A 144179-nucleotide genomic window follows, 5' to 3' on the forward strand; every position below is an offset into this window, starting at 1 on the left:
AAGGTTCCTGTAGAGTACTACAGATATGTAGGGTGTTTAAACACTTCCCTATGTATAACCGACCTCCCGGACTCCAGAATTTCTAGTCTAGGTGTAAATCCCCACACTTAGCAAACTCCTAGGGTTTAGTTGAGATCTTTTTTTTTCCCTTTCCTACTCGTAGGACAAATAAGAAAGTTCGTGTGATATCGTAGGAAGAACTGAAATAAAATTCATCCCACCACGGGCGCATTCTCCTTCCAAATTTCGCGTGAAGGGTCTAGCGTGCCGTCCTCCCAAGTGAAACGGGGAGGTAAAAAAAACGACACCACAATAATGATTGAAAATTGATGTGGAATGTTGAAGTTATCAAGTAGAGATAGGAGCCAGATGCCTTCACAAGTAGAATAAGCCAATGCTCGATATTCAACCTCTGAAGATGATTAAGACACAACTGCTTGATTCTTACTTTTCCATCTTATGAGTGACTTCCTGAGGAAGAAACAAATACCAGTGGTGGATGTGAGTGTGTCTAGGTAAGCTCCCTAGTCAGAATCAGGGAATCCCTTGAGGTATAAATTGGAAGATGAACTAGATAATAATCCCTGGCCAGGATTGTGTTTGTGGAATCGTAGGACATGAAAGCCAGTTAACATATGTTTATTAGCTAAAGCATCAATAAATTGGCTTAGCTTACTTTCTTCATAAGCAATCTCAGGCCTCGAATAAATAATATACAAGAGTCTACCAATGAGTCTGCGATATGCAGTGGGATTTGAAATAGGAGTACCAAGTGTCTTGTATATTTGTAAGTGAGGGTGCATTAATGTATTGTAGAGCTTTGCACCAAGGAGGCATGCATCTTGTATAAGATACAAGGCATATTTCCTTTGACAAAGATAAATATCTTGTGCATTTAGAGCAACTTCAAATCCTAAGAAGTATTCCACAACTCCTAGGGCTTTGATACTAAGCTTGGTGTTCAGAAGTTCTTTCAGCTGGTTTATTTCTTCAAGACAAGTTACTCCTAGAACTAAATCATCCATATATACAAGGATGATTGGCAAACCTGTTGAGAAAGTCTTGGTGAAGAGATAATAATCAGCCTTTGATTGGGTGTAACTAGTGGAAATGAGTGTATCAGTAAGTTTGATATTTGATTGTCGACTTGCCTATTTCAGTCCACGCAAGGATCTTTGCAGTTTGCACACAAAATTATGATGTGATAATTCCATACCAGGAGGGGGCCTTATGTAGACTAATTCATTGAGGTCTCCATGAAGAAAGGATGTATTTACATCAAGTTCAAATAGTGACCAATCATGAATAGCAACAATGGCCATTAGCACTAGAATTATTGTGATTTAAACCACAAGGCTAAAGGTATCCATGTAATCTAAACCTTTAGTTTGTGTAAAAGCCATGGCAACAAAACGTGCCTTGTACCTCTTAACAATTCCATTGGCATGCATTTTCAACTTAAAAACCCACTTACATCCAATGGCTTTCTTGCATGAATGTAAAGGGATAAAAGACCAAGCATTGGTTTTAATCAAAGTAGTTAACTCAGTTTGGACCGAATCCTTCCAATTGGCATCAAAAACTGCTGACTCATATGATTGAGGTTCACTTATGGCAAATAAATTTAAAGTGAATGTTTGTGTGTAAGAGAAATGGCATTATATGATAAGAAGGATGATAAAGGGTACTTACATTGAGAAGATGAATTGGGACGAGCTGCTTATGAATTGGGGATTGTATTGGATAGAAGATTACAATGGTAATCTTGTAGATATGTAGGAGGTTTAGTATGTCTGGTAGATTTTGTGATAGGTAATAAGTAGGATTGTTATCAGAAACATTATTGTTTGAAGTATGAGGATTAGAGACAAGTTGTGGTGTAGGTACTAGGGCAGGCAAAGGAGAATCAAGAACCAACTTTGTATTTTTATTGGGGGTGCATGAAATAAGGATTGAGGGTATCAGTTTGATAACTGAAGAGAAAAACAAGGTGGATGATATGAGTTAATTGAGTGCATTGGTGGAGGTTTGATCATAGGTCGATGATACCATGTTAAGAATCAAGTTGAGCATGTGGAAATGTAGAAAAACTGAATGAAGAAGAAAGTTTTTTGAAGAATTCTATCACTCATCATCTTGCTTGTATACAAGAGAAGAAGCTTACTTATATAGAAAGCAATTTCTAACTAACTTGAACATTCATTTAACTACTTGATAACTAAAAAAAAATAGTTACAATTCAGTTAATATATCTTATGAACTAGTTAGTTTACATCAACCTCTTCATTATCTTTAACAAAGTTAATAGTCAATTTGGGTATCTAGTTATTAGATATTTGTAACCAAAAAAATTGTGAAGTAATTTTTTATTCTTAATTTAAATTTTATAGGTTAACTTCAAGGATTAGATCTACATTTTTAATTTTATGTGTTAGTCAATCGACATGTGTGATGGGACATCACGAGGAGAGAGACATCACTTATGCAACCAAAACCTTAAAGCATTGAGCGTATGAGTCCTCTCATTTATAAAGTTTTCAACTTCCATTTGAAAATTTGTTCCTCAGGGGAAAGATGTCGTACATGATATCTTGGAAAATGCTTCGACAAGTTAAACCAGAATCTCCATAATTTACTTGCATAAGATGATGAAGGAGAAAAGTAATAAATAACACAATCAATTGGTAACACAGTTCGATGTAACCTGCACCTACGTCTGGAGGGTTTACTTCCAATCCAAGAAAAGAAATCCACTATTAGTAGCTTAGTACAATCAAAAGCAAACCATATATTGTTGTTAGGAGTGAATTAGTAGTGTTTTCATGTGTTAAATTAACTACCTTTTGATCTAAAGTTAAACATATCTTATGTTTTTTAAGGATTTTATGGTTAGAATTTAACTCTAGAGGTTTGATGCTAATTGTAGAGCTACTTGTATCACTTTGGGTGTTATTTGTGCAGATTTTAATGTTGAAAGGTAAAGATGAAGAAACACAAATGTGTAGAGATTCTGGAGAGGAGAAATCACAAAGAAGGAAGGTGATACAAAGGCCGAGCCGCGACAAAAAGCGGCGAGACGCGCCTTAACCCTCTGACTTTGGTCAGCGTCGCGCCAATACGTGCCGAGGCGCGGTGGCTGCGTTACAAGGATAAATTGTTATAAATAGAAGCCCTAATCCTCATAAGAACCAGATCTTTGGTGAGCAAAATTCAGAGAGCGATCCTATTCCAGAGCAGAAAACAACATCCGATGGAGAATTCAACAAAAATTGAAGACATTCCCTTAATGAAGATGAATCCCTCTATGAAGTCTTGTGTGTTCTTCATAGCTATGGAGAGCTAAACCCTATTGTGTTGAGTTTAAGGTAGTAGTTAACCTATGAAGATGCAATTACTTGATTAATTCCTGTGAACAATTGTTTAAGCTTTATTATCAATGAAAAACCTTGCTTTTATTTTATATCATGGTTGAACTATCAGTCGAGAGATAGGGTTTATACTTTTGCCCTAGGTTTTTACATTGACTTGTTGATTAATACTCAGAGATGAGATTTTGAAGAAGTTTTAATAAATCACCGCGGTTAATTCCCTTTATCTTTATAGTTATTTTGAGAGATCGAATATCATACCGATAGAGGTGTCTCTAGAGTGATCATTAGACATAATATCTCTTTTGAGGATGAATGAAGATAATAACTTAGATAATGTTCACGTGTGGATTAAAAGATCAATTGCATATGAATAGGTTGATGAACCCCTAAAACTCAACATATTCATTCACCATTGTTATTCGTCATTAAGCTTTTTATCATTCAATTATTATTCTGTTATTTTCAATTTGAGATTAAACAATCAAAACCAATATTTTTCACTAACTCATTATAATTCGACTATAGAACGGAAACAATATTAACTCAGGCTCTGTGGATACGATATATTAGAAAATATTTACCCAAAATACTTTCAACAATTGTTCAATGCCTTTTCCCAACATTACCCAATGACTTTCTATTAAGGACACCCCCTAAATATGAGATACCCTCTCACTTTCTCTCAAACACTAACCCTTAATATTTGGACTTCAACCACTAAACTCTAGTGATAAAATTCAATCAAAACGATGAGTGATGTTAAATCTTACAACTCAACTAGACAAACCTACAACTATGCCAAGTTACTGAAATATAGTGTGGTGTACATAAAATAACAAGGAAACTTGTAAACCTAACACTCTAAAATCTTTAATGTGAATGCTTGAATTCTGTAGGTTTGAACTCCTTATTTAGCATAATTATTCTGGACTTTTCTTCATGGATATTTCATTTGATTTCGTCCAGAAATAATGCATAATCAGTTGGATATTATTTGTTTCATAAATATCTCCAAGAAGACATGATTTATTTAAATTTGAATTCAAATCTCCATTTAAATTTGAATAAATCTTCTTCTAGATGTCTAACAAGTCACCTAAACATATTGCTACACCAATAGCAATAAAATCTGATCCAATCTTTGACTAGAGAGTCTTCCAAAATGCATATGTCATGATATATTTCACAAGGCTCGGATGTAACACCCTTCTAACCCACATAAAATATTTTCAATATAATACAAAAAAAATAAAAATAAAATCACCAACAAGGATGTCACATTTTTATAAAAGCTTCATATTAACAAGTCATGCTCCGTAACACGGGTTCTCAAAGGTTTATAATTTAATTGCTCGTTAAAGACAACAGTAATATCATCAATTTTCTCGCGGCGGATTTCATAGTTTAAAAAAATTATTAAAAACTTCATAAAACATCATTTATGACCTCACCATTCATACTTCATAAATCAAAACATCATAATACTTTTAAAAGTACTTCATCATGTTAAAACAATTTAAAATGAACATATAGTTCCAAAAACACGATCCCGATGTTACATATCAGAGCAAGACTCCCTTTATTCTAAACAAGCGATAAAAAGGACTCCATTTCAATTTGGCTGGTACTCGCCCTACTTTTTTTTGCGGGGTTAAGGTAGGGCGGGGAGGGCGGCCCGTTTTTCCACCCCTAATTTTGATGACTTCAAATGGGAAATAGAATCATAGAGACTTCCATCATTGGTATTACAATTTCTTTTATTCAAGCCTTCACCCAGTGTCTTTACATCTTCAAATGCTTGACCATGGTTATTGAAAACACCACCATCAAATTTAGCAGTATCATCAACAACATCTTCATGATCATGATCATCGTGCTCCTTGTGCACTTAAAGCTCTATCAACATGTTGTATAGGATGTCTGCCACATCCCTATCACCATCAGGATTTATCAAGTTTGTTTCCTAGGAATCTTGATCATGATAATTTCTCATAGACCCAAACCTAAGTGGAACAACACTCATACTTCCACCAACAGCTAGATCAGACTCATCAACAATTGGAATGTTTAGAGAATTATCTGATACATATATATATATATATATATATATATATATATATATATATATATATATATATATATATATATATATATATATATATATATATATATATATATCGTGGTTGGACTTCAACACATCCACTTCTGCTTCTCCAAACATCCTTCCAAACATGTAAGAAGATATTTTACCATTCTTCTTTGGCTTTTTCTTTTGAACTAAGGTAGGTTGTTCAAATTTGGGAGGACCTCCAACCATACCATTAACATTCCCTTCAATGAACCCTTCTTGTTTAAGTCTAAACTCATTCTCAAGAGATGATTCACTCTCCTGAGAGAGATGTTGGAACATCTATTCTGAAACATTGGTTGGAATTTCCTCTTCATACATATTAGCTTCATCGATTCTGAGATCTTTCAAACCCCTGATGTCTTATTCAGATATGATCTTCTTCATTAGAATTTCTTCACCTTTGTTGGTGACATAATGTTTAGTATTATTGAAGTTCATATTCCTCTTTTGATTATACACTTGGTTCACTTTGGTAGTTAAAACTTTTCTTAGTGGAACCTTTTCTTGACCAGGATTAACCAATTTCCTTGAGCCCTTGATTCTTCCATTTGATTTATTTCCATGAGTTGTCTTATCTCCATCCATGTGCCCGATACCCACATTATTACAATACCAACCTTTATTTGAGGAACCTTTATGTTCCGTATGAGCTATGTAGCCAGTTGATGTAGCATTGGGTTTTCAATTCTTCTTAGCATAAAATTCCTTGCGTACTATGATCTTCAGCTATAATAGTTCATACCAATAAGGCCGTATATGTCCAAACTTACCACAATGGGGACATTTTAGAGGTTATTTCTTGTTACTACTGTGATGAGGTGACACATGTTGAGCGTGATGCTGTGACACGTGGTTCAACCTTATAATCTCAGACTTCTTCTTAGGTAGAACAACTTTCTCCGAGGGAATCTTCATCTCTTTCATGCTTGTTCGAGAGCCTATTCTGTTCAAATCTTTGGCCTCCTCTCTAAACTCCATCATTCCAGTAAGTAAATTTGAACTATTTTTCAAATTACTTTCAGTTTGTATCAAGTTTTATAGTTTGGAGTTTAGTGAAGAAGCTTCTTTTTCTACACCTGTGATAATTAAGGCTCATCTGTTTTCTTTTGAAGAACTCATACGGTTTTAGTTTGGTTGTCTAGTGTTAAGTATGCGTCTTCCTACTTAGTGTCAAGTAGCCTGAATGATGCATCACGTTTTTCATTAGAAAGGTCTTCACAACTTAATTCACCTTCAAACTCAAATCTGCCAGAATAAGCCATCACAATGTTGGCAGTTTCTCTCTCACTTTCATTATCAGAATCAGACCAAGTGATGGATAATACCTTTTTCTGTCTCTTTAGGAAAGTAGGACATTTTACTTTAATGTGTCTGTAGCCTTCACATTCAAATAATTGAGTACCATTGCCATCATTTGATTTATCTTCACTCATACTTGTATTTTGGGGACTGATGTTTGATCTCTTATCTTGGACATTTGTCCTCCACTTTCTGTCCAGATACTTTAAGGAATTATTGAACTTTATCCCAAGAATATCTATAGCATATGACAAATTATCTTCTTTATCATCTTAACTTCCTTTTTCCTTAGTGTTGGAGTTAAATTTTTTTACCTGTATTCTACTTTTTAGTCTTATCATTGATGGATATCTCAAAGGTTAAACCAACAAGCTCATAGAATTTGATGTTGCTCAGGTCTTGAGCTTCTTCAATAGCAGTCACTTTTATATTAAACCTCTTAGGTAATGATCTAAGAATTTTTTTGGCAAGCTTTTCTTCAGGCCATTTCTCTCCTAAGGAAAAAAGGCGCTGGTAATATCACATAACCTGATGTGGAATTCAATGATAGAGCCATCTTCATTCATCCTCATATTCTCAAACTTGGTGGTAAGGAGCGGAAACCTTGACATACGAACTATGGATGTGCCTTCATGTGCAGTTTTGAGAATCTCACATGCCTCTTTAGCCTATGAACATGTGTTAACTAATCTTAACATGTTCTAGTCCGCACCATTAAAAATAGCATTCAAAGCCTTGGAATTTTCAAGAGTTTCATCATCTTCAGCATCATTCCAATCAGTTTCTAGTTTCAATATAGTTATACCATATTCAGAAGTAACCACTTGAGGTTTCCATCCTTTTAGCATAAATTTCAATACTTTATTGCCCATGGATTTGAGAAATATAATCCTCTTTGACTTCCAATAACCATAATTAGTGTAATCCAAAACATGTGGTTTGTTGGTTGATCCTTTATCCTTCATTATGTATATTTGAGCATAATTTGACTTCCCTAGAGCTCACCCAACAGGCTAGGGTACCTGCTCCGATTCTAATTAAAAGTTATGTTCCTCAGGGGATAGATATCACACAGGATGTCCTGCCAACTGGTTTGACAAGTTAAACTAGAATCTCATAATTTACTTGTACAATATGATGAAGCAGAAAAACAATAAATAACATAATGAATTGGTAAACCAGTTTGATGCAACCTGCACCTACGTCTGAGGGTTGGCTTCCAACCCAAGAAAGTAAATCCACTATTAGTAGCTTAGTACAATCAATCTTACAAGCAACAATAAACCATGTGTTGTTCAACGCTTTTTCCTAATACTACCCAATAACTTTCTATTTAGGATTCCCCCTAAATATGAGATACCCTCTCACTTTCTTTCAAACAGTAACCCCTAGTGTTTGGATTTCAACCACAAAATCGTAGTGATCAACTTCAATCAAAACTATGAGGGAGGTTGAATCTTAAAATTAAACTAGAAAAGTATACAATGATGTCAAGTTATTCAAACATAGTGTCGTGTACATAAAATAAAAGGACTCTTGTAATCCTACTACTCTAAAATCTTCAATATGAATGCTTGAATTCTAATGCAGGTTTGAGCTCCTAATATAGCATAATTATTCTAGGTTTTTCTTCATGGATATTTGATATGATTCCGTCTAAAATAATGCAGAATCTGTTGGATATTACTTATTCCATAAATCTCTCCAACAAGATATGATTTTATTCAATTTGAATTCAAATTTAAATCTCCATTTAAATTTGAATCAATCTTTTTCAGGTGTCAAATAAATCAGCTAGACATATTGCTACACCAAAATAAATAAAATTTGATCCAATTTTTTACCAGAGAATCTTCCCAAAACGTAGTAGTAATAACCTACTGCACAAGGTCCAAATGTCTTAGCAACATGTTGGGTCATCTTGTCCAGCATATTTCCCTTCTACACCTCCATATAGCTTAAGCAAGCTAGGTTAATCTTGAACACTTTGTATATTTCTGTATGTTATTTTACAAAAATGCAATTTTTGTACATAACTCATACTTGTTTTTCAATAATCTCTCCCTTAATTGTGAGTCTACTCACTATGCTCCCTCCTCAAGCAGAAGCTTTTTCATCCATATACTTGTAGTGTCGTTGACTGACATCTTCACCTTGTCACGAGCACTTTAACATGACACACCACCTGACCACCACCATGTCAAGAATACTTTAGATACAAGGAGTCAATCTCTTACACGAACCGTACACTGATACAATTTATGAGACATCATGAGAGGGAAGCTTCCACATTGGGTCAAAGAATAACATAAAAGTCAAAGACTCACTCAAACAACTGAGAGAGACACCATATATTCAGCCAAAATATTAAGGCAATGAGTCAACCTACATTTTTCCATGAAATATGAGACTTATACGACTCACACTTGTTTCTCAAGAATGTGGTGTTCATTCAAGAAGTCCTTGGTGAAAACTGACAAAAGGGAAATATTTTGTAACCTCTAGTCATTTCTGATGGTCACAATTATAAAGACAAAGATATCTAAATGCTCATTAGTTAGACGTTTCAAGTTCCAATTCAAGTGCTAGCCAAGGATGAAATGCCTAAAATATTTTTAAGCACATACTTAATTGATTACTAGCTTGATTAATCAATTAGAAAGGAGTTTTACATTGTTTAACCGATTACCATATTAGGGTTAATCGATTAATTCAATTGTAACACCTCCCAATCAATTAAATTAGCTTTTAATAGATTAATAATAATGGAAATAAAAAATCTTTCATACTTGGATTGATTAATTAGTTACGAGCTAGGTTAATTTAGTAAATCATTAAAAAGGCATGTGTGTCATTTCTTTTTTGAGCCAATTTTATTTATATAAATGAAGTGTCTCGTCATATCATTTCACACTAGTTTTTTTAATAGAAATATTTCTATTTTTCTACTCTCTTCTTCTATATTTTATATTTTTCACAAAAGTTGTCCTGGTGGCAAGAGAGTGAAAAATTCATCTGAAAGTTGGGTTGTACTAGTGTTACGTTGAATTTGTTTGTATTCAAAAGTTTGGTTTTAAGCTTATCTTGTGTAAATTTTTTTTTAAACATAACCCATGTAAAAGCTTTGTTTGGTGTTAAGCTTGGCCCGTGTAAAAACTCAATTTAGTTTTGAGTTTAGCCCATGTAGAAAATACGTTTCTTTTATAGGTGAAATTCTTTGTTTGGTCTTGAGCTTAGCCTATGTAAACGTCATATTTGATTTTGAGATTAGTAATCTATGTTTGGTTTTGAGTATCACTTAAAGCTCTATATGTTGTAACAAGGTTTGTGGGCTGATCTTGTAAGAAATTCTAATAATATTAAGTGGAAACTCTTTAGAGCATATTAGACCTAGGGTCAAAATTGTATAAATCTCTAATGCTATCTCTTTATTTTTATGTTATTTATTTTCTTTCTGCTATATTTCTTTCTTTTAATGATATTTTACTTGCTCTTATCGCTCATTTATAATTTTTTGAAATCATGTTTAGCCTCCCATCGACATTCTAAAATGTAAAATTAAAAATAAAATAAATACTAAAAAAAATTTGTCTACTTAATGACCATTGGCTTTGAATTTCACCTAAAAGAGATCATTTTTATTTTTATTCTTTTACCGTAAATATAGTTAAAAATAACTAAAAAATAGAGTAAAATATATTAACAACATGAGATGTAAGCAATGCATTGACATTGTTATATCTTCCACCAAAGTAATTCTTTTGCTAAGGGGGTGTTTGTTTCATGGATTTAAATAGGATTTATGGGAATGTGAGGTTGGGAATCTCATATTCCCATATTTGTTTGAAGTTTAAATAAAATATTCCTAGGTATTTTTTATTCCTTGGAATAAAATTTATTCATGAAAGTTTAAAGATTTATTCCCATGTTAATGGACGGGAATCTTATATTCTCATGGGAATAAAAAATAACCACCTACAACTACCCACTTATATACTATTTTAATATTTATTTTTAATAATTTAAAATTATAAATAAAATAAAATTTTAAAATATTCCTAAGAACATAAATAACTTGCCAAACAAATTGAAGGCAACTATTTTTCAAGGAATAACATTCATAAGAATAACATTTCGAGAATTGTAAATTTAATCCATCAAACGAACCCACCCTAGAATTTTCAACAACTCGTTAACTCTTCTTTTGTGCGTTTCTCTTTAAAAATTATTTGTATCTTGGGAAAGGTGGATGATAAGTGCCTAAATTATGTGATTTTTTATGATAAGAGTATTTATTAACTTGTTTTACGAGAATTTACCATAAGAATCCCAATTTATTGTACATTTTACTTATGATATTTGTTTATCTGAATAATCAATTAATCAGGAATCTTCAACAATTCTAAACATGTACATTATATACATTACTACCATAACACAATCATTATTGTATATGTACAAATGATGATTCACTTTTCACATATGAACAATGGTAATCACTAAAATAAAACTAAACATAGACATGTAATATATTTAACATAATTGAGAAGAGGACTATTCTAATCATAATTCTAAACATGATCATCATCATCATCCATATCTTGAAGACCAGGCAATGGAAATCTGAGTATGGCAGCCACACCAGTCAACTGATCCAACTGCGGTGTTGAAACATGCATAGAAGAATACACCAAAGCCTTTCCTCCACCCTCTTTCACTGATTTCACCAAACCAACATACTTTCTCCTCATATCAATCTCTTCATTCCTATAAAGATCATCACTTATCAAAAGCGTTTCAATCGCTTTCATCTCATGTGCACTCTCTACATGCTTTGGTCCATAACATACACGATCCGAATTGTTACACACCATGTCCCATAGTTCCTTAAAAACCCTAATCTCTAACCCTAAATTGCTATCCTTTATCAAATTCATCACTGCTACGTCGTTGAAAACTTCCCTCAAATCAAAGTCATAATCACCTTTCTTGTTATTAGTATTACACCGTGATCCTACAACAACTATACGCGACTTGTTCTCTTCGATCCACCTCATCCTTAACCTCCTTGCTTCCGACAAAAGAAACCTACGGAAAATAGTTGGAGATATCGATGTATTATCATTGCTGTCTCTATCTGAATCTCCTGCTATCACCACGGTTTTCACAACTTTGAAATCCACATGCTTCACAAAAGCCGCAAAAACATCACGAAAAAACACGTTAGAGGAAGAAGAAGATGATGATTTTTTATGTGAACGCGAAGAGGCTTCGATCTTGGAACAACGAGTGGTGACCCCTTTTCCAAGCAAGTGAATCTCCGCTTGGTGTTGTTGAAGAACAACAACAGCAAGATTGGCCTCAGAAGAAGACGAAGAATTCTCATTCTCGGTGGCATCGGATAAGGCTTCAACGGCGTGTGGACCCCATATCTTTTTCCGAAGTTCAAAGGGCTTGTTTCTTTGGAGAGTTAAAGTGTGGAACGAACCAGCAGCTACATGTTGGTTTGGTTCAAGGTTGCGGCCATGGACGCGGAGGGTGGAAGAGTCTTTATGAAAGTCGCGGCTTGTGACTTTGAGATGAAGGGTGAGTTTGACACGTGATGCGGTGTTTTTGTTTGATTCGAGGTGGACTTTGCGGGTGGTTTCGGCGGTGACGACATCGCCGGTGGCAATGAGGTTGTAAAGGAGCCATACATCGTCGGGTTCTTCTGCGATTATTTTGACGGTTCCTGTTTGGTTTAGAGCAAAATCTTTTTCCAAGAGTTTCATGTTAATTTAATAATTGATTTAAAAAGTAGTAAATTTCGAAAAGTGTGGTGAGAAATGAGAATGAGATGTTCCGAAGATTTTGGTGTTTCACAAGATTTTTATGTGGCATTGTGTGTGCTTTGATGTTGCGTGTTGTGTTCCTAAATGGGGAGTCTTGGGGTTCTTGTTTTAACTTTGATTAAGATGGTGTGCTATTTTGTTGTGAAAACAATTCCTTATTTTGGGTATAAGCTAGAAAATGCATTTGCTAGATTCGTCCCTCAATTATATGTTTACTTAGTTTGGAGTTTTGAGATAAGTATTTATTTTTTGACAAAAGATTTGAGTTAATAGTCGTCCATAGCAAAACGGGTCGTCCCGCCCCGCGCCTGTCCCGCCTTAAGTCCGTCAAAAAGAGAGTGAGACTGACAAATCTCCCAAGTAAAATGAACATAAAAATCATGCGCTCCTAGGCAAGGTTGGCGGGTGGTGGGCTTGCCCGCCTAATTTTTTTCTTTCATTTTTTTAATAGATTAACAGTTTTTTTTCAACTTTCAATTAAAATTTTCACTTATTTGTTAAACGATTTTTTATAAAGCATCTTTTAAGCAAATTTTATCTTAAAAAATATTGAATATATTCACGAATAAATGTATAAAATAAACCCATCAAGAATTTGAATTATTAGAATTAACTAAAAAATGGCGGGTTTGAGGCGAGACGAGCTTAACGAATAGGTGAAGCGAGCTTTGTCTGGGTAAGCTTAGGCGGGCGGCGGGTTTTGGCGGGGCAGTCTTTGGTGGACGGCGGGCCCAAAATGCCAACCCAATCCGCCATTTTTTGGCGGGTGCGCGGGCCGGTCTGGCGTGCCACCGTCTGTTTTCCCACCCATAATCGCTACTATATTATGTTAGGTTAATTTTCACTCATCATATGTTCTCGATAATGCAGGGATTTCTTTGAGGTTAGTTAAATTAATGTTTTATGTTTAAATTGTCCCTGCAAATGCAGCACTATTAAATATTTTCCATTTAATATTCTATGAATTAGTCTCTATAATTATATGGAGAGATGTGTAAATTATCCCAAAAAAAATAATAATGTAAACATCCAAAATTATTTTGAATTGGAACATTGAATAGTTTGTAAGATTGAGGATGACCACCCTGATAAGATTTTTGGTAGAGTGGATATTGTTTTCCTTTGATCATAGGGATATCTGGAAAATAGTTAGCACTCTCATATTCAAATAAATAGTATGAATGAAAGAATAATTTGGTGTGACTCAAGATCAAACTTATATAGTAGAGACGGTTATAATTTTCACTGGTTTGTCTGGCATGATGTATGGGCAACTATTGGACGGGAATCAATAGTTGAGATGGAAGGGGTGTGCTTTTTTATGGTGTCAAAGAATGAGGGTCCACATGTACGATAGTAGTTAACGCACACTTACTAAATTGGGCCTAGAGATTAGGTTGGACATGATGGGTATTTGCCCAACTTAGAACAATTGTCCTACAAATTTTTATTATAAGCTTTGAAGCGAAGATTGTTGATGCATGAAGTAACGAGGTTGGCCTAGCAATATGGATCGCTAAGGAGATTGATCGTTGAAAACATGTCCCGGGAAGAGGGAGCTTTGTGGTCGCACTAAGTTGGGGTAGTTAGCATGAAGAAATGCGCATTTTGTGCACTTCGTACAGACAAAACTTGCTAAGAGTGAAGCCCCCACGTAAACCCTCACACATGTGGTGTGGAGGCAAATCGCCTAAGCCTACTTTAGTGCACTTAAGTGCAATTACAATCTCGAAAATTCATATGGTTCATTGGATGTGATCTTTAATATTTCAACGAATCACGAGCTTTCTAATTTGCGCTCTTCGTATCTATAAAGTGGGAACTTGAGACTTAAATTAACTTTTTGACGACTTTTTCAATTATTGAGTGTTATTAGAGAGAGTTTAAGTTTTGAAATAGATGAGGTAATCCACATTAAACTAGCTAACTGTAATTTTTTTAATTTTGAGTTTTTTGAAGAAAAAACTTAATTGTCAGTCATTTTTTCTACAATAATACAAGAAAACTCTTGTCATAACATAGTATAGAAACAAGTAGAATCAGCAGAGAAATGAACTAATTCAAAAAATAAATAATAGGTAGTTTTTTATTTGATTCTTCGGAAAAAGGGTTCGGATTTCAAATTTTGGACTGCACTGAATCAATAGGAACGAAGCAAAGAAACAATGCACGAACCCTAAGCTCCAATGAAAAAAATAGACAAACCAGACAGTTTCGGAAAAATAAGGCGCGGACCCTAAGCTCTAATGTATCAATACTTATAAACTATTTAGGTAATGCATGCATGTCAAATAAAAAAAAATGAGCAACTTACCAATGCAATGGAGTAGAACTTCGAAGATGTGCTAAGCTTTGATGCAATGGAGTAAAAGCTCTAAGAATGCTTGAAAATTGTGGAACAAGTTCTGAGAATGCAAATGAGTAGAAACTCTATTTTGCTCTATTTGCATAAATAAAAAGGGGAAGGGAGAGAGAAAAAGGTGTAAAGTCTTCATAGAAAATCAGAGTATTTTTTAATTGTGTGCTTATGATATTAAGTATGTGTGATGTGCTGAGACGCGTCTAGAGTTCAATCTTCGTAACTTACGAATACAGATCTCAAAGTTTGAATTTTTTATCTTTTGATTTGGCGTGTTCAGAGAGAGTTTGTTGTGTATTAAGTGCGCCTGGATTTTAAAATCTTAATTTTGATTTTTTTTTATTTTAAATTTTGAAGGGGTGTGTAAGTAATTATGGAAGGTGTATTGATCAATTTGTTTATTCTTTTATAATGTGTTAGACCAAGTTGAGGCCCACTTCGTAATAATTTTTGAACTAGTCATGGATCAACGGTAGGTAATCCAAATTAAACTACCTAATTGGATTTTTTCTCTCAGAGTATCTTTTTAAAAAGTTAAATTATTTTTAGAGTGAAGTTCCATTTTAATCCCTCATAAAAACTGCAGAGGTCAGATTAATCCCTGGAAAAAAAAGTCCCTATTAAATCCCTTACAAAATTTACCCAAGCCATGTTAGTCCCTCTACTAATATTTTTTTCAAATCGGTTATTTCTTACTTTGAGCCGTGGCTGGACTGCCAGTAAAAACCGCTTTTAGTCCCTCACAAAAAAGAGAGTCCAAATTAGTCCCTAAGAAAAAAAAAGTCCATATTTAATCTCTTACAAATTTTAACTGAGCTATATTAGTCCCTCTTTTAATATTTTTTTCAATTTTTTCCTATTTTTAAACTGTGATTAGACTTGACAAGATAGAACTGCTTTCAGAAATTGAGTACGGGCCAGAGGTTAAGTTCTTTTGCACATTGTCTTCAGAGACTGAGTTTTCACCAAAAGTTGAGTTACCTAGTATGCCTAATTGTTCATTAAATATTTTGTTATCATCAAAACCTAAGGAATATGGTATAAACCAATTTTCCTTCAACATATCATATGTATTATTTTTGCCACAAGTATTATTTACTAAAGTAAGAAATTAGCTTAAATCACCCCAGTAGCAGAACTAAACCTTCCTAAAAGATCATTAACAACTAAAACAATAATAACACCTAATACACAAGAATACATAACAAGAAAAACCGTAGTCACCCACCCATAAGCTTGCTGATAAACCCAACAAAAAAACATTGTGGTATCGTGATGATTTATCTACAATCCCTTCACAAATAATTTCAAATCAACCGTCGTAAAATAGGAGTTCAGTCACAGTTTAAAAATCGTTTGAAAAAAATATTAAAAGAGACACTAATATGGCTCAGTTAAATTTCGTAAGGGGTTAAATAGAGACTTTTTTTCTTAACGACTAATTTGGACTCTCTCTTTTTTGTAAGAGACTAAAATCGGTCTTCACTGGTAGTCCAGTCACGGTTCAAAAGTAAGAAAAAAACCAGTTTGAAAAAAATATTAGTAGAGGGACTAACATGGCTCGGTTAAATTTTATAAGGGATTTAATAGGGACTTTTTTTTCTCAAGGACTAATTTGACCTCTGCAATTTTTGTGAGAGACTAAAATGGACCTTCACCATTATTTTTAATTGTGAGTTTAAAACGTTTCATAGTGTCAGCACATGATATTATATAGACTGCTCAAATTTAAATCAATCTAAATAAAAGTCACAAACTGATTCTAAAAAATCGAAAGTCGTAAAAAAAAAGTTAGATGTCTTTAGATGTAATTTTGTAAAAACGGTTCGGTTTAGATCAGATTTTGGATTAATTTTTCAAAATCAATTCAAACCGAACTGAACCGCAAATATATATTTTTATATTTATTTATTTTTTGTCAATATGATATGTGACGTAAATTTATTATTAGATGATAATTATTATTTTTAATAATATTTTATAGCTTAGCTTAATCTATTTATTTTTATTATTTCAATCATAACCGATCACTCTTATTTGTAATATTAATTTTTAATATATTAATTCTATGATTTATTAGTACTTTTATAATATTAATAAAACTATACTTTGTAATTTGGATATTCAAAAATCGATTTAATTTATTTTTGAATCGGATAAATTTTATGATTTATTAATTTTAATATATTAATCCTATGATTTATTAGTAAATTTATCTTTGAATCGGATGAATTTTTACCTTAAAATCGATTCGAACCGACCGCAAACACCCCTAATCTTATATGTAACTATGATAAAAGTCAAATATCCTAATAATCTAACAGGTGTGATTGATTCATGGTGGAAATATGAATTAAATCCTTTTGAAAAATTGAACATTTTTCGGAATTATTTTTTTCAGACTCTAATTTTGAGTTTTACAAAAATATTATGGGTGTAAGGGTGAGGGAAGTTTTTTTTTAATATCAGATGTAAATTTGAGAGATAGTTTAATTTTTTGGGGCTTGGGAGCGGGATGCAAAATTTTCCTGGATGAACTTGTAAGAATATACTACACATGAATGACTAAAAAATAGGGATAAATTAATTCTGTATATGGTAATTGTTGTAATTAATAATAAATTATTCTAAAATAAGAAAATAAGTGAAGATTATTTTTTAAAATCAGAATTAGACAACACTTTTGATATTTCAGTGGGTAGTTTATATTTTGAATTCGGAAATAAAAAACGTTTTTAAACTATTGTTGTAGGCGAAACAGGACACTGTTTGATAAAAGTGTTGTTGTAGATAAAATAGTACACTATTTAATAAAAGTGTTGCAGAAAGTCTATGTTTCATCAAAGGTCGCAACCATGTGTGTTTCATCTTTCTTACATTCGAGTTTTCATCAATCTAGCACAAATTTGAGTATAGGCTGAATTTTTCAGAGTATTCTTAAGTACAAACTCTAATACAATTTGAGAGTGCTTGAAAGTTGAAACACAGTAAAAAAGTTGATTCGTTCACGATTCAAGTCTCCGTCTATTTAATTAAAATTAATTTTTTAACCACAATTGATTAATATTATTATTATTATTATTATTATTATTATTATTATTATTATTATTATTATTATGAGAAATAGGAATATGCACTGACAGTGTAAAATATTTTTACACTGTCAACCAATCACAACCATGTATCCAATTAAAACACAATTTTAATTTAAAAAAACTAATATGACATGGCAACTGTAATGATTTTGATTGGATGTATGTGTAAAGTTTGTTTACACAGTCAGTGCACTACCATTAAACTCTATTATTATTATTATTATTATTATTATTATTATTATTATTATTATTATTATTATTATTATTATTATTATTATTATTATTATTATTATTATTATTATTATTATAAAGAATTGAATAATGGTTTGCACGTTAGGAACCAATACTTTTAGTAGTGCTCCTCCACGTTTGTTCCCAAGTCCCCACTTATGTGTCATATATATATTTGCTCCTTCACGTCAATCTAACCATATATCCTTGTGAATTTGAAGAAAAAAAATGGCAAACGCAATAACATTGTTGTTCATCACAGTACTAGTATGTTGCACCAATAACATACTAGTCTCAGCTTGGAATGAACCAGGAGAAGAAGTGATTCATGTGGGAGGAAAAGTGATGTGCCAAGATTGTAGCCAGGGCTGGAATGAATGGGTCAAGGGTGATAAGCCAATCAAAGGTACGCAATATTACGATTTTGTTACATTTTCAAATAATATTATCTTTTCTTCTGTCAAATCAAACCAGTTCAGTTGATAGTTGTGCAAAAATATCTGAATATAAATTTTTTATGATTATGAAAACACTTACAGGAGCTAAGGTGTCTCTAACTTGTTGGGACAAGAGAAACCGTGCTGTGTATTATACAAGTGATACAACTGATGTGTTGGGATTATACGACATGACAGTGGACAAGTATGTCAACGGCAAAGAATTGGATGTAAAAGGATGTTATTTGAGGTTAGTGTCGTCTCCTGACGATGTTTGCAACATTCTCACTGATTTTGGTGGTGGAAAGTCTGGTTTCAAGCTCAGCAACCCGACATCAGTTTATCGTAGTTTGATCAAATATGAGGCTGCTACTTTTTATTATACTACTCCTATGTGTGATATGCCTGAGACTGATAATTCGTATGGTTCTGAAACTAAAGATCCTCGAGGACAAAGACAAGGAGGTTATTATTAATGGGATGTTTTCTTGTTTGGTTTTAATGTGAATGATTATGGTTATTCTTCTTTTTGTTTATAAAATTTTGCAAGGAATTTGTGAAAAAATGTCCACGTGTAGTTATTCCTTGTTACCAATATTTGAAATGGGAAGTCGTATTTCGTAGTATCAGATAAATAGTTTCTATTTACTATGTACAATTAAGCAGTTTCACATTAGAAATATTTGAATGCACGATAACATACTCGATGATATATGGATATACTTTGGAGGTGGGCAAAACATCCTATGAAACACAAATACCATAAAAAAAAATTAGTTAAATGTAATCACAAACGTGAGTATCAATTTCGAACACCAAAATTAACACATATATTTTTTTTAGAGATATCGTGCTACAACTCATGCTAACCAGAACAATCACACAACGATGAAATCAGACAAAGTTAAAAACACCCAACCCAGCATTAAAACCGCAAAAGAAACCATCTTTAAAAATCACAATTCTGGTTGCCAACAAAAACCTGAAGGTGTCATTAGGACTGTATTTGGGTTGGTTTACCCGAGATCCACTCGAGAACCGGCCCAATGGATCGACCGAAATGCTACTCGTTCCCGAAATGGATAATTTTTGTGTCTAATACCCAAATGAACTGGACCAAGTATTCAATTCCATTCAAATTCTAGTCAACAACAGAAAACTCAAATTTCGGTCCGGTTCACACCAAGTATCCGGTAAATATCCGAAAGTACCAGTTCGATTTCGGTAAAAAAAAATCATCACTATTTTTGTCTGGTCTCGGTTTACCCGATTACTATTTCAATCCATTTCTCAGGAGAGTAAATATCCGGACCGGACCGGAAACAGCCGTAGGTGTTATCACCCTTGTAAAAATAAATGTTGCCATAAAGAGATCAACCAAGGAAAAGAGTTTGGTATTGGAGTGAGGGTCCCTTGGTGTCATCACCCGTGTAAAATTAAATGTTGCCATAAAGAGATCAACCAAGGAAAAGAGTTTGGTATTGGAGTGAGGGTGAGTGATGAGGGGGAAGAGGGTGTGGTTGGTGGAGATTCGAGCATAAAAGGTATTTGGGACTTATAGGATTGAGAAAATAGAAGAATGTTTCAAAACTGAGGAATTTGTTTGTAATGTATTTGACAATGACATATATGACACCACTATACAGACTGTCTATCCTAGGCGTTTGGTAAATATCAATGGACCGATTTGGATATTTTCCTTCTCTTTTTCTCTTCATTCCTCACCTTCCTCTCTCTTAATTTCACTCTATTATAAAATCACTTTTGTTTAAGAGAGAGAGAGAGAGAGATAGAGAGGAATGGAGGAAAATAGAGGAGGACCAAAGTATTAGTCATCTAATTTGAAATTGCATGTGATTCTGTAAGTCTCTATCTCACACTTACTTTTCAATGCATGCACCGTACACAAACTACAAAAACACCTCCCAAACAAACTATTTGATGTCTTATTTTAATGCTCAAACATCATTTTTGAAAAAAAAAGTAAAGAATTGAATATACATTTTACTAAACAATCAAATCCATAAAAATGATGATACCACAGATAAACATATAATTCAGAAAAATACTGTTGAAGGTAGTAAAGTCCTAAAAGAATGTACAGATAAGTCCGTACCTCTACCTCTTCAAAAGATGAAGCATAACATAATTGGTTTAACTAATCCATATTGAAACCAATACAAGTAGCTACAGAGAATAATCTTAATTTTCAAGCTGTACATATAAATGTTTCTTATTCACCAAAGCTCTATCCACACAGGTACAACTAATATAATTGGTTTAGTTCAATGTTGTTCATAAGTCTATGTCAAGGCTCATATATTTGATGTTTTAGCAGCAAGATGTATAAGAGTTCTCTTGTGATAAGTGGTGCGTAGCTTCTTGTATTTCTGCAAAAAAGCTGCAAGGTCAATCTCTTTGTCAAGGAGTTGCTGGTGCAGGTTTTCAGATTCCTCATCTGTCTGGTTCACAGACTCTGCAAATTACAAGTTCATCATATGTATGACCTAGTCGTCGTCACAGCAGTGAAAAAATGTTACTACCAGAACTATTGTATTTAATTGTCAGTTCAAGTCATACCTTGAATCCTTTGGATAAGGGATGCAGGAGAATTCAACTTTAACATTTCTTCTTTCTGCTTCTCAAGCTCATTTAGTTTCTCACTGGCAGTAGCTAACTCGGTTGTGCGAATTATTCTACACTGTTTCCATAGGAAGAAGGAGAAAAGTTTTGTAATCGGCGTAAGATTTTGGATATTAACTTCCTGCAGCTAGTGAACTGCATTCACAGTCAGCAGTGCGGCACTGTCCAATCTTGATCACTAGATTTTGAGCAAGCTATTTAAATATTTTTAAACTCGGCAATCGGCTGACAATGTGAATGCAGATGATCCTTAACTACAGATAACTCGGTTTTCAAGAATTCCTTTCTCAAATAAAATAACTAATCATAAGGTTGTGATCTTACCTGATTCCTAAGTTCCATGATACGAGGTTCCTTTTGTAGATTTTCCTCTGTATTAAAGACAAAAGTTTGAGACTTCTACAACACTTAACTAATGGCAAAACCATTTAATACCGGCACTGCAAATAAATGAAATTGATTCACTCACCTGCAAGTTGCAAATTCTCCTTGCTAAGTTCATCTTTCAGCTGAACATATCAATAGGCCATACAATAATTAAAATACAAGCAGACATAACTTCCACTATCAGTAACAAAAGCAAAAAAACTGCTGAAAAAGTTGGAGCATAGGAATAATACAACAACAACAACAACAACAACAACAAAATTGCCAGCACATGAGACAAATTAAGCAGTTGAGCATAGTCAATTACTTGTGATAGTTTTGAGTAGTGTGATTAAAATTTAAACATCATTCCAATTGTTCGGGATAAATGTCTTACTGTCATTCTAGAATGCTATTTTCAATTCTTTCAGTATGGAGACTATTTGTTAGGGCCCAAGTTTGTTATCATAGTCACATGCATAATGAGAAATAAGAGGAGATATGAGGATAACAAGTTTGTCAGTAGACTAATTGTTAGGGCCCAAGTTTGTCATCATAGTCACATGCATAATGAAAAGTAAGAGATATGAGGATAACAAGTTTGTTAGTTAAGGTCAGTCGAGAGATCATAAAAGGAAAGAACCAGGTTATATTCTGAGCTAGTTCTTCTATCACTATAACAATAACAACCAAAGTTTTTTCCCACACTATGTGGGGTTGAGTACATGAAACAAATGACACCATGATGTCCTGTCATGAGTCATATTTAAAGATAGATGGTAACTATAAATACTCCTTAATGATTTGACCTACAGATTTCCTTGGTCACCTATTAAGGCTTTTACCTCAAAATAGGGATTATCCTCCATTCTACAACCCTCCTCATCAAGTGCTTCTATGGTCTAGCTAGACACGTGTTCAAACCACTCAAGACAAGGTTTTACTATCTTTCTTGTAATAGGAGCTAGCTCTAAGTTTCTCTAGTGATATAACTTCTAATCTTATTTTATCATGTATGATCATGCACCCATGGTAACATTCTCATCTCAACAACACTAATCTTTAATTTCTTTCTTGTTACCTTTTACTAGTCCAACATTTAATTTCATACAATATTACAGCTTTTATAGTTGTGCCTTTAACTTTCCTTTAAGCTTCAGTGGTACTTTTCTATCACAAATTGCATCTGAAGAATTCCTTCATTTCATCCGTTAGCTTGGCTCCTGTAGTTGACAATCCCATCTATTTAGCATGATGAACTTGTTGCACTTAAAATGTTAAACTTGCGGTATAGTGTAATCTATGATTTTCACCTTTAAGCTAGTATTTGTGTATTTCTAACTAAACTTATAAGCTCTATTTGTTTCAACTACTTGTTTCAACTACTTGTTTCAACTACGGCAGAAGTCCTGTTTCTACTCTCCGTATTTCTAATTTTATTATTTTTATTTTCATGAATCTCAATTCTACAATTAAAAGTATATCATTTGCTATAAAAGAAAATGCATCATGGCACTGTCTCTTGTATTTGTTGTTTAATACACTAAAAAAAAGACAAAACGGCAAGGGTTCAAAACTGACCCTTGGTGCACGCCTATAGTAATAGGGGAACCTGAATTTTCCCCTAGTGCTTTGAATTAGTCGTAGCCCTTCATGCATTAGTGCTCTTGCATGATTCATACCAACAATTTTCCTCTTCCTCTTTCTCTCCTCTGAAATCACTAGAAGTACATTACTGTTGTCACTTTTAGTTTTAGTTATTAGTGGTGACTCACAAGGAAAAAGGATAACCAAACAGGAAGTTATAACCAAACAGGAAGTTATAACCAAACAGGAAGTTATAACCAAACAGGAAGTCATAATATTTGGTTCACCATAACATCTTAAGATGGTATGAGCTGTAGCTAAGTATTACAACCTATAGGCCTTGACACACTCCCCAATCCATACATAATCTATAAAGACAACATAATCTGATAATTAGCAAGTCCGCCAACAACCTTCATATACCTGTATCATTCAACAATTTAATCTCTAATGCAGAAAAACTCAAGAAGTATACCGTCAACTAGGAGAATTGTTATGGATGTATTTATATATATATATATATATATATATATATATATATATATATATATATATATATATATATATATATATATATATATATATCCACACACATTCAACGCATTATTAAGCAACAAACAATCTCATAAGCAGGGCAATAAAATCATAATTATAATTTCTGTGTGTTATCAAATTGTGGCGTCATGGCCGCTAGGAGTGGACAAAAAAACCAAATCCAACCCAAACTGGTTTAACCGATGAATGAAAACAAGAAACAGATGGTAAAAAAAGGAACTGATATAACCGCCGTACACATTTTCGGTTCCCCACACTTTTCACTTCCTGTTTTTTCACTTTCTTCTACACATCATCACATAGAATTTTCTATTAGATAAAATCAAATTGAAACTGAGTTCTTTGAAGCATATTTCATTTTATCAATTTTTTTGTTCCATTGTTGTTTTCTAAAAACAAGGAGACAAATGAACTTTTCATTCTCACTTGACTTTTCCTACAACAATGTATGTAAGCAACCAATCAACACATACCCCAACAATACTGCATAATAATCATCTCAGATCTATGTAATACGATTGCTCCTCCATTGTGGGGCACATCCTCACTACACCACCATCACTCTACCAGATCCAATGCACCATCAAGAGGGACACAAGGAAGATGAACCTTAAGTGTGTTTTATGCCAAAACTCGATATGGAGGTCAGAACGGCAACTAAGAAAACCAGAAGATGAAAACGATAATCTCTGTAATAAACCGAACTAGCCGACCGAACCAACCGACTTATCCAAAAAACCGTAATTCACAAAAACCGATTTACAGAAGGACGAAATTGGATCTTCAGATGACAGCCGTGGTTTAGCTCGATTAAGGTTTTGGGTCCGCCGCGCCCAAAACCGACCGTTTGTCTACCTCTAATGACCACTATGGTAAATATTTGAGGGTTTTCCCACTATAATCCACTATAACAGTGCCGCAAAGCAGCCAGTATAGAGGGATTTTGGCTCTCCGCCATCCACCATCGACAACACTCTAATGATATAGCTTTGCCAACCATCTAAAAAGGGGCATTTCCCTAGGCTGGATATGGACACAGACAGGACCAATCACCTACTGCTAGCTAGCTATAGTTAGGTCTCAGCACAGTAGTAATGAAAAAAATTCCAAGGTAATAAACCACCATCAATTGAACCTACTACTAGCTAGTTATAGTTAGGTCTCAGCACAGTAATAAAGAAAAAAATTCCAAGGTAATAAACCACCATAAATTGGATAGTCAAGATAATAAACTTACATTGGATTGAATCTTGACCTGCTCAAGTGATTGTAGAAACTGTTGATACGCATCTTTATCAGATAAAAGCTTCCTTAACTCATCAACACTGCTCAAGTTATAAAGTACAAAAACACATCATTAAGATCATCATCGTCATGCCTTAAAAACTAAGAAAACTCAATAATCAATATGTAATTGGTGTTAAACCTCTTGTCCTTCAAAGAAGCAATTGTTCCAGCGGCTTCAGCTGGTGGAACATGCGAAGAAGGCCTCGGCGAACCGGAAGAGGAAGCGGGTGTAGCGGGTCTCGAAGAACTCGATGAGCTCATCACAGATGGCGGATACCACGACTGCGATGAACCCTGCTGCTGCGATTGTTGATCTTGTGATCCCCTGCAAATAAACAACAACATCAACATCAACATCAACGTTCTTCCCTAAATTCATATTTTCTGTTGATTATTATCAAATCTTAGCAATAAATCACAAATTTTTGCGTATTGTTATTATTGTATTGAAAGTATTATGGGATCGAAACTACGGTAGAGTAAAACTATCGAAATTTGGAAAAATCAAAAGGTTAAAGAGAAGTATAATTTGTGAAATATGATTGAAGTTTTGGAACTGAAACGGAGAATTACCAGAATCTAAACATCGTTGATGCTTAATTGGTTCCGAATTGTGGATTCACCGAGCGAAGAAGCAACGGAGCCCTAGAAATTTGGGAGAACAAAGCGAGAAGGAACTTGGAAATGGAAGACAAAACTGCTTGCGTTGTGTTTGCTTATTTGACACTAGGTTTCTTTTTTATTTTAGAAAAATATAATGGTTCATGTAAATATTTCAAAACTTTTTTTTAGTCCTTCGAATTTTATTTTTTTTAAGAATGATCCTTCTATAATTTTCCGTCTAAATTTTTATCCTCCTGTTAACGTTTGTTGATAGAAGTTGATGTGACACGATATTGGCTGTGTCAACTGTCAAATATGCTAACATGGTATGACACGTGACTAAAATCAAGAATATATTTGAGCCCATAAATAGTCGTAGTCAATCCGTAGCTAAAGTCATAGCTAATTTATAACAAATTCAAGAACCAAAAAAATTATCATATTTTTCATGACTCATAATTCTTCTTCCTGAGCATAGTCTTTGAATCTTTACAATAATTATACCCAACACAATTATTATTACAAGAACTGCAATTACAGGATCAATAGAGTCATGTTGTGATGCATTGTAAGATTGTTGCATGGTTTCAATAGGAGGTTGTTGTTGTTTATGTTATTCAGTGGAGTCTCGGTTAAACAACTACTTAGGATTTTATTTGTCCATATGTTGTTGGTTTGATATTATAGACTCGGTAGATATTTACAAAACGAGTCTGCCGTTTTACATAATCATGTTCAAACAGCAAAAGCATATCATTAGAGGAAATACATCAGACAGTCTTGAAAAAGCAAAGAATTTGAACCAAGTTGCAAAAGCTAAATACTAATATTATAATGAATTATGTTCTAGTACTGGGACTCAAACCTAACTTGAAATCAGTTGTTCTCTGATAGGCTGGTGGAAGTACTAGAAGTTACATGATAGCCAGAGACACACAAAGAAAAAAAACCTGATGCTTGTCAAATAGTTGTGAAAGTTCCAACCCTTGTGATAAGGTTATCATGTCAAATGCATTCATTATCAAAGGATCTCCCTCGCTAATTTGTGACTGTTCAAAAACATATCGGTCTTGTAAAATAGTACAAATTGTAAAGTCTATTCATATAAGCAAATGAGACGCTTGTTAAGTGCGGATAACTAGTGCAAGATTTTAATAGCTCAGAATGAGAATCAAGGACCACAAGAAACTAAATCTTGTAATAGTTGTCTCTAATATGTTATATACTAACCTTTTGTCATGCAATCATGCATGCCAACTACCATGACACATTTTATAAGAATAAATGTTTTTCTTACAAGTTATATCCAAACTTTTTATCTAATTTGAGTTGTTGATTTTCCTTTAAACTCTTAAATCATTATACAATTGGCACAGAAAGTAGCCAAAGTATTTTGATAACTATCCTAATTCTTTATGAAGTGAAAAAGTAGTTTTTGAAAAACATATTTATTCCTCAATTCCTACTTTCTATATAAATTCCTTATTCTTACTCAAATAATAGTAGTGTTATAGTATAGTAGCTAGTTAATTTGTTGTGTCCTACTTTAATTCCATTATTAAAAGAAAAAACAAAATTTGGTGCTTTACTTGCACTTAATATCATATTATTATCATTATTATATTAAAAGTTTTATTGATCTTTTGTATGACATTGTAGTTAGGGGTGTAAGCGGGTCAAAAAAATCCAATTAAACCGACAATCCAAACCAAACCAACCCGAAATTAAACCGATTATTATTGGTTTGGTTTAAAAACCGAACCAAACCAATAAAAACCGATGTGGTTTGGTTCGGTTCTCGGATTTAGTTTTTAGGAACCGCCAATCCGATGAACCGAACCAATGGAAATAATGACGCTTTAAATATTTTATTCTACCCATCATTATGTTAGACGCTGGCCTAAGGATCTAGAGGGGGGGTGAATAGATCTCTCTAAGTTTTTAAGGATTTTTTTTACTGACTCGAGCGAAAGCGGTTCTGAATCGACTTGCGTCTATTCTGGACCGCTATTGCAAAGATCGTACGTGTTTCAAAACCAAAGAATAAGTGGAATTGATGGTGAAGTAATATGATAGCTAACCAATACGTTTAACAACTGAAATCCAATTAACTTCTAGATTGACAACTTTGATTTGCAATGCAGTAAGATTGGATTAAGCAAAAGCACAAACACTTGGTGATACGTTCAAATTGATAGTGATTCAAGTTGTAGTGAATTGTGATGTTTGTGCAGAACTTTAATTCACAATTTTAACACTCGAATCGTTGATCAATTTTGCACTTATAACCAATTATGAACAGAAAGTAAAAGAGAAAGTAAAAGCAACAAGAACACGATATTTGTTTAGGCAGTTCGTCGATCGTCCTCGCTACGACTACGTCTGCCCCCAATTCCAAATTGAAATTGGGTAATCTTTCATTAATGTTGAAAGTAGTATATACAAAGAAGATAACAAAGCGATAAACGATAAACCAATTATGTCGATCCTTTGAATCTTCTTCCCCCTTAATCTTGAGCAAGATCAAGGTTATCCAAGAGCTTCACTTCGATTCCCTTCTGCAGTGTCTTGATTCCTTGAACTCCCCGTTCCTCAATCGTTACACTCAGCCGAATCCTCAATGAACGCCTCTTGATAAAAACCCCCAAGAACCACCCGTCGTGGAGGACAAAACCCGCAGATTTTATTCACCAACAAACCCCACGAACCTTCACCCACTAGGAATCTTCAATTCCGTTCCATGGACGTTATCGAACTCATCACTAACCCGCAACGCAAGAATGATTATGTGTAATTGTGTTGGAGATGATGAAGAACGAAGATGAGAAGCGTTTGTGTATCTTTCAGTCGTTGGTGTTCATTGAATAATTACCCTTGCACAATATATATGATTGCATAACAGTTAGAACCAAGAAAAACTGATTTTTGAACTTTCTTGATCAGTTAGGTCGACCACTTGTAGTGCTTAGGTCGACCTAACAGAGCTTGCAGAATTTTTCTCCCAGTTAGGTCGACCTGTTGAAGGAGTAGGTCGACCAGAATCCTTTTCTGATGCATTTTGGGGACTTTTTCACAGATCAGGTCGACCTAGTTGCCATGTAGGTCGACCTAGCAGACTGATGTGAAGATTTCTTCATTTTGAGTCGACCTAAATGGTCTGTGAGTCGACCTAGCAGAGGTATATGGACTTTCCTTCATTTTAGGTCGACCTAGGTTGATAGTAGGTCGACCTAACTGCTGATTTTCTGCATTTTTCATGTCCAGCTTGTGTTGAGTCGACTTATATGCCAAGTGGATCACCTTGTGTTTGCTTTCATGAGTGATCAAATTTCTCCTTGTTATTTGAATGCTCATTTGAGTTTGCCATAAATCAAAAACATCTTTGAGTGTAATCTTGTATTCACAAACTCCCCCTTTTTGATGATGGCAAACCAATACTCAAGAGCTTTGGTAGTAAGTGGCAAGGACTCAAAAGACTCCCCCGTACATCCAGCATCTCTCTCAACAAAGCTGACTCCCCCGTACATCCAGCATCTCTCTCAACAAAGCTCCCCCGTACACTCAGCAGCTATCTCCCCCTTTGTCAACATCAAAAAGAGAAAACAGGAGAAGAGTAACAAGAGAACCATAGATAATAATGCTAGCATGTATAGTATAGTAGGTAAAAGGTAGTTAATGGTAGAATGAGACACATATGTGAGCAGGAGCAGTTTTTATGCATGAGGTCACTATAAGCATGTTAATTGATAGCATATTATAGTATCAATAATATTTTTGGAAGTGAACAACAATTACGTTACCGCTTTTTCAATATGACGCCTGGCTTGATGATGAACCACCTTTATGCTAAAAAGGATGTTAGCAAGACAAATAGATATATACATAAGGTAAAGAAATAATATTAAGAGAAAACAAACGTAATTAACCCAGATTAGAGATATCGAGTATCCCTAATTCCCTACGAATGTTGAAATATTGCTCCGTTGCTAGCGGTTTGGTGAAGATGTCAGCTAGTTGCTTCTTGCTTTCTACATGTTCAAAAGTAACATCTCCTTTCTCTACATGATCTCGTAGAAAGTGATGCCTTATTTCAATGTGTTTGGTACGTGAGTGTAAGACAGGATTTTTACTCAAGTTTATGGCGCTTGTGTTGTCGCACATGATAGGTATGTGATCAAGCTTAATACCAAAGTCAAGAAGTTGTTGCTTGAGCCATAATATTTGTGCACAGCAGCTTCCAGCAGCTACATATTCTGCCTCAGCAGTGGATAATGCAACCGATACTTGTTTCTTACTGTGCCAACTTATTAATGAGTTTGAGAATAGATGACACGTTCCACTAGTGCTTTTTCTATCGGATTTGCAGCCAGCAAAATCTGAATCGGAGAATCCTACCAAATGACACTCATTTCCTTTTGGATACCATAGGCCATATGTAGTAGTTCCACGTAAGTATCGCAGAATTCTTTTGACAGCTTTCAAGTGAGATTCTTTTGGACAAGATTGATATCTTGCACACATACACACACTAAACATTATGTCTGGTCTTGAGGCAGTAAGATACAATAGTGAACCTATCATACCTCGGTATAATTTCACGTCAACCTCTTTACCTTTCTCATCTTTGTCTAGATTTGTATTTGTTGCCATAGGTGTGTCAATTTCCTTTGCTTCACTCATTCCAAATCTTTTGAGCAGCTCCGTACAATATTTAGTTTGATTCACAAACGTTCCATGACTGAGTTGCTTGATTTGTAGGCCAAGGAAGAAATTTAGCTCACCCATGAGACTCATCTCAAATTCACTCTGCATAAGCTTAGAAAAGTCTTTGACAAGTTTTGCATTAGTGGATCCAAATATAATATCATCTACATAAATTTGGACTAAGAGAATATCCTTATCTTTTCTTTTAATAAAGAGAGTAGTATCAACTTTACCTCTAGAGTACCCTTGACTAAGGAGAAATTTGCTCAAACGTTCATACCAAGCCCGAGGGGCTTGTTTAAGACCGTATAGAGCACGTTTCAGCTTATAAACATGAGTCGGATACATGTAATTCTCAAAGCCGGGTGGCTGAGCAACATAGACTTCTTCATTTATATAGCCATTTAGAAAGGCACTCTTAACATCCATTTGGAATAGTTTGAAGTCTTTAGGACAAGCATAAGCAAGTAAGAGGCGAATAGCTTCGAGACGTGCTACAGGAGCATATGTCTCTTCATAATCAATACCTTCCTCTTGATTGTAACCTTGGGCAACTAATCTAGCTTTGTTTCTAGTAATAACGCCGTTTTCATCAAGTTTGTTACGAAAAACCCATCTAGTGCCTATTACTTGATGATCTCCCGGATGAGGGACTAAGTCCCAAACATCATTCCGTTTAAATTGGTTTAATTCTTCTTGCATGGCCATTAGCCAATGCTCATCAAGTAATGCATCCTTAGCGTTTTTCGGCTCAACTTGTGAAACAAAAGCAAAATGATGGCAGAAGTTACTTATCTTTGAGCGTGTTGTAACGCCCCTTGAGATGTCTCCTATTATATTATCAATTGGATGGTCTTTCACGTTTGTCCAGGCCTTTGGAAGCTCTTCATTGTTTGAGATGCTTTCTTTTTCATTTTCATTGTGAGACTCATCTTTCTCTCTCTCAGCATCTTTCTTTACAACACTTTCATCTTCATCTTCCTTATCCTTGACAATGTCTTCAGTGGATGGACCTGCATCATTAAATGAAAGACCTTTCTCGACATATTTTGCATAAGATTCATCAAAAGAAACGTGTACTGACTCTTCTACTATAAGTAATCTCTTATTATATATTCGATATGCTTTGCTAGATTGTGAGTAACCAAGGAATATGCCCTCATCAGCTTTAGCGTCGAATTTGCCAAGATTATCCTTACCATTGTTCAAAACAAAACACTTGCAACCGAATACATGGAGATGAGATACATTTGGTTTTCTACCCTTTAGTAATTCATAGGGAGTTTTGTTCAGTATAGGACGTATTGTTATCCTATTCAAAACATAACATGCTGTACTAATCGCGTCAGCCCAGAAATACTTTGGTAGATTACCCTCATTCAGCATTGTTCTTGCCAGCTCCTCTAGAACACGATTTTTACGTTCAACTACTCCGTTTTGTTGAGGTGTTCTAGGAGCTGAAAAGTTATGCTCAATTCCATGTTTATCACAGTATTTTTCAAAAGAAATGTTTTCAAATTCTCCACCGTGATCACTTCGAATTGCAACTATTTTGTTGTTCATTTTGTTTTGACATAATCTAGCAAATTGAGTAAAGGCTGAAAAAGTTTGATCCTTACTAGGTAAAAAGATTGTCCAACAAAATCTCGAGTAATCATCGACAATGACAAAACCATAGGTGTTTCCACCTATGCTTTTAGTCCTTGAAGGGCCAAAGAGATCCATGTGAAGTAGTTCAAGAGGGCGTGATGTTGAAACCACGTTCTTTGATTTAAAAGAGGTTTTTGTTTGCTTTCCCTTTTGACAAGCATCACATAGATGATCTTTTGAAAACTTCATTTTGGGTAAGCCGATTACTAAATCTTTTGAGACAACTTTATTTAGTAAGTCAAAATTTATGTGGGCGAGACGTCTATGCCAAAGCCATGAGTCATCGCCTAGAGCAACTAGACATTTGGTACTAGACTTAGATACCTCATCCAAGTTTAGCATGTAGATGTTGTTTACTCTTAAGCCCTTAAACATAATGTCTCTTTTCTTAGTATGTTCTATTGTGCATCCAGAATTTGTAAACATTACTTTAAAATCTTTGTCGCACAATTGACTTATACTTAAAAGATTATGTTTAAGACCTTCTACTAGCAGCACATCAGTTATAGTAGTGGTAGAAGGGTTACCTACACTTCCTTTACCAAGTATAGCTCCCCGATTGTTATCTCCATAGGTGACATACCCCTTTTTCTTTGCTTGAAACTCAACGAAAAGAGATAGGTCTCCAGTCATGTGTCTTGAACATCCGCTATCAAGGAACCACAACCTTTCGGCAATGTCAAGACACTTTTCCTGCAAGATTAATTTAAAGAGGGAGGTCCCCAATTTTCATTGGGTCCTTGGTAGTGAGTACACAATTTGTTGCACTTAGGCAACCATTGAAATACTCCTTTAGGAACTAAAATTCTCCTAAATTTGCATTTTTCAATGGTATGTCCCTTTTTGCAACAATAATGACAGGTAATATGATGAGAATATGGAGTTTTGCTAGTTGATACTTTTGGTACAAAAGTGTATTTACTATATAAAGGAGTATACGATCTTTTGAACTTGTTTGGATCAACCGCAAAAGTCACTTTTGGTTGTAGAGCCTTGTCTAACTTGGCTTTTAGATCTCTTACTTCTTTTTGCCAAATGTGACATGTCTCACAACCAAACCATGATGTAGGATCTAATTCAACTTTGTCCTTTTGAATGTCTAGCATAGATTGTTTTAAAGCTTCCATATCCCTTTCGGTTTTCTCAACTTTTGATTCAAGATATGAAAATATTTTCTTATTTGAGGCCAAAAGTTTGAAGGCTTTAATTGCATCTCTATGTAATTCTTCAAAAGCAAGTTTTAGTTGAGAATGAGATACCTTATCTACAAGTTCAGGTTTGAGATGACTTACAGCTTTCTTTTTCTTGTTTTGATGAGCCATGAGACATAGGTTTGCTGATTCTTCTTCATCGCTTGACGAGCTTTCACTAGATGAATCACTTTCCCATGCTATGTAAGCTCTTTTAGATTTGTTATGACCTTTGCTTTGGTTCTTCTCCTTTTCTTTCTTAAGGTATGGACAATCCGGTTTGTAGTGACCGGCTTTCCCACAATTGAAGCAAAGGCCTTTGATCTTTCCTTTGTTGTCGTCATCTTGTTTGAACATGTTTGATTGCTTTCTATAGTTGATCAATCCTTTGTCGGAATGTTTTGCTCCATTTTTCTTTAGATATTTGTTGTATCTTCGCACAAACAGTCCCATTTCCTCATCATCGGAGTCTTCGTCATCACTTGTGTCACTATCCTTTGGCTCTCGTTTTGAGGTCTTGGAGCTCGAAGCTTTTAGAGCTATTGACTTCTTCTCTACCTCTTTCTCCATGTTCTTTTCTTTCTTTGTCCTCTTCTCATGCATGTCAAGGCATTTAAGATGCTGTTCATGTTCCTCTAGTTTACCAAAAAGAGTGGTAATGTCTAAAGTGTTGAGATCATTTGCTTCCTTAATTGCTGTAACTTTGGGCTGCCATTCCCTGTTCAAACACCTTAAGATTTTGTTAGTAGCAACTGCATTGGAAACAGGTCTATCAAGAGAATTTAATCGATTTTTCAGGTGAACGAATCTTTTCTGCATGCTTTCGATGGTTTCACCATCTTCCATGTGGAAAAGTTCGAACTCTTGAGTTAACGTATTGATCCTAGCTAGTTTGACATCATCCGTTCCCTCGTGGGCAACTTGCAATGTGTCCCACATAGCTTTAGCTGATCTACAATGGGAAACGCGATAGTATTCATCAACTCCTAGAGCTGAGATTAGAATGTTTCTCGCTTTCCAATCGTATGCATATTTCTTTTCATCTTCAGCATTCCAAGTATCTTCTGGTTTTGGAACAACTGCACCAGCTGCATTTGTCATAGTGATCTGAAATGGACCATTGACAATAGCTGTCCAGATGTTCCTATCAATTGCATTGATATGGACACACATACAATCCTTCCAATAGCCGTAGTTTTCTCCGTTGAAAACTGGAGCTCTATTATGAGCCCCTTTAGGTCCAGAAGCCATCTTTCCAATAAGTGTTTCACGTAGCACGGAATAAACCAGAGCTCTTGATGCCACTTGTTAGACGCTGGCCTAAGGATCTAGAGGGGGGGTGAATAGATCTCTCTAAGTTTTTAAGGATTTTTTTTACTGACTCGAGCGAAAGCGGTTCTGAATCGACTTGCGTCTATTCTGGACCGCTATTGCAAAGATCGTACGTGTTTCAAAACCAAAGAATAAGTGGAATTGATGGTGAAGTAATATGATAGCTAACCAATACGTTTAACAACTGAAATCCAATTAACTTCTAGATTGACAACTTTGATTTGCAATGCAGTAAGATTGGATTAAGCAAAAGCACAAACACTTGGTGATACGTTCAAATTGATAGTGATTCAAGTTGTAGTGAATTGTGATGTTTGTGCAGAACTTTAATTCACAATTTTAACACTCGAATCGTTGATCAATTTTGCACTTATAACCAATTATGAACAGAAAGTAAAAGAGAAAGTAAAAGCAACAAGAACACGATATTTGTTTAGGCAGTTCGTCGATCGTCCTCGCTACGACTACGTCTGCCCCCAATTCCAAATTGAAATTGGGTAATCTTTCATTAATGTTGAAAGTAGTATATACAAAGAAGATAACAAAGCGATAAACGATAAACCAATTATGTCGATCCTTTGAATCTTCTTCCCCCTTAATCTTGAGCAAGATCAAGGTTATCCAAGAGCTTCACTTCGATTCCCTTCTGCAGTGTCTTGATTCCTTGAACTCCCCGTTCCTCAATCGTTACACTCAGCCGAATCCTCAATGAACGCCTCTTGATAAAAACCCCCAAGAACCACCCGTCGTGGAGGACAAAACCCGCAGATTTTATTCACCAACAAACCCCACGAACCTTCACCCACTAGGAATCTTCAATTCCGTTCCATGGACGTTATCGAACTCATCACTAACCCGCAACGCAAGAATGATTATGTGTAATTGTGTTGGAGATGATGAAGAACGAAGATGAGAAGCGTTTGTGTATCTTTCAGTCGTTGGTGTTCATTGAATAATTACCCTTGCACAATATATATGATTGCATAACAGTTAGAACCAAGAAAAACTGATTTTTGAACTTTCTTGATCAGTTAGGTCGACCACTTGTAGTGCTTAGGTCGACCTAACAGAGCTTGCAGAATTTTTCTCCCAGTTAGGTCGACCTGTTGAAGGAGTAGGTCGACCAGAATCCTTTTCTGATGCATTTTGGGGACTTTTTCACAGATCAGGTCGACCTAGTTGCCATGTAGGTCGACCTAGCAGACTGATGTGAAGATTTCTTCATTTTGAGTCGACCTAAATGGTCTGTGAGTCGACCTAGCAGAGGTATATGGACTTTCCTTCATTTTAGGTCGACCTAGGTTGATAGTAGGTCGACCTAACTGCTGATTTTCTGCATTTTTCATGTCCAGCTTGTGTTGAGTCGACTTATATGCCAAGTGGATCACCTTGTGTTTGCTTTCATGAGTGATCAAATTTCTCCTTGTTATTTGAATGCTCATTTGAGTTTGCCATAAATCAAAAACATCTTTGAGTGTAATCTTGTATTCACACATTAAACTCAATTTTTTTATCGGTCCAACTATTATCCATCTTTGTTTACACTTCCTTCCTTTAAGCAAAACACGCATCTAGAATCAAACTCTAAAGCATAGACAATAGAAACCATAAGTCACAAAAGTTATGCTGTCACAGAACTGCTGCTCTTATTGCCCACAACTATTGTTCCTTTCACTACTGTCATTATGATATGTTATGGTCGTCTTCTTCGTATTCAAGTTCTCTTTGTTAATTTTCATATATTTTTGTACCTTTTTTTTCTTCTTTTTCTTCATCAAAACTCATTTAGATCTTGTTACAAAATAGTTTTGATGTGTGTTTGAGGTGTGAAACATGTTAATGAATGTGTGTTTTGTTATATTCTATATGTTAAGCTTTGAAATCCCTTTCCAACTTTCTGATACTAAGTGTTAACTTTTATATTTGATAGGAAACTTGCAAAGGAAATGATGTCACTATTTCGTATGGAATAAGAGCAACTTGTAATTTGTTTGAACAAATATAGCATGAAACATATTATTTTAAAAAATAATAGTATAAAATACACCAAAAATACGATAATGGAGAATATACAGATGAATATAATGTTTAAAAAAATAATAGTATAAAATACACCAAAAAACACGATAATGGAGAATATACGGATGAATATAATATTTTAAAAAATAAATATTGTAAACCGATCAACCAAACCAAACCAAACCGAACCAAACCGGTTAGTTTGGTTCGGTTCCATTTTTGAAAAATGTTGAAAACCGAACCAAACCAAACCGATGGAAATATCATTGGTTCGGACCTTTTTTCAACCAAAAACCGGTCCAAACCGATCCGATTACACCCCTAATTGTAGTATGGTGCGATTTGGTGGTGCTACCTAAAAAGTGCTGCTTTTGAAAGTGAATTCAGTCAATGAAAAACTTTCAACATTTCAAACGCATTGATTTTCTTAGTTTATCACTTGTGTTACATCAACATAAACTAACTGCATCTTTTTAAAATCAGAATTTCTGCAATAAATTTGTTGTATATTAGCTACGATTTTAGCTACCGATTAGCTACGAAATTTTATGAGTTCAAGTATCATGTTGACCTTAGCCACATGGCATGAGACGTCAGTACTGGCCACACTGAAATTTCCATATGGTGTGCCACATCAGTTTCTGTTAACAGACATTGACAGAAGAGACCAAAAGTATGGATGGAAAACTTTAGACGCACAATTCTTTAAAATAAATTTATTGAGGAAGTAAAAACATATTTAATCTATATATATATATATATATATATATATATATATATATATATAGGGGACGACTCAAGTGGGAACACTTGGTTATTATGAGAAATGAGAACAATGAATCACGACCATTAAATTTTGATTTTGTTGATTTTAATGGACTAGATTGGTTTCTCTTTCTATGATCCTTAATATTTATTTTAAATCAACCTAGAAAGAGAAACCAATCCAGTCTATTAAAATCAACAAAATCAAAATTTAATGGTCGTGATTCATTGTTCTCATTTCTCATAATAACCAAGTGTTCTCACTTGAGTCGTCCCCATATATATATATATATATATATATATATATACATATATATATTATACAAATGATAGGTTAAGTATAAGTCCAAAAGAAAATAAATATTTTTAGAAATTTAAATATTACTTTTGGTGAACTATAATATATCTCAAAATTTCATATAAAATTTGTGTTCTCTAGTTATTTATTTAAAAGTAGAGTCATGCTAACAAATGTCTTCGGAATACTCTTTAAGAATATTAAATAGAGAAAATATTTTTTAAAAAATCAACTATTTTAATTTTCAATGCACTGAATACACCCACATCCAAAAAGACTTACGCAGGGTGGTTCAACTTATCTTAAAAGTAAAGTGAAAATTCATTTTAATTTTTAAAAAATGTTGTGAGATTCAATTTAGTTCTCAGACAAAAATAAACAAAGAGCCTTATGTCATTATCATTAGGAATAAGTGCATTAAATGTCTTATTGTACAATATAACGTTTTACAAGAGTATTTGACGTGTGTCCTTATGCTAGTGAGGAATGATCTTCCTTTTTCTTAGGGTACCCAAGCACTTTGAACACTCTTTGATGAAATCTCGATTGTTGATGGTGCATTTTGCATTTTCCAACGTAGTGGATCATACGGTCCATTGTGGCTGGAGTGGGTGCACATAAAAGGGTTTTGAAACATTGTTTTTCTCTTTATATCATTAGTGAACTGAAAAAGTTTTTTTTCCTTTTATCGCCGACTTCGCCCTTTCTTGTGAGCATTTCTTCCCCAATTTTCATATTAGGTTCGTTAGTGATATCTACTTTGGTGGTATCAGAAGTACATAAGAAATCAACATTGTTCTTTGTGGCATAGTCTATATTTTTCTTCTTATTTTCACTTCCTTATCTGTTAGAGTTTCTAAAAATTAGGTCTCTGGTATTTTTGATGTTGCATTTGTGTTGTAGATGTTGGACATGTGACTTCACACACAATAGGGAGGAGAATTGTGTGTTTCAGAAAAACTTCATTTTGAAAAAGTTTTAGTTGCTAAATTTTGGGTCGTGCTAAATTTTGTTATTTTTCTGCACCCCTATTCAGTTTTAGTTGCATCTCCTTTCTATAAAACACTTAGAAACTCATTCATTTGGTTAGTAAACATCATTTATTGAGATGAGAAAAATTAAGAGCAATATTTTAAAGGATTAACCAGATTTTTTTGATCATTCAACCTTAAAATAGTGTACTACCTTAAATATCAAAAGGCTATGATAAAAATTTCCCTTAAAGAGAACATCAATCATATTATGGTGTGTCATTATTTGTGTATCGCTGGATGCGAGAGTTTGTATAAACAACGAGATGGACAAGTCCATCATAAACATACCCACTCAACCTGCTACTGGGTTAACTTATCACTAAGGATCGTAAACATTGAGATATTCTTGAAAACCCTTGCTTTGATCATTGTCATTGATATTCACCATTATCATAAATTCTTAGATTAGAGACTTACTGTATACTCAAAGAGTGTACCTCTTGTTTTATACAACTCCATTAATTATCATTCAATCCTTAGGGCTACAAAGCATACCTACAAAACATTGAGGTTTCACCTTTCGTAACTAAATTTTCTTGGGTTTAGGTGCATTATGAAGGTAGAGAAAAATACAAGAAATGAAGGGGGGTTGAATTGAGTTTTCTAAAAAAACTTTATTTCTTTTAATGAAGTGTTTAAAAAGTAACGTAGACATTCCAAGAGAAATAATTATTCAGATTTAGAAAGAAGTCTTCAGAGTCGAAAGCAGCAGCCTATCTGAACGACACATTTTGATTTCTGAACTGGAAGCAAGAAACGTATCTAAACTGAAATCTGATCTTGAGTAGTCTCTTAGCTTCCGAATATTTGTAAATCCTTTTTCTGATGATTCATTGAACATTCTTCAAAACTGGTGATGTCACTTCAGAATTGAGATGAATAGTTCTTCTAATGTGTGATGACACTGATTCTGATGATTATCTGGACAACAATGCTAATCAACCAAAATAGTGAATATGCACACTTAAGAAACTATTAGAGTACAAAATTGTTTCATACAAATATATGTATTGTCATCATCAAAACTTAAAGATTGAATGCAGAACCAAATCTTGTTCTAACACATTAGTTTTTCTAGAAGATTTAATGTTATCTCCTTTAGATTTTTTCAATTTGTCAAAACAGAAAGAATCTAAATGACTAAATCTTCTACATTGTGTGCATTTATAAAATGGACAATTATTTTTCTTATAATCTTCACCTCTACTATGTTTTCTATCCTATTTGAATCTTAGTCCATTCTTATTTTAGGAGGGTCTTTGACTTGATAAGTTGAGATTTTCCTTCCATTGGGTAAACTTGCCTAGAGTTTTATGTAAATCAATTACTTTCTTTTTTAGAGAAACACAAGTCTCACAAGTTTCTCTTAGTTTCTAATTTTTTCTATTTATAACTTAAATGATTTATTGCTTTCTCCAAGAGATCCTAAATATTCCTAAAGGTCTAAATTGTATTTTCTAAGTTTATCATTTTCTTCAACTAACTTAACGCTAATTTTAAACAATTTCTTGTAAGATAGTTTAGTTACCTCAAAATCATCTTCCTCATATGATTCCTTTGATCAAACTTCATCTTCTTTGTTGGAAGAAGATTCTTCTGTGTTTCTCTCCGAGGTTGATGTTTCTTCTTCCTTTTTTCTTTCCAAGATTCCACTAGAAGATACTTTTTCTTCATAGTTTCTTACACGCGAGGTTCCTTCGTTTGGTGTTAAATCTTTTGAAGATCGTTTGATTATTGAGTATGTTCTTTCGAAGGAAACTATAGGAGTTGTTTGATAGGAATTTGACGAAGTTGATGATTCTTTAGTTTTTTGAGCTTGCCCCTTCATGTTTAAATAATTGAACTAGTTCGTTCAATTTCTCTATGATTTCAATTTTTCTTGATTTTTCCTGAAATTCAAGAAGTCTCCCAACTCTCAATTTAAGGATTGGAGCAAACTTCCAATTCTGAACTCTTAGATATTCGTCAGCAAAAAATATTCCAATATAATTTATAATATTTCTAAATTTGGGCAAACATTTAAAGTGGCGTCTTCATCTTCTTTTTCTATTATGTTCATCTTATTTTGCTCGATACTTGAAGAAACTTCATATATCATTTCAAGAGTCTCTCACATTTTTTTGACGATGTTACTTGAGTAAAGAACGATTCACATTACCTCTTTCTTAAAAAGAAAGGAAACGAAGATTTTTTTTAATGAAATTATAATAAAACAAAATCAAATTATAAATTTTACTAATTAAAGGATAAATTTGATCAATTATAAAAGAACAAGTATTAAGCCCTTCGAGTTAGGTAATACACAACAATAAAAAAAAAATCTCAAATTTATACTTTATGACTTTTTGAATATCCTAGTGATTTTGAATTCAAATTATTATTTTGGCTAAGAGTTTAGATAACTTTATAAATTAAGATCCCTTAAATAAATAATATTTAGCTTTTCAAAAGATAGAATTTTATATTTGAATTTAAATTAAAAATAAACAAAAAGTGATATTTTTATCTTTTAATATTAACCGCACATAGGTTGATTTTTGTCTATAGAAAAATTGATTCTTGCAATAAAATATAATTGTCTCATCCAACTTGTTATTAATCATATTTTTTTATAGAACATATTAATCAATTTCTATCAATAGAAAAATTACTTAAATCAATTTTTGAATCTCAATTTATATTTGTATAAAATATAGTATAATTATATTATATATTATATAAATTTCAAATATTAACTAATACAAATTACTTAAAATGATTGCAAAATAAAAATACTAAAAATGGCGTATCACATTTAACTTTGACTAATATTCATCAACAGATATGCCAGATACAAAACATCAATTTTTCTTTCTCAATAGAAATTTCTCTATATACAAAAGTGAATAGTTAAACTCATACACCCTCCGGTCACATTTATAAGCAAAAAAAATGGTTTTCACGATTATTAAGAAATTCAATTAAGTGTAGTTAACTTTTTAGATTTCGGAGAAAACATTGATTAAATTTACTATAATATCCTCTTTATTAAATTTAATGAAGTATTGGAAAATGAAATATAGGGGTATCTTAGGAATTACAGCATTAAATGATTTAGTAATAATTGATTTTTGCTTATAATAGTGACCAAGAATTAGATCATTTTTTTTGCTTATAATAGTGACCGGAGGGTGTATGGAATTTGTTAATCACCAAAGTGGTCAAATTCATACAAGTTTACAATTAAATATTGATTATGAACTTCAATTTATTATTTGGTTTTAAAGTGAAAGGTGTACCGTTTAATTTGGAAATATTTGGGTTAGAAATTTGTTAATCACCAAAGTGGTCAAATTAATTAAAGTTTATGATTCCAAATTATGCAATTGAACTTGATTCCGATGTTACAAGAATAACATATTTTGTTCAATAAAATTTATTATAAGACATAAAGATCATCCAAAGATGGATCATGACTTATAATTAATGAAATTAACGTATTTGTTGTCATACTTGATGCTTATATATCCAAATATAGACATGCATGTCGTTTTGAGTATGATTAACTTTTATTGAAATGATGTATTTAAGTTTTACGCAAAGGTGAATTTTGATACATGTTTAAAGATGATTAGTTTGAATCCATGAAATTTAATCAAAGCCTTAATGTATGAGTGTGCTTTAAATCTTCGCGGTTACTAGTATGGTGTTATGGACTTAGTTATAACATTAATAATTGATGAAAAAAATATGCAACCATTACAGAGGACATTACAAAAGATGAAAGGTCCAATAGGTTGTCTTTGAACTTGATTAAAAGGATAATGTCTAGGTACATTTATAAAGTTTCTCAAAAGTTGTGATAAATATGAACAATATACTATGCCTGATGCACCACAACAAAATGGTGTTGAAAAGCATAATGTACTATCATGGACATGATCATGTCAATGTTAAATTATAGTAATGTATTATCATTATGGACATACACATTAAGGACTGCTGCGTATTTTCTTTAATATGATTCCTAGCAAGACAGTTCCTAAAACTTCTTATGAACCGTGGACAAGATGAAAACCAGATATTAAGCAAAAGTAAAGGTGTATAATAATCCTCATGAAAAGGTATAAATTTTATATCCCTAATAATAGTATGAGAATAATCGAGTTTGGTTATGCTTGTTTTATTGAAAATGGCGAGTTCAGTGGGTGTAAGAAATCGCATAAAATGGATATTCATTCATATAAGCCAAGGAAAACTGCAAAGAAAGTTCTTAGGTACTTACAAGGCACCAAAGATTAAACGCTCACATATAGAAGGTCAGATCACCTTGAAGTGGTTGACTATTCGGATTTAAACTTTGTGGAATGTGTGGAGTTAAGAAAATACACATTTGAGTATGTTCCTTCTGACTGGAGGATTAATATCATGGAAGAATGGAAAATAACCTATAATTTCTTCTTTTACTATAGAGGCAGAACTTTGTGGAATATTTTGAGGGCACAATTCAATCATTGTGGTTGCAGAATTCTACCTTAGGGTTTGATATTGTCGATGGTATAGTCAGGCCACTAAGGATTGTGATAATTCTGCATATGTATTCTTCTCTAAGAATGTTAAGTATTAAAATGGTGATAAACACATAAAACCGAAGTACTTATTATTGAAAGAAGAAAAGCATAAACATAAGTGTCATTTGAACATATTGGTAAAGATTTTAATGATGGTGGATCCGTTAACTAAAGGTTTACCGCCCAAGACATTTGTTCGTCGTGTTAAAAGAATGGGCATTATGTAAAAGTCCTTGTAAATATTATAATATATATATATATATATATATATATATATATATATATATATATATATATATATATATATACATGAAAAACTTAATGTTCGTATTGTATGACACTTGTGAATACAATTAAAGTTATCTTTCTGATTAGTTTTGTTATCCATATCATATTGTATACATTATTGTTAATATGTGATGATAAATGTGTTTTTATTAAAAGGACATGAAAGACACATTTAGTAAAGGAAGAAAACAATTTAAAGGAAGAGAGAAGAATATTAAAGTTATCCTTCTTTAGTAAAAGAAGAAGGAAGAGAGAAGAAAACAATTTCATTCCATAATCAAGAGCGGAACAAGAATTACCAGTATGGATCCGGGTACGTGTTTACTGTTCATTATAGAAATTAGAACACCGTAAAAATCATGATATCCAGATCCAAAACATAAAATTTTGCTAACAAAAATTCCTTACCATTTCATACATCAAGCGGAAAGAGATCTCTTACTATCTCATCCAATCTATCTTTATATTCTTATTGATGGTATACCTCAATAATCTTGTTGTCATTTTAATCCCCATCTCATAATCTCTCTTTATATTTAATTTTTTTTCCAAGATACAATTTTTACCTACCTTCAGATGTTATAGTTGGAAAATTACTTTATTTTGAAAAATTGTGACAGACATTATACGTTGTAGGTCGATATTTGTTCATTATGCATTGTAGGTTGATATTTGTCCATTGACAATAAATAAATTGACACACAAAAATCCGTTGCTATTTCCACATTATAGTGCATGACCAACATGCGTGTCCATGATTGGAAACCTCGCTTTTATCTACTAAAATTGACATATAATGATAAATTTTGTCTGTCACTATAAATCAAATATTTGTAATGGTTCTTTGAACTCTTAGATTTGATTATTGTGTGTGTATTGAAATTTTCATTATATTTATAAATTTTTATAAATTTTTAGGTTAAATATATAAAATTCCCCTGTAGTGTTAGCGAGTTTTGTTCTTAGTTTTTAGAAAAGTTTTTTTTGCAATCAGCCCCTTGTAATTTCTAGATTCCCTCAAATGACCCCCCTCACTGCCACATAGCAAAAAAGATTCTCTCTTGCTGCCTACGTGGCAGTCCACGTGGATTATTCATTTTAAATTATTTTTAAATTCCACGTGGAATAAATATTTTTTTTTTTTAAAAAATTATATTTTATTTTTTAAAAAAAATTTTTAATAATTTTATTACTGTTTTTATTATGAACACCCCCTATAATATTAGCGAATTTTTATTTACCCCCTCATAATAAAAGCAGTAACAAAATTATTAAAAAAAATTAATTTTTTTTAAAAAAATTATAAAAAAATTAAAAAATAAATATTTATTCCACGTGAAATTATAAAATAATAAAAAAAATTCACGTGGACTGCCACGTAGGCAGCAAGAGAGAATCTTTGCTGCAATGTGGCAGTCAAGGGGGTCCCTTGAGGGAATTTAGAAATTACAAGGGGTGTATTGCAAAAACAATTTTACTAGGGGCTAAAAACAAAACTCGCTAACATTACAGGGGGATTTATATATTTAACCCTAAATTTTTCTTTTACATTTTGCAATTATAATATGTATATTTTGAAATATATAACAATGTATGTTATTTATTTATTTTTAGAAATTAGACCAACGATCATGTGGTCCGGTCAATAATCCACCGATCTTATTAGCAATTCAATGAGTAAATGACTTGATTTAGTTAATCACCAATCTAGATTTTGAAACACAGAAAGATGAGTAATTTGTTTTATATTCCCTCCATTCCATAATGAGTGACCCATTTAAAATAAAATGATGTCCCAAAATGAATGACCCATTTTATTTCCCAATTCTACCCTCTAATTAATAAAAATTTCACCATTTCCAATACATGTAGGGGTAGTATATGAAAAAAAACATTCTCTTTCTTATTTTTATACACTTTTCTTAATATGTGTGAAATGGTGTGATGGATCACTAAATGTGAGATGGAGGGAGTACAATGCAATTGGTATCCTCTCACTTGATTTGAGACTAGAAAGTTTTGATAAAAAGGCATTTTCATTCTAAAGAGGTTTGTAGAGGTTTCTAAACAATACATCTTAACAACAGTGATAAATAAGACTCTATACAAATTGGGCGGTTGTGAAGTTTCACTATAGTAGTGTTTTAAAAGTCGGATCAAATCGGTCGGTCGGATCAGTCGAATCGAGAATCAAAAGAATTATCAATTTAATTTGATTGGTGGATCGAATATTGGCCAAGTGAAAACAGGTTAGAATCAAACAAACCCAGTAAAAACCAATAAATCGACGATTTTGAAAAGTCATCGAATTAAATGCATGTTTTTTTCTCAAACAAAACAATCAAGTTTTGATAAATTAAAAAATTCAGTTCGACCGATTTAATAAATATATAGTTTTGATATATTGACCGGTTTATTCAATCAAATTATCCAATTTAATCTGATTTAGTCATGCGCTTAAACAAGTGACCTAATACCTTCACCGATTGACCGGTTTTAAAACGTTACACTATAGTAATATAATTTTTTTTCTATCTTGAAAGGTTGTCAAATAATAAAATATTGGTAATACATTAAACTAACTTTTATGATTGGCAAGATCTTCATATGAGTTCGTGATTAAGGATGATAAAGGGACAAACACAAGACACTATTTACTTACAGATATTTAATAGTTATTACGGATATTAATCCTCTTTCTTTCTTTTTTTTTTCTTTTTTTTTCTTTATGCGTTCTAGTTCCTAGGAGAATGAAACCCTAGTAATTCAGAGTTCATGTCGAGAAATCATTAAAAAGTAAAACCAAAATGAATTCTCATCAAAAAGTAAAACCAAAATGAATTCTCATCGCTAGAAAGTTTTTTTATCTGACCACCTTTACGTGTTTCTAAAGGAACAAACATATTACATTGATACACTTTTGAGATATTTTATGATTATTTACAATGTTATTCTTATTTTGTGATTTTCTCTTTTCTTCCATGAAAAGTTATTAAATACTAAAAATTTGATATAAAAATAGCTAATTAATTATTATGATTGGAAATTTTTATAGAACCATTTAACAAGTGTGTTAAAGGGACAAACACGACACATTAGTGTATATAAAAGACAATTCATAAAATTCATAAATAATATAATTTTAGGATTTCTTTAGCAACTCTACAACCTCTTTGCATAAATAAACTTATTATTTCTACAAACTATTTAATTGATCTAAGTTGAGCATGATATATATACATCATAAATTAAGTGATAGAATCATATCCTAGTTGATTAATTCATATAATAGAAAATATGGCAAAATATATTCACTTTATTTATGTTATGTTTTTTGTTCTCTCTTTCTTTTTTGTAGCAACGATGGTTAATGGTAAGACACTTTCTTTATTTTCAAATTTCCTTCTTTACATTATACATAATTTTTTTAACTCATTTATTAATTTTATTAATTACAGCTGGTGGTAAAAAATGTGTTGATATTGCTGATTGTCCAAAGGAATTGTGCGCACGTACTTTGTCACCAATGTGTTATTTTGGTTATTGTATTTGCAAATGAATATTCATGTGTTGTGATTTAGTCATTGATATTGGCATCTAATAATTTAGTTTTCTTTTAGTTTTAATAATTCCAAGTATCTTGTTGTTATGGCCTTCTACTAGATTATTTTATACAAAATATAAATTTGTCTCCTTTTCTTTCAATAGCATGTGAAATTTTCATTCATATTTCCTTTTAAAATATCTTTAGTAAAATAATGTTTTTATGTTACCTTCAACTCTATCAATTTATATTTCTGTCATAATATTCTTAAACTTTTGATGATTCTCGTACTTACAATTTATATTACTTCCACTTTTTAACTTTTAAAAAACATCAATTGTTTTATGTTTAATATATGAAAAACTAGAACGTCACTATAAAATTATAATAAATTTCTATGGCATATTAGTACAAGTATTCGTCTAATACTCTCGTCAAAGTTGTTCGAGTAAATAGTCCATCATTATTGGCTCAATATTATTATAAACAGGGCCGGTCCTTTGAATTTGGGTGCCCCGGACGAATCAAAAGATTGGTGCCTTAAAATTTTTTTAACAATAAATACATAAGGATAAAAGAAATAATTGGATAAAAACACCTTTTCATTTGACATTGTTAAATAAAAAATTATGAAGTAGTTTTAATGGACGAGTATTATGCTAATCCTCCAAGATTTAATAGATTATTCTCGAAAAAACAAGGATATAGAACTCGCGAGAAAAATTATCTCTGATGTGATATTATAACCCAATTTTTTTCCATATTCTTCAACTCTCTCGTAAAACCTTTATAAAATTCATTGATATTAAAATGAATACTATTGGATAATTTAATTGATAGTCACAAAACTCATAAACCTTTATAAAATTCAATTGATATTAAAATTAATACCGTTGGATAATTCAATTGATAGTCACAAAATTCAATTGTTATAAAACTAATGACATTAGATATATATTTAATAGCTTTGATAGTCCCAAAATTTGAATGAATCAAATTAACCTATCAAAATTTGAATTAATACGTTGCATATACTACTTATCTCACTTAGTTGCCATAAAAATATATTTAATAAAAGCTTTCTAAAATTTATTAATACAGCTTGAATCCAAAATTAGCACGGTTAGAAGATTTCTAACCTATCAAATAACATTATCGATAATATAAAACATTCTATGTATGATTATTTTAATTTTAGTGCCTCAATTAAACTCTTTAGTTGTTAAAATTATAAATATATTAATTGATTTTATTTTAGGGGAATTGATTGATTTTATTCTACTCTATATTTTATTTATGGGAAATTACATTCTTTTATTAATTTTTACTTTGTAATAGCCCTATAATTTTGTTAGCCAATATTTTTTAAAATAAAAATTCTAACAAGTATTTTTATATCAGAAAATTTTCTTTTTATATATATATATATATATATATATATATATATATATATATATATATATATATATATATATATATATATATATATATATATATATATAGTGATAAAAAAAATTGGTGCACCTAAAATTATGGGGCCCTGGGTTCCCGCCCCACGAGCCCGTGCTCAAGGCCACCCCTGATTATAAAAACTACATTTTACTTTGGGTATTTAGGAGATTTATTTCGGTGACACAAGCGAAACAATAAAGGGTGTTATGAAAATTTGTCATTTCATCCTCGATTTCTGATTAATCGAAGAGATAATTGAAATGGTCATTGGTTCGATCATCTACAACAACAAAAATTTTATTTCAAAACTAACGTCAAATATCTCTTGGTTTCTGTCAAAAACCGAGGAAAAAGGTTTTTTTTTAATGCAAATTACAAATGTCCATTTTTTAATTAAAATACGAAGTTTTTTATTCTTAAAGAACAACAAACTCGGATTTTGACAAATATGATTTATCATCGTCGCTATTATTCTCGGAAAACATTAAATCCAAACTTTCATACATACTAATTACTTTTCAAGTTCAAAGGTTTTGCACGCATCCAATTTTTGATATAACATGAAAAAAAAGTTAGATATAAAACATAAAATTTTAGTTAAAAGATAAGATATTACGAAAAAACATCAACCATCGAACAATTTTTTTGTACTTTCAATCCATCCCAGAGATTTGTTCCAAGCTTTCATTATCAATGTTTTCACTATTCCTATGACAAATATTTTCATTATCAATGTTTGAGTTTTACAAGATAGCGTCCAAGATATATAGTGGTGGTATTTGTAACAACTAAATCCTACGGAGTTAATTTATAAAACATGCGGAAATAATTACTCAAAAGGGTGCCATATTTTCTCAGCATAAACATCTTTCTAGATATAAAATAAGTTAGCAGCGGAATTAAACAATTAAAACATATCTTCTTTTGTCTTATAAAATAAAATCAACTTTATTCAAATCATGAACCAAATAACGTATACAACTCGTAAAAAACATGGAATGGTCTCAACCTAAATGTTACACTATTTGAGCGACACACGGGAACTAAATAACATAGAAGATAAATGATGAAGACGGTCAACTATTTCATCCTCCAACACAAGAAACAATTAAAGCTCCTCTACATGAGTATTTCCACCACAAGCGTGAAGACAACACATAACAAACAGGGGGTGAGACTAAACAGGGGGTGAGAATACATTCACATATATTAATGGTGCATCAAACAACAAGGATAGAACAATTAGCATAGATAATAAATCGCACAATCCATCCCCAACAATAATCATTCATAAATGAAATTACGTATGCAATGTATTTATCTCCTCTACTCCAAAGCATGTGGTACCAAAGTTTTGATGTTAGAGGTATGTTACTAATTAATCCACTCGTCATTGTTTCCTATTTGGATATGAAACTTCTAACGGGATTGAAGTCCCACTTGTCACTAGACCAAAGTCCTGTCTATCTCTGATATACATGATGCATGAATGCGACAAATATAACACCTCAAATCTACCCAACGTTTATATTAAAATCAGAGTGCCAAAATTTCGACTTAACTTGAGGTATTACATTCAACTTTCAAACCAACAACGGGACAACTTGATTTTTGAACAGATACATAGCATCAAAATAAAGTAAAGGACTTCAACAAGTATTTAGTCTCAATGATTCAACTTTAATTAAGTAACTGCAGCGGAAAACAAATCAACTTAAAACAGCGAGTAATCATAGCATCTTTCAACAACTTAAATCAACAACAAAATTCTCAAAATAACAACCAAATTCAACTTTAAAGGAAATAACAACATAAATCAAAACAAACGTTCGTTTCCCCCGAGTGCAACTATCAGAGCAACGACACCCAAAAGCTACTAAATCTTTACTCCTCGTTACCTGCACATTACCAATATAAAGGCAATGGCAAAAACAAAGAAAGGGTGAGATATCGAAAAGTATAGGCAAAAGTATGATAATTGATATATTAGACATAGAATCATACAATATTCACCACATTCAGAAACAACCACAATACAACAATCAACCAAGCAACATAGCAATAACAACGACGTCAAAATGCAACTCAACATGAAACTCGACTATGAAAATGGATGTGGATCAATCGGATTACAACTCCCAACTTAATCATATGTCAGGTTATCGAGGCATTTCAACAACTTTAACAGGATGCCATCAAGGCCAACTTAATCAGGTGCCCTCAGGGCTAACTTAATCAATGCAATGTTATGCAACGTTATGCACGACATCTGAATCAATAACCTCACAACACAATCAGAACAATAACAACAGAAACAACAACTTAATCGCAACTTCAACAACTTTCAACTTTGGCCATCTAAGCCTACAACCAAAACTTGTCCAAAGTCGGGACCAAAACCAACTTATTTCGACAATACCTGCAATTCACGAAATCAACTTAATATTCCATAAAAGCAACCAACCATAATTACCTAATATATATATATATACGAACCACTGCGACGAATTTCGTTCGATTCATGGCAACTAATTATACCGTTATTTTTATCTACGCGATATTTTTATACTATTTTTATTTTTCTGCAACATCAATTTATTCAACTATACATTCCTATAAATTACTCCTACTGATATAAGTCATCCCTACATTATTAGCTTCCTGTCGAATTTTACAACTTCTGCTACTAACAATTGTTTCCTGTTACATATATTCTGTCAATTATTGGTTTCAAATCCTAAAGAATCCACTACCAATTTATCACAAATTATTCATCTAATATCTAATACTAATCTGTGTCATTTCTATGCCAAAATTCACCTAGTTATGCTAAGATTTACTAAGAACCACCAGTGACTACCCAGAAACCAAGGTCGCGTATCCATAAGCAAAGAAAATAAAAGTGGGGCCCTCAGGGGAGGGAGGCGCCCACCTCCACCTCTTCCTCACCCTTGAGGCGCCCGCCTCCACTTGCTACACACCATGGAGACGTCTGTCTCCTTATGTGGGGGGAGGGATCACCAAATTTTTTAGACCCCCGTCTCCACTATAGTTATGTTCATCTATACACCCTCATTCCTGTTCTTTCCATTTTGTAAACCCATAACACATACGAGTTATAATTTCCAACACAATTCATCATTCCATCAACATATATCACAGAATTGAATCAATGCAACATATACCAGTAATATTAGCCACAGAACAACTTAGTTTGTAAGTCTAGATCAACTGATACACCAACAAAATCACAGAAGCCACAATTCAGCACATGAACACAAAATTAGAAGTAAAATTATACAACCCTAAATCCCACATAACAACTATCATGCAATCGATTATATTAGCCGAACCCCATCCCTTACCTTTGGATTGAACGGAGCTCGAAAATTTGATCGTTAAACTGCAACTTCTAAGAATGCAACCCGCAAAATCCATACTGCTAGCAATAAACCCTTATTTCTTATTTTTCCTCTTTCTCTGCTACGTGACAGTTTTTGTGTTCTTTTGGTTTTGTTTGATAACTACTACTACTCTAACAAAACCTAATAGAAAAATAATGGGCTTCTAAAACTCATGTTTGGGTTTTACTAACTAATACCCCTCCATTGTTAATTCACACCTATAATTAAATCCAACCAAATTTATTTAATAACTCCTAAAATAAATAATAACTCTAATATTATTTATCTTACGACTTTACTCAACTTTCTACCCGATTATTAAGTAATTCCACATATCATCGCAAAATACTCAATATATTTAATTTAAAATTATTTAATTAAATACGGGTGTTACAACTAACAAATGCAATACTCGTCTCAAGTCTCTAATTGCAATACATGTAACTAGTTTCTCTTTAAACCTAAAACTCAACATGAACATCGTCAATACAAGTCCACAACAATTCTTCCTCTCTAAACTAAACATCTCAACATAACTCAACACTTTTCATCATAACTCAGTATAATAATTAAAATAATTATTTTCTCAACAATACTCATCAACAACATCAAAACAACATTAATCAACCATCAATATTCAACAAGGCATATTCATCAAACATTTAGCAATTAAATAACCAATATAACTCATACTAACTTCTAACAACTTAACTCGGATATGTATTATCAACCACTGAACTTACGTTCTAAAATGTTAACAACTTAATTCACATAGCATCTTATGAAAACAGCTCCAAAATCATTTTTCTGCTAATCTTACCTCAGATTCAAATAATTATTTAAAATATCAAATAGAGTCAAAATCAAGCAAATGAAAATGTTTAAAAAATATTAGAAAGTTTATTTTGAGAATAATAATTTTATTTTAGGACTTAAGGTTCCAATCGATACAATTTAATCAAACAATCGATACAATCTTCACCTGTTTGATATGATATTGCTCCAACAGATGTGCTATCGAACAATTTAAAGCGCTATTTGTAGTAGTGTATACTCTATAATTTAATTTACATATATAATGGATCAATGTTTTAAAAATCATATCGAACCAGGAGTTCGAACGTCAAAACGGGAACCAAAATTTCATAAACTGTTTGATATGGTTGCTTCTAGGGGTGGACAACGGTTCGGTTCGGTCCGGGTTCGGGCCCAAACTCCTGAACCGAACCAATCCACGGGTGAGCTCTTTGGGCTCAACTTCCGACCGGTTTTCCTTTCAGTTTTTTCGGGTTCGATTATGAACAGTTCGGTTAACAGTGTCGGTTTTTTCCGGTTATCTTGTTACTGGTTCAATTTAATTTTAAGCAAAAAAAACCCTATTAAATTTTTATTCTTTTAAAGGCCCACATTTAAATCATTCAAAATTTTAAAATTTGTAGTTTATTATCTTCAATCAACATTCATATTAAAAACAATTAAACTACTATATCTCATTTGTTTATTAAAAATAAAATTATCTAAAAGTAAAGCTTAAATTTTTACTAAAATTATTTTAATATTTAGTGATAAATCTATAATATTATTACAACTTATTCAAAATTGAAATTATTGTGACAGTGTTTTGTCCATATTTTCTCCAACTCATTCATGCAATTGTCCATACTTCTTCCAATTTATTCATGCAATACCTGGAATCAAATTTTTAACAAAAAATGATAAATGAAGTAATAAAATTCAAAAGTTAAGCAAAAACGGTGAATGCTAAAAATAATAACAATTCTTTTAATGATTTGGACAAAAAACAATTCAATTATTGATAAATTAATAGAATAAAAGATCATTATTAGTATTAATGATAAAATTCAAAAGTTAAACAAAAACCATAAATAGTAACAATAATCTCAATTCTTTTAATGATTTTGTAAAAAAAAAAATTCAATTAAGGATAAATTAATATTTGAATAAATGATCAGCATTTGATTTGACCTTGAACATTAAAACTCATAAATTATATTAAATCATCCATTAAACACGTATAAACAAGAGTATTGATTTATCAGAAAAATAATTTATCAGAACAAAGAAACCACATTTATCGGTACACAATAAAACCAATAATATAAATTTTGCCAAGTAGTATCATCAATCAACTCTATATAAAAAAATATTTAAAAAAAAATAGTACTTAAGGAGTGGAGACTTTATATTTACCTGAAGAACACATGAAAACTATTTATGACGATTTCTTCAGTTTGAGGACATGATTCTTTGAAGTAGTTTATGAGAAAGTTGTTATAATCTCCTGCAGAATGAGTTGTATAGTTTATGAGAACAATATATGAACATGATAATAAACAAAGAAACTAAAACACTTCTAGTATTAGTTTTATTTTCTGCCAGAATAGTATTCATCCCTGTTGCTGGAAACACAACTCATTCATAATACCCAGTCATAGATACTCTGCCATCAATACACATAAACAGATGAAAACCAAAATCACATTAAACTGTTAATGTTTTATAAAAGTTAGCTAACTTGGTCCATATAGGAAAATTTTCATATTGAAAATGAAAACAAGATTTGCCTGCATAGACAACAAGGCAATAGTCAAACTATATTATCATGATAGTAAACCAGCTTTTCAAACAAGCATAGGAAAATGAACAAGTTCTAAACTAGTTAGAAAAAAATAGAAAAAAACTTCAGCAACTATGTAGTTATAATACAACCTGGCCTTAAGTATTAAGCCATATCTTTGTCATTAGGAGCATATAATTTCTGGAAACTTTAGTGATCTTTCAAGCTGCAAAAAGATTATGCAAATTAGTAAACAACCTAAATAACTTATATAGAAAAAACCTAAATAACAACCATTATGAACTTAAAAATCAACAAAATCTAACCTTTTGTGAGATTTACTTTGATCCAAGTAGAACCACCTCTTCTTGTATCTTCAAGTCAGTTCAACACCTGAAATCTAACAGTTCAACATACTTCAAAAATTTTAAAAAATTATAAATCCCTAATGATATAATAAAAACATAAATTTCACTTTAAATTCAAAACTTAGTTTTGACAATAATTTGATGAAAACCTCCATCAAAACCTCAAGGAAAATTACCTGAGTATATGTTGTTTAGCATATACAACAATAGACTTGTCAACCTACGTAGAAGAGAAAAATATATATAATTTTATCATTGTTGGAGAGGTGAATCTGTAAACTAAGAAAAGGTGAACTAGTTAAGAAAAATCTGAGTTTTAACATTTTATAATTTGATCCAACACAATCAATAATGGAGGAAATTGCAACAAACAGTATAGTCCAAAACACTGAGTTAAAGAAAAACACCACACAAAACTGCATTTTAGAATGGAGTTAAAGTATTAGATAAATAATAATAATAATTACAGTACTACACCAAATAATAACATAACACCAAATATTAACATTAATAGTCAGCAAGCATTAGGTATTCATCAAGAGCCAGCATTGACACATGAAGTTCATAGTCAGTAAAACAGATTATGACACTTTAGCAATTTGCCAACAACAATAGCTAGCAATATATCAGAAAAATTAAGAAAGAAATGCTTAACTAGGTAGTTTATCATATCAGACCTTGTCACATACCAACACTTGGTTGATGTAGCTTTGCAAAGTCAAAAAATCAAAGGATCAGATAGATTCAAATATAGAGTTCTAAGGAGAGGAAAATCTGATTTCATTAGATTTCACTATCTACCTGCAAATCATCAAAACAAATATTAACGAAGATAAAAATCGAACTCAAAAACATAAGATCAAGTAATACACAAGACAAAAAAATAAAATATAAACACAAGATACAAATCTATTTTAACCCTAATCCCAAACTTTTTTCGCTAAACCATAAACTATTCCACTGACCCTTAACCCTAATCAGAAATAAAAAGTTATAAATCATTTAGAAGTTCAGCAAATCTAAATCCTTTTTAAAAATCCCAAACTCTAACTATAAACCATAAATTATCATGACAAGATAGAAAAATGATGAACAGATTGATGATGATTTAGATGCATGGTGATGTGAGAGACCATGATGAGAGCGACGATGATGAACATAAATGATGGTGATGTGAAAGACAAAGAGAGGGGATGCGACACAAAGAGGTAATATGGAGGTAATATGGAGGTGGCGAGGTTTGAGATGGGAGAAGAAAAGAGGGGAACGGCGCATTAACAAAGAGAGTAAGAGGACTACTCTGTTTATACTAGGGTTTCATAATGGATTGAGCCATACTTTTAAGACATATGTTCATGGACTCGGTCGGTTTCGGATTCCAACGGGCCCAAAAATAAAAACTGAAACCGACCAAAATAAACCGGCTAGACCCTAACAAGTGAACCGACTATCCGTTCAACCGAACCGAACCGATCCATTGAGTCAAAATATCTTCGGATTCGGTCGGAGACGGTCGGGTGGTGTTTCTTTGTCCACCCATTTGCTTCAATAGATGTGCTATTGAACAATTTGGAAACGACCAAAATTGGTCAAAACATGCAAATCAGTGAATTAGATGTTTTAGAATACCGGTCGATTTGAAAAACAAGAAGATTAAATGCATGCTTCATTAATTTTTTTTAAAATTAAATTTAAAAATAATGTTTAATATAATTTATTTTAGAAAAAATAATATGTTACATATATTTAAAAAAAATATTCACGTGCATATTTTTCCGCATATATATATATATATATATATATATATATATATATATATATATATATATATATATATATATATATATATATATATATATATATACGACTCAAGTGGGAACACTTGGTTATTATGAGAAATGAGAACAATAAATCACAGCCATTAAATTTTGATTTGTTGATTTTAATGAACTGGATTGGTTTCTCTTTCTATATTGATTTAAAATAAATATTAAGGATCTTTGGAAGAAAAATCAATCCAGTTCATTAAAATCAACAAAATCAAAATTTAATGGTCGTGATTTATTGTTCTCATTTCTCATAACAACCAAGTGTTCTCACTTGAGTCGTCCCCATATATATATATATATATATATATGGGGACGACTCAAGTGAGAACACTTGGTTGTTATGAGAAATGAGAACAATGAATTACGATCATTAAATTTTGATTTTGTTGATTTTAATGGACTGGATTGGTTTCTCTTTCTATGTTGATTTAAAATAAATATTAAGGATCCTAGAAAGAGAAATCAATCCAGTCCATTAAAATCAACAAAATCAAAATTTAATGGTCGTGATTCATTGTTCTCATTTCTCATAATAACTAAGTGTTCTCACTTGAGTCGTCCCATATATATATATATATATATATATATATATATATATATATATATATATATATATATATATATATATATATATATATATATATATATATATATAACTTATTAAGTAGGAGCATTTTAAAATGAGAGATGAGATAAACAAATATCTACCAATGAATTAATTAAAAGTTATTTAAAAAAAGTCGATTTTTAGTCCCTATAAAATTACTTTTGCACTCACTTTTAGTCCCTCTACAGGGACTAAAAGTGAGCGCAAACATAATTTTATAGGGACTAAAAGTCAATTTTTTTTATAGGGACTAAAAACCTAAATTGAGATATTTACAGGGACCAAAAACTTATTTAACCATATATATATATATATATATATATATATATATATATATATATATATATATATATATATATATATATATATATATATATATAAATGGCGTAAATAAATTCAAAAAGTTAAAATTTGTTTATAAATAAAAATGGAGGGATTATAATACTGCTCTTGATTTCTTTTTATATATATCAGCTGCTCTTGATCTTAAATTCAAAGACTCTTATTAAATTGGAAGAAAAAAAGTCTTTTACTAGAAAGACCTATACATGTGGCACACCGTAGCCTGAGCCCTATTTCAAACATAAATATTAAAGATATCTATCATCTAAGAAAATTAAGTACGTTGGAAATTCCCATTTTGCACTGCTGCTCATACATAGCGCCATGTATATGTCTTCATATGCTTCCATTTGTTTTTGGTTTAGAAAATACTACTGCTTTGTTCCATTTGCATATCATTAAACTCAGTTTTAATGCACTTGTTTCTTCTCTCTCTCTCTCTCTCTCTCTCTCTCTCTCTCTCTCTCTCTCTCTCTCTCTCTCTCTCTCTTCACTATCCATCTCTTCTACTTTTTCCTCTATCTCCTCTCTTTCTAAACTTCTTGATTCTTCTTCTTCTTCTTTCGTACAAGCCGTACTTTGAAAAATAGAGTAGAGGCTTTTTCTTTCTTTTCACGAGACTAGAGATCAAATCATCATATGTTACTAAACTCATTTTTCTATATTTCAAATTCTTTGTATGGGTCTTACCATTTTTTTACTATCTCAACCTATTCTTTTATCTTATCCTTAACAAATCTGTTGAAATGTTTAAACTATTTTCTCTCAAAATATGAGTGAATATGTTCTATAATATACCTCACTCTCTTTTCTTTTCATCTTCTTCAATTTTGTTATAAAACTTTGATGCTCATATATGAGATGTGGGTTTGTTGTATCATTACCTTTGTAGTAAGGATTGTCAAGTGTGCTAAAGGGTTTGTTAAGTGTGCTTAAAAGATAAACACACAAAAGTGTGAGATCTAGTCAAAGATAACTATTAATAACATAAATGAAATACATATTTTTAATACAATTAAATTTTATTTTGATAGTTACAAATTAAAAAATGATTTTAATCCAAACAATCCAAATAAATTAAGTAAATGATCATTGTTATTCTTTAATATATCTAAACACAAATTAATCTATATTAAACTCACTTTTAATTAAAGTAAATTCTATCAAACACACTCATAATATTTTAGAGATAAAAAGTTTGTATTGTAAAATTTATATAATTTAATAAATCTTTTTTTCCCAAAATGTTTTTATTTTTTATTAACTTTATTAATTTAAGCACAATTTAAGATGATATGCTAGAGTAGTATAGATAGGGAAAGGTTTGTACTTTGTAGGATTGTAGCATTAAATAATACAGTACACTATGTGATTAGATTATAATTAAGTTTCAATTTTTCAAGAAAGTGAATTAGTCCAAGTTGATTTTGCTCGATGGTCCAAAAGATACAGTATAATATAATGATAATTGTAGTTGAATAGTACTTGGAAAGAGTCTTATTGATAAAGTTGATTTCACTTCATCACACTCTAAAATAGAAACTTCTCTCCTCTTTCCTCTCCTCTCCTCACTCACTACTCGCTCTTCTTATGGGAAAAGCATTATGTTGGTTTCGCGGTTTCATGATAATAATAATAATAAAATTATTATATTAAAATAAATAATAAAACATTTTTATAAATAAAAAAACTCTATTAATTACTAACACAATTTCACATTTCATTGTAACTTCTTTCTTACTACACAGGGCCGTCTTTGAGGGCGTGCAAGGCGGGCTACCGCACAGGGCCTCAAATTTTTTACGGTTAAACTGTTACTAAATAGGGCCTCATAAATCTTTACCACTATTAAAATAGGGATAAATAGGCCTCTAATTTTTTTTTGTTATGGTTAAACCATGATTAATCTACACAGGGCCTCCAAAAAATTGAGACGGCCTTGTTACTACATTAAACCTTTTTATAAAAAAAAAAAAAAACTCTACTAATTACAAACACGATTTCACATTTCATTGTAACTTCTTCCTCACTACATTGATGAGTATTTCTATTGTTGTTATGTGACAACTGATACAATTGCTCATGTTAATGTCTTCATATCTTGCACAAATATTTTATGCATAAGAGTTTTCATATTTTTCAAAAAAATATGCTTTTGTTCTAATATTTTTTTAATTTTTAAAAGTACTAAACAAACAAAAAATAAAACTAACTTAAAATTTAGAATTTAAAAAATGTTCAATAATTTTGATGGTTACTAGAATAATTATTACTTTTAAATAATTTTGAGGGTTATCAAAACAAACTAAAATAGTTTTCATATTTTTTATTATAAATATTTAATAATTTAATGTCACAATAACTTAATAAACAAAAATAAAATTAAAGTAACTTTAAGATTTAGAAAATAAAAAATCGTTTTATATTTACTAAGCTATATGTTTTGCTTTGTGTTATTAATGCATTGAATGGTATTAATAACATATTTCTTTTTTATTTATAATTTCAATATATTATTACTTTTATAATAGGAACATGAAGTTATTTACACGGGGACATGAAGTTATTGATCAAAGTAATATGTGTACACGAAAACATGAAGTTACTGATTAAAATATTAATTATTAACGGGATATGAAGTTACTGATCAAAATATTTTTTATTAATTATACATTTAATTATTATTTTTTCAATGATAACCAGATATTTTCTATTAAAAAATATACATCTAAAACAAATGCGCGTCTCGTATCAGATTCCGTGTGAATGCACGAGTTTGTTATAAATTCTAATAAGGTACTCCCTCCGTTTTTTATTATAAGTCGTTTAGGAAAAAAAATTATATTTAAATATAAGTCGTTTTACAATTTCAATGAATAATTAATGTTATTTTTCCTATTATATCCTTAAATATTTATTATTCTATCTTCTTTCAATTATATAAATTTATCTTCCACATGTCCTTAATGAAGGATAATCTTGTAAAAATCTTCATAATTTCTCATTTTCATACAACAATTATTATTTTAGTCTAAAACGACTTATAATAAAAAACGGAGGGAATAAATTAGAAAAGGAATTTTTATATTATAGAGTTGACGGGCCATTGTGATATATCCATAATCAAGAGAGAAGGAAACCATTTTATATTATATTTTTCTATTCCTTATTGCATTTTATTAACATCACTAAGAATACAAAGCTATAATTAGTAACATCACATTAAATAACAACTCATGAAAATTATTCAAGAGTGTGTTTTGTACTCTATTGAATTTGATACTCATATTCAAAAGCATACACAGAAACCATAATAACACTTTGGTTTTTTACCACGATTGCACATATTTTTGCGACAATCAGCAACTGTAACACATTCATTATCCCACGCTGTAATGAAAACAAGAAGAAGAGAATTTAATTAAAATAGGAAAAAGTATTATGTATAGAGAATAAAGAAGAAATTTGAAAAGCATAAAAATGACTTACGATTAACATTCGAGATTACAAGAGTGACAGAAAGAAAAATGAACATAATATAAACAAAATTAATTAATTTTGCCATACTTTCCACCCTCAAGTTTTGATTTATAAATCTTATATTCTTCTTACATCTATTTAATTGTAGTAGTTTTTAATATTAATAGATTTTTTTACCCATACAACTTATAGAGTTTCAAAAAAAACTTCTAAAATTTTTAATTATTATGAAATGTCTCTTAATTACACTGATGTGTCGTCTTTGTCTCTTTATAAGATAATTGTTATGAACGTCAAATAAAAAAGTTATCAATCATAATAATTAACTCTCTTTTTTTATACCAAACTTTGAATATTTGATAACCTTTCATGATATAAAAGAAAAATTCACAAAACAATAATAACATTAGAAGTAATATTAAATTCTCTGAACTATATCCATACATTGTGTTAAAGCTTTTAGAATATTTAATGAGGTTACATAAAAAAAAAAAACTTAACAATAATAAAATTTTGATTATTTAATAACCTTTATAATAAAAACGTGAAAATCACAAAACAATGACAATATTATTAAGAATATTTAAATGTATCTAACTTCATTAATAGGTTGTGCTTCACTCAGCACACTTGGTCAAGAAGTTTAGGTAGAAAACATATAGCGTATTAAAAAAGAAATCGCGCGTCGGAATGATTAAGTAGAATTTGTACAAGTTTAACGTCTAATGTCAGAATGACTACTATTATGCTTTTCAGGCTCAAAAATAACATTTCAATATTTTATACAATTTTCTGTTTTATTTTGTTTTGGAGTAAAAGCATATTAGAGTTTCTTTTTTATGTATTTAAACATTCTTAGGAGTGGTCTTCAAGATTATCTTTTATCATACTAATATTAAGTACTTTTTCTATTTGATGGATTCAAGATTTTATGTGGCATGTTTGTCGCTTGGAAACCCGTGCTTTCATTCTGGGCTTAGTGTTTGTTAATCCGTAGTGTTTTTGATTGTGTCAGGTGGCAACAGAGCATGTATTGTCCTATTTCTTTTAGTAGCTTGATCAACCATGGGAGATCGATCGATGATCCAAGCAAATCTTTAGAGAATTAACGCGACTTTTACCACGACTAGCTCCTAAATGCTTTAATAGAACACATGGCGGCTTTATCAAATCAAGTGAACAACACCAACAACAATGAGAATCAGCAAAGAGGCAGGGGAGGAGAACATAATAGGTTATGCGGGGTGGAATTAATCGTCTTTATAATACATATATTAAGTGTCTTCATGGCAAGAGAAGTGTAGTATAATACACAACTGAGTTCTTTTATTTTTCTTAGCGCAATAAATTAGGAGAATTAGAGATCCAAAAAATGGCTCGATATATTAGTGGCTTAAAGGGATCCTTGCAGGAGAAGATGGATTTATAAACTGTATGGACAATGGCTAAGGCCTCCAGTCTAGCTTTGAAGGCATAATTGATGGGAAATCCCATCGAAATTTCTCATCTTTTAAAAGTTATTCCATCCATAATAACTTTGAATTAGTTGGCGACAAGAAAAAGAGTGCAACAACCAAGAATCCCAACCTTGGAAATAAGGGGGCTAGCAGCTCTAGTAGTGTGAAGCAAGGTAAAACACCAGTCCAGGGATAAAATAATCTATATACTAAACCTACCGGAGACGTGTGTTATCATTGTAATGAAAGAGGTCACAAATCAAATGTTTATCCAACATGAAGGATTATTGTTATTATGGAAGAAATAGAGGGGGAAGAGGAAAGAGAAAGATTTCCAGTTGAGAACGGTGAATATTTAGAGGTTGAGTTTATAGAGAGAATTTGATGAACGGGTAAATTTTCTGTTGCAAAGAATTTTACTAGCATCCAAATATGAAGGGCATTGCAAGAATTTGTCCAAAACACACTGCATTATCAAGAACAAAGTGTGTAATTTGATCGTGGATAATGGCATTATAGAGAATATGGTGTTGCAAAAATTGGTAAATTATTTTAAGTTGTCCACAGAAATCCACAAGAAGCCATGCACCTTTGGTTGGGTAAGCAAGGACTCCCATGTTCGAGTAATGCTAGTCTGCAGAGTTCTTGTCTCCATTGAAAAACATTATAGAAAGAGGAACTTTGTGATGTTCTTGATGTGGATGTTTGTCATATTTTACTAGATAGACCGTGGTAGATTGATAATTATATCACTTATCGAGGACGGGATAACTTGATGATGTTTACATAGGGAACATATAAAATTGTTATGGCTCCTATTTTGCACTTTGATAAAAATCTAGGAGGAAAAAAGTTTACTTTCTTGGCAATGACACATATTGAAAAGGAGCTTGGTGTGGCCATTAAAGAAACTGGATGTTCCTTTCTAGTGGTGATTGAATGGATGATGAGTGATGTAAAGGAGGAAACAACAATTCTAGAAAAAGTATTAGAGATCCTTGAGGATTTCAAGGAGTTGATTGCACATGAACTACCAAACAATTTACCTCATATGCGAGATATTCGGCATCAGATTGATCTCATTCTAGTTTCTAGCATACTAAACCTTCCTCACTTTTGTATGTTCCCTGAGGAGAATTAGATTTTACTGGAGAAAATTGAGGATTTGTTGAAGGGAGGATTAATTTGTGAGAGCATGAGTCCATGTGAAGTACCACTGCTTTTGGTCCCTAAGAAGGGGAATCTATGGTGACTGTGTGTTTATAACAGAGGCCATTAATAAGATAATTATTAAGTATAAGGGTCATGCTAACATGTGTCCTAAGGGCACATGTTAAAGATACTATAATTAGAAAAAGTTAAATGTAATTAAATGCAATAAAGTCAAATTTAAAGTTTCGATACATTGAATGCACGCGTTTCAAGAAAAAAATTCTAGAAATATCTCATTAACTTGTGCCCTTAGGGCACATGTTAGCTTTTCCCTAAGTATAATTCCCAGTTTGGAAGACATGCTTCATGAGTTCGCAGGTTCTAAGGTGTTCTCGAAGATATATGTGTGTAATCGATATCATCATGTAAAAATTATAGTTGCGGATGAATAGAAAACAATTTTCAAGAGCAAAGATTGATTGTATGAGTGGTTGGTGATGCCTTTTGGGTTGTCAAACGCCCCCAGCACCTTCATGAGATTGATGAATCATGTTCTGTGTCAATTTGTTGGTTCATTCGTAGTGGTTTATTATGATGATATTCTGATTTATGGTTAAACCAATAAAGAGCATCTGGAGCATGTGAGACATGTGTTGCAAGTCTTATAGCAGAACTATTTGTACATTAATATGAAAGAGTGCACATTCAGCACCAACAAATTGGTCTTCTTAGGCTTAGTTGTTTGTGATGAAGGGATTCAGTTTAATGAAGATAAGGTGAGTACTATCAAGGATTGACATGCACCTAAATTAGTGACTGAGGTTTGTAACTTTCATGGTCTGGCCACTTTCTATAGGAGGTTTATCAAAAACGTCAATACTACCATTGCACCTATTACTGAATGTTTGAAGAAAGGGAAGTTCAATTGGGGGGTTTGAGGAGAAGCGGAATTTTGCATTGGTTAAAAAGAAACTATGTACCGCCCTAGTATTAACACTTCCTAATTTTGACAAATTGTACCAAGTTAAATGTGATGTTATTGGAGTGGGAATAAGAGATGTGTTGTCTCAAGAGAAGAAACTAGTGGCCTTTTACAGCGATAAATTAAGTGATGCTCGCCAGAAATGGAGTACTTATGATCTGAAATTCTATGTAGTCCTTAGAACTCTGTGCCAGTGGGAACATTATCTGGTTCAGCAGGAGTTCATTTTGTTCGCTGACCATTAAGTTTTGAAGTTTCTTCACAACCACAAGGTGATAAACAAGATGCATGCTCGATGGGTGAGTTTTCTACAGGAATTTCCTTTTATTATTCATCATAAGCCAGAGGTTCTTAACAAGGTTTAAGGTTCATTGAGTAGGAGAGCTTCCTTACTAATCACATTAGCGCGGGAAATAATAGGCTTTGAGTGCCTGAAAGAGTTGTATGAAAGTGAAATTCAATTCACGGATTTATAAACCAAGTGTAGTGGAAATCATCCTTGTGCAAATTTTCATATTCGAGATGGTTAACTTTTTAAAGGGGTTGACTATGCATTCCTTGCTCATCTTTAAGAGAGAGAAGTTAAATCAAAATCTAGATGGAGATGATCTTAAGAGTCATCTGGGTCGAGACAATACCATTTCTAGCATAGAAGAGACATATTATTGGCCACACTCGAGGTGGGACGTTAGTGCTATAGTTAGGAGATGTTATACTTTTTAGGTTTCTAAAGGCCAAACTCAAAATATTGGTCTTTATATGTCTTTACCTATTCTTGATGATATTTGGAAAGATTAAGCCATGGATTTTGTGATGGGCTTGCCTCGTACTTAATGAGGTGCAGATTATGTGTTTGTTGTAGTAGAGAGATTCTTAAATATTCAAAATATATCACACTTGTTCTTTTAGCCTAACCTGTTAGTCAAAGTTAATGAGGTAATATATGTGGCATTGATGTGGAATATGAAATGGCTACATGTGATTTTATTTTTCCAAGGTGGAAAACGCATACATTCCAACCAGACATCTAACCCAAAAAAACATAACTTGTCAAGCATTATTTGTTTTAAGAAAACATATTAGGGAGACTCGAGCGATTAAAGAAAACACATTGACAAAGGAAAACATGAATGCTTTAGAAGGCAAAGTGAATGATGAAGAGGTTGTTGTTTATACTCAAAGTGATAATGATAGTGATGATGTGATTTATATTCATGGTATTGCAATGGATGTAGCACTTGAAGACTTTGATGAATGCAGTGATGAAGAGGTTGATGTTGGAACATAAAGTGATAATGATCGCAACAATGTGAGTTATAATTATGATAATGCAATGGATGAAGAATTTGAAGACTGGGATGACAATACAATGAAATTTAAAGATGGAATATCGATTCAACAATTAAGGATAATGTATAACCAGTACAAGGTATGGAGGTTGGTATGAGACCTCATTTATCGATATTGTACATTTGTTATGGTTTCTTAAACTTTTAATTGATAATTTTGGAGGTATTAGTCATTATTATCACATATAGACATTTATCTCCAATCAACAAAAGCTACAAACTAAGGCTAAGTGTATGACCTAAACAATACTTAGTATTTCACAATCATTTTAGCAAAGTGCATCTATTCAAAAGAAAATACCAACTAAGAAGAAAACACTAACAAAAAATGAAATTCCAAAAAGAAGAAAATTTAGTATTTTGTATAGGTTTTGTTATTTTGTTAGGTTGTTGCTTTTGAATGTTGGTTTGGAAATCATATTGGATGTTATTTGAGCATTGTTGTTAATGGATGTTGTAAAATGATCACTCAATTTAATAGATGTACTTTTGAATGTTTTGAAAGGTTTTGATTATGAATGATCTTCCTTTGAAAATTTATTCTACATCACATTCAAAAGAGTAAATCCTTGTTGAATTTCTGAAAAAACATAATCTACATAACAAACCAAGTTTTAAAATCATTCAGTGGTTGAAATTCTATAAAAATCAAATTAATGATTAATCAAATTAACAAAATAAATCGCTTACACTGGACAATCCGACATTTTTTTCCAAAATTTGTAATTGTGGTGGCCCATCAAACCCCGAAAAAACCCCACCTCGAAAATAAGGTGTCTATCGTTATTTGCAGTTTGAATAAACCATCGAATTAGAAGTATGATTGTTGTCTCTACAATTACAATATGATTTTGAAATGGGAGAAGTATGTACAGGATCCATTGTAATCACTTGATTTGAAAATTCAAGTTTTCAATATGAAAAGGTTCAAGGTTATATAGATATATTTAAAATTATGAGAGAAGGAAACAATCTGTATTATATTTTTATGCCTCAATTCACATTATTAATATAACCTCAAGGTACAAATTCAAAGCAAGATATCTAAAATTAAATTAAATTATTAGGGGCCAACTCATTGAATATTCTAACACAATATTAATTTTTTTGTACTTTATTGGGTTTGTCATTCATATCATATGAGTAGTTATTCAAACACATATACAACGGGAAAAATAACACTTTGGTGTTAAACCACGCGCACACAAATTATTTGGACAATCAGCAACAGTTTCACACTTAATACCTCCAGCTATATTAAAAAAAAAGAAGAAAAAAAAATGTTACTAAAATAAGAAAAAATGTTGTGTAGAAAGTAAAGAATTTTTCTTAAATGAACAAAAATGGCTTACCATTGACGATGGGTGTAAAAATAAGGAGAGAAAAATATATGAACATAACATAAACAAACTTAATAAATTTTTCCATACTTTCCACCCTCTAAATGAAACGAATGAATCATATAGAAAATGATTTTATCTCTTCATGATTTATAAATGTCATGTTCTTCATTTATCAATTAAATATTTTTATTAATATTTTAAAAATGACAAAATAATTTTTTGTCCAGTATGTTAATCTAAAGGTTTATTTTGGTCCTTCAATTTTAAAAAATTTCATATTGATTCCTTAACTCTTCAAAATATATCATGTTGATTCTTTTTATCTAATTAGGGACGAAAAAACTCAAAAATCGACAATCTCAACTACGATAAAAAAGATTAAAATGGTACATTTTGAAGATGTAAGGGACCGATATAAAACTTTTTGAAGTTAAGGACCAAAATAAACCCCAAAATTAACATACGGGACTAAAAATGATAAATTTTCTTTAAAAATTAAACTGGACCATACGGTTGAACCAGTTGGACTGTGAACCAAAAATGAATTTGATTTGATTATATTTACTAAACAATTGGTCAGAAAAACTCAATATAATATTGGAAAAATTAAATTGAACCGTTCCAAACTATTTTCAGAAAACCAAAGCTAGTTTTTGAAATAATCAATTTTGTTAAAATATATTATATCAATTAAAATTTTAAATTTTATCACGGCGTCATAGGTATTTTTTATTTCAGCCACACTTCATCATCACCATGTCGTTCCTTTCAAAGATAATCACACAGTTTTATTTTCTTTTTGTCCTAAACACAATTTAGGTCGTTACTATTCACTTAAATATTATTCACCATCATTCAATTTATATTTTTTTCACCATCGTTAGCTTAATATTGACCATCTTTGTTTAATTGTGACTTTCCCTTGATCGTTTAACTCGCATCCACTCATCATAGTCCTACATTTCTTTATCTTTCAACTTTATACTTTTTTTAGTTTTTTGTTTCATCTGATATTGAAGTAAATATATTGTTCTATTTATTTTTGGTATTCTATCTGGCGTGATATATTTGTAAAAACCAACAATAGGGATATAGGACCAGACCTCATCAGGCTTTCACCCTGAAATATGTCATTTAGGCATGATTTCCACTTATTATGTGGCTTTCCCTTAAGAAAAATGTGGATGGTAACATGTACGTAGTCCATAACCGTGTGTGGAAGAATTCATGACCATGATTGTCTAAGAAGTAGGCAGTCAACAGGCTCCCTGGTCAAGGTTGAGTGTATACTAGTTTTTAGGATTCCATAAATCCATACCCATAAGCCTTTTCTCTCTCTCTCTCTCTCTCTCTCTCTCTCTCTCTCTCTCTCTATATATATATATATATATATATATATATATATATATATATATATATATATATATATATATCAACCTAAGATTTGAGAAAAGCAATCTATTATTCAGCGAAAATACCCCATTAGCGGAGCTTCTCACCCTCGTGAGCTTGCTCTAACCCTACAGAAAACACCTCCAAAACAGAGCTTCTCACCACCGTGAGCTTTCTCTAACCGCCACAAACTATCAATCCTTTGGGCACCCGTACCATCCTTGGAGGTCAAACATTTGTAATTTTTTAGCATGTATAGTGTTATCCATCATGGGGCCCTGGTAAAATTGACTTGGGTCACACCTTCCATTATACCACCACTTTGACAGTCACCAAAGTCTCCCTTCCTAGCTCCAACCATCCACAATCATGGTCTTTGAAGATGAAATGAATTAGACTCTTCAAAGAGAATTGTGGCATTGAGACCATTCAAAAATCATAAAAATTGAGAGAGTTATGGCCTTTGGAAGTTGATGAAACTTACTTGAAAATCTCATAGATGACCTATAATCTTTTCAAATCTTAAATGTTTTCACATTTTGCACCTTGAAACAAAGTTGTAGTAGACATCCTCAAGAGTATTGTAAAAAAAAATGAGCTCGAGGAGATAAAAATTGACCAAGTTAGGATCCTTGAAAGTTGGCAAACCCTTATTACCCTAAACACAAGGTAACCTGTAATGTTTCTCAAATTTTAATGATTTTCTTTACACAATTGGATCTAATCATGTGAAGAGAAGTTGTTGGAAATGATTAGAAGAGCACATAGCAAAAAGAATCAACTCAAGATGATGAAAATTGATAGAGTTATGCTCTTGTGATCATAGAATCAAATACTTGCCAAATTAGGTCAAACTTCTTGAATCAAATTTGAATCTCTTGAACTTTTCTTGCATTATAAGGCGTGAGGAGATATATAAGACCTTGAAATGATATTTTCTTGAAGCACAATTGATGATGAGACTCATAGCTTAATGAAACTTGTTGAAGAAAGCATGGAATTAAACACATGAACCTATGGGGTTTCTTGATGAATCAAGCCACATGATCTTGAGATGAACTTGATTAAATGAAATTAAGAGGTACTAAAGACATAACATTTTGATGATAAGGATGTCTCTTTTGAAGTCTAAGTCATCAAGCTTTCATGGATGACCAGCTGATTGAGAGTCGATCCTCAAAACCCTATGCAAGCGGGAGTGAAAGCATTATGGATTGTATGGTCTGTAGCAGGCGGCTTCATATGCTTCTATAGAAATCTTGGAACTTTATTGTCAACACTTGCGCATATAGCAAGTTTCTTTTTCTCTTCGGAGCCAGAGTCTCTCCATTAAGCTTTTCTCTTTTTTGAAAATGGTGAACCTTAGTTAGTATGTGATTTCCACTTCTTCTCTCATAATCACTAGAGGATACCTCCCAATCCTGTGTATGTGTGGGAATTGTGGAGCTTATTCATATGGTGTAAACGTTCTAGTCGGGATGGGCTCTATAATGGTGGTCGACTGGGCGTAAGAGGCTGCCCCATGTACACTATTGTTTCTTGGAGGAGAAAATCGGAAGTTCTCTTTAACTCTCAAGATCCTATCAGCCAAGACTTGTGAATTTTGTTGATGGATCAAGTTGTACATGTTATTCAATAAATCAGGTGCTCCTTGCATAGACTGACTTACAATAGTTGAAGATCGGGAAATGCCTCATGTACAAGTGCTAGGGTTGGAAGAGAGGGTGATTTGATGGCTTTCCTTGGATTGTTTTCTAGAGGACGCTCGAGGGAGTCAGATCTTCCAGCATTGGATATGATGGAGAGGTCACTATGACTGGACCTTCAGCTTCTAGAGGAAGTGATTGAGCTATGGTTGCACCAGCTTTCGCAAATCGAGTGTTTCTTGATGTTGACATAATCTTAAAAAGTTGATATCAAAATAATTGGAGAATGGATCAATGATTCAGCGGACGAAGATCAAAATTTTGGATCTTCGACAAAAAAATGTAATTTTTTGTATAAATTCGAGTAAATCAAAGATAGTTTTCCATAGGCGGCGTTAGTGTTCTATTTAGGAACAAGATTTTTCGGTGAAGGAGGAGGTGATGATTTACTACGGTGCAGTTGAGCTTCCAGTGCGATGGAGAAGTGGCTGACCTGCAAGGTTAGGACTCAAATGCCCAACTTAGTAAGAGCATGAGAATGTGAATGAATTTAAATACTTAAGAATGACATGTTTTTCCTATATATTGGAGGTCGTTCAAACTGCATGCGAGGGATATGACTCGATGTGCGAACAACCGTCTGATTGATCTAGACATCGGATGATGCATCAGAGGGCAGAGTTACCTACTTTGGGTGAGAACAAGGGAACATGTGTTCGTCGCGCTTACTACCTTCACTTTGCTACTAAGTCTTTTGTCTTGGACCTTATGAGCGACACTGAACAATACGTTTTGAATTCATTTTGCAATTATTTGATTCGGCCCTTCTTGACATGAACATTGTGTAGATTAACTAGCTAACTTAAACCACATTTGTTTGAGCAATACGAACCGATAGTCATCCTTTGAAAATCATAATGAGCTGAAGAGCCTCTTTAGTACCAAAAGAGAGAAAGAATTCTTTTTTTTTCTACCATTGAATCTCTAGTATATCACTTGATCTGATGGTGAAATTTAGCAATCCAATGTTGATAATAACCTTATACGTTGTACATCCACTTCACTTATGCATCATAGAACAATCTCTGAATGTAACTTTTTGAAAAGAATTTGTGTCTTTTGATTAGGTAAGGAAATGTAAGTAGGACCCGAATTGCACGGCAAAAAAACTTTAGTAAGTTAACTCGTTGTTTTGTTGCTTATAAAAAGAAAAAAGTATCGCATATGCTGGAAAGCAACCTCTACTCTTATTTTATATATATATATATGCTATGGTTCTCTTCTCTAACCAAAGCCATGTGATGCAGATTCTTCTTTTGTATGCAATCACTTGTTTATCTCAATATATTTCTTCAATTAAGGTTAAAGGTAGATTCGTCATGCATCGGTTTAGTTTTCAATGTATCTTTTGTTCTATTTTTTTTGGAGAAAATGAAATTGATTCTATAATATATAATTTATTTTGACATATTCAACTAAAATGAAACTATTAACTTTAAACATTCACAATGAAACTCTATTTTAGGTGTTTAAAAGGATTTTGCAACATCCTAAAAGGATGGCAATTGAATTCATGTCAATGTCAAGTGGGTATTTACTATTAACAACTCAAAAAATAAATTAAAATATAAATTAAAATAATTATTTATTAAAATAAACAATACATGAGTAATTTATAATTAAATATTTACTTTTACACTTTAATATCCATTAAGTATATAAGACTAAAACATTAAACATTAGATAGAATTTAATTAAAATACTCAATAAATTTCAACAAAATAATCCATTTGAATGATGATACATTGATGGTATAAAAAATTTCACACTGAAAGTGCATATTAATTAATTTCTAAACACTAATATGATTTTTTTAACTTCATACATGGAGACGAGTTTTATAATATTTTGGTCAAACTCAAATCATTTATTTTAGAGTTAAAAATAGTCACGGTGTAAAATTATTTTCCACTATTATCCAATAAAAAATTATCATTTAACAATATCATATAATTTATTTAAAAACAATTTAAAAATATGATGGTGAAAATAAATGAGAGAAGACGGATTCAGAACCATAAAAGGCAAACATAGAGAAAGTGTGGCCAATTCATTGATACCTCCAAAATGGGTAATGTTAAATCGGATAATATAAAGTTGATCTGTACCCATTATTAACTTTACATGCACACGTATATTATAATAAAAATAAAAATAAAAAATATTAAATAATAATAATATAAAAAGGTGTAATTAACTTTATGTAAACGGCCCATGTGAGTGGTGGGGCAATCAAAAAACTGACTCCACAAAGACTTACTTTATAATTTCTTAATAATTAAATATACACCCCCCAACTATATTAAAATAATAATTAAACAAATATGCATTATTGGTTCTTCAATTTGTTTTTTTAGGGACCCAAACCGGAAAAGAAGGAGCTTTCTTATATACCCTTTCCTATTCTTTTCCAATTAATAATCATTCTTTCTCCAAAGGCTCCTATTCTTTTTTTCAACTTTATTGTAAAAAGAATTATAAAATAATAATAACTAGGTTCTTTTTTTCCCACCAAATAGGGTTTGTATTGTAAATTGAAATTTGAATATGTACCAATTTTGATTCATTAGAATGAAGAAGAACCAAAAGGTGCCCTATGAGGAATACCTTTTCTTCTTCTTGCATTTAAAGGAGGTGGAGGAGGCGTGACTGGATACATATCTTGTGTTGAGCCTTCACGCAATTCTTCTTCTGATCTACTACTTGATACCCCCTCCATTCTCATTGCTTCATTCTTACCCCCCTCCATGGCAAAGCTTGCATCTCCATTTTTCTTTATTCTTTCAAGCTAAGGCAATTATTCAAAAAATAATATTTGATTAATAATTAATAAAATGCATGATCCAATTATTTGTATGACATGCCATGTTCCCCATCAATGCACTACAAATGTATATCACGTGTGACTTTACAAATAATTAAAATTAAAAAATTAAAAACTATAATCAAATTATTATAATTAATGGATTTTGTAAAAATAATTACACCAATAATATATATATATATATATATATATATATATATATATATATATATATATATATATATATATATATATATATATTCATTCTTTGATTTTATTATTTCCAAGAGAAAATTAATTTTTCAAATTCATTGAATAATTAATGTATTTGATCTATTATACAGTCTAAATACATTGGTTATTCAATAAAAAGTAATTTTTTTCTTATAAATAAAACAAAGGAAATTATAATTTAATTTGAATACATTTTTTTTAAAACATGGATCTAATCAAATCACACCGAATAGATATTTGTAAAAATAATTTTAAATCAATTTTAAAAAAATACATGACAATGTGGTTTAATTAGATGAACATGTAATAAACAATTTTATGGCATTAATGCAAAGAATTTAATTGCAATAATAATTTAAAAAATTTATAGATTCATCCAATCAAATATTGCATACATATTATTTTGTTATTTTTCAAAGTAAGTTAATTGGTATTAATAATTAGATCAGAAACAATGAGGCTTGATTGAACAATAATGTAAAAATATTATTTTATAATTGAATAATAATTTATCAAAAAAAATGATAAATGATAATGTAAATTTAATGCAAAAATGATTGCTTCAAAAACTAATTTCATAGCAAGTCCAAATCCAAAGACCTAGATTTGAAGGAATACCTTAATTAAAGTATCAATTAGGCAACCTAATGTGCTAATTATGGTGGATTAGGCAGAAAAAAACTTGTAAGTCACAATGTAGGTGTGCATATCCATTAACCTTATGTGTAAACACATGATTTCAACTATTATGAGATAAATAGCATAAACTTGAGTTAATTAATCAAAATGTGAATGCTAAATAAATAAGTTATGAAGGTAAATGAATAATTAAAATCGGTGGGAATATAATTATGATGTTGAATGATGGAGATTGGCTTTCAAATGTAGGTAATGGTGTATGGGTGGTGGGTGTTATACCCATATGATTGAGTTGTGAATGATGTGCATGTTGATAATGATATGGACATTGGACAATATTCATAATAAATAATTAAAATAATAATAATAATAATAATATTAAAATCTGACCTTACATCCCAAAGAACAGAACCTAAATGAATCCAAGAGACTCCTTCCACAAATCTCACAAATGTGAGCTACTCCTTTCCCAGATTTTGGTTGAGGCCTCACATTCAAGAACAAAACTCTGGCACTGTTTATCACATATGTTTGTACTCCACTTATGTCCAACACTTTCTGAATCTCTGACACCCTCACTACATCGTGATAAGATGATCTTCTTATCTAATTATTCATCCAACAACAACAAAAACATTTATCAAAATAACAAAATCACAAATTAACCCCAAACAAAATACAAAAAAAATCAAAATGTAGGCCAAAATACTCCAATATTATTTGGAAATCTAAGGAAATAATAATTGATATCGTACCCGCAACCCATTTTCTTCGAATGGTTTATATATTGAAATAAAAAAAACAAGAAAATTATTGGGAATATGAATGGTACAAACATACCCATTTTATCTGATAATTTTTAGTGGACATTTTACCTGAATGACCGGATGATCTTTGTGCCGTGAAGAACGGCAATAAAAGCAGAAGGCGCCGTCGCCATTGTTGCAGTCTAAACAATACATGTTACACTCATTTCTGGCCGCATCGGCGTGAATCCGGCACATATTGAAAAACGGTGTTTTCAGCAATGGCTCAAGCCATGGCGGCACCAACACTGTGTCCTGTTATTCGAAATCAAATCAACTTTCATAAACATTGCAAAATAAAAATTAAATCTAAGACTATAGCTCAGGAAGAAAGATGAATAGATTTATAAAGATATTACCATTGTGTGTAGAGTGGTTGATAATGTGGGACTCAATGTGGATTGAAAGAAGAGTGGTTTGGTTTTGAGATTCAATTGACGGAGATTGGGAGAGGAAGATGAAAACGAAAATGCAGAGAGAAAGAGAGAGTAAACGGCCTTCAACTTAGAATTCAACGACAAAACAACGCAAAAGAGAACTCTAGTGTATTAGAGACGAAAAAGGGTGAATAAATTAAGCAAGTAATGGGGATGGACGGATGAGATTGAAAGTGGTGGATGAAGGGGGATTACGGGCGTTGGATTTAGGAGATGAGATTGGCGCTTACGCTACTTTGGATCTGTGTTTGCGTCTTACGATGTTGCAACTCTTCGGTCCGCTCCGGTTCGGTTCGGTTCACTGTTTGTTTGATACGTGGCACCATTGATGAAGTGTGTTGTAGATTGGTGGCCACCTACGTGGCATTGCATCACAAAGAAAAGAATCTTGCGTCACCTCTTTTTGAAATAAAAGTATATTTTTTAATTATAATTTTTAGAAATAAATAAAAATTTGGAAATAAATAAAATTTGGAAATTTATTAAATGTATATTTTTTAAATGCATTCAAATTAGATACCGATATCTTTGATATAAAATATTATAAAATTTTAATTTATTTTAAATTAAATTAAAATAAATCAATAATGTGACATAAAATTATAGCTACTTAATTGATTGAGGTATCATTACCTAGCTAAACTAAAGATTATTCAAGATAGAGTATTTTAAAAGTATGTTTGGTGTCAAAGTGGAACACCATGTTTGTGTCAAAGTGGAACACCGTAAGTTTGAAAAGTTAATCAGTGTGACTTTTCACTTTAGAGTCAAAGTTTTCAAATAAACTAAATTTAATTTTAATTATTGCAATTTTTATTAAGAAGAATTTGAGTCATCTTAACAAGTACACCCTCCGGTCACTATTATAAGCAAAAAAAATGATCTAATTCTTGGTCACTATTATAAGCAAAAATCAATTATTACTAAATCATTTAATGCTGTAATTCCTAAGATACCCCTATATTTCATTTTCCAATACTTCATTAAATTTAATAAAGAGGATATTATAGTAAATTTAATCAATGTTTTCTCCGAAATCTAAAAAGTTAACTACACTTAATTGAATTTCTTAATAATCGTGAAAACCATTTTTTTTTGCTTATAAATGTGACCGGAGGGTGTATACATTAAGCAATATAACTATAATAGGATATTCCACAACTGAATTAGTATAATTTAAAATTATAAACTTTAATGTATTTGACTACTTTGGTAATCAATAAATCCATACTTAAAATTTCAAATTTTCAATTTCAATTTATCTTTTACTGATTTACTTAACACAATACAATTGTTATACTTTATGCAAACTAATTTTGCAAAATAATCATAAAAGGAACAAAACTTTAAATGGGACATTATTATCAATTGATGCAAGCAAAATTAATTCAACATTTACGCTATGTATCTATTATAATTTATAAAAACTTTCTACTTTCCACATAATAATTATAATAGAATTTGTTTGAGTATATTAAAATTATATATTCGAACAATACATATATTGCCAAATAGTAGTAACATTTATGTTAGAGCAGTGTCTTTTTTTTTTTAGAAGTATATATGTACTGTTTCGTTTCAATTGCATATATATTGGAAATTTCTTTACCCACCTCCCTCTTTTCTTGGTCACCTCTGGTGAAAAACCCAAAATACCCTCACTTCGGAAATGCATTTCCGAAACGCTTATTTTTTTTTTTCAAAATTTGTCTTATTTCGGAAATACACTTCCGAAAATACGAAAAAAAAGGTGTTTTCGGAGATGCATTTCTGAAAACACCCCCTTTTTTGGGTTTTCGGAAATGCATTTCCGAAAACACCTTTTTTTGGGAGGGGGTGTCTTCGGATATACACTTCCGAATTTTTTTTGGGAGGGGTGTCTTCGGATATACACTTCCGAAATATTCCAAGACCAAATTGGTCTTGGAATGTTTCGAATATACACTTCCGAAAGAATTCAATAATTATTAAAAAATTAAAATCAAGGTGAATCAATACAATTAATAGGTATAAAATCAAGGTGAATCAATACAATTAATAGGTATAAAATTTCCTAAACAATTTTGAAGTTAAAAATTATTTTACTAACTTATATAAATCAAAAACATCTTAATTTCATAAGTAAATTTTGAATTATTTAAAATTAAATATAATATATAAATATAAATATAATATATATATATTATAAATTAAAACACTCATTGTTTTAATTTTTATAATTATTATATAAATGTATAAATATATTTATAATTAATATATGAAAATTATTATATAAATATATAATATTTTTTATAAATATATAATAATTATTATAAATATATAATAATTATTATAATTATTATATAAATATATAAATTAAAACACTCTTTTTTTTTTAATTATTTTTGTAAATATATAAATATATAATAATTATTATAAATATATAAATATATAAATAAAAAATTATAACTCATTTTGTAAGTGAAGTTATTTTAATTATTTTAATTAAAATTATTTTAAATTTTAAAATATGAATCAAAATAGAAATATATAATAATTATTATTCATAACTCATAAATTATATAAAAATATATAATTATTATTATTCATTACTCATAAATTATATCAAATTTATGATAATTGAATTAATTAATATCCTAAAATTAATTTTTGGGATTTTTTTAGATTTTTTTTTGTTGTTTTGGAGATGCATCTCCGAATTAGTCAAAATCCCAATTTTTGGGATTTTTCCGGAAATGCACTTCCGAAGTCTAGAAAAATTTAAAAAAAAAATATTTTGAAAATGCATTTCCGAAGCGGGGTAAAATGGGGTTTTCGCTGGGGGTAACCCTATAGGGAGGTGGGTAAAGAAAAAATCTATATATTTTGAAAGTTTCAGTATAGCCGAATAACACCGCAAATCATTATATAGGTGTATTCTATGTAACATGCATATATGTACGCATCTTTTCGTTACAGAGTACATAAGAATACGTACTAATTTATCTACGAAATGATATATAGGGAGACTACAATACACATGTACTGTAACATAGTTATTCACTTTGATTAAAATGTTATTACTATTATAAATAAAGTATGTAGAGTGTAAATTCTATCACTAATGCACGTTTTTAAATGCAGTATGTATTATAATGCATTGAATCGAAAGACATATGCAATATTTTAATTCAACTCAATTTTAAGGCACGGTACTGTAACACATACTATATAATACGGAAAATCACAATATCGGTAACCTTGCTTTGATACCAACTGTTAGCAAAATTTTATGTTTTGGTCTTGATATCATAATTTTTACGGTGTTCTAATTTTTATAATAAACAGTAAGCACGTACCCAGATTCATATTGGTGATTCTTGTTCCATTCTTGATTATGGAATGAAATTGTTCTCTTGTCTCTTCCTTCTTCCTTTAATTTGTATCTTTGATGATGAAGATACCTTTGTGTATTTGTGAGAAATGAAAAGGAAATGAGAAAAGTTAGTGTTGCTTTACTAAAGGTGTCATTTTATAGGCACTTTATTTCAACAATTGCAACTTATTTTCAAGAGTCATGTCCTTATAATCATGAAGAGAGAGAAGAAGAATTTAAATTTTATTTTGAATTTCAAAATAAACACCCCATTGCCTTAAATATCCATCAACCTAATTAATCATCACATTAAGGTATCTTTTATTTAAAGCCAAACTTTTAATTACATGAGTCTTATTTAATGGAATCTCTTCAAACTTAACCAGAGATCTTGGGTTCCATCTCGGTCCTTGACATGCAGCTGACGTTAGATCTCGACCCTTAGCATACAACAGTGTTAAGTTCTCTTGCGGGAGAGCTTTGCCACCTATTGCGGTATTACCTGAATCAAGCGATTAGTCTATGTAGTTGCCGCAGAGGATACCCAGTTTCTACCAATAAAAAAATATATGCGCATATTTGTAATAACTACAATATTTTGACTCTACAACAACGTCTAATTTTTTAGAGTGAAAATACCGTTCTCGTAGAATGTAATGAACAACAAATTTTATATTCCATTGCAATAACTTGTATATTTGTTGCAAATATTATGCAATCGCTGGAAACCGCTTTTGTAAATGACAAAAATAATAGTTTTTATCATATTCTTTAGCAACTGTTAAAATGCATTCTCATATAATTTTAAATTATTTTGATAAAATATTTATATGCGTAATACATTCTCTTATAGGTTCTACTTCGGGAAGATGATGAATTCGACGCCTTTACGTTAAAAAAACGTTCGATTTCGCTAATTCATTGTATTAATTCCCCTCCTTGTAAACGAATATTTGGCATACAATCGTTCAAAGAAAAGGAAAAGAATTGCCCTAGTCTCAACGGTGTAACAGTGAGTTACGATATTGACTTAAATAGTCTCCGGCAACGACGCCAAAAACTTGATCGCGACTTTACGTGTCTATTAATCTGATGACTGCAAGTGCACAGTCGTGTCGTGTAGTTTTAAAAGATATCGAATCCACAGGGACTATGAATCGACCTACCGTTATCTAAGGTTACTATGTAAAGCTAAGGCTAAGAATACTTGGGTTGTTTCTAAAGGGAAATTTAAAATCTTAACTCTAAGAATATAATAACAAGCGGATATCAGTATGTATTTCGTCTAACTTAGGCGATCCAAAGTTCCATTGGCTATGGTTCTCATTTAATCAAAAATCTCTATTAACTATGTCATTTAAAAGTCCTCCTTTCAAACTCTCGCTCTGTTGATTTAGACCACTATCCTAACTCTTAACGTACGATCTCGCTGTCCCATTAGATTTAGAAAAGCCTTTTGAAAACATCACAGTTGATAAAATGCTCATTTCATGAAGAGGTTATTTACTTAAATCTCCTAGTCTCAAACTCTCACTCTGTTGACTCGGATCATGCTAGTATTCCTTAACGTACGCTCTCGCTGTCCCGTGTCGAGTTTAAAAACACTTTTTGAAAATAAATATATTCTAATTAGTTTTAATACGCTCTCGTTGTCCTTAAAACTAATGTTCTATGTCTACTATCTAGTTAAAGATCTCAAACTTTCGCTCTGTTGATTTTAACCTTTATCAGTTCTAAAATCTCAAACTCTCGCTTTGTTGATTTTATAACTTTAGCAAATTAAATTAGACACAAAACCAGAAACGAGTGATTTTCAATAAAACATATTTAAGCCAATTTATTTTGGATCCCTACGGTTAAATTACTTTACATACCGATATCTTAATTAAATTAGCCAGACATATTGATACGGTTAAACATGCATAAATAAATTCGGTTCATAATTTTAGGCATATTAATTGGCATACAATATATCATGCAACAAAATAATAATTAAAGAGGTAAATTGAAACCTGAATAATATAAATCTGAATTAAGTAAAAATTGAATCTTCGATTACTTGAACTTCCACCACAGGTCGGTTTGATCGTTCTTTAGAAATTATTCGGTGTAAATTAAACAATGAAGCAAAACTAAATCTAACGTAAGGTTAGATCTGTTGAAGGTTCACAACAATTTCCGGTGTAGAAATTGTTGTGAGAAAAGAACAAAGGAAATAAAAATGCTGGAAAGGAAAATACGGGCGTCTCCCTTTAGTGACGTGGCAACAAGCCCTTGGAGACGGGCGTCTTCCTTTGATTTATGGGAGTTTCAGCTCCCACGTGGGCTGGGCTTCCACTATGTCTTTTGGGTCTTGTATGTTTTGCACCTCCAGATCTCTTTTGCACCTCTTTTCACTTCTCCTTAATAAAAACCGATCAATTTTGCTTTGTTTCTTCTTCTTTTCACAAATACGCTCATGCAGACTCATTACCTGAAACAAAGGAAATTACCCGCATAATAGCATAATAAAATAACATAATTAAATGAAAATGCTAATAATATTTATGGAAATTAAGTTAAATATATCATATAAATTCGTGTTATCAGTAAGCTCTACCGCTAGTACCAAATACTCGGGGAAGAAAGAGGTCTACGCCCAATTAAGCCCTTTTCATGCGAATTTATTTCAAAATATGTGAGGCAAATTAAGTCATGATTCCTTAATAGAAGTCAAGTGTTCAAATGGAAAGCTCTACAGTTTGTATCCAAATAATCGAGGAAAAAAGAGGCCTACGCCAAATTAATCATTTTTCATCTGCGAAAGAATGAACTAAACTCAGTTATTATTGTGTTGTGGTTTAGGAGACGAGCATCCAAACGACAAGCTCTACAACTTGTAAACAAATACTCGGGGAATAGTGGCACTTATCGATACTTTTTGTTAATACCGTTTGAATAATTCCCCGTTTTGTGTATATTTGTATCGTTTGTGTTTTATTAGGTTTTCGTGTAAATATGTACCGTTTGATAGTTTTGTTGTCTTTTTGTAGGTATTTTTGCATTTTCGGAGTCTCGAGGAATAAAGTGTCGAAGACACGGCTGCGGACGTGTTTTGAAGAAATAAAATTGTTGTTCTGGTGTAGCTCGCATCGCGCGCTGTAAGAGCAAAAGAAATGCATTTTGTTGGAGCAGTAAAGCGGAAAGCAAAAAGTAATAGGTATTATTTATTACCGGGTGATATAGGTTATATCGTATCGTAGTCCACAGAGATTGGTTGAGAAACACTGCCGTTCGACTACCTCGCGTTCTAAGTTTCATGATTGGGTGCAGAAGGTAAATGCGGGAAAAATAAATAAAAGCAAATAAACAATCTATTGTAGCTTTATTTCTTTTTCTCCTAATAGCGCGCGACACGCCCAAGCTTTTGCCTGAATTATTTCTTTTTCTCCTACAGCGCGCGATGCGCCCTCCAGCACGCGACGCGAGCTACACTAGAACAACAGCTTTATTTCTTCAAAACGCGTCCGCAGCCGTGTCTTCGACCCTTTATTCCTCGAGGCTCCGAAAACGCAAAAATACCTACAAAAAGACAACAAAACTATCAAACGGTACATATTTACACGAAAACGTAATAAAACACAGACGATACAAATATACACAAAACGGGGAATTATTCAAACGGTATTAACAAAAAGTATCGATAAGTGCCACTATTTACATACACAAAATAACTACATTTTGACACTTATCAAACTCTCCCCAACTTGAATTTGTTTGTCCTCAAACAAGGCCAAACACTCAAATCGCAAAAGTAAAAATCCAAATAATCAAGAATCAACAAGATTTGGAAAAATGAAACAATTGTACGGTTCAAACAAAAACGTACGGACAAAGTAAATACTTACCACAATCCTATAATGACAACTAGAAAACGAAACGAATCCTAAGTACAAAAATCATACAAAACATTCTAAAACAACACAAGCTCAATCACGAATCACGCATAGCAAAAATTCATTGGTAGATGAAAAACACCGAAAGGCGAGGACTTTGACACACACCCGACAAACTTTCAAACAAAAGACAAAATTATGCATTCATCCACAAACAGTATCGAAAATGCAACGACACGAATCACAAGGGATTTAAAGGTTGTAACGTGGCTCGGTTAACAAACAAGTGATAAGTCATAAAGCTAATTGAAACAAAAACTTGCCTAAACCTAAGGGAGTAATTACTTCCACAAAGTTTCAAACAAAGGAATTCAATCCAACTTTTCTTTTCATCACAAGTTTCACACCAAACACAATACTTATTAGCACAAATCTTATTCAACTCTTTTTGTTATTTTCTTTTTTAAACTTTTTCTCTTTTTTTTCTTTCTTTTTCTATTCTTTCTTTCTCACATTCTTTTTTTGTTTTTCTTTCTTTTTTCTTTCTACAACCTCATACCAATCACACTATAAATGAGCAAACATCATCTTCCCAACTTGAATTCAATCACAACATCAAGTGAATGCTCCATACTTTCTAAGGCAAGGTAAAAATCCAACCAAACACCATAGGTGAAGTTCAAGAAAACAAAGAATCAAACATCCATACACAAATGAAAACCAAACACTCATAGACAAGCATTAAGCAAAAACAATATGGATATTGACAAAAAGACTCAAAAGGGGGTACTAATGGTCACACACTCACAAGGTGAATTGATATTTGGCTATGGTAGTTATGCTCAAAATCAAACAAGTGCCTTGATCACTTTCGTGCATTCACAAAATCAATACAAACGAAAGATTAAACATAATAATATCCAGGTAAAACAAGAATTGTCGGTCTCTCGCATATATATATAAAATGGAAAGCCACCTCACATTTATGGTAAAAAGGGAAAACTAATTGTGATTCAAGTCATGAGCAAGTTATGCAAAAAGAATGAGTATTATGAAATTTGTACTAATGAAAAGTCTCCTAAACATGCTATGCTATAGAAAGCGATAAACGAGTACCTTTCTACGTACAAATTTGAACAATCATTACCGCACAACCGGCATGTTGAATCAATCAAAATTGGAGAATTAACAAATGCGACTCCAAGTAATGGAGCCATAATTTGAGTCTAAACAACAACAAAAGAATTAAAATTATAATTATAAAATACAATACTATAAAGCCTTGGTGTAAGTGGGAAAAAGGCTAGCCGAGTGAACCATTAAAAAGAATTCACTGGCCAAAAGCAACAGGGCGTGCGACGCACCCTCAAGACCGCGTGACGCGCGCAAAATTTTGCCATACCAAGCTCTTCAGCTCCCAGGCTGCGCGACGCGCGCTACACTAGAAAAATCAAACCAGTTCAGAAAAACAGAATTTCCAATGCACCACCACTTAACATCTACACTACTCATTTACATAAAATTAAAATAGAAAAATATGCAACCGTTGGGGTGCCTCCCAACAAGCGCTCATTTTACGTTGTTAGCTCGACACCTTATTGTCTCGCGAATGGTAAGTAACTTCCTCGCGGTACGCCAATGCTTTCGCCTCAAACGCCACCTAAAGAAAACGTCCTGCCCAAACACTTAACAAATGAATATAAATCAAAAGTATATACAAGTATGTGTAAAAACACTCATTTACAACGGAATGGTGAAATTAACTAAACAAGTTGAAAAGTGAAGATATGTAATTTAAGAGCTAATCGGAGTTCAACTTGTTTAGTAAGTTCACCAAACAAAACGAAACAAGTATAACTATACAAGTATGCGTCTATGCACAAAATATAAGATATGGACATATTTATGAAACTTAAAACGCGAAACCATCGTAATGCGATTAATCTCAAAACCAATCCCGGGCAACGTCGCCATTTTGTTGGAGCAGTAAAGCGGTAAGCAAAAAGTAATAGGTAGTATTTATTACCGGGTAATATAGGTTATATCGTATCGTAGTCCACAGAGATTGGTAGAGAAAAACTGCCGTTCGACTATCTCGCGTTCTAAGTTTCATGATTGGGTGCGAAAGATAAATGCGGGAAAAGTAAATTAAAGCAGATAAACAATCTATTGTAGCTTAAGAGAATTCAGTCTGGAATTGTATTTCTACTTAACCCGTCGAATACTTAAACCTAAAGTTCTTATCGAAAACACACTCACAATAAGCATCAAAATCACCAGGCATCATTCAAGACGCAACATCAGTGTCCATTTCTGCGACACCGACGAAAGCTCAACCGTACTATTCACATCAACAATTTCTCCACCAGCACAAACAACACAAAGGCATTAAAATCGATACCCATTACAGTTATTAGCTCTAAATTCATGTCTGAAACCTAGAATCTAACCGATATCATTCCTAATCAAGATCTATGATGTCCATTTTTGCAACAACACAAATCCGAAGCATTTAAGCAAAAAGATCAAGAACAATAACAATGATGATTTGTAAACCGAATATATAAACGATCCTAAGATCAACAAATATACATACAAGAGAGGAAAAATATACATACAAACCCCACCATTGGAATGGGTCACAGGAAAGAAGAAGAAGAACAAGCGGAAATTTCTCATGTTTGTTGGTACAATCGGAGACCACCCGAGCTAAATCGACATGATGAGACACCCAATAGTGTTGCTTGAACCTCTAAACTACAAAGAATGGATCAGAGCTCAACTTTGTCCAAGAAGAGTTGATAAAAAAATCTAAAAAATCTGATCTGAACTATTTATACAAAACTGACATCGCAGAGCGCGCGACACGCCCTCTCACTTATGTACAAAACGACCTTGAGAGCGCGACGCGCCCTAATAGCTCGCGAAGCACCCAAGCTTCTGCCTAAATTATTTCTTTTTCTCCTACAGTGCGCGACGCGCCCTCTAGCGCGCGACGCGAGTTACACCAGAACAACAACTTTAATTCTTCAAAACGCGTCTGCAGCCGTGTCTTCGAAACTTTATTCCTCGAGGCTCCGAAAACGCAAAAATACCTACAAAAAGACAACAAAACTATCAACCGGTATATATTTACACGAAAACGTAATAAAACACAAACGATACAAATATACACAAAACGGGGAATTATTCAAACGATATTAACAAAAAGTATCGATAAGTGCCACTATTTACATACACAAAATAATTACATTTTGGCACTTAACATTAACATACGCGATTTAAGTTAACATGCGCAAATTGTAATGTGAAGGAGCGAATTAATGTTCCCAGAACAAGAACGAAACATTGCAAAGTAACAAGAAAGAGGCTTTCTTGTGACTTGATAATGTTTTGTTCTTTAAATTCTTATGCAGATTGATAGAAGATCAAGTTGAGTTTATTATATTGTATGTAGATTGTTTGTTTCACTAGTCCTTCACTGAAAATACATTTATTTAAACTGACATAGAAACTTATAATCTGAAAATTAAGTTGCATTTGAAAACCAATTGTTATCAATCAATATTTTCCGAATTGCATCCGTCTCATAATTCATATCACGCTCTTTAACCTTTAGAATGTGATTCAATGACCCGATTCCTCCATTGCATCGATATCTTCTCTTATAGTTTAATTTGAATAGCATAAATTTATTTGCCAAGTCTACCTCATCATCGTCACTTATCATCATGATTGTTATTTATATTCAATATCTTATGAGAATGGATAAGTCATATGAGAATGTGAGAATGAATCTGAACCATTAGATTTTAAAATAAATGATGGAGATTATGTGTCATTGTTTTTTTCTCTCTTCTCCATCATTTATTTTAATAATGGAAGAGAGAGAAATAAAAATTGACACATAATCTCTACCATTTATTTTAAAATCTAATGGTTCAGATTCATTCTCATGTTCTTATATAAAAATGTCATTCTCATATGGTCGTGATTCATTGTTCTCATATTTCATAATAACCAAGTGTTCTCACTTGAGTCGTCTCCTATATATATATATATATATATATATATATATATATATATATATATATATATATATATATATATATATATGAGAATGACATATTTATATGAGAATGTGAGAATGAATCTGAACCACTGAATTTTAAAATAAATGGTGGAGATTATGGGTGAATCTTTTTTTTCTCTCTCCTACGTGTTGAAATAAATGATGTAGGAGAGAGAAAAAAATATTCACCCACAATCTCCACCATTTATTTTAAAATTTAATGGTTCAGATTCATTCTGACACACACACACACACACACACATATATATATATATATATATATATATATATATATATATATATATATATATATATATATATATATATATATATATATATATATATATATATATATATATATATATATATAACATATAAAGTGAGAATATTTTATAATGAGAGATGAGAGGAACAAATATCAATCATTGGATTCATCAAGAGAGAGAAATTAATAGCCACATTAATGTATTAACATTCTCTCTTGATGAATCCAATGATTGATATTTATTCCCAGGGGCGGATGTATAGCCCAGCCAGCCCGGGCACGCGCCCGGGCTCAACCCCTCCTTTCGTTGTATACTCCCCCACTTAATAGTAGATTTTTAGACAATACCAGTGGCAAAATTAATAATTTTTAGACAAAATATAGGGCAAAATTAGTAAAAACAGGGGGCAAAATTTTTAGACAAAATCAATGGAAATTTTTTTAGACAAAATCAAGGGCAAAATTAATAGAAACAGGTTATAAAATTAGTAAAAATAAAGTGTAAAATTTTTGCCCAGGCTCCCTAAAATTTCTGGCTCCGCCACTGTTTATTCCTCTCATCTCTCATTATAAAATGCTCTCACTTGATATGCTCCCTATATATATGTATATATATATAACGGATAGCGCACTTCCTGACTTATTATCACGGTCTCGCGACCGTAGTGAAAAGCATCAAACATATAATCACCCTTGACCTCTTAATGGTTGGTCAGGCATTGTAGTATTCATTTTCCAACCGTTGTGGTGTGATTTTTTCGAAATAATGAATACTTCTTATATTTTGCTATTAAAATAAGATTCTAACCGTAAAAAGAGATTCAGATTTCATTCAAAACTTAATAATAATAATAATAATAATAATAATAATAATAATAATAATAATAATAATAATAATAATAATAATAATAATAATAATAATAATAATAATAATAATAATAATAAACTAATTGAGTCTTGTTTTGTTATTTTCCTTTTTCTATCATGAAAGGTTATGCAATAATCAAAATGAGTATATAAAAAAAGAATGTATTTTTATGATTGGTAAATTATTTATTTTACCTTTTTAATAAGTGTGTAAAATGGCAAACACAACAGATTAATATTTTGAAGAGACATTTAATACTAATTTAAAATTTCAGACGAGTTTTTTTAAAACTCTATAATTACTATAAGTCAAATTACGACTCTATTAGTGATATAAAATTAAAAATTAATGTAAGAGCGAGAATTTTATAAATAATAAGGTGGTAAAATCATATTACAATATAAGGCAAAACGAAATATGACCAAAATTATTAAAGTTGTGATTATTTTTCTTTCTCTATTTGTTATTGCAACGAACGGGGATTACAGTAAGCCATTTTTTTCTTTCAAATTTCTTCATTTACTTCATACACCATAAATTATCCAATGTTAGTAATATTAATTTATTTTTTTGTCTCTTTTTTCATTACAGGTTCAATTATTCCATGCAAAAAAAAAAAAGATTGCCCTGAAGATTTGTGCATGTTTGGTTTTATACAAATGTGTAAATCAGGTTTTTGTAATTGTGTTAGTGGGATGCCTGCAAGATATTTCAATTATGCAAATTAGGTTAGGATTCCTAAACGCTTGTTAGAATATTCCACGAGCTTTCAATAAGATACTGTGTTAAGTGTTAACATCTAATAATTAAAAAAAAAATTATAGTTTTTAAAATTTCATGGAACTTTTAGTTCAGAGTTTTTACTTTAAACTGGTGTTATAATTTTTTTGGCTTATCACCACCGATTTAATCCGGTTTGAAGGTCAATTGTGACATCAAATAAATACAAATATACTTTTAACTATTGTCTTCTTCTTTCTTAAATTCGTAGATATTTTTACGACTTTCAATTTAGAGATGTCAAATTGTCTATGCTTGTTACAAAATCTTTAATACTTCTATGCCTATATTTTATATTGCTATCATAATATTATTATACTTTTGGTTTTTCTCACACACAACTAATTTATATTTTTCTTGGCTTTTTAGTAAACTCATATGCTTTTTTTTTCTTTTAAAAGATAACAAAAACTAGAATGTTAATGATAATTATTAACTAAAACATAGTTGAAAGTTAGTTATAGTAGAAGTTAGTTATGTTGGAGGTTAATTAGTTAGATAGCTTGTGCTAGAAGTAAAAATTCAATGTAACATGCCATATCTGATAACTCTTTAATACATGTTAGTATAAAAAATTACCGTTAGATAAAAAAGCTATTATCATACAAATCGCAAGTCTGTAAAATTTAACGTCAATCGAAAATCATTTGATATACTTAAGAGATTGATCAAAATTAACCGTTTTGACGAAGTATTGTAAGACGTTAGTTTTTATGCATCTCGTTGACATGTCAAATGTATTTCGATTGATGTTACTTTTTATAGACATGATATATATGATAATAACTTTCAATTCAACAGTGATTTTTGTTATACACATATGCATTAATTAAAGAGTTATCAGATGTGTCATGTTACTAAGTCTAACACTTTGATGTCATTTGATCCTAACCCCCTCTCTCTCTCTCTATATATATATATATATATATATATATATATATATATATATATATATATATTAATAATGTAACACTAAGCTCATCATTGATAAGAGTAACTTCTCCTCCTCCATTATTTTGGAAAATTTCTTTACCCACCTCCCTATCTTCTTGGTCACCTCTGGCGAAAAACCCAAAATACCTTCACTTCGGAAATGCATTTCCGAAATGTTTTTTTTTTTCTTCAAAATTTGTCTTATTTCGGAAATGCACTTCCGAAAACACGAAAAAAAAGGTGTTTTCGGAGATGCATTTCCGAAAACACCCTTTTTTGGGTTTTCGGAGATGCATTTCCGAAAACATTTTTTTTGGTGAGGGGTGTCTTCGGAGATGCATATCAGAAATATTCCAAGACCAAATTGGTCTTGGAATGTTTCGGATATACACTTCCGAAAGAATTCAATAATTATTAAAAAATTAAAATCAAGGTGAATCAATACAATTAATAGGTATAAAATGAAGGTGAATCAATAAAATCAAGGTGAATCAAAATTTCCTAAACAATTTTAAAGTTAAAAATTATTTTACTAACTTATATAAATCAAAAAAAATTTTAATTCCATAAGTAAATTTTGAATTATATAGAATTAAATATAAAACTTGTTCATTAAATAAAATCAAGACAAATTTTTTTTTAATTTTTTTAAACTAAATAAAAAATTATAACTAATTTTTAATTATGAATCAGAATAGAAATATATAAATATATAATAATAATTATTCATTTTGTAAGGGAAATATATAAATATATAATATATAAATATATAATAATTAATATATAAATATATAAATATATAATAATTATTATAAATTAAAACACTCATTTTTTTAATTTTTATAATTATTATATAAATATATAAATATATTTATAATTAATATATAATAATTATTATATAAATATATAAATATATAAATATATAATAATTTTTATAAGTATATAATAATTATTATAATTATTATATAAATATATAAATTAAAACACTCATTTTTTAAATTTTTTTTGTAAATATATAATAATTATTTTAAATATATAAATATATAAATAAAAAATTATAACTCATTTTGTAAGTGAAATTATTTTAGTTTTTTTAATTAAAATTATTTTAAATTTTAAAATATGAATTATAATAGAAATATATAATAATTATTATTCATAACTCATAAATTATATCAAAATATATAATTATTATTATTTATTACTCATAAAATATATCAAATTTATGATATATGAATTAATTAATATCCTAAAATTAATTTTTAGAATTTTTAGATTTTTTTTTGTTTTTTCGGAGATGCATCTCCGAATTAATCAAAATCTCAATTTTTGGGATTTTTTCGGAAATGCACTTCCGAAGTCTGGAAAAATTTAGAAAAAAAATATTTCGGAAATGCATTTCCGAAGCAGGGGTAAAGTGGAGTTTTCGCTGGGGGTGACCCCCATAGGGAGGTGGGTAAAGAAAAAAAATCTTATTTTGTGTTTATCAAGGTTTGTTAAAATCATGGTTTAAGTCTTAAACTCTATATATTTACGTTATAGTTTAATATTTCGTGTGGAATTGAAAGTAGAATTTTTTTAATGTAAAATCGTATTCTAGAACAATTTTAAATGATTTAAATCACATTAAAATCTGTGAAATTGTGTAAAATTGTTGAATTTTACTCGACATAATTTTACATCTTTTGTCAAATTTTAAAAATCAAATTTTATGTTTTGCCCCATGAATACTTCTCTGTGAGTTTTTAATTTTTTCCACATTCATATCTTGGTTATAATATTGAAGAATCTTTATCATCTAGAGATTGATTTAATCAAGTCGAATATGAATACCCTAATGAAGATGATTGTAGAAGGATTGAACTTTTGATTAAGTTGAAGATAAAATGAAAACCCTAGTTATTTTTGAACTCGAGAAACTATTGTTTTTTGGATGTTAATTTATGTAGTTTGATACAAGCTTGTGAATATTACTTTATTTTGTTGATATAGTATATTTTTTCTCTATAATTTTACGTTTCAATTTTACCTAGACAAAACGAGCTCAAGGTAAAAACTTGATTTTGACAACCTTGGTGTTCATAGCTATGCATGAATTCCATATTTATAAGATGGTATCATCAATATAAGCACCATTGTTTTTCTTCACTTCTTCGTTTCTCTTGTATTTTTCGCACATCTTTTTCATCCTTCTTTGATGTGCTCACTTCTCAATCCTTTCGCCATGTCTCCGCGCGATAATCAACCTCAAAATTAGGTCTCTAATGGTGATATCGATTCATTTTATTATATTAATCATCCAAATGAAAGTATGAATTATGTGAAACTTAAACCGTTTTTGAATGGTTCAGACTATCTTTCATGGTCACGTTTAGTGCAAAGAGCTCTTGGAACCAAACAAATGCTTTCTTTCATTAACGGATCCATTGAAGGTACTATTGTTCTTGATTTGAATATAGTAGTTTGGAAAGGATGAAATTACTTAGTTCACTTATGGATTCTAAACTCAGTTACTGAACCAATTGGTCAAACAATCTTCGTTTTGGAAAATGCTTTGGATGTATGGATAGATCTCAAAGAACAATTTGCTAAAGTTATCTTCGAGCTGAAATTGATAATCTCAAACAAGGTTCAAAGTCATTTCTTGATTATTTCAACGAGATGGTGGATTGTGAAAGAACTTAATTCAATTTAGGCCAATGTTGGTTTGCACTTGTATTCATCAATAATGCAGATGTGAAGCAAAGTGCTCTGCAAGAGATTTTTGTTTAGAAGATCAAATCATCAAATTTCAAACAGGTCTAATTGATAATTTTTCTGTCATCAAGACTCAAGTCCTCTTTATGAACCCTTTACTCAAGTTTAAATGATAATTTTTTCTTCTTTTTCAATTCACTTTTTGTTGTTGAAGTGTTGTTACTGATGGAGATTTGTTGTTGTTGTTAATGGTGGTGTGGAGTGAATGTGAATGAAATGGTTGATTGTGGTTTATGGAGAGTTTTTGTCTTAGTGATGAAGAAGGAGATTTCTAAAGAATATGAATGTTGATGATTAAAGCCCTATCTATAGAGGATGGGGATGAATGTTAATGGTTTATGGTGAAAGGGTGATGAAGATTTTGAAGTTGAGGTTTGGATACGATGAAAAAGGAGAAAGCGTTGAGAAGTTTTGGAATTTTTGTATGAGTTTTTTTTTTTTTTACCAAAATGTGAGAGAGAGAGATAGAGAGAGATATTTTTGAGTGGTTGAGTTTGTTTATTGTGGAATCTCCCCCATTGTGTGTGAATTTGGACTCAATTATATTAACAATTAGTTTAACTTAAAAGAAAAAACAATATTGTTAGTAAATTCAATCAAGAAAAATAAAAAAAAATTATTTGCTCAAATTTTTTCCTATATTAGAAAATTATTTTCTTCAAGAACTGTGATGGTTGAAATAATATTTTCTTTTTGCTTCTGAAGAACGCTTATGGTTTCATTATGTTTTTTCACTGTTGAGCAAGCTTCCTATCACCTGGGGTACAAGAGCCTAAGTGTTGTAGTGAGTTCCTCTCACTAGTGCAGAAAATGGGATTTAACACCCATTTTTTTCACTTTTAATACCTATTTTTGTACCGGTGTTGCAACTACCAGTATAGTAAATATGTATTTTTACACCTGTTTTAAAAAAGGTGTAACAAGTCCAATTTTACACCTATTTTAAACAAGTATTAAATGTACATGGGCCGGTATTATATACTAGTATTTGGTTCCTGTTAATAGTATAACCGGTGTCAAATGTTTTCATTTAACACCAAATTTATGTATAAAACTGGTGTTAAAAATCCCTTTCTAATTAAAAAAAAAATCTGCCATTACTAATAAGGAAAACCATATTTATCATTATTGGCATTAAACATGCTAATAAATTCACATTTTAGATAGTAAATTAATTATAAATATTAAAAAATAGAATATTATTACAAATAATACACATATCTTAATGTTAAAACATTTCATTCTCAAATGAAAAATATTAATTACAATTCATATTTATAAGTTAATCCTAATATAAATAAACTGAAACAACAATGAACATATATCAAAATATATCAACAATTTACAGCTGGAAGCTAAACATACTAAAATCACTTAGGTCTCATACATAAAACATCTTTTTTACTATACTCAGATGAACCATGGGAAATAGGTGAATAGGTGAATGCATATTCCCACATTGCTTTAAATGATTGTCCTTTTCTGCAATGTAAGCTTGAAAAAATCAGATGCCGAGATGGATCGGATAACAAAAATCAATATGAAGACTCAAATAATAAAATAGTTAAGTAACAAATAAAAAAATGTACATGATTAAGGTAGGAGAAAAAGCATAATGATTAACCAAATGGAAAACAAAAATTCAAAACAGAGCGGGTAGCGGGAATGGAATCGAAAATAACACGACACGAAAGGGGCGAGAGGGTAGCAGTGACTATTAATTCAGAAGCGTGTGTGTATCTAATGCCCTTTTTTATAAATTTAAATACTATTAATATTTTCATTACATGTAATTATTTGATTGATTGAGTCTAAATTTTTTTTTTTAATAAGTAATGGCATTAATAAAACCGGGAAACCGAATACACAAACAATCATCTCTTTATACAAGATAAGATCTGTTAACTACTCTAAACCACTTTCACGAGCTCAGAACGATAGCCGAAAAACACTCATCAAAGCTAAAGATATTATCTTTAAATAGAATGATGTTTCGCATTATCCACACATTCCACAAAACCGCTATCCAAATAATCCCCACAGTTAAACGATCTTCTTTAGCCTTAACCTCGTCAGCATGATCCAAAAAATTCCTCAACTCCTCCATGGACAAATTCACAGAGTCACCCAGCCATTGACCCACTTTTGTCCAAATTCTTCTAATTAACGTGCACGTGTCAAAAAAGTGACTGAAATTTTCATATTCATGGAAGCAGAAAACGAAGCAACAGTCTGAATCATTAACAATGATTCCTCTCGCCTTCAATTGATCTCTCGTTGGTAATCTCCCCAAAACATATCTCCACCCAAAAATACTCACTTTAGAAGGAACACGTATCTTCCATAAAAAGCTTAATTTTTTCAACTCTTGAGATTGCAGTCCCGAATTCCCATCCCTCCTGCATATTTCAACAACGCATCTTTTAATCGAAAAACCGTTTAATTCGTCCGGTAACCAGACAATCTCATCCCTGCCCGAATTGATACTGTCAAGGCCTGGGAGTAACTGCAGCAAGTGTTAAGATACATACCATTACACAACCTCTTTAATTTCCCCTCACTTACAGTTGTCAAGAAATTTTAATTAATTTCCGGACGTGATCAATAAACAAGATTTTATAATTTCATATTCCTATGCTACTAGCTTTGCAGTTATTTGTTAACAATCAAAATCAAAAGATAACCATAATAAGCTACTCCTTAGAGAATTGGATAAAAAGCTACTCCTTTGTTCTTTTTTTTGTGACCTTCCCTTTATAGAAACTTCAAAGGTTTGAAGAGAGATAATGAGTTCATCAACCTTCAAGGTGCTTAAGTCTTGAACTTCTTCAATGAATTTTACCTTCATGTCAAACTTCTAAGGATAAGATTTGAGGATCTTTCTAACTAGCTTTTCTTCTAACATTTTTTTCCCAAAGCAAAAGGATTGTTGGTTACATATCGCAGTCTAATGTTGAAATCAGATATGTTCCTCATCCATCATTCTCATATTTTCAAACTCAGTTGTGAGGATTTGCAGCCTTAACATCCTAACCTTGGATATGCTTTCATGAGGAGTCTTGAAATCCCTAAAGCTTATGTAGCTTCAATACAAGTGTTGATTAGTCTGAACATTGTTGGAGCGGTAAAGCGGCAAGCAACAAAAGTTTTGGAAATATTTATCCGGGAAATTATCGTGTCCACAAAGATTAGTGCTACTGAATTGCCGTTCGACGGATTCTTAGTTATGAGTTTGGGTTAAAATGGGTTTAGACGGTAAACACAGAAATTTAACTTATGAACATAAAAATAATTCATTCTTGATAGAGAATAACTTATCTGGTTTGGATCTAAACTACTCCTCACAAACTTAGATTTATCACTCCGCCGTACTCAATCTACAATACTCATCAAAATCACCACATATCCCTCACATCAATGTCCATTTCTGCAACATCGAGAGAGTTTAACTATATTTCTCTTTCGACGATGTCTCAACCGATCGAACAACACAGAGGCATTAAGCTTCTGTATTTAAGCTTGTTGAACCATATTGAAAAATGCTCACAAGATATTTCCAAGCTTTTACCACAACCTTCCAAGTTTTGTTGTCAATGAATTTGAGAAAAGCAACCATATTGACTTTTCAATAGTCACAATTTGTGTCATCAAACACACGTGGCCTGTTGACTGAACATCAATCCTTAGTGTTGTCCATATTGACTTTCCAATAGTCTTATAGGAACATCAACCGCATGATGTTCAATGCCTCTTTCAAATCCTAGTGAAATTTTATTTAGGACTCCACTACTACAAATAACGCTTTTAACCTCGGACAAAAAAGCGTTTTACCTCGGCTAAAGTAGCGAGGTAATGAAGAGCACCAATAAAAGTTTCCACTTAACACCTTATTAATTAAAAAAACTGAGAGATATAGTTATATGCATATGGGATCGAATCCCAGTAGCTGCACTTTTATTATTTTCAAAACTAGCATATCTTTTATCTCGATTTATTCAAAAAACCGAGGGGTGTAACACCCCGTAATTTCATAAATTAATTTAATTAAGTTAAATTAATTATTTGGAAATTATTTGATTATTTAGTAATCAAAATTGGATTTTTGGAAGAATTATGAGAATTATTGTTATTGGGCCGTGACGTAGTTAGTAAAAAGGGAGGTGCCAATGGAGAGGCCTTACTAACTAATTATCCTATGTTTTTATAAAATAGAGAAATTGTGAAAATAAGGAAAAAAGAGAAGCAAAAGAGGAAAAGAGAAGGAACGTGAAAGGGGAGAAGAGGAGGAAGAGAAGAATTCAAGGTTCTTGGCTAAGGTAAGGGGTGACTAATCCTTTTAGCCTATATTATCAGTTTAATGATGATGGGATTGATTATGTAGGTTTTGTATCTCAATTGAATGTGTGTTAGATTTTGGGGTTTTGGAATCTATAGGGCAAATTGGATGTGTTTGTGATGATGTGAATGATGTATGATTTATGTACAATGGATGGAATTGATGTGTGTATTTGAGTAATTATATAATGCTGGTATTGAACTTGAAGAATTAGGACTTATAATGATTTTCTGGTGTGTAAAAGATGGGTTTTTGGGGGTTTGAAGGTAGAATCCCGTAGCAGAAGAAAAATACAGAAAATCATGCTAGAGCTGTCCCGGAGGGGCTGGATTTTCGCTCCTTGAATATAGAAGATAAAGAGTGGTTGGAAAGGCCCTTCTCGGAAGAGGAAATTAAGACGGCGGTGTGGGATTGCGATGGAAATAAAAGCCGGGGCCCGGATGGTTTTACTTTGGACTTCTTCCAAAAATGTTGGGAAACGGTGAAGGCGGATGTGGTGTGTTATGTGACGGATTTCTATGATAAAGCTAAGCTTACGAAAGGTTGTACTTCGTCCTTCATCATGCTCATTCCAAAAGTCAAGCATCCTATCAAATTGACCGAGTTTAGGCCGATTTGTCTTGTCGGTAGCCTTTATAAGATAATTTCAAAGCTTTTGGCGGGAAGGATGAAAAGTGTGCTAGGGAAGTTGATTTCGAAAAACCAAACGGCTTTCGTCCCGGGGAGAAATATTGCGGATGGTGTCTTGGTGGTGAATGAGGTGTTGGATTTGGCCAAAAGAAAGAAGCGGAGGTGTTTAGTTATGAAGGTGGATTTTGAAAAAGCTTACGATCGGGTAAGTTGGAGTTTTTTGAGGTTTGTCCTCATCAAAATGGGGTTCGGAGAAAAATGGTTAAGGTGGATGGAAGGATGTGTGTTTACTAGCTCTTTGTCCGTTATCATTAATGGGAGCGTCACAAAGGATTTTAAGGTGGAAAAAGGCCTTCGTCAAGGAGATCCGTTGTCCCCGTTTTTGTTTGTTATAGCCACGGAAGTTTTAACGGGTCTTATGGAAAAAGCTTCATCGTTAGGAGAGTTTAGAGGTTTTCAGTACAATGACTTTGAAACGAGTGGTATGCTACAATTTGCGGATGATACAATTATTTTGGCGGAAGGTGATCTTGCGAACATTTGGAGCATTAAATCAATTCTTAGAGGTTTTGAGATTATGTCGGGGTTGAGGGTGAATTTCAACAAGAGCAATATTTTTGGAGTCAATGTGGGAGATTGGTTCATCGAAGCGGCTTCGACCTTCCTTGCGTGCAAAGTTGATAATTTGCCTTTTAAATTCCTAGGTGTGAGAGTGGGCGATAGTCCTAGAAAGACATCGTTGTGGAAGGATTTGTTATCTCATTTAAGAAGAAGACTAGCCGTGTGGAAAGGATTGAATCTTTCTATAGAGGGAAGGGTGTGTTTGATTAATTCCGTTTTAAATGCTATTCCAATTTATTCTTTGTCCTTCTACAAAGCCCCTTCGAAGGTTCTCAACGAAATTCGGTCTATCCAAAATTCTTTCCTTTGGAGTGGTAGGGAAGATAAAAGGACTATCCATTGGGTTCGATGGGAGACGGTTTGTAAAGAAAGAGACGAAGGAGGTTTGGGCGTGAAAAATGTTGAGGTGATGAATTTAGCGTTGTTGAGCAAATGGAAGTGGAGGATTTTGACGAATGAGGAGGCGGTTTGGCGCGGTATTCTTTTAACTAGATACAGAGATGTGAAGAGTAAGGTGTTGGTCGGGGATGTGTCCGTCATTGAGAAGGCCGATTCAATTTGGTGGAGGGACTTGCTCTTATCTGACAATTATCTTTCTCTTCTAACCCACAGTTTTGCAGGTGTTGTTTTCTGTAAAATTGGGAGAGGGGCTGACACACCATTCTGGCATGGCTGTTGGGTAGCGCACCAAACTCTGGCTTCAGCTTTTCCAGAGCTGTTTGTAGCGGCTGGAAATGATTTGTTATCAGTAGCAGCGGCAGGCGCGTTTCACAGTAATGGCTGGTGCTGGAACGAGAGTGCCATCTTCGGCACGCAGGCAGCATCGGATGTAGTTCTGCGGACAGAACTGCTGCAACATATCAAGGACTATGCTCCTGGTGATAACGGAGCTGGCGAGTACAATTGGACGCCTTCAATGGACGGAACTTTCTCGGTTAAGTCTTGCTACAACAGAGTTTTTGAAAAGCTATCCGGACCACCTCTTGATCCGAATATAGTCAAAGCGGCTGCGCTTTTATGGAAGGTAAAATCTTCGTCTAAACTCCTTTTATTCGGTTGGAGAATCATCCACAATCGTATAGCTACCAAGGACCATTTATTTAAGAGAGGTATTCTGGACTCTAGCGAATTGTTATGCGTCTTTTGTAATAAGGAGGAAGAGAATCTATCTCACCTCTTAGGTGGCTGCGAGGTTGTGGAGGAAGTGTGGACGAAGGTTTTTATGTGGATTGGTACTATCAAGGATCTATCCTTCGAGGACTTTGTTAAGTACCCGTTCGCCATGCATAAGGTGAAAGGTTCGGTTGTTAGGGACACGATCGCAGTTATTTGGTTGGCGACGGTGTGGGGAATTTGGTTGATAAGGAACTGTAATACGGTGAACTGACTTTTTATCGATCGAAATGTCGCGGTTAGCAAGAGTCGCCACCGACTTTTATTTTATCCAAACAAATTCGGAAAGGCAAAAAGAAACAGAAAAAAACCTTTTTAAAGAAATCTAAGTTCGGGGGGTAATTTATGCAAAGGGAAGGTGTAAGGCACCCTTTGCATCCATGGTTTTCCATGGGCTCTTAATTGCTTTGCTTGCTCGTTTTCAGAAAATGTAGATGAAAGAGGAAAAATGGACTTTAGCTCGTAAATGAGCGTAGCCAGTTTTTGAAGAATTGTGAGAAAGAATATGAAAATTGAGCATTGCAAGGCAATTAGGGGCAATTACCTTAAACTCAGATGATAGGTCTCTTTTTAGCCTTTCAGAATGAAAGGGTCAATCCTTGCCATAAGAGGGCAGGAAGCCTTTCGTTTGGAGGTTGAAGGGTCGTCGAGATATCATTCGTCCAAAGACTGACCCATGCCATAGAGAGGCAGGTAGTCTAAAGGGAATGATCAGAATAGCCTTTTTCGTAGGCAACCAGAAGATACCTCAGCCTTATTCGTGGGCAACTTCCGAGGGTTGAGGTCATGTTAGTGTATCGAAGGCAGCATCATTCTAGGGTCTCATGACCTTTTATCGAGGCAGCATGGCTGAGGTATCCTCATATTCGAGGGACATGGCTTATTCTGCAAAAAACACAAAGGCAACAGGCAACAGGCAACAAGGCAACAAGGCAACAAGGCAACAAGGCAACAGAGAGGTTACCCCAAAAGAGTGTGTGTGTGCCACAATCACGTGGTTCAGTTCAGTTATTTATCTTGTAATTAGTGACTCTAATCCAGTTTAAATTTGCACTCCCTAAATTACTAACCACGCAGTATATAAACAATTTATGGGAAGGGGGAAAATGAAACCAGCGGAGGAGAGGGGAATTGTAACCAGCGGATCCCTTAATAGGGTTTGACATAAGTAATAATAATAAAAACAAAGCTTTAGGGTTCAGGGTTACCAATGATGTAGCTTTGGCATTTGACGAACCCTGAAAAAGGAAAAATGGCAAACAAAGGAGGGTGAGTGCATTATCAGGTTCGAAGGCGAACTTCATTAACCACAAAGAAAATAGAATAATGAATTAAAAAATAGAATAGTGAAAAGGTACTTAGCTTGGCATTTGCCTGACAGGATTGAGGGCAAGGGTTTGCCTGAAGCGTCGACTCTGACCATTAAGAATAAATAAAGAAACAACGAGGTGTGAGTGTATAGGCAATTCATTTTAATAACAAACCCTAATTGTACATGTATAAAAAATAGGGAAGATAAATAAAGAGAATAAGGATAAAATCGGGACTTAGCTTTTGAATTTGATCTGATATGGTTTAGAGTCGGAGGTTGCCTCGGAGGTCAACCCTGGAAAAGGTAAAGGCAGAAATAGTGAAGGCAAGACAAACCCCTGATTTTAAAAGAAAATAAAATATGCTTTAAAGATAAGATACTTAGCTCTGGTTTTTTTGATCAGGCGCATTGTCGGAGTGAACCATGTCGATAACCCTGTAAAGGCAAGGCACAAAGGAAAGAAAATATTTTCAGTGTATTATCAATCCTGGTTAAGATTCAAATAGAATATAATGATAAATCGATTTAATTAATTATTGGTCTCACGACCTAATTAATTAAATCGATATCGAAACATTAAATCGAGAGTGAAAAATAATTTTTATGCAATTCTTGGGATTAAAATAAAATAAATGTGGAATTTTGAATGAATATACATAATTAAAACAATTAAAGTAAAAGCAATTAAATAAATAATTAAAATAATTTAAATTGAAAGTAATTAAATAAATTAACATAAAAAGAATTTTATAAACAAATTTGTGTAAATTTTTTTATATAGTCTTTTGTGCAAAAATAAATTTAAAGTAAAGTAAAAAAAAACATATATATATATTAAAAATAAATGGTTGTGCAATAAAAATAAAAAAAAATTAGAAATTGCTTAACTTTTATCCAGCGCTGCGCGCGCGTGGAGACTATGATACACCCTCAGCTTTAGTAGCGTTGGATTGTGAATAAGTGAGATCCAGTGGTTGTAGAGGCGAGGGAGCATGATACCATGATGCGCTGGATCCTTCTGATATCCAAACAGCAAAACGCGCGCGCGTTTTGAATTGGACCAGTGACCGGATGCCACGTAGTCATCCCTGACCTCCGTCCGTTGCCAAAAACAAACCTTTACCTACGGTTCATCTCCTCCGTCGCCATAGCCCTGCAAGTTTACGAATACGGACAAAAGCAACAAAAAATATTTCGCGAGGCCATGAACACGATCGTCCAGACCTCACGAGTTCAACCCTGCCCTTAATTGAGGCCAATTTTACCTGCATAAGAAAGCCCTAAAACGAAACCTAACCTTCGACAATGGCGTTTTATCATACATTCACGCAAACAACGAAACAATAACCCAGAAACGTTTCAAATACCATAAGGATCAATAATACGCAGTCAATTTTCAAGAATGATGCATGAATTCATGTAATCAAAGCAAAGAACGTAGCGACTTACCTTGCTAAAAAGGAGGTAATTCTGGGAGTTTTGATTGCGTGTAATGGTCCAAACACCTTCAGTGATCCTTGGGGAACTTGTAGGAAGCTTTGGATTGGATTGAATTGTCCTTAAACTCAGAAACCGAATCTCACTTTTCTTGCAATTTTTTAGAGCTTGACTAGGGTTCTTTTTCTGCAGCATTCGTCTCCCCTAGTCTTTGACTTGTTTGTGTACTTATAGGTGAGCATATTAGGGCAACAAAACTGAGTTGAATCTTGGTGATTCACTTGATTGAAGATTATATTTTGAATGAATATTTTTTATACAAATCTTACTATTTTTGACCAAATTCAATCTTTTTCTTCACCAATCCTTTTGTGCACGAAAATTGAGTCATTAATATAATATATTTGATTGGAATCAAGGCAAAATAAGATCTCTAATTATTCTTATTATTTTATGTATTTAATTTATGATTTAAAATGATAATAAACCATAAAATAAATAATAAAAGCTTAAAAATTAAAAAGATCTTATCTTAGGGTGTGCATGGGCTTATAATGCAGATTGGATAGAAATAATATAGGCCCATTTGAAAATATTTGGAGTTTTGATCATTTTCTCTTCACATATGCCTTTGAAAATAGTCCAACTTTGACAAAGTCTATCTCTCTCAATTTTTGAGGTATGGAAGTGTTCTAGGACTTTTTGGAAACCTTAGAGAGTCCTCTAACCAGTGTCTTTGGTCTCATATCAAAATTCTTTTCCATGCTCATTTTATGTCCTTTTGAAAAAAGTGTCTTTTTGTTGACTTTTGAAAAGGACCTATAATGTATGAAGCCATATCTCTTAAACCATTGACCTATGAGCTCTGATTCTTGGACCATTGGATAAAGGAATGAATTCCCTTTAAAATGAGCTTTAGTGGGAATTTTTCTGATGAAGTATGAATATTTGGTGAATTTTCAAAGTTTGGTTGACTTTTTCAGTTCATGCCCAAAATAGTAACTTTTGTCTTTTGACTTTTCTGATATTTCCTTGCATCATCATGATCAACCCTTGATCAAATGATGATTTTAGGCTTATGAGGATGTCGTTGACCAAATATCTTGAACTTTGACTGTACATTGACTTGAAATGACTATTTTGCCCTTGAGAGTCGACTGTTGACCTAATCAGGATTTGAGGGACTCAATTTGCTCTGATTGACTTGAAACTTTACATGGAGATTCTTTGGGATGTTGGTGACCCTATGGAACCACCTTGAGCCATTGATTCAGTGATTTTCCTTTGAATGACCCAAACCCTAGTTCAGAGCCTTGTATAGGAGAGTGTGTCTAGGAGCTTTGCATATGGATTTGAAACTTGAGTAGGAGAAATAATGTGGGCAAATTTTGGGGTATGACAGGAACGCTATCATTTTCAAGCGGGATTCTTTTAGTTTTAATGAATGTTGGGGTGGGGTGGTTTCTAATTCTTGGAGGTGGCTTTGCTCCTATTATAGGCTCAAGTCTTGTTGTAACTTTTACTCTTGGAATATTCTCCCGCTCTCTTGTTTTGAGCGGTAGAAGTTTTTCCGCTTTGTATCCACGGGTGAGCACCCCTTATGCTCTCTAGTAATTCCATTACCTATTCAAAAAAAAAACAATCTATTGTAGCTTTATTTCTTTTTCTCCTAATAGCGCGCGACGCGCCCAAGCTTTTGCCTGAATTATTTATTTTTCTCCTACAGCGCGCCATGCGCCCTCCAGCGCGCGACGCGAGCTACACCAGAACAGCAGCTTTATTTCTTCAAAACGCGTCTGCAACCGTGTCTTCGACCCTTTATTCCTCGAGGCTCTGAAAACGCAAAAATACCTACAAAAAGACAACAAAACTATCAAATAGTACATATTTACACGAAAACGTAATAAAAAACAGACGATACAAATATACACAAAATGGGGAATTATTCAAACGGTATTAACAAAAAGTATCGATAAGTGCTACTATCTACATACAAAAAATAACTACATTTTGGCACTTATAAAACTCTCCCCGACTTGAATCTGTTTGTCCTCAAACAAGGCCAAACACTTAAATCGCAAAAGTAAAAAATCCAAAGAATCAAGAATCAACAAGATTTGGAAAAACAAAACAATTGTACGGTTCAAACAAAAAACGTACGAACAAAGTAAATACTTACCACAATCCTACAACGACAACATGAAAACGAAACAAATCCTAAGTACAAAAATCATACAAAACATTCTAAAATAACACAAGCTTAATCACAAATCACGCCTAGCAAAAACTCATTGGTAGATGAAAAACACCGAAAGGTGAGGACTTTGACACAAACCCGACAAACTTTCAAACAAAAGACAAAATTATGCATTCATCCAAAAGCAGTATCGAAAATGCAACGACACGAATCACAAGGGATTTAAAGGTTGTAATGTGGCTTGGTTAACAAACAAGTGATAAGTCCTAAATCTAATCGAAACAAAAACTTGCCTAAACCTAAGGGAGTAATTACTTCCACAATGTTTCAAACAAAGGAATTCCAATCCAACTTTTCTCTTCATCACAAGTTTCACACCAAACACAATACTTATTAGCACAAATCTTATTCAACTCTTTTTGTTATTTTCTTTTTTAAACTTTTTCTCTTTTTTTTTCTTTCTTTTTCTATTCTTTCTTTCTCACATTATTTTTTTCTTTTTCTTTTTATTTTCTTTCCACAACCTCATACCAATCACACTATAAATGAGCAAACATCATCTTCCCAACTTGAATTCAATCACAACATCAAGTGAATACTCCATACTTTCTAAGGCAAGGTAAAAATCCAACCAAACATCACAGGTGAAGTTCAAGAAAAAAAATCAAACATCGATACACAAATGAAACCAAACACTCATAGACAAACATTAAGCAAAAACAATATGGATATTGACAAAAAGGCTCAAAAGGGGGTACTAATGGTCACACACTCATAAGGTGAGTTGATATTTGGCTATGGTAGTTATGCTCAAAATCAAACAAGTGCCTTGATCACTTTCGTGCATTCACAAAATCAATACAAATGAAAGATTAAACATAATAATATCCAGTTAAAACAAGAATTGTCGGTCTCTCGCATATATATAAAATGGAAAACCACCTCACATTTATGGTAAAAAGGGAAAACTAATTGTGATTCAAGTCATGAGCAAGTTATGCAAAAAGAATGAGTAATATGAAATTTGTACTAATGAAAAGTCTCCTAAACATGCTATGCTATAGAAAGCGATAAACGAGTACTTTTCTACGTACAAATTTGAACAATCATTACCGCACAACCGGCATGTTGAATCAATCAAAATCAGAGAATTACCAAATGCGACTCCAAGTAATCGGGCCACAATTTGAGTCTAAACAACAACAAAAGAATTAAAATTATAACTATAAAATACAATACTATAAAACCTTGGTGTAAGTGGGAAAAAGGCGAGCCGAGTGAACCATTAAAAATAATTCACTGGCCAAAAGCAACAGGGCGCGCGGCGCGCCCTCAAGACCGCGTGACGCGCGCAAAGTTTTACCATACCAAGCTCTTCAGCTCCCAGGTTGCGCGACGCGCGCTACACCAGAAAGATCAAACCAGTTCAGAAAAACAGAATTTCCAATGCACCACCACTTAACATCTACACTACTCATTTACATAAAATTAAAACAGAAAAATATGCAACCGTTGGGGTGCCTCCCAACAAGCGCTCGTTTTACGTTGTTAGCTCGACGCCTTATTGTCTTGCGAATGGTAAGTAACTTCCTCGCGGTACGCCAATGCTTTATCCTCAAACGCCACCTAAAGAAAACGTCCTGCCCAAACACTTAACAAACGAATATAAAGCAAAAGTATATACAAGTATATGTAAAAACACCAATTTACAACGGAATGGTGAAATTAACTAAACAAGTTGAAAAGTGAAGATATGTAATTTAAGAGCTAATCGGAGTTCAACTTGTTTAGTAAGTTCACCAAACAAAACGAAACAAGTATAACTATACAAGTATGCGTCTATGCAAAAAATATACAATATGGACATATTTATGAAACTTAAAACGCGAAACCATCACAATGCGAGTAATCTCAAAACCAATCCCCGACAACGACGCCATTTTGTTGGAGTGGTAAAGCGGCAAGCAAAAAGTAATAGGTATTATTTATTACCGGGTGATATAGGTTATATCGTATCGTAGTCCACAGAGATTGGTAGAGAAAAACTGCCGTTCGACTATCTCGCGTTCTAAGTTTCATGATTGGGTGCGAAAGGTAAATGCGAGAAAAGTAAATAAAGCAAATAAATAATCTATTGTAGCTTAAGAGAATTCAGTCTGGAATCGTATTTCTACTTAACCCGTCGAATACTTAAACCTGGAGTTCTTATGGAAAACACACTCACAATACGCATCAAAATCACCAGGCATCATTCAAGATGCAACATCTGTGTCCATTTCGGCGACACCGACGAAAGCTCAACCGTACTATTCACATCAGCGATTTCTCCATCGGCACAAACAACACAGAGGCATTAAAATCGATACCCATTACGATTATTAGCTATAAATCCATGTCTGAAACCTAGAATCTAACAGATATCATTCCTAATCAAGATCAATGATGTCCCTTTCTGCAACAACACAAATCCGAAGCATTTAAGCAAAAAGATCAAGAACAATAACAATGATGATTTGTAAAGCGAATATATAAACGATCCCAAGATCAACAAATATACATACAAGAGAGTAAAAATATACATACAAACCCCATCATTGGAATGGGTCACAGGGAAGAAGAAGAACAAGCGGAAACTTCTCGTGTTTGTCGGCGCAATCGGAGACCACCCGAGCTAAAGCGACATGATGAGACACCCAATAGTGTTGCTTGAACGTCTAAACTACAAAGAATGGACCAGAGCTCAACTTTGTCCAAGAAGAGGTGATAAAAAAACCTAAAAAAATCTGATCTGAACTATTTATACAAAACTGATATCGCAGAGCGTGCAACGCGCCCTAATTGCACGCGACACGCCCTCTCACTTATGTACCAAACGACCTTGAGAGCGCGATGCGCCCTAATAGCGCGCAAAGCGCCCAAGCTTCTGCCTAAATTATTTCTTTTTCTCCTACAGCGCGCGACGCGCCCTCTAGCGCGCGATGCGAGTTACACCAGAACAACAGCTTTATTTCTTCAAAACGCTTCCGCAGCTGTGTCTTCGACACTTTATTCCTCGAGGCTCCGAAAACGCAAAAATACCTACAAAAAGACAACAAAACTATCAACCGGTACATATTTATACAAAAACATAATAAAACACAAACGATACAAATATACACAAAACAGGGAATTATTCAAACGGTGTTAACAAAAAGTATCGATAAGTGCCACTATTTACATACACAAAATAACTACATTTTGGCACTTAACATTAACATACGCGATTTAAGTTAACGTGCACAAATTGTAATGTGAAGGAGCGAATTAATATTCTCAGAACAAGAATGAAACATTGCTAAGTAACAAGAAAGAGGCTTTCTTGTGACTTGACAATGTTTTGTTGTTTAAATTCTTATGCAGATTGATAGAAGATTAAGTTGAGTTTATTATATTGTATTATTGTTTGTTTCACTAGTCCTTCACTGAAAATACATTTATTTAAACTGACATAGAAACTTATAATCTGAAAATTAAGTTGTATTTGAAAACCAATTTTTATCAATCAATATTTTCCGAATTGCATCCGTCTCATAATTCATATCTCGCTCTTTAACCTTTAGAATGTGATTCAATGACCCGATTCCTCCATTGCATCGATATCTTCTCTTATAGTTTAATATGAATAGCATAAATTTATTTGCCAAGTCTACCTCATCATCGTCACTTATCATCATGATTGTTATTTATATTCAATATCTTATGAGAATGAGTAAGTTATATGAGAATGTGAGAATGAATCTGAACATTAGATTTTAAAATAAATGGTGGAGATTATGTATCATTGTTTTTTTCTCTCATCTCCATCATTTATTTTAATAATGGAAGAGAGAGAAAAAAAGATTGACACATAATCTCTACCATTTATTTTAAAATCTAATGGTTCAGATTCATTCTCATGTTCTTATATAAAAATGTCGTTCGCCATGCATAAGGTGAAAGGTTCGGTTGTTAGGGACACGATCGCAGTTATTTGGTTGGCGACGGTGTGGGGAATTTGGTTGATAAGGAACTGTAATACGGTGAACTGACTTTTTATCGATCGAAATGTCGCGGTTAGCAAGAGTCGCCACCGACTTTTATTTTATCCAAACAAATTCGGAAAGGCAAAAAGAAACAGAAAAAAACCTTTTTAAAGAAATCTAAGTTCGGGGGGTAATTTATGCAAAGGGAAGGTGTAAGGCACCCTTTGCATCCATGGTTTTCCATGGGCTCTTAATTGCTTTGCTTGCTCGTTTTCAGAAAATGTAGATGAAAGAGGAAAAATGGACTTTAGCTCGTAAATGAGCGTAGCCAGTTTTTGAAGAATTGTGAGAAAGAATATGAAAATTGAGCATTGCAAGGCAATTAGGGGCAATTACCTTAAACTCAGATGATAGGTCTCTTTTTAGCCTTTCAGAATGAAAGGGTCAATCCTTGCCATAAGAGGGCAGGAAGCCTTTCGTTTGGAGGTTGAAGGGTCGTCGAGATATCATTCGTCCAAAGACTGACCCATGCCATAGAGAGGCAGGTAGTCTAAAGGGAATGATCAGAATAGCCTTTTTCGTAGGCAACCAGAAGATACCTCAGCCTTATTCGTGGGCAACTTCCGAGGGTTGAGGTCATGTTAGTGTATCGAAGGCAGCATCATTCTAGGGTCTCATGACCTTTTATCGAGGCAGCATGGCTGAGGTATCCTCATATTCGAGGGACATGGCTTATTCTGCAAAAAACACAAAGGCAACAGGCAACAGGCAACAAGGCAACAAGGCAACAAGGCAACAAGGCAACAGAGAGGTTACCCCAAAAGAGTGTGTGTGTGCCACAATCACGTGGTTCAGTTCAGTTATTTATCTTGTAATTAGTGACTCTAATCCAGTTTAAATTTGCACTCCCTAAATTACTAACCACGCAGTATATAAACAATTTATGGGAAGGGGGAAAATGAAACCAGCGGAGGAGAGGGGAATTGTAACCAGCGGATCCCTTAATAGGGTTTGACATAAGTAATAATAATAAAAACAAAGCTTTAGGGTTCAGGGTTACCAATGATGTAGCTTTGGCATTTGACGAACCCTGAAAAAGGAAAAATGGCAAACAAAGGAGGGTGAGTGCATTATCAGGTTCGAAGGCGAACTTCATTAACCACAAAGAAAATAGAATAATGAATTAAAAAATAGAATAGTGAAAAGGTACTTAGCTTGGCATTTGCCTGACAGGATTGAGGGCAAGGGTTTGCCTGAAGCGTCGACTCTGACCATTAAGAATAAATAAAGAAACAACGAGGTGTGAGTGTATAGGCAATTCATTTTAATAACAAACCCTAATTGTACATGTATAAAAAATAGGGAAGATAAATAAAGAGAATAAGGATAAAATCGGGACTTAGCTTTTGAATTTGATCTGATATGGTTTAGAGTCGGAGGTTGCCTCGGAGGTCAACCCTGGAAAAGGTAAAGGCAGAAATAGTGAAGGCAAGACAAACCCCTGATTTTAAAAGAAAATAAAATATGCTTTAAAGATAAGATACTTAGCTCTGGTTTTTTTGATCAGGCGCATTGTCGGAGTGAACCATGTCGATAACCCTGAAAAGGCAAGGCACAAAGGAAAGAAAATATTTTCAGTGTATTATCAATCCTGGTTAAGATTCAAATAGAATATAATGATAAATCGATTTAATTAATTATTGGTCTCACGACCTAATTAATTAAATCGATATCGAAACATTAAATCGAGAGTGAAAAATAATTTTTATGCAATTCTTGGGATTAAAATAAAATAAATGTGGAATTTTGAATGAATATACATAATTAAAACAATTAAAGTAAAAGCAATTAAATAAATAATTAAAATAATTTAAATTGAAAGTAATTAAATAAATTAACATAAAAAGAATTTTATAAACAAATTTGTGTAAAATTTTTTATATAGTCTTTTGTGCAAAAATAAATTTAAAGTAAAGTAAAAAAAAAACATATATATATATTAAAAATAAATGGTTGTGCAATAAAAATAAAAAAAAATTAGAAATTGCTTAGCTTTTATCCAGTGCTGCGCGCGCGTGGAGACTATGATACACCCTCAGCTTTAGTAGCGTTGGATTGTGAATAAGTGAGATCCAGTGGTTGTAGAGGCGAGGGAGCATGATACCATGATGCGCTGGATCCTTCTGATCTCCAAACAGCAAAATGCGCGCGCGTTTTGAATTGGACCAGTGACCGGATGCCACGTAGTCATCCCTGACCTCCGTCCGTTGCCAAAAACAAACCTTTACCTACGGTTCATCTCCTCCGTCGCCATAGCCCTGCAAGTTTATGAATACGGACAAAAGCAACAAAATATTTCGCGAGGCCATGAACACGATCGTCCAGACCTCACGAGTTCAACCCTGCCCTTAATTGAGGCCAATTTTACCTGCATAAGAAAGCCCTAAAACGAAACCTAACCTTCGACAATGGCGTTTTATCATACATTCACGCAAACAACGAAACAATAACCCAGAAACGTTTCAAATACCATAAGGATCAATAATACGCAGTCAATTTTCAAGAATGATGCATGAATTCATGTAATCAAAGCAAAGAACGTAGCGACTTACCTTGCTAAAAAGGAGGTAATTCTGGGAGTTTTGATTGCGTGTAATGGTCCAAACACCTTCAGTGATCCTTGGGGAACTTGTAGGAAGCTTTGGATTGGATTGAATTGTCCTTAAACTCAGAAACCGAATCTCACTTTTCTTGCAATTTTTTAGAGCTTGACTAGGGTTCTTTTTCTGCAGCATTCGTCTCCCCTAGTCTTTGACTTGTTTGTGTACTTATAGGTGAGCATATTAGGGCAACAAAACTGAGTTGAATCTTGGTGATTCACTTGATTGAAGATTATATTTTGAATGAATATTTTTTATACAAATCTTACTATTTTTGACCAAATTCAATCTTTTTCTTCACCAATCCTTTTGTGCACGAAAATTGAGTCATTAATATAATATATTTGATTGGAATCAAGGCAAAATAAGATCTCTAATTATTCTTATTATTTTATGTATTTAATTTATGATTTAAAATGATAATAAACCATAAAATAAATAATAAAAGCTTAAAAATTAAAAAGATCTTATCTTAGGGTGTGCATGGGCTTATAATGCAGATTGGATAGAAATAATATAGGCCCATTTGAAAATATTTGGAGTTTTGATCATTTTCTCTTCACATATGCCTTTGAAAATAGTCCAACTTTGACAAAGTCTATCTCTCTCAATTTTTTAGGTATGGAAGTGTTCTAGGACTTTTTGGAAACCTTAGAGAGTCCTCTAACCAGTGTCTTTGGTCTCATATAAAAATTCTTTTCCATGCTCATTTTATGTCCTTTTGAAAAAAGTGTCTTTTTGTTGACTTTTGAAAAGGACCTATAATGTATGAAGCCATATCTCTTAAACCATTGACCTATGAGCTCTGATTCTTGGACCATTGGATAAAGGAATGAATTCCCTTTAAAATGAGCTTTAGTGGGAATTTTTCTGATGAAGTATGAATATTTGGTGAATTTTCAAAGTTTGGTTGACTTTTTCAGTTCATGCCCAAAATAGTAACTTTTGTCTTTTGACTTTTCTGATATTTCCTTGCATCATCATGATCAACCCTTGATCAAATGATGATTTTAGGCTTATGAGGATGTCGCTGACCAAATATCTTGAACTTTGACTGTACATTGACTTGAAATGACTATTTTGCCCTTGAGAGTCGACTGTTGACCTAATCAGGATTTGAGGGACTCAATTTGCTCTGATTGACTTGAAACTTTACATGGAGATTCTTTGGGATGTTGGTGACCCTATGGAACCACCTTGAGCCATTGATTCAGTGATTTTCCTTTGAATGACCCAAACCCTAGTTCAGAGCCTTGTATAGGAGAGTGTGTCTAGGAGCTTTGCATATGGATTTGAAACTTGAGTAGGAGAAATAATGTGGGCAAATTTTGGGGTATGACAGCTGCCCCTGTTCAATTATCTTAAACCTGAAGATGTAGAATGGTTTTGTATGCCAGTCGGTATCTGAAGGTGGAAGATGATTGAACACTAGAATACCAAGAAATTTGCCCTAGCTGAAGTAGGGACCTTTGTCGGAGATGGGCTTAGAGATGCCATCCAGGCCTTGAGAGAAAGTTTATTGGAGATTGATCATGTCAGCACCGTTCGTGGTAACTGAATTAGATCTAAGTCTTTTGAAATATTCATGGAGGATGCTCGAAACTAAGTATCAGAACTAAATCGTCGTCTTGATTATCTCTGAACTATTTTCGAAATAATTGTCACAATTAAATCTCTATCTTGATTATCTCTGAACTATCTTTGGAGGATACCCAAAAGTAAGTGTCAGAATTAAATAACTATCTTGATTATCTCTGACTGTTAGGTATCAGAATTAAATCTCTGTCTTGATTATCTCTGAACTATCTTTGGAGGATACCCAAAATTAAGTGTCAAAATTAAATCTTCGTCTTGATTATCTCTGAACTATCTTTGGAGAATACCCGGAATTAAGTATCAGAACTAAATCTTTGTCTTGATTATCTCTGAACTATCTCTGGAGAATACTCGGAACTAAGTATCAGAATTAAATCTTTGTCTTGATTATCTCTGAACTATCTCTGGAGAATACCCGGAATTAAGTATCAGAATTAAATCTCTGTATTGATTATCTCTGAACTATCTTTGGAAGATATCCAAAATTAAGTGTCAAAATTAAATCTTCGTCTTGATTATCTCTGAACTATCTTTGGAGAATACCCGGAATTAAGTATCAGAACTAAATCTTTGTCTTGATTATCTCTGAACTATCTCTGGAGAATACCCGGAATTAAGTATCAGAATTAAATCTCTGTATTGATTATCTCTGAACTATCTTTGGAAGATATCCAAAATTAAGTGTCAAAATTAAATCTTCGTCTTGATTATCTCTGAACTATCTTTGGAGAATACCCGAAATTAAGTATCAGAACTAAATCTTTGTCTTGATTATCTCTGAACTATCTCTGGAGAATACTCGGAACTAAGTATCAGAATTAAATCTTTGTCTTGATTATCTCTGAACTATCTCTGGAGAATACTCGGAACTAAGTATCAGAATTAAATCTTCGTCTTGATTATCTCTGAACTATCTCTGGAGAATACCCGGAATTAAGTATCAGAATTAAATCTCTGTATTGATTATCTCTGAACTATCTTTGGAAGATATCCAAAATTAAGTGTCAGAAATAAATCTCTGTCTTGATTATATCTGAACCATTTTTGGAAGGTATCCAAAATTAGGTGTCAGAACTAAATCTCTGTCTTGAATGAGTGTCAGAATTAAATCGTTGAATTGATTATATCTGCACTATATCTAGAAGATGTATAAGTAGACTGCAAAAGAAACATTAGTTTTATGCAATGTCGTGATGTATGTATTGTAATAATTTTTTTTTTTAAAAGAATGAGAGTGTTATGCATATGTCATGAGACGTATGTATGTTATGAATTAACTATGATATATGATGTATGAACATGAGTTATGCTATTTGGAGTATCTTGAGAAAATAAATCTATGTATCATTGGGATTTTGACGTTTGATCTTGTCTTGAAGAAGTACAACTGGGGATTTATGATTCTTGCTTGGGGATGATCAGTAACTTGATGTACCCTGATTGGGAATAAAGACATTAATAAACCATGTTGGCGAAGAGCAAAGTGTTGGAGAACCAGCAGTGTTGAAGATGTAAACTTTGTTGGGGAGCCATGTCTTTGTCGAGAGCGTTTGAAGATATCTTCTTAATGAATACTCTGTGGGGATATGATCTTGTGAACCCATCTCTGTGGGGAGACATGGGTGAAAGTTGCCCCCAGTATTATAGTAACTACCATTCCTGGATTAGGTTAGGACACACCACTAAGTATTGATCAGATGTCAAACTGGACATTCATAGATTTGCCCCTGCTAGTGAGGACTTTATGAAGTGTATATTGTAGGCGACATGCCCCTAGTAATCGTAAACTTAGGATGATGCCCCTGACTGTTTGGCTTTTGAGAGATTCTTGGAATCTTGACTTGATTGCCCCAGATTGATTGGGAAAAACGTGTCATGCCCCCTTGTATACGTAGGAGACATTGCTTCTTGGAGTAATATTGTCTGTCGGGATAACTTTCAGTCATTAGTTGTATCCTGTGCAAATTCTCTCTGTTGCTAACATTTGAAATTATGTAGCAAAATTTGTTTAATAATGAATTCATGAGATGCAGTGCATACGTTTGTCTTGAGTTTTTGAAAAACATTAAAGCATGAGATGTAAAAACATGACATTTGTAAGAACATGATATTTATAACAACATGTCGTTTGTAAAAACGTGACATCAACTTAACATTTGTAGTAAACCTTAAGGAGTCGGGATACCTTTTTGGTAACAGTATGCTTTCGAACTAACCATGTTTCAATTAGGACTTTCAAAGGTTGTAACGTGGCTTGGTTCACGGTTTAAGAAACAAAGGATAAAGGCTCAAAGTTTATTTGTACCCACCCCTCTTCGTGATGTTCTTCGATCCTAAGCTCAGTTAATTCGACTTATGCATTCAAGTTCCAAGAGATCTATGGATTTGCGCCTTCGATAATGTTGATGGTTCACAAGTAATGAGAACTTCTGATATGGCAGTCATTTCTTCCTTTTGGTAGTCACAACTTTGTGTTGTTCAAGAATTTATTGACTTCTCTTTTTTCATCTTTTTGATATCCCTAACTTTTGCCTGAACTGTCTATTGTGAGCTTACCGTCAGCGGGATGCCTTGATTTTTGCCTAAGTCATCTTTTTTATTTTTGACTTAGCAGGCTTTTCTTTGTATATATGTTTTTCGTTCTTTCCTTTTTGAAAGATAATGACTGCCTTGTTTGATTGATGAACCGTCATTGTCTTTTGATTGACATTTCCAACACTTCTTTGATGCGTGTGGTTGAACGTTTGTGATTGAAACCTTTGTTGAAAGGTGTACTGAATGGTTCTCTTAAAATAGAATGCACAGCCAAATTAACTGAGAACTACCATGCCCCAGGTTATGATCACAGGTTTTGAATTATTCAAGAAAGAAAACTCCTACAACTTAGGCTCAAAAGGGTTAACGAGGGATTATCATCCTTATATCTCCACTATTTAGGAATTGAAATAATGCCTGTACATCGTCAACATAGTCCGTTCAAAAGCATACTGTATGAGGTTGCGGTATCGTTTTCGTCATCCTCCCTCAAAAGGCTTACAGCTTAGCAGGAGTTGAATAAACACAAAACATATGCAAAGTAAATACGTGATTTGAAATGAATGATAACGAAATAATGTATTCAAGACAAACATATGCAGTGCACTGATGATAATTATTAAAATAGATAATGTCTATCATAAGTCGAATGTTTAAACAAACAGAATAGAAATTGCAAACAAAAGTAAATCTAATGATCTAAAAAGTTCATCCTTCTAGCCATCCATAGTATTAGTAATCTTGTTGTGATTAGGCATGGGAGCAGTGATCACAATAGGAGTTGCAGGATGGTCGAACTCAATTTCACCAGCGTCGATCATATCTTGAATCTTATTCTTCAACGGCCAACAATTCTCCGTGTCATGTCCAGGACTGTTAGAATGATATGCGCACCTCGCGTTGGGTTTGTAACTAGGAGCAGAGGTGTTAGGATTTTTAGGAGGATCCCTCAGAGTGATCAAATTTGCCTTTTGCAGATGTTGTAAGGCTTGAGCTAGCGACATATTGATCTTTGTGAATTGACGTCTGGGTTTATCTTGTTTGTTTTGACGACCCTGTTGAGGCGCCGGTGTGGAGCTCAGAACTGCCCCAATAGATTGATCATGGCTTATACTTTTCTGCCCATACACAACATTAGAATCTGACCTCCCATTAGAATGCTTCTTTGTAGTACCTAAAGATGTAGCCATTTGAATCTTACCACTTCGAATACCACTCTCGACACGTTCCCCAATCAGTATGAGTTCAGTGAATCCAGATGATGAACTCCCCAATAAATGACTATAGAAAGGACCAGTCAGTGTACTCATAAATATATCGACCAATTCTCTGTCAGCTAAGGAGGGTTTGACTCTTCCAGCTAGATCTCTCCACTTTTGAGCATACTCCTTGAAACTTTCTTTAGGTCCCATGGACATGCTTTGTAGTTGCATGCGAGTTGGTGCGAGATCGGAATTATATTGGTATTGCTTATAGAAAGCAACAACTAAATCTTCCCAGGCATGGATGTTGGTACTTTCCAGTTGATAGTACCATTCGAGTTGAGTTCCAGATAAGCTTTCTTGAAAGAAATGGATCCAGAGCCTCTTATCAGCAGTGTGAGGCTGAATCTTCCTTACATAAGACCTCAAGTGTAGTTTAGGACAAGAGACTCCATCATACTTAGCAAAGGCGGGAGTTTTGAATTTTGGAGGAATAACGACCCCAGGAGCAAGTCCAAGCTCTTCAAAATCCAGCCCAGGTATCTTCTGAATTTCCACGCTTCTCAGGCGCTCTTCTAACATCTTGTATTTGTCATCGGGATGTTCGTCCTCATGGTAATAGTCCTCTTCTTCTTCAGAGAGTTTGGCAGAATCGTGGTTACTTTTTGCATCGGTTTTGATACTAGCATCATCATCTTGCTCATCCTCATCACTGTCTTCAGAGGTTGCGGCATCCCTGAGTTGCAAGATTGGTCTAAGCTTTTTCACTCGAGTCTTCTTACCCTCTTTGGGAGCTTCAGCTTCTTCAACCTTTTTGAGAGGGCCTTTGAACCTTCTTCCCAGATTGAGAACACCTTTAGGTTTCTTGGTCTTCTTTTCCTTCTTAGTCAGAAGGGATTTCAGCTCATCTTGCCCCTTGGACAAATTCAGAATCAAGGCTTGGAACTCAGTGTTTTGAGCTTGGAGATCCTTAACTGATTGTTCGAGATTCATGATGCTGAAATAAACAGCGAGGAAGGATGAGAGACCTATTGTAAGAAACCTGTTATGCGATGTTATGAATGTAAATGCAATGCTTTCGAGGATCTATAGGAAATTTAGTTTGCAACGTTTAGACATTGAATCAAACAGAGCTATGTCTAGAGAATTCTGGCTTTCGTCTTTGGACGTCCTTCTTTGAGAATCAAGCTCACCATATCGAGTGGGTCATCGCCTCTGATTCGGGATACTTCTGAATTTGAAGGTACATGGCTAGAGGAAAATAAATCCTCTTGCCCCTTGATAGGTATCGAGTCTCTGAATTGGAAGGCACGTGGCCAGAGGAAAATAAATCCTCTTGCCCCTAGATAGGAATTCAGTCCTTGATAAGAGCACCTGAAATTGTGCGCCCTAAATTCCTAAGATCCTTGAAAGGGTTAGTTGATCATGTTATGCTTATGATGTCATGATGTCATGATGTTATGCGAATGCAGTTCATTAGTCATAGTGTGAGATAGTAAGGACAAACAAGTCCTTTCAACAAAACCTGCGAGAAAATGAAGGTTAGTAGCAAACACAAACAAGTCACACAAGTTAGGCAAGTCACACAAGTCACACAATTTTGCCTTATGGTTAGGCTTGCACGTGGTTCACAGGTACGTACCCTCCCCCTGAAGTTTAGTTGGTTCAACCTGTCCTATATAAAGATCGGGTTCTAGGGAGCTCATATCATTGACCTTTCTCGAAGGCGCTTATCTCAGTTCGGCAATCGAATCACCAACCGAGAAGGTCCTGAAAGTCCAGTCCATATGAGTGTAGCTTCGAGTATCAACCAACTTCAGTCGGAACCAAAGCCAGCCATCTCGCTACTTTCTAATAGGCCAAGGTCAAGTTCGACTAAGGTTCTAAGGGCGAATTAGTGCTTAATGACACCACGCGGCAGCCAAGCATTTCCTCAGGTCGGATCCCAAGGAACACCAGGACAAACCAATGTGTCACACTAACGATGGCCATCAGGTCAACCACATCAGTATACGCTGTGCAGTCTCATTGATCTCATGCCATTTACCTAAGGTACTCAGATCCGGGTTAGGATCTTTCACACAGCAGAATACCCAAAACAGCCCTGCAAAAGTAAAGCAAACAAAGCAAACAATAGAAAACATTTAAGTGATTCCTAAACTTTTAAGGTAACCCCTCTTTTATCGAAAAAAATCCCCAGCAGAGTCGCCAGTTCTGTAATACGGTGAACTGACTTTTTATCGATCGAAATGTCGCGGTTAGCAAGAGTCGCCACCGACTTTTATTTTATCCAAACAAATTCGGAAAGGCAAAAAGAAACAGAAAAAAACCTTTTTAAAGAAATCTAAGTTCGGGAGGTAATTTATGCAAAGGGAAGGTGTAAGGCACCCTTTGCATCCATGGTTTTCCATGGGCTCTTAATTGCTTTGCTTGCTCGTTTTCAGAAAATGTAGATGAAAGAGGAAAAATGGACTTTAGCTCGTAAATGAGCGTAGCCAGTTTTTGAAGAATTGTGAGAAAGAATATGAAAATTGAGCATTGCAAGGCAATTAGGGGCAATTACCTTAAACTCAGATGATAGGTCTCTTTTTAGCCTTTCAGAATGAAAGGGTCAATCCTTGCCATAAGAGGGCAGGAAGCCTTTCGTTTGGAGGTTGAAGGGTCGTCGAGATATCATTCGCCCAAAGACTGACCCATGCCATAGAGAGGCAGGTAGTCTAAAGGGAATGATCAGAATAGCCTTTTTCGTAGGCAACCAGAAGATACCTCAGCCTTATTCGTGGGCAACTTCCGAGGGTTGAGGTCATGTTAGTGTATCGAAGGCAGCATCATTCTAGGGTCTCATGACCTTTTATCGAGGCAGCATGGCTGAGGTATCCTCATATTCGAGGGACATGGCTTATTCTGCAAAAAACACAAAGGCAACAGGCAACAGGCAACAAGGCAACAAGGCAACAAGGCAACAAGGCAACAAGGCAACAGAGAGGTTACCCCAAAAGAGTGTGTGTGTGCCACAATCACGTGGTTCAGTTCAGTTATTTATCTTGTAATTAGTGACTCTAATCCAGTTTAAATTTGCACTCCCTAAATTACTAACCACGCAGTATATAAACAATTTATGGGAAGGGGAAAATGAAACCAGCGGAGGAGAGGGGAATTGTAACCAGCGGATCCCTTAATAGGGTTTGACATAAGTAATAATAATAAAAACAAAGATTTAGGGTTCAGGGTTACCAATGATGTAGCTTTGGCATTTGACGAACCCTGAAAAAGGAAAAATGGCAAACAAAGGAGGGTGAGTGCATTATCAGGTTCGAAGGCGAACTTCATTAACCACAAAGAAAATAGAATAATGAATTAAAAAATAGAATAGTGAAAAGGTACTTAGCTTGGCATTTGCCTGACAGGATTGAGGGCAAGGGTTTGCCTGAAGCGTCGACTCTGACCATTAAGAATAAATAAAGAAACAACGAGGTGTGAGTGTATAGGCAATTCATTTTAATAACAAACCCTAATTGTACATGTATAAAAAATAGGGAAGATAAATAAAGAGAATAAGGATAAAATCGGGACTTAGCTTTTGAATTTGATCTGATATGGTTTAGAGTCGGAGGTTGCCTCGGAGGTCAACCCTGGAAAAGGTAAAGGCAGAAATAGTGAAGGCAAGACAAACCCCTGATTTTAAAAGAAAATAAAATATGCTTTAAAGATAAGATACTTAGCTCTGGTTTTTTTGATCAGGCGCATTGTCGGAGTGAACCATGTCGATAACCCTGAAAAGGCAAGGCACAAAGGAAAGAAAATATTTTCAGTGTATTATCAATCCTGGTTAAGATTCAAATAGAATATAATGATAAATCGATTTAATTAATTATTGGTCTCACGACCTAATTAATTAAATCGATATCGAAACATTAAATCGAGAGTGAAAAATAATTTTTATGCAATTCTTGGGATTAAAATAAAATAAATGTGGAATTTTGAATGAATATACATAATTAAAACAATTAAAGTAAAAGCAATTAAATAAATAATTAAAATAATTTAAATTGAAAGTAATTAAATAAATTAACATAAAAAGAATTTTATAAACAAATTTGTGTAAATTTTTTTATATAGTCTTTTGTGCAAAAATAAATTTAAAGTAAAGTAAAAAAAAACATATATATATATTAAAAATAAATGGTTGTGCAATAAAAATAAAAAAAAATTAGAAATTGCTTAACTTTTATCCAGTGCTGCGCGCGCGTGGAGACTATGATACACCCTCAGCTTTAGTAGCATTGGATTGTGAATAAGTGAGATCCAGTGGTTGTAGAGGCGAGGGAGCATGATACCATGATGCGCTGGATCCTTCTGATATCCAAACAGCAAAACGCGCGCGCGTTTTGAATTGGACCAGTGACCGGATGCCACGTAGTCATCCCTGACCTCCGTCCGTTGCCAAAAACAAACCTTTACCTACGGTTCATCTCCTCCGTCGCCATAGCCCTGCAAGTTTACGAATACGGACAAAAGCAACAAAAAATATTTCGCGAGGCCATGAACACGATCGTCCAGACCTCACGAGTTCAACCCTGCCCTTAATTGAGGCCAATTTTACCTGCATAAGAAAGCCCTAAAACGAAACCTAACCTTCGACGATGGCGTTTTATCATACATTCACGCAAACAACGAAACAATAACCCAGAAACGTTTCAAATACCATAAGGATCAATAATACGCAGTCAATTTTCAAGAATGATGCATGAATTCATGTAATCAAAGCAAAGAACGTAGCGACTTACCTTGCTAAAAAGGAGGTAATTCTGGGAGTTTTGATTGCGTGTAATGGTCCAAACACCTTCAGTGATCCTTGGGGAACTTGTAGGAAGCTTTGGATTGGATTGAATTGTCCTTAAACTCAGAAACCGAATCTCACTTTTCTTGCAATTTTTTAGAGCTTGACTAGGGTTCTTTTTCTGCAGCATTCGTCTCCCCTAGTCTTTGACTTGTTTGTGTACTTATAGGTGAGCATATTAGGGCAACAAAACTGAGTTGAATCTTGGTGATTCACTTGATTGAAGATTATATTTTGAATGAATATTTTTTATACAAATCTTACTATTTTTGACCAAATTCAATCTTTTTCTTCACCAATCCTTTTGTGCACGAAAATTGAGTCATTAATATAATATATTTGATTGGAATCAAGGCAAAATAAGATCTCTAATTATTCTTATTATTTTATGTATTTAATTTATGATTTAAAATGATAATAAACCATAAAATAAATAATAAAAGCTTAAAAATTAAAAAGATCTTATCTTAGGGTGTGCATGGGCTTATAATGCAGATTGGATAGAAATAATATAGGCCCATTTGAAAATATTTGGAGTTTTGATCATTTTCTCTTCACATATGCCTTTGAAAATAGTCCAACTTTGACAAAGTCTATCTCTCTCAATTTTTGAGGTATGGAAGTGTTCTAGGACTTTTTGGAAACCTTAGAGAGTCCTCTAACCAGTGTCTTTGGTCTCATATCAAAATTCTTTTCCATGCTCATTTTATGTCCTTTTGAAAAAAGTGTCTTTTTGTTGACTTTTGAAAAGGACCTATAATGTATGAAGCCATATCTCTTAAACCATTGACCTATGAGCTCTGATTCTTGGACCATTGGATAAAGGAATGAATTCCCTTTAAAATGAGCTTTAGTGGGAATTTTTCTGATGAAGTATGAATATTTGGTGAATTTTCAAAGTTTGGTTGACTTTTTCAGTTCATGCCCAAAATAGTAACTTTTGTCTTTTGACTTTTCTGATATTTCCTTGCATCATCATGATCAACCCTTGATCAAATGATGATTTTAGGCTTATGAGGATGTCGTTGACCAAATATCTTGAACTTTGACTGTACATTGACTTGAAATGACTATTTTGCCCTTGAGAGTCGACTGTTGACCTAATCAGGATTTGAGGGACTCAATTTGCTCTGATTGACTTGAAACTTTACATGGAGATTCTTTGGGATGTTGGTGACCCTATGGAACCACCTTGAGCCATTGATTCAGTGATTTTCCTTTGAATGACCCAAACCCTAGTTCAGAGCCTTGTATAGGAGAGTGTGTCTAGGAGCTTTGCATATGGATTTGAAACTTGAGTAGGAGAAATAATGTGGGCAAATTTTGGGGTATGACAGGAACGCTATCATTTTCAAGCGGGATTCTTTTAGTTTTAATGAATGTTGGGGTGGGGTGGTTTCTAATTCTTGGAGGTGGCTTTGCTCCTATTATAGGCTCAAGTCTTGTTGTAACTTTTACTCTTGGAATATTCTCCCGCTCTCTTGTTTTGAGCGGTAGAAGTTTTTCCGCTTTGTATCCACGGGTGAGCACCCCTTATGCTCTCTAGTAATTCCATTACCTATTCAAAAAAAAAACAATCTATTGTAGCTTTATTTCTTTTTCTCCTAATAGCGCGCGACGCGCCCAAGCTTTTGCCTGAATTATTTATTTTTCTCCTACAGCGCGCCATGCGCCCTCCAGCGCGCGACGCGAGCTACACCAGAACAGCAGCTTTATTTCTTCAAAACGCGTCTGCAACCGTGTCTTCGACCCTTTATTCCTCGAGGCTCTGAAAACGCAAAAATACCTACAAAAAGACAACAAAACTATCAAATAGTACATATTTACACGAAAACGTAATAAAACACAGACGATACAAATATACACAAAATGGGGAATTATTCAAACGGTATTAACAAAAAGTATCGATAAGTGCTACTATCTACATACAAAAAATAACTACATTTTGGCACTTATAAAACTCTCCCCGACTTGAATCAGTTTGTCCTCAAACAAGGCCAAACACTTAAATCGCAAAAGTAAAAAATCCAAAGAATCAAGAATCAACAAGATTTGGAAAAACAAAACAATTGTACGGTTCAAACAAAAAACGTACGAACAAAGTAAATACTTACCACAATCCTACAACGACAACATGAAAACGAAACAAATCCTAAGTACAAAAATCATACAAAACATTCTAAAATAACACAAGCTTAATCACAAATCACGCCTAGCTAAAATTCATTGGTAGATGAAAAACACCGAAAGGTGAGGACTTTGACACAAACCCGACAAACTTTCAAACAAAAGACAAAATTATGCATTCATCCAAAAGCAGTATCGAAAATGCAACGACACGAATCACAAGGGATTTAAAGGTTGTAATGTGGCTTGGTTAACAAACAAGTGATAAGTCCTAAATCTAATCGAAACAAAAACTTGCCTAAACCTAAGGGAGTAATTACTCCCACAATGTTTCAAAAAAAGGAATTCCAATCCAACTTTTCTCTTCATCACAAGTTTTACACCAAACACAATACTTATTAGCACAAATCTTATTCAACTCTTTTTGTTATTTTCTTTTTTAAACTTTTTCTCTTTTTTTTTCTTTCTTTTTCTATTCTTTCTTTCTCACATTATTTTTTTCTTTTTCTTTTTATTTTCTTTCCACAACCTCATACCAATCACACTATAAATGAGCAAACATCATCTTCCCAACTTGAATTCAATCACAACATCAAGTGAATACTCCATACTTTCTAAGGCAAGGTAAAAATCCAACCAAACATCACAGGTGAAGTTCAAGAAAAAAAATCAAACATCCATACACAAATGAAACCAAACACTCATAGACAAACATTAAGCAAAAACAATATGGATATTGACAAAAAGGCTCAAAAGGGGGTACTAATGGTCACACACTCATAAGGTGAGTTGATATTTGGCTATGGTAGTTATGCTCAAAATCAAACAAGTGCCTTGATCACTTTCGTGCATTCACAAAATCAATACAAATGAAAGATTAAACAAAATAATATCCAGTTAAAACAAGAATTGTCGGTCTCTCGCATATATATAAAATGGAAAACCACCTCACATTTATGGTAAAAAGGGAAAACTAATTGTGATTCAAGTCATGAGCAAGTTATGCAAAAAGAATGAGTAATATGAAATTTGTACTAATGAAAAGTCTCCTAAACATGCTATGCTATAGAAAGCGATAAACGAGTACTTTTCTACGTACAAATTTGAACAATCATTACCGCACAACCGGCATGTTGAATCAATCAAAATCAGAGAATTACCAAATGCGACTCCAAGTAATCGGGCCACAATTTGAGTCTAAACAACAACAAAAGAATTAAAATTATAACTATAAAATACAATACTATAAAACCTTGGTGTAAGTGGGAAAAAGGCGAGCCGAGTGAACCATTAAAAATAATTCACTGGCCAAAAGCAACAGGGCGCGCGGCGCGCCCTCAAGACCGCGTGACGCGCGCAAAGTTTTACCATACCAAGCTCTTCAGCTCCCAGGTTGCGCGACGCGCGCTACACCAGAAAGATCAAACCAGTTCAGAAAAACAGAATTTCCAATGCACCACCACTTAACATCTACACTACTCATTTACATAAAATTAAAACAGAAAAATATGCAACCGTTGGGGTGCCTCCCAACAAGCGCTCGTTTTACGTTGTTAGCTCGACGCCTTATTGTCTTGCGAATGGTAAGTAACTTCCTCGCGGTACGCCAATGCTTTATCCTCAAACGCCACCTAAAGAAAACGTCCTGCCCAAACACTTAACAAACGAATATAAAGCAAAAGTATATACAAGTATATGTAAAAACACCAATTTACAACGGAATGGTGAAATTAACTAAACAAGTTGAAAAGTGAAGATATGTAATTTAAGAGCTAATCGGAGTTCAACTTGTTTAGTAAGTTCACCAAACAAAACGAAACAAGTATAACTATACAAGTATGCGTCTATGCACAAAATATACAATATGGACATATTTATGAAACTTAAAACGCGAAACCATCACAATGCGAGTAATCTCAAAACCAATCCCCGACAACGACGCCATTTTGTTGGAGTGGTAAAGCGGCAAGCAAAAAGTAATAGGTATTATTTATTACTGGGTGATATAGGTTATATCGTATCGTAGTCCACAGAGATTGGTAGAGAAAAACTGCCGTTCGACTATCTCGCGTTCTAAGTTTCATGATTGGGTGCGAAAGGTAAATGCGAGAAAAGTAAATAAAGCAAATAAATAATCTATTGTAGCTTAAGAGAATTCAGTCTGGAATCGTATTTCTACTTAACCCGTCGAATACTTAAACCTGGAGTTCTTATGGAAAACACACTCACAATACGCATCAAAATCACCAGGCATCATTCAAGATGCAACATCAGTGTCCATTTCGGCGACACCGACGAAAGCTCAACCGTACTATTCACATCAGCGATTTCTCCATCGGCACAAACAACACAGAGGCATTAAAATCGATACCCATTACGATTATTAGCTCTAAATCCATGTCTGAAACCTAGAATCTAACAGATATCATTCCTAATCAAGATCAATGATGTCCCTTTCTGCAACAACACAAATCCGAAGCATTTAAGCAAAAAGATCAAGAACAATAACAATGATGATTTGTAAAGCGAATATATAAACGATCCCAAGATCAACAAATATACATACAAGAGAGTAAAAATATACATACAAACCCCATCATTGGAATGGGTCACAGGGAAGAAGAAGAACAAGCGGAAACTTCTCGTGTTTGTCGGCGCAATCGGAGACCACCCGAGCTAAAGGGACATGATGAGACACCCAATAGTGTTGCTTGAACGTCTAAACTACAAAGAATGGACCAGAGCTCAACTTTGTCCAAGAAGAGGTGATAAAAAAACCTAAAAAAATCTGATCTGAACTATTTATACAAAACTGATATCGCAGAGCGTGCGACGCGCCCTAATTGCACGCGACACGCCCTCTCACTTATGTACCAAACGACCTTGAGAGCGCGATGCGCCCTAATAGCGCGCAAAGCGCCCAAGCTTCTGCCTAAATTATTTCTTTTTCTCCTACAGCGCGCGACGCGCCCTCTAGCGCGCGATGCGAGTTACACCAGAACAACAGCTTTATTTCTTCAAAACGCTTCCGCAGCTGTGTCTTCGACACTTTATTCCTCGAGGCTCCGAAAACGCAAAAATACCTACAAAAAGACAACAAAACTATCAACCGGTACATATTTATACAAAAACATAATAAAACACAAACGATACAAATTTACACAAAACAGGGAATTATTCAAACGGTGTTAACAAAAAGTATCGATAAGTGTCACTATTTACATATACAAAATAACTACATTTTGGCAGTTAACATTAACATACGCGATTTAAGTTAACGTGCACAAATTGTAATGTGAAGGAGCGAATTAATATTCTCAGAACAAGAATGAAACATTGCTAAGTAACAAGAAAGAGGCTTTCTTGTGACTTGACAATGTTTTGTTGTTTAAATTCTTATGCAGATTGATAGAAGATTAAGTTGAGTTTATTATATTGTATTATTGTTTGTTTCACTAGTCCTTCACTGAAAATACATTTATTTAAACTGACATAGAAACTTATAATCTGAAAATTAAGTTGTATTTGAAAACCAATTTTTATCAATCAATATTTTCCGAATTGCATCCGTCTCATAATTCATATCACGCTCTTTAACCTTTAGAATGTGATTCAATGACCCGATTCCTCCATTGCATCGATATCTTCTCTTATAGTTTAATATGAATAGCATAAATTTATTTGCCAAGTCTACCTCATCATCGTCACTTATCATCATGATTGTTATTTATATTCAATATCTTATGAGAATGAGTAAGTTATATGAGAATGTGAGAATGAATCTGAACATTAGATTTTAAAATAAATGGTGGAGATTATGTATCATTGTTTTTTTCTCTCATCTCCATCATTTATTTTAATAATGGAAGAGAGAGAAAAAAAGATTGACACATAATCTCTACCATTTATTTTAAAATCTAATGGTTCAGATTCATTCTCATGTTCTTATATAAAAATGTCATTCTCATATGGTCGTGATTCATTGTTCTCATATTTCATAATAACCTATATATATATATATATATATATATATATATATATATATATATATATATATATATATATATATATATATATATATATGAGAATGACATCTTTATATGAGAATGCGAGAATGAATCTGAACCATTGAATTTTAAAATAAATGGTGGAGATTATGGGTGAATCTTTTTTTCTCTCTCCTACGTTTTGAAATAAATTATGTAGGAGGGAGAAAAAAAAGATTCACCCATAATCTCCACCATTTATTTTAAAATCTAATGGTTCAGATTCATTCTCATATTCTCATATAAAACAATATTCTCATATGATATGCCCTCATATATATATATATATATATATATATATATATATATATATATATATATATATATATATATATATATATATATATATATATATATATATATATATATATATATATATATATATATATATATATATATATATATATATATATATATATATATATATATATATATATATATATATATATATATATATATATAGAGGAGGGATCAATATATATATATATATATATATATATATATATATATATATATATATATATATATATATATATATATATATATATATATATATATATATATATATATATATATATATATATATATATATATATATATATATATATGAGGAGGATATATTTACTCCAGGAGTAAGTTATTATAATTTACTCCAAATCTAGACCATTGATTCATCACAATCTAATGGTTAAAAATAATAAGTAATAGTTTTCTCTCTCCACATTTAATTACTTATTATTTTTAACCATTAGATTGAAAAGAATCAATGGTCTAGATTTGGAGTAAGTTATAATAACTTACTCCTAGAGCACTTCCTGACTTATAATCACGGTCTCGCGATCGTGGTGAAAAGCATCAAACATATAATCACCCTTGACCTCATAACGGTTGGTCAGACATTGTAGTATTCCTTTTTTAACCGTTACGGTATGATTTTTTCGAAATAATGAATACTTCTTATATTTTGCTATTAAAATAAGATTCTGACCATTAAAAAGAGATTCAGATTTCATTCAAAACTTAATAATAATAATAATAATAATAATAATAATAATAAACTAATTGAGTCTTGTTTTGTTATATTCCTTTTTCTATCATGAAAGGTTATGCAATAATCAAAATGAGTATATAAAAAAAGAATGTATTTTTATGATTGGTAAATTATTTATTTTACCTTTTTAATAAGTGTGTAAAATGGCAAACTCAACAGATTAATATTTTGAAGAGACATTTAATTCTAATTTAAAATTTCGGACGAGTTTTTTCAAAACTCTATAATTACTATAAGTCAAATTACGACTCTATTAGTGATATAAAATTAAAAATTAATGTAAGAGCAAGAATTTTATAAATAATAAGGTGGCAAAATCATATTACAATATAAGGCAAAACGAAATATGACCAAAATTATTAAAGTTGTGATTATTTTTCTTTCTCTATTTGTTATTGCAACGAACGGGGATTACAGTAAGCCATTTTTTTTCTTTCAAATTTCTTCATTTACTTTCATACGCCATAAATTATCTTATGTTAGTAATATTAATTTATTCTTTATCTCTTTTATCATTACAGGTTCAATTATTCCATGCAAAAAAAAAAAAGATTGCCCGGAAGATTTGTGCATGTTTGGTTTTATACAAATTTGTAAATCACGTTTTTGTAATTGTGTTAGTGGGATTCCTGCAAGATATTTCAATTATGCAAATTAGGTTAGGATTCCTAAACGCTTGTTAGAATATTCCACGAGCTTTCAATAAGATACTGTGTTAAGTGTTAACATCTAATAATTAAAAAAAAAATTATAGTTTTTAAAATTTCATGGAACTTTTAGTTCAGAGTTTTTACTTTAAACTGATGTTATAATTTTTTTGGCTTATCACCACCGATTTAATCCGGTTTAAAGGTCAATTCTGACATCAAATAAATACAAATATACTTTTAACCATTGTCTTCTTCTTTCTTAAATTCGTAGATATTTTTACGACTTTCAATTTAGAGATGTCAAATTGTCTATACTTGTTACAAAATCTTTAATACTTCTATGCCTATATTTTATATTGCTATCATAATATTATTATACTTTTGGTTTTTCTCACACACAACTAATTTATATTTTTCTTGGTTTTTTAGCAAACTCATATGCTTTTTTTTTTTTCTTTTAAATGATAACAAAAATTAGAATGTTAATGATAATTATTAACTAAAACATAGTTGAAAGTTAGTTATAGTAGAAGTTAGTTATGTTGGAGGTTAGTTAGTTAGATAGCTTGTGCTACAAGTAAAAATTTAATGTAACATGCCATATCTAATAACTCTTTAATACATGTTAGTATAACAAAATTACCGTTAGATAAGAAAGCTATTATCATATAAATTGCAAGTCTGTAAAATTTAACGTCAATCGAAAATTATTTGATATACTTAAGAGAATGATTAAAATTAACCGTTTTGACGAATTATTGTAAGACGTTAGTTTTTATGCATCTCGTTGACATGTCAAATGTATTTCGATTGATGTTAATTTTTATAGACATGATATATATGATAATACCTTTCAATTCAACGGTAATTTTTGTTATACACATATGCATTAATTAAAGAGTTATCAAATGTGTCATGTTACTAAGTCTAACACTTTAATGTCATTTGATCATATATATATATATATATATATATATATATATATATATATATATATATATATATATATATATATATATATATATATATATATATATATATATATAATGTAACACTAAGCTTATCATTGATAAGAGTAACTTCTCCTCCTCCATTATTTTGTGTTTATCAAGGTTGTTAAAATCATGGTTTAAGTCTTAAACTCTATATATTTTACGTTATAGTTCAATATTTCGTGTTGAATTGAAAGTAGATTTTTTTATGTAAAATCGTATTTTGGAACAATTTTAAATAATTTAAATCACGTTAAAATCTTTGAAATTGTGTAAAATTGTTGAATTTTACTCGACATAATTTTACATCTTTTGTCAAATTTTAAAAATCACATTTTATGTTTTGCTCCATGAAAACTTCTCTATGATTTTTTAATTTTTTTCACATTCATATCTTGGTTATAATATTGAAGAATCTTTATCATCTAGAGACTGATTTAATCATGTCGAATATGAATACCCTAATGAAGATCTATGATGTCCATTTCTGCAACAACACAAATTCGAAGCATTTAAGCAAAAAGATTAAGAACAATAACAATGATGATTTGTAAAACGAATATATAAATTGTAACACCCGGAAATTCGATTATTCGCTTAATCTAGACGTTCGGAGTGTTTAGTGAAGTTTTCGTATTTTGAGACGATTTAGTCTGTATTAGTTCGGGATAGAGGATCGATATTTAATCAAGAGTTTTGATATTTTCAGTATTAGAAATATTATTGGAATAATATTTGAAGTTTTGGGAATTTTCTGAGTAATTAAGATTAGATCAAAAATATGATATATTCACTAGTGCAGAAAGTACTTTTTACATCGGGCAAAAAATACTTTTTACATCGGGTCTGGGCCCGATGTAAAGCCAGACGATGTAATAAGTCAGAGACATTTTACATCGGGCCAAGGCACGATGTGAAAAATTAACATACCACATCGGTTGAATTCAGACGTCTGATGTGAAAAATAATGCAATTTTTTAATTAAAAAAAATATATGCCATATTTTACATCGGTTTTCCTGTCCGCCTGATGTAATAGACAGTTTCTACATCGGTTTTCCACTTTGCCCGATGTAATAGATAAGTTTTTACATCGGTTTTCCATTTTACCCGATGTAATATGTTTCCTGCTTTTAAGCGTATAGTAGTTGTTTTTTCCTATTTTAACCTGTAATTTTTTTTGTATCTAATTTTCCAAATAACTTTCAAATACCACACAGACAAAAGTTAGGTCGCTATTTTGCACATTTTTCCCACAACACACAGACCACATTTAGGTCACTATTTTCATATTTTTTTTAACCAATGAAGGATATAATTTTATTGCACCAAATAGTTAAGATGCATATATATATATATATATATATATATATATATATATATATATATATATATATATATATATATATATATATATATATATATATATATATATATATTCTTCAAAATTTACAAAAGTATTAATCTAGGATACACAAGTGTACAAAATTATAAGAAAGTTTACACATAGTGGACTACTACAAAATAACAAAACAACTAATATCCAACCATTTAAGTCCTTTCGCGCACTTGAAATACCAACATGCATCCACGAGAAGATGAGTTGTAGCTTCTGAAGACAACACCATTTGCTGAGAATAAACAATAACACTAATTAACATCAGCAGACAACACCAAAGTCAAAGTAAAGAAACTAGTTCGAATCAGAAATATAGACAATTCCATATAACTTACCAGATAAAGCTTAATCTTTATATAACTCAAAGAAACATTTTGGCCAACAGAGTCGCAAATTTTAAATCATTTCAAATTTAGAAATATTAATAGACAATACAAATTAAAAGCTTAATCAATAATACAAAACATAAATATTAATAATGGACTAAATTAATCATGTTAAATTTAAACATATTAATATAATACAAATTGAAAATTAAATTAGCTAATTGTTAATGAAAATTGACAATACATTTAATTCTTGAACAATTTTAGATCAATGGCTTCAGCAAGCATCAATATCAATTCTTGAATATATTGAAGATAATAGCAGTTGTTATATTGGCTAAACATTTAAAATGGATCTTTAACTCAAATTATCAATGAATTTGACCATATTCATCTCACATGGTTAACTGCATCTCACATTATTCGCTGCTTGCTATTGTATCACCACCACACCTGCGGCTATAAACAAGAATTTGTTCAGTTTTTCATAATTCAACAACTAAAAATTTCATAATAACCAATATTTACCATCAATAAAACGCCAATATGTTCTTTTAGTTGTTCTATAGGCAGCCTGTGTTTTCTGTGCTTAACAAAAAATGCCAATCCTGAAAAAGTCTTTATTAGTTATACCAGAGACTGATATTACTTGTGTCGACATCTTACTTGGAGTTTCTTGCACTAAGCTAGCACACAATTCAACTTGAAATTCAACATTAGTCTCTGACTCGGATTTCCGGGTTTTGTCCACCCTTACGTATGCCTACTGCTACATGAACAGATGCATAACCTGACATGTAAAAGTTTATCCATCGGTTCCTAACATCATGAGACTATCATCAATACACACACAACATTGCATTCATCGGCATAAGTCAAAGGTAAAAAGAATAAGTGAGGTCAATCACCATCAAACATGTCCAAGAGCTTGTTGAAAACGTAATTTTCTGTCACAAAAATCTAGCATCACCATTTGTATGACAGGCTTTAAAAGGACCAATAGAAAAATATACTATTTTAAAAATAGATCATTCATCTATAAGACAGGCTTTATGAGTTGAGATTGCCTACATCATGTGCGAATAACTTAGCCCTTAGTGGTCAACTACACATGTAAGTCTTCTATTTAATCACTAATGTTTTAACAATATATGGTTAGGAATTCAACCTAGGTAAATATTGAGTCATGGCATCATTCTTCAACCAGCATTCTATAGTAGACATAAATTCGATTTTATGAACATACAACTGTAAAAATACATTACCTATCATAGAGAATTATAAGACATGAACATCATTATGACTTGAGAGAAAAATTGATAGACTCAAGTTATTGTCGAGCCAATATAAGCTTGGATAGATCTGAATTTTCAGAGGCATATATACAAAATGATGGACCTAAGGTAAACTTAATACATGCACAAGTCTAATCCATGTTTTTTATCACCAAAAGAAAAGTTACCTCTGGAACCGATTGAAGGGAATTCTGTCCCAAGTCAAGGATCCGTGGTTGATGCAATCCCAATATATCTGATGGGACTTCAGTGAGACCCGTTTTTCTGTGGAGTTGTGATATGAAAGTTAATTACAGGCCCTAAGAAATAAACTAAAGTATATGAATTAAGCATGAATGTGTGAGATGGAGTCTTATTGCATATCCTGCAGTTTTCAACTAACTAACCTCAGGTAAAGCTCTTGCAGATTTGGCAAACTAGAAAATGCAGGCCTGTCTAGTAATGAACTTGTGTTACCACTTAGATCTAGGATCTGAAGCTTAGGCACCACTTCAAAACCATTTGAAGGTATCTATACATTTCCAGTAGCAACAGAGTAGAGCATAAAAACTAGAAGACTAATACATCAATAAAGGAATTAAGCATGCACTGCCTATTTTGTTTGAATTATCTAAATATAGCTCTTTAAGCTAAACAAAAAGCAATAGTTTACATTGACAAAGAAGGAGAATTATTTATATAAATTTACAATTGGAAAAACCTTATTAGCTTTTATTTGTAAAGTATTATGTCCTACAATGATTCTTTATACATGCTGTTACCATAATTCACTTTACAAGCAAAATAACAGAGAGAAACTCCAAAATCATTAGTCATTACCTGTCTGAAGGGGTTGTACAATTGTTCCAAATTTCATCCCTTAAAATCATATAGTCAAACTTTTAAGATAAAAATTCAATGATATTCTCACAAAGTTCATTTTTTTTTGGTAAGTACTTATCCTCTTTAATTAGTCTATTTCTTATTAAGATATATAGTTTTCAGCTTTACGACAAAGTTAGCTTGTATTGTTTGCTATACATCAAACCAAAGCAACATATAATTATATATTATATAGCCTTTCTTGAAGGTAACAGATCAAACTACTCTCTTCTGATATATATTGACTTGCAAAGGATTTGTTGCAAAATTTATTTTGGGTTACAAAGAGAGGGTCTTTATATAGAGACCAGGGAAACATAAATAGACATAACATTTAATGGTTAACTATTTCCTATGAAAGTTTGTCTGCCCTAGAGAATCTGTCTTTTGGCTTTCCAAGACTGCATTTAAATTTATCCAACAAAACTCCCCCATAAATTAAATGCTCCTTCGGTCAATTAATCCCAGCATTATCTTGCCTCTGTCGAATATCTCCTTCGACAATGGTTTTGTGAAAATATCTGCAGCTTGATCCTTGCTTGCCACATGCTTCAGTTTGACGCTTCCATTTTTCACATGTTCTCGAATGAAATGAAAACGTACGTCGATGTGTTTACTTCTTTCATGATTCACTGGATTCTTCGCCAGTTCGATTGCTGATTTGTTGTCGACTTGCACTATGGTTGCATTTTCCTGCTTCTGCTCTAACTCGCATAACAATCTTCTAAGCCATATAGCATGGCATACACACCATGATGCAGCCACGTATTCTGCTTCACATGTCGACAGTGTTACAATTGGTTGCTTCCTTGAGAGCCATGTGAAAGCAGTGTTTCCCATAAAGAATACATATCCAGATGTACTTTTTCGATCGTCTATATCTCCACACCAATCGCTGTCGGAGTAACCTGTTAGCTTGTAATCTTCTGCTTTTGAGTAAAACATTCCAAGTGACACAGTTCCTTGGATATAACGAAGAATTCTCTTCAAAGCTTTCCAGTGTGCGTGAACTGGTTCTTCCATAAATCGACTCAAGATTCCGACACTTAGAGAAAGATCTGGTCTAGTACATGTGAGATATCGAAGACTTCCGACCAAGCTTCGAAATTTGTTTGCTTCGACACGTTCCCCCCCATCAAATTTTGAAAGCTTGGCTCCTGGCTCCATTGGTGTCGAGATTGGATTGCAACCTTCCATTTTGAACCTCTTCAGAATGTCCTTTGCATATTTTTCTTGGGAGACAAAAATTCCAGTTTCTTCTTGTCGAACTTCCAGACCAAGAAAGAAGCTCATTCGACCTAAGTCCGTCATTTCAAATTCTCGTGTCATGCGACCTTTAAATTCTTCGATCATTTGATCACTGTTGCCCAGGAAAATCAAGTCGTCGACATAGAGTGCAACAAGCAGTATATCTCCTTTATACTTCTTTACATATAGGGCATGTTCATAAGGACATTGTTGGAAACCATTCTTTTTGAAGTAAGTATCAATACGTGTATTCCATGCACGAGGTGCCTGCTTTAATCCATAAAGTGCTTTCTTGAGTCTTAGCACTTTTCCTTCGCTTCCGTCTTTCATGTATCCTGGTGGTTGTTCGACATAGACTTCTTCTTTGAGCACACAATTCAAAAATGCTGATTTGACATCCATTTGAAATATTGGCCATTTGAGCTGAGCAGCTTGAGAAATCAGCAGTCGAATTGTCTCCATTCTTGCAACTGGTGCGAATACTTCGTCATAATCTATTCCTTCCTTCTGCCTGTATCCTTTTGCCACAAGTCGCGCCTTGTACCTTTCGACTTTTCCTTGAGCATTCATCTTTTTCTTAAACACCCACTTCACACTAATGGTTCGACTTCCTTTTGGTAACTCTGCTAGTTCCCAAGTTTTGTTGTGTTCGATAGTTTTAATTTCTTCGTCCATGGCATTCTTCCACTTCTCATCTCTCCATGCTTCTTCGAAACTAATGTTTTCAGAATCTGCCAGTAGACACACAAGATGTACTTCTTCTGTACTATCATACAACTCTTGCAAGCTTCTCATTCTGGGCTGTGAGGATTCGTCTTCACTGTCAGAGTATTCAAACCTTGGCAATTGATTTTGGGTTGTTGGTATACCGACTGAGGGTTCTTCAGTTTCGACTATGTCTTCTGTCGAATTGTTCCAGTCCCACCTACTTGCTTCATTCACTCGAACATCTCTACTTACTACCACCTTTTTGTTTATGGGGTCGAATAACCTGTATCCTTTTGTTTTCTCATCATACCCAATTAATATATATTTCTGACTCTTGTCTTCAAGCTTCGTTCTTCGTTGATCTGGTACATGTGCATAAGCAACACTACCAAATACTTTAAGATGAGATACAGTCGGTTTCTGTCCACTCCACGCTTCTTGCGGTGTTTGATCTCCCAACTTTGAATGCGGACATCTATTTTGAACATAGATTGAACATTGCACAGCTTCTGCCCAAAATTCCTTCGACATGTTCTTACTTTTGAGCATTGAACGAACCATGTCAAGGACTGTTCGGTTTTTCCTTTCAGCAACCCCATTTTGTTGAGGTGAGTATGCTGCAGTTAGAAATCTCCTTATACCCTGCTCCTCGCAATACTTCATGAAGGCTGTCGAAGTATATTCTCCTCCTCTGTCAGAACGGAGTGCTTTGATGTGTCGATCAGTCAATTTTTCAACCATTACCTTGAACCTTTTGAATGCTTCGAATGCTTCAGATTTTTCTCTCAGGAAGTAGACCCAAGTCTTTCTTGAGAAATCATCGATGAAGGAAATGAAATACTTCTTGCCACTAAAGGATTCTGGAGTGATTGGTCCACAGATATCAGTGTGAATTAATTCAAGGATGTGCTTAGCATGATATTCTGCCTTCTTTTGAAAAGAAGTTTTCGTCTGCTTGCCAAAAACACAATTTTCACAAAATTTTCCTTCAAACTCCATGTTAGGCAATCCATGTACCATGTTTCTTCCCGCTAATCTCTTTAACCCAGCATGATGTAAGTGACCAAAACGTAGATGCCACAGAGTTGCTTGGTCTTCAGTGTCGATTTTCAAACATTTTTCTCGAACGCTTCTCAGATTCAGCTTGTACATTCGATTCCTTCCCATCTCAACTTGAGCAATTTGGTGCCCTGATTTATCCTTCAAATGCAGTATTCGATCCTTCATGAATATCGAATATCCCTTCTCCGTAAGTTGCCCCAGACTTAGAATATTTGCTTTTAGATCTGGTACATAATAAACATCTTGTATTTTTCCAGGTACGTCTTCTTTCTGCAAATAACAAATTGTTCCTTTGCCTTCGACCTTTACCTTCGACGCATCTCCAAAAGATACATGACCATCTTCAATTTTCTTTATTTCTTTGAATAGATGTTTGTGACCACACATATGATTACTTGCTCCCGAGTCAAGGTACCATATAGTGTTATCTTCTGTGTTTGTCTCCTTTTGGGTCATTAATAGGAATCCTTCGTTTGATTCTGTTTCTAGTGCGAAATTTGTTGTCTCTTCGACTTTCCTCCTGAATCGACAATCTTTTGCAAGGTGTCCCCCTTTTCCACAATTGTAGCAACTGTATGAGTTGCAATCCTTCGCAAAATGTCCATGTTTATTGCATTTGTAGCATTCAATGTTGGAGTTCGACCTGCCACCTCTATGACCACGTCCTCGATCACGCCAATTTTGTTGACTTGCCTGTCCTCTTTCGAAATTGTTGTTCTGATAGCTTCGACCACCATCTCGACCTCCACGACCACGTCCTCGACCACGCCAGTTTTGAGATAAAAGTGCCCTTTCATCTCTAGTGGATTCCTTTGTCTGTTCTGCATTATTAAGTGTCTCCTCCTTCTTTTGTATTTTGCATTGTTCGTGTGCCTCAAGTGAACCAGCTACTTCTTCGACAGTGATTGTCGCAAGGTCCTTCGACTCCTCTATTGCACATACTATATTTTCGAATTTTTCAGTCAAAGATCTTAAAATCTTTTCGACAACTCGAGCATCGGTCATTGCTTCTCCATTTCGTTTCAGTTGATTTACAACTGTTTGCACACGCGTGATGTAGTCCGACACGGACTCCGTCTCCTTCATCTTCATCCTTTCTAATTCTCCTCGAAGAGTTTGCAAACGAACTTGCTTGACTCTATTTGCTCCTCTGAACGCCGTCTCTAGTGTATCCCACGCTTGCTTCGAAGTAGTTGAACCAGCAATCTTCTCAAAACCAGATTCGTCTACTGCTCTAAACAACATGTATAATGCCGTTTTGTCTTTCGACCGCGTCTCTTTCAACGCCTTGTTCTGGGCTGCTGTATTTCCCGTCGTGGTTTCTGGTTCTTCAAACCCTTCTTCTACAACCTCCCACACATCTAACGATCCAAGCAGCGCTTTCATCTGGATGCTCCAGTTCTCATAGTTTGACTTCGATAGTTGCGGCAATGGCATCTGGTTCATCATGTTTGCCATGTGCTCTGATACCAATTTGAAGGTAACAAATCAAACTACTCTCTTCTGATATATATTGACTTGCAAAGGATTTGTTGCAAAAGTTATTTTGGGTTACAAAGAGAGGGTCTTTATATAGAGACCAGGGAAACATAAATAGACATAACATTTAATGGTTAACTATTTCCTATGAAAGTTTGTCTGCCCTAGAGAATCTGTCTTTTGGCTTTCCAAGATTGCATTTAAATTTATCCAACATTTCTAACCACAAAACAATTAGAGAAAATTTCTTAAATCAACCACACCATGATTATTATTAGTATTATTATTACTATTTTTCTCATAATCAATCTCCTTGTAAGAGTAGAATCAATTAGCAGAAGAGATTTTCCATAAGGGTTTATCTTTGGAACTGCTTCTTCAGCTCACCAGGTACTATTCTTATTATTCAATCACCTTATAATAGTTTAAAGAAGAAATTGAAAGTGAAGTAATGTGTTATGTAAAGAGTAACTACAAAATAAACTATTTTTTGTTGATGTGACCTCAGTTTAGTACTTTCAATGAACATGTTAGTCACAAAAATAGAACCAATCATTGAAACATATTAGTAATATTATAATTCTATACTTTACAGAATGACATAAACTTGATGAAGGATTTGGGAATGGATTCTTACAGATTCTCCATATTATGGCCTAGAATTTTCCCAAGTTACAATATTTTCAAAACATTGTGTAATTTTTGTCTCTCATCAACTATCTCTAGTCTTCTTTAATTTCTCAATACTCAGATAACAACAACAACTCCCTCTGTTCTTTTCTCTCCAAGCTCGGTTCTTACCTTCTCTCAATACCTTTCTAAACTCTATTCTATAAACACAACCCAGCTACTTCTAATCAAACAATAACAATCTAACAATATTCAAATGAAAACATACGGATTCCATCAATACAAGTGAGAAGTAAGAATAGTTACCAACATAACAGATTTGTGTTGCGAAGCTTTTGCGCGGCGATGTCGAATGTAGAATCTGTTAAGTTGTTGCGCATGGTGAAGCTTTGAAGGTTGGATGCTGATGTGCAGCGTTGTTGCTGTGAATCAATTGAGGTTGCATTTCGATTTTGAACGGAGTTGTTTGAGTTGCTGAAGGCGCGTACAAACTCGCGTTGGTGATCGAACTCGCGTTAGATGCTGATGTGCAACGTTGTATTTCGATTTGTATGTTGCAAAGCTGTTCGTGGATTGAATATGCAGGTTTGTCGATATTGCTACGAAGGTGAACCAGGGAGATGAAGTTTCGGCGCAGGGAAGAAGAAGAGAATAGATTTTCGATATTGGGCTGGAATAGGGTTTTCACAAAAAATTGGGCTGACCATTTCCCATCGGATTTTAGAAGGCCCGATGTAAAGGCCATTTTTGTAACATTTCCTATTGAGTTTTATTTAGACCGATGTAAAGGCACATTATGTGTAACATTTATCACATCGGGTATTAATTAGGTCCGATGTAAAATCCCTTATAACAAGATTTTCATTTATTTACAATTCTGCCACCGCCTTTTTTTTCTTCATTTTAATTACAGTACTGCCACTATGTTATATATTTTTTATTTTTTCATATTTTTATATATCATTGGAAATAAATGTCTGATGTAAAATCTTTTGAGAAATATTTTTCACATCATATATTTCGATACCTGATGTAAAATCCTTTAAGCAAATGTCATATTTTTAGTAGTGATTGCTCGAATTTTGATTATCGGTGTTATTTTAAGAAGCGTATTTGAATTTATTAAGTTAAAAGTCGGATTTTAGTCGGCCGGTCGAAGAATAATATTAAGAATAATATTATTTACAAGTCAGAATTTATTATATTGTTGGAATATTAATAAAAATGATATTTTGATTTAATTTGAGTTATATAATTTATTGGACCTAATTAGTTGTGGAGAATAATAAAGAGAAGACTTAAACTCTAAGCCCAATTGGTTTTATATTAGGGTTTTAGAGTTTGGAAAGAGGAGATTGTCATAATGAAGGAAACAATAATAGAGGAGAAAGAGGCAAGCAATGAAGAAGAAGAAGCAGCTTGGAAACTTCCATCCATGGTGCCAAATCAAAGACCCATCAAGTTGTTTCAGATTAAATAAGGTAAGGATGGTTCTCTTCCTATAGTGGGGCCTATGAGCAATTGTATGTTGGGAATTAGGGATTTATGTTATTATCATTGTTGTGTTAGATTATTGCTGGAGATTAGAATCTATGAAATATTGTTTCTGTCACTGTTGTCTGTTCAATGTTATTGTTAAACTTGCCTTTGATATTCTGAGAAATTAATATAGTGGAACATTAATGGTTCAAGACTCTGTGCGCTACGTTATGGAAATAATTAAGAAAACGAGCTAACGGCGTCCAATTGTTCATTGCTAGACAGCCCATTGCCATTGACGGTCGGCAGCCGCACATGCTATTGTTTCTTCGTTCCTTGTTCTTTTGTTTGCTCTTGTTTGGTTCTAGTTTAGTTGTTTGTTCTTATTTTATTCTGTTTTGTTCATGCAATTACTGATGGGTGGTGATACATTATTTGCTTACTGTTACTACATGACATATATAATAGGAATGAAGCATGAGTAGAAATGAATGATAATGGAAATAGTAAGATGTTGGTGATGTAACAGTAGTAACAGCAAAACATTAGAAACAAGATATATTTAAAATAGTATTAATAAGTGGACATGAAACAATATATATATATATATATATATATATATATATATATATATATATATATATATATATATATATATATATATATATATATATATATATTAGAAACAATATAATAGGACTAATAGAATACAAAACAGCCCCGTTTGACCGAAATAGTCGAATTAAGCGGTATATTTAATTGTCCGGAATTTGATGAAAATTTACGTGGTAGCTAAGCTTAATTAGTACATTAACATGGTGGTGATATTTTGTCTAAATTTTGATATTAATCGGTCGATTAAATTAATAGTTGAATTAATTTCAATTAGTCTATTTAATTGGAATAAAATTGAACTTAGATTAACAATTCGGTTTACCGGTAAAGTACAATATCTTGAGTATTTAATCGAATGAATCGAATAACCGGTAAATAATAGAATTGTATCCGAATTAACCGGTTGAGTTGTGTTTTTGGTGACTTAGAAGTATAACCCGAAAACTCATGAAGTCGTGAATATTAAGAATTTAATCGGAAATTAGATAACCGATAGTGACGCGAGATATATCTGATTAATTAGAGAATATTAGGTGAATAATTTTGGTTAGTTGATGGTGGATTAGTGAGTTAAATAAACGATTAATTATAGAGAATTATGAGACTAATTTTACTTGGCTTAATGTGTCGATTTGGTGTGATGATTTTGTTAATATGCGAAGTTATATGATTTGCGATGATGTGTCGAAACATGACGATATTTGTGATGATTGGTAATGCGTGTTGTTGTATATATTTGTGATGATAATTTTGTGACTGAGTGAAGATGAAATATTATGGTGAAGTGAATTACCTCGTATAATGGTAATTGATTGTGATATAGGCTTATGCCTTGTGACGATATGTGATTGTGATGAGTATGCTGTGTTGTCTTGGTTGTCGAGTCACATTGCATATGCATACTTTATGACGGCCTGGATTGGCAAATTAGTGACGAAGGCTTATGCCTTATGCCTCAGATTCGGGCAATTGGTGATGGGGGATGAAGCTCCGATTGGTACCACATGCATATACATGAGTTGTGTCCCATGTGTCTTATGTGATTCATAGTTGTGACGTTTTGTGACTATATCGTGATTGTATTTTGTGACTTGTTAAAAGATGGAAGAATGTGAAGATGTAACTTGATGATTTTATGATTAGTATGATGATATTAATATTTGTGAATGTGATTAACTGAATATGTCTGGTGTGACTTATATGTGATGTTTTGTGTTTAGATGTATATGTGATGTTTTGAGTTTAGATGTTTATGTGATGTTTTATGAATAGATGTATGACTTATATGCTATGAAGTTTTGGGATTGGAATTGTGATTTATACTTGTGATTAATACTTGTGATGTATCATGAATTGGCTTACAAAGTAAATGAATGAGATATATAATTGATGTGAATATGAAGTGTCGTTACTTGTGGTATGATGAAAAGTACGTGAGACTTGTGAGTTGGTGAAAGTATGAAGGGTATGGCGATATTAATACTTGCGATGTGATAACCATATATGCCTGAATCCTAATATACAATTTATCACGCACTCACTTATATGATTTGATATCTCACCCTTTTCTCTTGTTCACCGTTGCCTTTATATTGGTAACGTGCAGGTGTTCGAGTATGAAGATTTAGTTGTTGTTTGTCGAGTCGGTTGTCGCTCTGATATGTAGCACTCGGGGGGATGACTTATGATGTTCATGATATTGTTGTTTATTAATTTATCTTAGCTGAATAATATGTTTTTGACCCTAGGATTGAGAACTATGATTCCACCATGTTCTAATGAAAGCAGTTATTCTGTTTTGAAGAGTATTATATGCTGAGTATTTGTTTAGTTGGTTAAATAAAGTGCTATGTATCCGCTAAATGTGATGAAGTGATTTGTTTTGAAATGAATATGTGACGCCTCATTCGTTTTTGAGAAATTTTGAAACTCTGATTCTTGCATATAACTGCCGGGTAGAAATGGGGTGTTACATAAACGATCCCAAGATCAACAAATATACATACAAACCCCACCATTGGAATGGGTCACAGGGAAGAAGAAGAACAAGCGGAAACTTCTCGTGTTTGTCGGCACAATCGGAGACCACCCGAGCTAAATCGACATGATGAGACACCCAATAGTGGTGATAAAAAGAATGAATCAGAGCTCAACTTTGTCCAAGAAGAGGTGATAAAAAAACCTAAAAAAATCTGATCTGAACTATTTATACAAAACTGATATCGTAGAGCGCGCGACATGCCCTAATTGCACGCGACACACCCTCTCACTTACGTACCAAACGACCTTGAGAGCGCGACGCGCCCTAATAGCGCGCGAAGCGCCCAAGCTTCTGCCTAAATTATTTATTTTTCTCCTATAGCGCGCGACGCGCCCTCTAGCGCGCGACGCGAGTTACACCAGAACAACAACTTTATTTCTTCAAAACGCGTCCGCAGCCGTGTCTTCGACACTTTATTCCTCGAGGCTTCGAAAACGCAAAAATACCTACAAAAAGACAACAAAACTATCAACCGGTACATATTTACATGAAAACGTAATAAAACACAAACGGTACAAATATACACAAAACGGAGAATTATTCAAACGGTGTTAACAAAAAGTATCGATAAGTGCTACTATTTACATACATAAAATAGCTACATTTTGGCACTTAACATTAACATACGTGATTTAAGTTAACGTGCGCAAATTGTAATGTGAAGGAGCAAATTAATGTTCTCAGAACAAGAACAAAACATTGCTAAGTAACAAGAAAGAGGCTTTCTTGTGACTTGACGTTGTTTTGTTCTTTAAATTCTTATGCAGATTGATAGAAGATCAAGTTGAGTTCATTGTATTGTATGTAGATTGTTTGTTTCACTAGTCCTTCACTGAAATTACATTTATTTAAACTAACATAGAAACTTATAATCTGAAAATTAAGTTGTATTTGAAAACCAATTTTTATCAATCAATATTTTCTGAATTGCATCCGTCTCATAATTCATATCACGCTCTTTAACCTTTAGATTGCGATTTAATGACCCGATTCCGCCATTGCATCGATATCTTCTCTTATAGTTTAATTTGAATATCATAAATTTATTTGCCAAGTCTACCTCATCATCGTCACTTATCATCATGATTGTTATTTATATTCAATATCTTATGAGAATGGGTAAGTTATATGAGAATGTGAAAATGAATATGAACCATTAGATTTTAAAATAAATGGTGGAGATTATGTGTCATTGTT

General features: G+C 32.8%; 4 protein-coding genes and 1 long non-coding RNA gene across 5 annotated transcripts; 2 read left to right on the forward strand and 3 right to left on the reverse strand.

The window, feature by feature from the left end:
- Nucleotides 1-11269: 11269 nt before the first annotated feature.
- Nucleotides 11270-12687, reverse strand: LOC131606967 (protein PELOTA 1-like). Its single transcript, XM_058879040.1, has one exon. The coding sequence runs from the start codon at nucleotides 12570-12572 to the stop codon at nucleotides 11373-11375; it is 1200 nt and encodes a 399-aa protein (XP_058735023.1). The 5' UTR covers nucleotides 12573-12687; the 3' UTR covers nucleotides 11270-11372.
- A 5838-nt stretch (nucleotides 12688-18525) lies between these two features.
- On the forward strand, nucleotides 18526-19453 carry LOC131606968 (non-classical arabinogalactan protein 30-like). Its single transcript, XM_058879041.1, has 2 exons — nucleotides 18526-18723; nucleotides 18857-19453. The coding sequence occupies exons 1-2, from the start codon at nucleotides 18546-18548 to the stop codon at nucleotides 19228-19230; spliced, it is 552 nt and encodes a 183-aa protein (XP_058735024.1). The 5' UTR covers nucleotides 18526-18545; the 3' UTR covers nucleotides 19231-19453.
- A 1390-nt stretch (nucleotides 19454-20843) lies between these two features.
- On the reverse strand, nucleotides 20844-25924 carry LOC131601929 (vacuolar protein-sorting-associated protein 37 homolog 1-like). The gene is made up of 7 exons (XM_058873857.1): nucleotides 25766-25924; nucleotides 25332-25517; nucleotides 25143-25230; nucleotides 21867-21906; nucleotides 21722-21768; nucleotides 21335-21455; nucleotides 20844-21230 (listed from the first exon to the last, which is right to left on the reverse strand). The coding sequence occupies exons 1-7, from the start codon at nucleotides 25777-25779 to the stop codon at nucleotides 21070-21072; spliced, it is 657 nt and encodes a 218-aa protein (XP_058729840.1). The 5' UTR covers nucleotides 25780-25924; the 3' UTR covers nucleotides 20844-21069.
- Nucleotides 25925-46505: 20581 nt separating this feature from the next.
- LOC131606969 (uncharacterized) lies at nucleotides 46506-47330 on the forward strand. The gene is made up of 2 exons (XR_009285141.1): nucleotides 46506-46998; nucleotides 47084-47330. It is a non-coding gene; the product is annotated as an uncharacterized LOC131606969 (long non-coding RNA).
- A 25755-nt stretch (nucleotides 47331-73085) lies between these two features.
- Nucleotides 73086-75694, reverse strand: LOC131606970 (protein RGF1 INDUCIBLE TRANSCRIPTION FACTOR 1-like). Its single transcript, XM_058879042.1, has 4 exons — nucleotides 75452-75694; nucleotides 75162-75347; nucleotides 74677-74892; nucleotides 73086-73398 (listed from the first exon to the last, which is right to left on the reverse strand). The coding sequence occupies exons 1-4, from the start codon at nucleotides 75452-75454 to the stop codon at nucleotides 73177-73179; spliced, it is 627 nt and encodes a 208-aa protein (XP_058735025.1). The 5' UTR covers nucleotides 75455-75694; the 3' UTR covers nucleotides 73086-73176.
- Between the last annotated feature and the right edge of the window lie 68485 nt (nucleotides 75695-144179).

This window comes from Vicia villosa, linkage group LG5, assembly GCF_029867415.1.
Source record: "Vicia villosa cultivar HV-30 ecotype Madison, WI linkage group LG5, Vvil1.0, whole genome shotgun sequence".
NCBI classification, from domain to species: domain Eukaryota; kingdom Viridiplantae; phylum Streptophyta; class Magnoliopsida; order Fabales; family Fabaceae; genus Vicia; species Vicia villosa.

What these genes read in the sequence shown, in the direction of transcription:
- LOC131606970 (XM_058879042.1), bottom strand. An exon ending in AAGATCATCCGGTCATTCAG is followed by an intron (nt 74,893 to 75,161) that starts GTAAAATGTCCA and finishes ATGAATAATTAG; the next exon opens with ATAAGAAGATCATCTTATCA. An exon ending in TCTGTTCTTTGGGATGTAAG is followed by an intron (nt 73,399 to 74,676) that starts GTCAGATTTTAA and finishes TAATTGCCTTAG; the next exon opens with CTTGAAAGAATAAAGAAAAA.
- LOC131606968 (XM_058879041.1), top strand. Translation starts at nt 18,546, where the DNA reads ATGGCAAACGCAATAACATTGTTGTTCATCACAGTACTAGTATGTTGC. An exon ending in GGGTGATAAGCCAATCAAAG is followed by an intron (nt 18,724 to 18,856) that starts GTACGCAATATT and finishes AAACACTTACAG; the next exon opens with GAGCTAAGGTGTCTCTAACT.
- LOC131601929 (XM_058873857.1), bottom strand. An exon ending in GCTTCTTTGAAGGACAAGAG is followed by an intron (nt 25,231 to 25,331) that starts GTTTAACACCAA and finishes TAACTTGAGCAG; the next exon opens with TGTTGATGAGTTAAGGAAGC. An exon ending in CCTTATCCAAAGGATTCAAG is followed by an intron (nt 21,231 to 21,334) that starts GTATGACTTGAA and finishes TGTAATTTGCAG; the next exon opens with AGTCTGTGAACCAGACAGAT.
- LOC131606967 (XM_058879040.1), bottom strand. Translation starts at nt 12,572, where the DNA reads ATGAAACTCTTGGAAAAAGATTTTGCTCTAAACCAAACAGGAACCGTC.